Consider the following 144,179-nt stretch of genomic DNA (forward strand, 5'->3'; position numbering starts at 1 on the left):
TTGTAGGAAGCTAGTATAGTATACTATGCTACTAACACAAACACTTCACACATCAACAGCCTTTGTGCTGGTCAGTATATTAAAACATCTCCTGTGAGATTTATACGCTTCAAATTTAAATATCTATTATTTTTTATTGTTTCACAAGTGCAGGAACTGAGGTGAAGGTAAAATATACCTTGATGGTCACTGGTGAGATCACTATTCATTTCTAGAATCTACAAGTTGTTTCTAGTCAGCTTGTGGGAAAAGAATGCTGAAGATGCATACAATAAAGCCACCATGGGAAGGAAATACAAGAAGAGGTGGCTGGCTCCAGTTTCCCTGGCCGATTGGGAATTAAGCAGGAAGGTAGGGACTATAAAGCAGGCAGAGAGAGTGCAGTGGCATCTGGCAGGAAAAGATACACAGAGTTTGACGGCTAGGCAGTGGGATAGAAGGCACAGGTGGTGTTTGGTTTTGAGGATCTCTGTGTTGTCCTGGGTTCTCTTGGTGGTATCTCTGGTTCTACATCTTTCCACAGCCAACCGCTTCTCATGGCTGTGTTCCTAGTGGGCATCTGATTAATATGCTGCCCACTCCTGTTTTTACTGCCTGTTTGAGTGCTCACTGCAGAAGCACAACTCTCGCTCTCTCTCCTCATGCACATGTGTACACACACACAAGCACATTCACACAGGGACATACATGTGCACATACACACACACATACCTTTCACTTGGCAGCCATCATCTTGGCTTCTCTCCTAGCTTCCTTTGCTCATGCTGACAAGGATCCTTCTCTCAACTTCATGGTTTGCTTCCTTGCCATGTTCTTTCAATCACCTGTGCAGTGGCTTAGCCAGCAGTTACTATGCGATGAAGGGTGATAATGTTTGGGGACATGGAGTTAAGTAAAATGTCAGCCTTGCTCTTAAAGAGATCATGATGTGAAGGGAAAGAAAGAGACAAATGGAAGATTAATAGTTAATAGCCTGCTATGAGGTACTATAAAGGGAATAGGAGGGGAAGTGATTTAAACAAAGAAAATATGTTGTGAGGAGGAAGACCTCTCTATCAGTTAATTAGTGACTGTCCCTTCCCTTCAAATCTGGCGTCTTCCTCAACCACTTAACAGTCTTGCAGGAATCAGCTTGCCTCTTCCACCAGTTAAGTTCTGTGCATTGAACTCAAGCGGTCTGATTTGGCAGCAAGCACCTTTACCAGCTGAGCCACACAGCTGGCCCTGGATTATAACTAGTTATTTTCTTTTAATCATGTGGGTCATGGATCTCATTTCAACACTAGAAAAGACAAAAAGCATTGAATCACAAGTTTAAGAAGACTGTAATGCTAGATCTTGAAAAAGAACAGAAGGGTGTGCCTGAGTAAAAGAAAACAAAACAAAACCAAAAAACTTTGTGTCTGTTCTCTCTATAAGAAAACCCATGATTATTGCATAAAATAAAGCTAGAGTGGTAAAGTTTGTGATGATGAAAATACATACAAGCTACTTAGGAAAGAAATGCACTGGGGATCAGTGGGTAAGAGTGTTTGTTGTGTAAGGAGAGACTGACTCCAAAGTCTAGCACACATGTTAAAATTGAGCATGGAGATAGGAGCATTGCTGAGGCCTCTAGGATGCCAGCCCAACTCAAGGCTCAGAGAGACCCTGTCTCAAAGAAATGAGGCAAGGAATGATAGAGCTGAACACCAGTGTAACCTGTGGGCCCCATCTTTCTCCTCTCTGTTGCTGCTCTGGTTCATTTTCAGAGAGGATCATATATACCACAGGCTGTCCTTGAACTCCTTGATCTTCCTTTCTTGCTACCAAATGAACACCTGTGTCACCAACCTGACTCCTTTCTTCTTTTTATTCAGTCTGGGCGCTAGCTTGTGAGAGGATACCCCCCATACACACACATTCAGGGTCGGTTTCCCTGCTCCCTCAAACCTCTCTGTAAATGCCCTTAGAAACACTTGTGCATGTGTCTGCAGGGTGATTTGGGTGAGTTGAGGAGGAAGAGGAACCAGGACAGTATGCTAACACAGATGCCAGGGAATGGAACTAGCCTTGGGGAAACATCATCACCGGAACCCATCAGGCTAGCCACCTATGTTTACTTGTAGTTTTTGGGGAACTTAATTAAACTCAGCATCCTAATAGAAATCCATTCGCTGTTTTAAAGGGAATAGAAGAGAAGGGAAAAGAGGGAAAGTAACCATGTAAGCTCCACCAGTTGCAGCCACTGTCATTTTATTTTCTTCAGAGAAGAAGCCTGGGAAATTGGATTTTGAGTGTTGAGGACACAGTTCAAAAGTTCCCAAACCCGGCATGCCCACTTTGCTGGGCAAGAATAATGGGGTCGGATCGCCGCGACTGCTGGAGAAGTCGCACTCTATTGAATTGCATCAACTTTAGACAACTGGATTTCAACTGTGACTGCAGAGCAGAACGCAGCAAATCTCAGGCCGGCGAACTTTCCAGCCTCACAGATCCTGACATATTCTCTCAGAAGCCCTTTACACCGAAGGCCTCCATCTCCCTCTGCCTCCTTCCAATGAAATCGCATTTTAATACCAGTGCAGTCTCCTGGGCTTGTGTTTCCAGCCCACAGAACTCCAGCATGGCTGACACTCCAAAGGCAAAAGCAAAGGGAAGTGGGTGGCTAGGTGGGGTTGAACAGAAAATAACCATTATGCGGACAGGTGTGGTCTCTTGGAAACCAGTGTCATTTCCAGTGACTCAGGACTGGCAGGTTTTAAAGATTTTAAAGAGACCAGCTGAGGAATGGGGGCCTGGGCTTCTTTAAATGCAGAAACTGCTTCTGAATAAATGAAGCCAGCTTCCAGGCACATTGGGCTTTGGTTGTTACATCGTTTGTTTTTTCTGATTAACATTATTATATTCGGTGAGAGGGGGAGGAAGGAAGGAGGGAGGGAGAAGGAGAGAGATACAGAGAGACAGAGACACAAAGAGAACTTGTGGGAGTTAGTTCTCTCCTTCCACCATGTCAGTCCCAGGGATCAAACTCAGGTCATTAGGTTTGGCTGCAAACTTCTTTATCCACTTAGCCATCTCACTGGGCTGTTTGTTTTAATTTTTAATAATAGAGAATAAACAAAAAACTTCCTTGGATTTTGCCTGCTCATGAGCTTGCAGAAAGCACCTCCAAGAAGATTGATTCCTATGCTTTTTAGGTTGTAAGACAAACTGAGAATCTTAGGGTTTGATATTGGCTATGGCTCATTTCCAGTTTGTTTAGAAAGTAGCTGGCCATGAGATGGAAGAAAGGAAAAAAGAAGAAAAAATGGGGAAAGTACTATAGCGTTAGGAATTATTGTTAGCGTAGGAACTGTAATAATGAAGGATGTTTCTATACGATACTTATAGGAGAAAAATTGATCTCTTTTTCTTCAAGAGGTACTCTTGCACAGTAAAGTCAACACCTAAGATCTATTTTTTTAAAAAAATCAGTTTTCAAGTGGAAAACTGAGTATTTTTAACTACAACTCTGTGTGTATATTACATACCCAAATGCATTTTAACCCAGTGACCAATATTTTCCCATCCCCCAACCCCAGTTAAACATCATTTTACTTCTGCAAGCCCAATTACTTTAGGACCTACATGTACATATAAGATAGTCAAGCATTTCTCTTTATGTATTTGGCTTTTTTTTTTTTTAGTACAACGCTCTTCAGATACATTAGTGTCATTTCCAATGGGAACATTCTCTTGTTCTTAGAGCCCAACAATATCCGAGATACATACATACATGCATATGTGTGTGTACATGTATATGTGTGCATATGTATTATGTAGCACACAATATCCATTATACTTTCATCCATGGATGGATGCTTGTGTTGTTTCCATGTCTTGAATATTGTGAATAATGCTGAAGAGAATATCCCTTTAAAACACCAATTTCAGTTCTTTGAGTTCTATAGCCACTATGGCTTGAATGTGTTCCCCAAAGGTCATGTCCTGGAAATTGGATCCTCACTAGGACAGCACTAAGAAGTATAGTCTAATAAGGGGTGATTAGTCATGAGGGCTCAAGGTGTTCCACTTGCAGTTCAGGCTGCCTTCAGGAAGAAATTAATGTCATCTCTGGAGAAGGTTGGCTATCACAAGAGTAGATTTGTTAGTCTTGTTCAGCTTACAGCTGTTCTCTTACAGTTCCTTTTTCTATTGCAGGAAGAAGGCCCTCCCCACATACAGACCCTGACCTTGGAGAAGGCCCTCCCCAGATGTGGACCTGTCCACCTTGGAATCACCAGCAAACTATAAGAAATCAAATTCTGAGCTGGGGAAATAGATCAGTGGATAAATTGCTTGCTGTGCAAACATGAGGACCTGCATTCTGATTCCCAGCACCCAGTCAAAGCCAGAGCACATCCGTAATTACAACACTCTTGAGGAGAGATGGGAGGCAGATAGGTAGAAGTTTGTTAGTCAGTTAGCCTGGCATTCATAGCTATGGAGTGCTCCTATTTCAAGATGAAAGTGAGAGCCTGCACCTAAAGATGCCTTCCAGCCTCCTCTCTCTCTCTCTCTCTCACACACACATACACGTATGAACACACACATGCACATACACACACACACTCTTAAGACATGAATAAGATGTCCATTGTTTATAATCCACACAGCCTTGGGTTTTCTGTCATAATGACTCAAAACTGACCAAGGCCATATCTAAAAGTAGAATCTTGGGTCTGTGCTTAAATTGCTAGGGAACTTCTCTACCATCATGACTGCTAATTTACACCCCTACCAAAAATGCAGATGTATCAGTGTTCTAATTTTATCCATGGCTATGATGATACTTATTACTGCTTTGTCATTTGTCTGTTTCTTTAATTATTTTAGACACAGGCCCCTCTCTGTCACCTTGTTAACCTTGACCTTTTATCCTCCTGCCTCAGCCTGCATCCATCCCAGTGCTGGCATTACAGGCAAGTGTTGCTGTCCCTCCTTCTTTGCTTCTCTTTCTGATGGCAATCATCCCATTGGGTGTCACACAGGCCCTCTTTGTCCCTGGGGTGAAAGAGATGGACTGACATATGCTATATCTACTGTCCACTCTTGTTTGTTTTCTTTGAACACTTCTACCCAGGTCCTTTGCCCCAGTACTATTGTGTCTGCATTCACCTCTGTGATTCTTAGCTTGCATCTACCTTGACAGTTCCTTGAGGGCAGCCATTACCCTTGTCCTGGTCGCCAATATTTGCAACTGTTTTTCTAACACCTAATGTAGGCTTGACACATAGCAATGGTAGATCACATATAAATGTATTATCCATGGCCTTGGGTAAGATAAGCCACCACTCAGGCCAGCTTACAGTAGGTAGAAGGCTGTTTAGCCTGTGAGCACATGTTGCTATGGCAGCACACACCTAGTCTGCAGTATCTGAAGACTTCCCCATGCTTCTTATGTTGTGTGATACAGTTTAGCTAAATGACTAAGAAGACATCTGCTTAGTGTCTTGTAAACAGGGAGCAGCAAGGGGTGTTTTGAGTAGGTTTTCCCACCGGCCTGGTCCCACAGCCACACTAGCCCCAGATATCACACAGAGATGCTGTATTAGCTATAAAGCTATTGGCCTGTTACTAGTAATTGCGGTTAAATAAGGATCAGGATAAACAAATAGGCCGAATATATGTTTATTCAGGGAGAAATAACTTACAACCTAGACAGATCAACACCAGCAGGCTCCACCAGATGCTCTCCTCTCTGCATCCGGCCAGCCAGAGAGCATTCCCCGGCTCCTCCTCAGACTTAGTTCCGCCCCTGGCTCCACCCCAATGGGCGTGGTCAGTGCCACAGAAGGAGACAAAGTGAATATCCCTCTACAGTTGTCTAAAGAAAAGATTTAGGCTTGATACAAAACTAGGAAAGAGGAAGGAGGAAGGAGGAGTCAAGATGGAGGGTCTGGAGAGAATGAACCACCGTTCCTTCGCTCTCGGTAAGACCACGTGGAAATACATAGAAATGGGTTAATAATTAAGACAGAGCTAGCCGATAAGAAACTAGTACCTGGCCAACAGCATTATATCAAATACAGAGTCTCAGTGTGTTAATTGGGGCTGGCGTGACGGTGGGACAAGACCAGCGGTGGGAGGAAAAACCTATTCCTTACAACTAGTATTTCTTATTGGAGAGCTCTGTCTTAAATATTAACCTATTTCTATTAATCTAAATATTTCCACATGGTCTTGGCTTACCGGAGAGAAGGCCCGGCCTTCTGCTCTCTCTGTCCTCCATGTTGAATCTCCTCCCTACTACTTCCTGAATCCTCCTTGTCTCCTAGTCCCACCTATCTTGCTTTCCTATTGGCCAACAGTGCTTTATTCATTAACCAATAAAAGAAACATATTTACAGAATGACATCTCCCATTCAAAATTATCAGTATGTCTCCTGAATCAAAAATAACCAACAATATATATATATATATATATATATATATATATATATGGATTGCATTTACTTCTTTGTAGGTGTACACATGGGTGGAGGTTCTAGTATAGCAGAGACCACATTTACCCAATGAGGCATCTTATGACCTTTCCCTTAAAAAAAACTCTCTCTCTCTCTCTCTGTATGTGTGTATATGTGTGTGTGTGTTCACGCATAAACTTCAGGTGTCAGTCCTCACTTCCCACCTTGTTTGAGACAGCACCTCTGCTGTTTGCACACATACAAAACTACCTTGCCCTCCAGTTCCCAGGATGTTCAGGCCTCCATCTCCCACCATGCTGTAGGAACATTGTGATTCTAGATATATGCTACAGTATCCAGATTTCCAGGGGTACTGGGGATTCAAACTAAGATCCTTATCCTTACACAGAAAGTTCTTTTGCTCACTGATTGGTCCCCCAAGCCCCAACTGTCTTTAATTTTACCCCATTCACTTGCCAGGGCTGCACTAAGAAATTGATACAGGCCTTTAAACAAATTGCATTCTTCTCTTTCAGGCTCAGACATTATAGAAGGAATAAAAGCATGCCATTTCCATAATCTCTTGGAGAGCTGTTCAAATAATTCAACATTAAAGGCCTTGGCGTTCTCCAGTCATTACACTGGTGTCAATAGGAAAAGGTGAAAGTTGTTATTTTTTCTTTTTCTCACTTCAAAGTATTCTGTTTCTGAAGTAGCATTCATCCAGAGCCATAGAATGTAATTAGAGGTGACAGGTTACTCTCCTGAGAGGATTGCTGTCCCATCTGATGTCAGTGGCTCCTAGGCACTGCACCCTACTCCATCGTCCTGACCCCCACTCCCACCCCCACCTTACCTTTAGCAGAGTCTGGGCTCCTTGGATATAAAAAAAGTTAAGACTGCATTTGATCTCTTGCTCTTTTCTCAAATAAAAGTTTTCTATGTTCCTAGAACACAGAGAGGCAATAGTGTGTGTAAGAGAGAAACACACAATGGATTTTCAGCAATAGTGTGCAGGCCAAGGTCTCAGAGACCATTATGGGGAGAGTTTGAAGATTCAGTCCTTGCTATCCCCTGTAACCCTCTTTGAAAGACTCTGCTCTGAGACAGGACCTCCCTTGACACAGATTTCCATCATGGATAGAGCCTCTTTCTGAGTCATACGCAGGTGACATAGTCCCCGTAGGAAGGGAAGAACAACTCAAGTCAGGCAAGGCAAAGGAGAGGGAGAGGCAGGATTGGAATGAAGAGGCACAATCAGGCTCTCCAAATTTCTTCTTTCAATCTGTGGAGCCTTTGGCTTAGATTGTGACAGAGATGGTTAATGCATGGTACCAGGGAGGGAGAATGGGAATAGAAATGAAGATCTGGCTTCATTTTTTTCTTATCCTGTTTTTGAACTGGCTCCTCATTGCATAACTTATGGTAACCTTTAACTAGCAGTCCTTAAACCTCTGCTTCAGAGTGCTAGCATTGCAAGCAAAAAGCACCACAATGTTCAAATGTTCAAAGACAGCTTTAGAACTCTCCTCCTTCTCTTCCTCCTCCTTCTACAGGATGAGGAAGGGACAAGGAGTCATATTCCTGTCTGGTTAAAGTGGAAGATATCAAGGGAAAGATGTTGGTAGAGCTTAGGTTTGCCCACACTCTGACTGAAAGACCCGCAGAGGGCCTTGAACCCTCACGCCCCAACTCAGGAAAGGCGGCCCCACCAAATCACTCATGAGAAGCGGTCTTGATGCAAAAGCATGAGGTCTTTTATATTCCAGTGCACTGGGGTCCACAGCCATACTCCACGTGGGAAAGAGGACTGGGAACCCTGGATACAGGGTTCAAACAACTTTTATAGGGTTACAACAAAGCACGCACATCACAAACCAATCATCTCATAGCATCCAGTGCGGACCAATCAATTTGAACTATCTAAGCCCACGCTTAGCCCAGGAAGTCTGCTTTCGCTAGGGCAGAAGGGTAGTATGGCACGGCTCATTTCCTGTTCTCATTCACTCACAGGTGCTGTCCATAAACCGCCCTGTCTTAATGACCTTTTGCCTACTCACTGCTAGGGGGCAGAGTCTAGGGAGAATTAGGCTAAATTTTTCCATCCTTACATGACAAGATCAGAACTCTAGCTTTGGGACTGCCTCCACCATCCATCTCAAATACACCAATTCAAGGGACTGTAATGCTGAAAAGCAGAGACAGGGCATTCATTCAATGTGGTCACATATAGAAGGAGCATAAACAGGCAAAGTTACCCTAATCATTTTTGTAGTGCTGACAGAAGCTCTGGGTTTAAATACAGAGATGAGAATTGAAGCAAGGGGGAGGTGATGGACACAGTCAAGCAGCCTGGTTCAAAGTGTTTTAATTTTAAAATTACACTTATTTATTTACTTGTGTGGGGTGTGCATATCACATCCTCTGTTAGATCTGGGCCTTGGGGCTTAAACTTAGGTATTTAGGCTAGGCAGTAGCCTTGCCTGCCCAAGGTGTTCTTTTTTTTTTTTTTTTTTTTTTTTTTTAAAGTAATTACTGTGTCACTGCTGGTCTTACAATGTGACCTGAAGTATGAGTATTATTGCTGCGAGAACCAATTTAGTCCCCAGAAGATGATCATTTTCAATCCAGGATTCAGCATTATCCCCACAGACAGTTGCCATCATCTGGGAAGAGGTCTGTACTTCAAAGTTCTGCTGTTCTTGGAATGAAAGTGCAAGTTTGGGATGCCAAGTCATCTCTGTGCATTCCAGAGGTGAGATAGGCTATACAGACATTCCCTGAGTAATTAGCATCTATAAATGGAAGCAGGTGAGCCAGAGAGGAGGGGATGAACATAAAATAAAAGCGGAAATGCCAGGATTTTCTTCTTCTGTGGGCCCATGTAAAGAACAAGTGTGTTTAAGTAAAACTAGTTTCTAAGTGTCAATTTTAGCATACAATTGAGCATGATTAGAGTTAAGCCAATGTTGTAACCCTTCTTTGTGGAACTTCAGTTGAATACAGCCAACTTGCCTGGTTCATACCTGAGAAGGGGAACGTTGCCTGAGAAATAGCACATAAAATCTCTAAGAAAAAGACAGAGACACAGGATAGAATCGGGAGGACAATCAAGCGAATACTGGATACTCCAAGTTCATTCTTCAACATTCTTAACCAAAAAGGAAAACATGGCAAAAGTCTTCTTTGTAAAGATATAAGGAAGAAACAGACCTTCTTCCTTAATTCTCAAAACATTTAGTAACCACACCTTAGACTAAATTTCTCGTCATGTATCCTTGAGGGTCAAGAGTAACCACACCTCAGAGCAAGTCTCTTGTTATTTAGATAAGACATCCATTCCCAAGTCCAAACATCCTACAGTAGCCATGCCTTAGACCTTCAGGTCTCATGACTTTAACCTTGGAGGAATAAGGATAGTTTTGAACTCTCGTACCTTAAGCCAAGATGAGGCTTAGCCATCTCTCTGGGCCCCAATAATTTCCCTTTTTACATTAATTAATTAATACCTGTGATTCTGCCACAGGACAGATGACTGTGTCTGTCTTAGATTGTCTTTAGCCTTCTAGCCTTACCCATCATTGGAACATACATTCCACTGTAAGTGACCTTTCTTAGGTTGCCTGGAGGTAAAAAGATCTTACCCAATTTTGACTAACAGCCTTTGTAACCAAAAGGTTAGGATATAGTGCATAGTTTGATGCTGTGCACCTCTGAGCCAACTTTTCATCGAGAGTTCACAAGCAATCTTGATAATGCTAAGCAATGCATATGCTTTTATGGCTACAATATCTCTGTTACAGGGACAAAGGATGACCGAGATAAAATGGCCTCAAAAATGGTCTAGGATGTCTCCAGTAGTTTTAGCTGCATCAAAGCTAAATCTGCCTTCCTAATTATATTGTATCTAATGACTCATTAGCATCATGCCAAATTCCTGTCAGAATGAGCTCTTACTTTTTTCTATCCATTAACACTTACATAGCATAGCAAAGGTTGCAAACATTAATCATTCCAGTTGGTGGAGTACACCTTTAATCCCACTATTCCAGAGGCAGAGGCAGGCAGATCTCTGTGACTTCAAGGTCACCCTGGTTTACAGAGGGAATTCTAGGACAGACAAAATACACAAAGAAACTCTGTCTCAACAAAACAAAGAATAAAAGTAAAAGAATAAATTAATGAAAAAAGCAACATAAAGATGGAAAATATACAGTCTGGATACTATATATTAGTATGTTGTCTTTGATTGTTTGATGATTAAGGATCAACAGCTGATAAAAAGCATTTGATTATAAATTAATCCAACATATATATTTTGAATATTCCTTGATTTCAAAATTTAAGTCTAAGGACATGTTACTTTGGAAAAGAGGTTGTGCTTTTATTTTCACAGAAGATGAAAACCTGTGGATTCCTTCCAGACTAATATGGTTTGATCAAAGAAGATCCCCTGAAGCAGTGGCCCAGATGATTCAACGTCCAAGACATCTGGGATGATGCAGCCTACCAGGCTACTACAGCCAGGAGTTGGCCATGATTCTGGGTTTTCTCAGGATCCCCTTGGATTGACAGTGCCCCCCCCCCCACATACACACCAAATAGCAGGAAGCAGTTTGGAGAGTAAGGTGCCCAAATTCCCAAATATTGTTTTTTATTTTTTATTTTTCATTTAAATGGGATTGGTTATAAATGGTTAATGATCACAGTCAATGTCCTTTAAAAAAAAAGGGGGGGGGAATGTGATATAGAAATGAATACATTTCATTGGTATGGATTTTGGTTTATTGATACAAATTTAAGATCAATCTTGTTATATGTATATTTCTACACTTGTTTAGGTATTGTGTTTATAGAGCTCATTTAAAATGTAATGTATAATTAAGTACAGATTGTATACAGTCACCTATAATAGTCAAAACTTACATTAGTTAGTTTTTCTAGATATACATAGATATATTTGAGATGGATAGATAGCCTTCAGATCTTTCAAAGACATATAGAATATGGCATTTTAAATGTTGTTTTTTATGGTTTTTCACGACAATGAGGCACAACTGCTCCTGGCAACACCAATTAGGTCAGAAAGAAGGATGGGCATCAAAGAAACTTGATATCTGCCTTTAACCTGGCAGAATAGCCATTTGTGCAAGAAATTGTTCTTGCCTGGACTGTTTGACTGTACCCCGCCCAAACTGGACACACAGGACCCACAGGAAAATGACTGCTGAACTTACAAAACAAAATGGGGCAGTCCCTCAGAGTTCCTGCTTCATGGAAGAGTCTGCCAGACATTTTGCAAGACACAGAGAAAAATGACTGACAAACTGTCAATACAGGCAGACAGTTTAAAATTTGCTGCTTCAATGAGAAGTCTGCCAGACACACTGTGGCCTATGGGCTGAAGAAGGCTGCTCTGATGTTACAGAGGAATCTTGAGTGACTATCTAGGTAGTGAGATGTCTCTGTCAATTCTAGAGTTTATATATTATTCTTCTGAGGTCTTTGATGGAGTTGAAGACACATTGTTATAGTTATGGTTTTCCTTAGTTATGATAAAAGATAAGTTACATATAAAACTTTAGACTCATAAAGGTAGGATAGATAATAGAATATTTTCTTGAAATTTTGATAAATGTTATAGACTAAATATTGTTAACTATAGTTGTTATTTGATAACTGTTTTGTTACACATAATTTTACTACATTAAAGTTAAAAATGTTCTTTTTATTTAGACAGAAAGGAGAAGATGATTGGGGATGTCTTTCTGTATATATGTTTCTCTTATTTGTTGATGAATAAAACACTGATTAGTAGCCAGGCAGGAAGTATATTCAGGGCTATGAGACGAGGAGAATTCTGGGGAGAAGACACCGAGAGAGATCACAAGGAGATGCCATATAGCCAAGGAAGGAGTAACAGGTCTGGACCCTTCTCTGATAAGATAAGACCATTTGGAAATACTTAGATTAATAGAAATGGATTATTAATTAGGAGAGAGATAGCTAATAAGAAGCCTGAGCTATTGGTCAAACACTCTCTAATTAATATAAGTCTGAGTTTATTTGGGGATAAATGGCTATGGGACTAGGCGGGACGGAAACCCCAACTACAAATCAAGATACGCCCTGTTGCCAAGCCCATAACCAAATATCTTCACAGAAAAACATGCACCTTTTCTTTTTTTACTTTATCTTTCTTTTTTTTTTTTAATTTTGGTTCTTTGAGACAAGGTTTCTCTGATTTGCTTTGGAGCCTGTCCTGGAACTCGCTCTATAGACTAGGATGGCCTCGAAATCACAGAGATCCACCTGCCTCTGTCTCCTGAGTCCTGGGATTAAAGTTATGCCACCAATGCACCGCTTTCACTATCCTTTTTTTTGGGGGGGGGGGGAATGTGTAGCCCAGCCTGGCATCAAACTCGTGATTCTCCTGCCTCTGCCTCCTTCAGCAAATCCTACCGGCGTGCACCACCACAACCAGCCATGCACCTTTTCTAACTCCTGTCAAATACATGAAAATGCTTATGTTGTGTTGATTCCAAGCATCTTTTCATTGATCTGGTAGGCAAGGGTTGAAACTGTCCAGGGAGATTGTGGCCACTGTATTCTTGTAGTATATGAGTGCATACTTTCAGCCACCCTCGGCTGCTGTGTGTGCATCATTCTAGCTATTCAGGAGGCTGAGACAAGGTGATCATATATTCAAGCCCTGCCTGGGTTACAAAATATAAAAAAATAAGTGAAAGGAGGGCTGAGGTTGTAGCTTAGTGGTAAAGGATTTACTTACCATGTGCAAGGTCCTGGGTTCAACTTCCATTCTTAACCATGAAAAAAAAAAAAAAAAAAAGGTGATTTAATTGCGTTCAGGTAGGATATAAGTCCCCCTTGTTTCAAAGTGCCACCAAACTCAGCTCTTTGGATTCTTGGATTGATGTAAAGCTTTATTTAATTTATTTATTTTTGTAATGGTACCAGGGATTAAAAGTGGGGCCTTATGCATGCTAGGTGAGCGATCTACCATTGAGCTACATCCCAGCCCTCTTTTTGCTTCCTACCTTGAGACAGGGTATCATGAAGCTGTCTGGATGTCCTTGAACTCATTTTATAAACCTGACAGCCTCTAAAGTAGCTAGAATAATCAAGGAGGAGCAAATACATGGTCTAGCCAGAATTATTTTTGTTTGTATACGTGTGTGTGTGTGTGTGTGTGTGTGTGTGTGCATGTGGAAGCCAGAGATCAATTTCAGATATCTTTCCACTTTAATTTGTGGCTCTCTCTGGTCAGGAGCACACGAATTTCTTTAGCCCAACCAACCAGTGAGATCTAGGGATCTGTCTGTCTCTGTCCCCTCAGCCCTGGGATTATGGGATATGCCTCTATGCCTGGCTTTAACATAGGTGCTGGGGATTGGACTCATGCTTATATGCAAGGCAAGCACTTTACCCACTGAGCCATCTCCCCAAAATACCTCTTGCTAAGATGCTTCATGGAGGAATCAATTTGCTGGCCTGAAGTCCCTGCTCCAAGTCTTCTCAGAAAGGTTTTTAAAATGATAGAAAGCACAAGCTTTTTAGGCCATACAGACAGACTGGCAGACAGAGAAATTATGGGGACCTGAGAATGAAAAGGAAAGGAACGCAATAGCCAGTGGTGGGAACAAAGCCCCTTGCAGGCTTTGCAAGAATCAAGAAAGCCAGGATTAATAACAACATTCACTGTAAAGGCCCCTACTAAATGTTCTCACATTTTCGTGTCAATGACCCAGGCAAAAGAACTCAAGGTGTAGTACTTTGGGAGAATTTCATTCCTTTCCTTAGACACTGCCTGAGAACTTCAAACAGAACTTAACTTTGTCCACAGCAAAGACACCCACCTTCCTGAGTCTCTGTGAGCTACACTTAGCTCTCAGGAGCCACACAGGGACAACATAGTAACTTCAAACCCCACCCAAATCCCAGTGTGACTACTGTGAAATCTTGAGCTACAACTTACATTTGAGAAGTATAATCCTGTGTGGCTTCTCAGCTGTGCCCTGCTGTCTTCTGAGTGCCACTTCACCTACTTCTTGGGCTTAAGCCTTTAGCAAGTATCTTTAACTTAAGCTTCAACTCTCACTCTTAAACCAGCTGGCAATAAAAGTATTTTTAGCAACATGTCTTGACTCTGGTTTGGTCTGGATGTCTCTAAAAGTTGAGAGGTACATCTCAAGCTGCTGAGAGTGACATTGGATAACTATGCCTCCCTTACCTACACTTCAGATGCAAACATTTGAAAATTTTCCACATCACCTCTCCTCTCTACATCCAGCCACTACAAGCATAAGTGGTTGAGAACATTTCCAGACCTGGCAGGGTGAAATTGCATTCCAGTTCCATGCCTTTCTCTGGAAAGACTCATCTACCCAAAGTACAGATGCCAGATCTAAAGAACAAACAAGCATGTTGTTTGGTCCAGATGACCTGTATATTAGAGAAAGCAGGATATTGAAATCACCTACTGTTGATGGGTTGATGTTAATCTGTGTCATTATATTCACATAAATACAACTAATATTACACAGGCTGAGCAGCTTGTTTTATGTATTTAGTAATACAATAAATATACATATGTATCATATAATATAGATGCATGCATATATATGCATATAACAGCAATGAATAAAAAAGTAATCATGAATTTAAAAGAGAGCAAGAAAGGATATGTGGGAGGGTTTGGAGGGTGAAAGGGAGTGGAAATTATGTAATTATATTACAATCTCAAAAAAATAATTTTAAAAAATGAGCAAGTTTGAAAACAAACTCTAAAGCCTGGATTCTATATTTGATCTGTGCAGCAATGAACACCTCTGCTTCTCTACCTGTGAACTATTTACAGAAGTTTGTAACCAACTAAGTCTGAAGTGAGTTTTCTCTTTACTTATTTTTCCTTCTTTTCAGTTTTTGCTACCTTAATTCAATTAGTCAGCAGTAAAGATAAAGGAAAGCAATTACTCAATGGCAGTCAGGGGTCAGAGGTGGAGGGTGGGAAGAATAAAGAGCCATCAATCCTTTCCCTTATTAAGTTCATCCGTGTTAAGTTGGAATATTAATGTTCAAAGTGACTATTGATATTCCAAGTCAACACTGTAGATTATAGGTCTTGTCTCCCATATTGCAGCTGTCCTAAGGAATAACCTTCCATAAAGGACAGCTTTACTTTCATGCTGGCAGACAGCAGCCAGGAAGACATTCTCTGCAGTGGCTGATAGTAAGAACCACCTTCTCTGCAGATCACATAATCTGAATTTTTGATTAACACAAACAGAGACCCCCTAATATGGGAAAGCATTGTAGTTTGAATGTACTTGGTCTTCTTAGGAAGTGGCACTCTTAGGAGGTGTGGCTTTGTTGGAGTAGGTGTGGCCTTGTTGAAGGAAATGTGTTACTGTTAGGATGATGGCCTTTGAGGTTTTCTATGCTCAAGCTATGCTCAACTTAGAGACTCAGTTCACTTCCTGTTGGCTGTGAATCAAGATGTAGGACTCTCAGCTCCTTCTCCAGCACCATTCCTACCTGCATCTGTCATGCTTCTTGCCATGATGATTATGGACTAAATATCTCAAAATGGAAGCCAGCATCTATTAAATGTGTTCTTTATAAGAGGTGTTGTGGTCATGGTATCTCTTCACAGCAATAGAAAGCCTAACTTAGACAGAAAGTCTTTTCTGTAGCCTCAAGGAGACACTGACTGCATTAACTGCCCTTTTGAGTAAGTGATTTGTTAGAAGAGTCATAAATGTCATGAGCAGACAGTATGGTGGGGTCCGAGGAGACTGGATCCACTTCCTATAGACTTCAGAGGTAAACAAAAGGTTTCATGTCACATTGTTGATGACTAGTCCATAGATCACAATTGTAGTTAAGCTGTCTATGATTCCCTGGAGGGAAGGAGAGGAGAGGGTAGGTCTTTCATTGAGAGGAATGGAGGTAGCTTGGGCATCTAACCTCTTTCTTTTCTTTTCTTTTCTTTTCTTTTTCTTTTTCCTTTTTTCCTTTAAATTTGAAACAAGGTTGTTTTACATGTCAATCTCAGTTCCCTCATCCTCCCATCCTCCCCTATCACCCCCATCAAACCCCAGCCCATCCAATTTCTGCTCCCCAGGGAGGTTGAGGCCTTCCATGGGTTGTCTTCAAAATCTGTTTTATCATATGGGGGGAGGGCCTAAGCTGTGAAAGTATTCCTCTATGTGGGATGGGCTCCCAAAGTCCATTCCTATACTAGGGATAAATACTGATCTATTACTAAAGGCACCATAGACTACTCAGTCTTCCTAACTAACACCCACATTCAGGGAGTCTGGGTCAGTCCTATGCTGGTTTTCTAGCTATCAGACTGGGCTGTATGAGTTCTTCCTTGTTCAAGTCAGCTGATTCTGTGGGTTTCTCCAGCCTGGTCTTGACGCCATTGCTCATCACACCTCCCTGTCTGTAACTGGATTCCAGGAGTTCAGCTAGTGTTTAGCTATGGGTGTCTACTTCTGCTTCCATGAGACACTAGATGAAGGCTTTAGGATGGCATACAAGGTAGTCATCAGTTTCATTATCATGGAAGGACATTATAGGTACCTCTCCACTGTTGCTTAGATTGTTAATTGGGTTCATCCTTGTAGATTTCTGGGCATTTTCCTAGCACCAGATTTCTCCTTAAATCTATAGTGGCTCCCTCTATTATAGTATCTCTTTTCTTGTTCTCTTCTATTCTTTCCCTGCATCAAGCTTCCTGTACCCTTATGCTCACCTCTCCCCTCCTTTTCTCCCCTTCTCTTTCTCCTAACTCCTTCTCCCCTCCCTCCATACCCCCCAATTTGCTCAGGAGATCTTGTCCCTTTCCCCTTCTCCAGTGGACCATGTATGTCTCTCCTAGGGTTCTCCTAGCTCTTTTCTGGCAGTGTGAATTTTAGGCTGGTAATCTTTTGCTCTATGTCTAAAATCCATATATGAGTGAGTACATACTGTGTTTGTCTTTTTTGTGACTAGGTTACCTCACTCAGGTTGGTTTCTTCTAGTTCCACCCTGGGAATCTCAGGATTCCATTGTGTTTTTCCACTGTGTAGTACTCCATTGTCTAAAGGTATCACATTTTCTCCATCCATTCTTCAGTTGAGGGGTATCTAGGTTCTGGCTATTACAAAAAAAAAATGCTGATATTAACATAGTTGAACAGATATCCTTGTTGTATGAATGCATCTTTTGGGTATATGCCTAAGAGTGGAATTACTAGATTTTGAGAAAGACTAATTCCCATTTTCCTGAGGAACTGCCATACTGATTTCCAAAGTGGCTATACGAGTTCTCACTCCCACCAGCAGTGGAGGAGTGCTCCACTTTCTCCACATCCTCTCCAGCATAAACTGTCTTTTGGTGTTTTGATTTTAGCCATTCTGACAGGAAAAAGATGGTATCTCAGAGTTGTTTTGATTTGCATTTCCCTGATGGCTAAGACTGTTGAGCACTTTCTTAAGTATCTTTCAGCCATTTTAGATTCCTCCATTGAAAATTCTCTATTTAGTTCTGTACCCATTTTTTAATTGGATTATTTGGTGTTTTGGTGGCTAACTTCTTGAGTTCTTTGTATATTTTGGAAATTATCCCTCTGTCAGATATGGGGTTGGTAAATATCTTTTCCCTGTGCACTACCATTTTATCTTGTTGACTGTGTCCTTTGCATTACAGAATCTCTGGGCAGTGTTGGCACACACCTTTATTCCCAGCACTAGGGAGTCAGAGGAAGGCAGCTGTCTGTAAGTTCGATGCCAGCCTGGTCTACAAGAACTTCTTTCTTTGAAGTAAGAATTAGTGTGACTGACATTCTCCTGGAATCCCAGCACCTAGGACGTCTGTTGGATGACCAGATTCATAGGCAGCCTTTTAGTAGTTACTCTTCTCCTTTCCCACTCCTGGATTTTCAGACTTAATAATGAGAATAAAATTGGAGAAGACTGCTAATGGGCATTATCTGAGCAATGGAATCTAACATTTCTTCATAGAACAGTCATTGAATGTCCATAAACAAGTGCTCTTATTATTTTGTCCCCCCCTCATTAAAACTAAAGCAAATCCTTATGAAAATAGAGAATGGGAAAGTATAGTAATAGTTACAAGTAAGTAGACTTGCACTTTTCAAAAGTTTCCTTCTTTTAAAAAGATTTATTTTACGTGTGTGTGTGTGTGTGTGTGCTCACATATGTGCAGGTGTCTGTGCAAGTCAGAATAGGGCATCAAAGTCCCTGTGTCTGGAATTACAGGTGGCTGTGAGCCATATAACATAAATGCCAGGAACTGAACTTGGGTTCTCTGCAAGTGCAGTAAGTACTCTAACCACTGAACCAATTCTCCAGCCCTCAAATAGCTTGCAACAATGATTCACATCTGGTTTTCATAAGCAAGGATGCCAGGTGTAAGACATCTTGTGAACAATCACCTCTGGCCAATGGAGTGGAATATGGCACATTATCAAGAATAAATGAGACAAATATTCCAATTAGGGCCTCATCCCACACCTTTCTATCTTCTGCCAAGTGTTTGTCTCAATTGTTCAAGCGACAAATCACCCCACACTCATGAAGTGCTGCTGAATGGGCAGACACTGCATAGGAAGATTCTTGATTTTATTTCCATTTGAGGCTGGGGAAATGAGGAGGCTGGAATAGTTGTGTCTATCAAGATATACTCTGTTATTTGAAGAACTTCCAGAAGACTTAGTTAGTAGTGAAGAAAACCAGAGGATAGTAATATGTTCATAAAGCTACAAGAAGTATGATTTTATTTTATTTTATTGAAGATGATTTTTTTATACCTGTGCTGTCAATCCTGGAAACATGAGTTTAGACTTCTGAGACCCACAGAATGGAATAAGAGAACCAGCTCCTCCTATCGGTTGTCCTCTGACCTCCACATGTGTGGTGTGGTGTGATGTGTAGAATTTATGCAACCAAATATATAAATACATATGAATATGTATAAATAAACTGTGCATATGAGTAAATTCGACCAAGAAAGCAAAACAAAATCACATTGGGTGACATGTGAGAAAATGGTCACAATAAAATAACAGTATTATCCTTAGAAAGGGAGCCACCAATGACTGCATCCTGACATGGACCAGGACTGGGTTACATAAGGTGTCTGCATCCCACCACGAACCAGGCACAGGGTTACACAGTCACAGTAAGTCTGTATCCTGCCATGAATCAGACACTGGGTTACACAGTGCATCTGCATCCCACCATGGACCAGGGACTGGGCTACACAGTGTGCCTGTATTCCACCATGGACCAGGGACTGGGCTACACAGTGTGTCTGCAGCCCAGGATCTGGGATGTCAATCAGAGACCACTGCCCCATGTTCACTTTGAATGAATCTAAGCCAAATAAGGGAAAAGGTGAGAGTGGGGGCTCCCGGATAGAGGGTTTAAAAAGTGAAAGAAAATCAGAGCCATTCTTTATTTTGTGTGTAGTGATGCAGTATCCACATGAAAGGATGCTGTGATAGAATGTTTGATGTAGTTTTAAAAAGAGGAGAACATACAATTTTGTTGGTTTTGCAGTTTTCTTCTGAGTTTCCCAACTCTCTATAGTCTGTTCCTTCAGGGAACCTGCAATTCACACCCAGATGAAAATGGAATCAGAAAAAAACAAGCTTGGGTTTTTATTTTTGGTACTGGAGAGTAATTCTTTGACCTTAAGAGTTGGAGTTCAAAGTCATCCTTAACTATATAGTAAGCTCCAGACCAACCTGGGCCAATAGCAAAATAAATAAACAACAAAACCTCTAAACACTTAACTTACATCTGTTTGCATAGTGTAGAATAATCCCTTCAATTCCATGAGCCTTTGCCTTTGACCATTTTTTTAAAAAGCAGTTTTGATGAGGTAGAATTTACATACCATGAAATGAACCTGTTTAAAGTGTGGCTAAAATGATATATTTAGTGAGCGTTGTGGATATCATACAGTTTTAAAACAATGTAATTACCCTTTAAAGCTACCATACCCATTAGCACTCATTCCCTTAGCCCACAAATGTTAGTGCTTCAAACATCCTGAATCAACTTTCTTATATGCTAATTATTATATTATTATTATTTAGTATGCATAGATAAATGGGTGTAGGAAGGGGGTATGCCATGGCATATCTATGGAGGTCACAAGGTAACTTGCAGGAGTTGGTTTCTGGTGATGAAATTCAGGTCCTCAGGGTTGGGGCCAAGTACCTTTTTCTACTGAATCACCTTGATGGCCCTTCAATTTTATTTTATAAATGTTAGTCTCCCTGATATTTTCATATAAATGGAATAATATGCTACTTATTTTTAAGACTTTATTTTATTTACTTTAAAATGTGTATGTATAATGGTGATGGTGTTTGTGTGTGTGTGTGTGTGTGTGTGTGTGTGTATGTGTGTGCATGTATGTATGTGTAATGGTCCAGAAGAGGGAATTAGATTCCTTAGATCCCCCTGGGGCTGGAGTTAAAAATCAAAGGCATTTCTCCATCCCCATCTGCTGTCTTCCATGACTGATTTCTTCTTCCTGAGTCCCATGCCTTCGTAGTTCATCTACATATGTCCATGTTCCCCTCAGTCCTTCTCACAGATACGGTACCTTCCATTATTATCCATGTATTTGCTGCATGTTCTATATTGATACCCAATTCCCTCAAGTCTTTTTATCTGAAGTTGGTTAAATCCATGGATGGAGAAGAATGACTGGATGCCCATGAACAGTATGAATCAAGAAAGTAAGAGTGGGTGTTCCCTAACGGGTGACTGACTACTGTATGTCCCTGTGCCTCCTCAGTGAAACTAGATGAATAAGTAAGAACACAGATGAGCTGCCTATAGATGGTTGGCTAGCATGTGCAAAGTCGTGGGGTCCACACCAGGACTGCATACACTGGGCATGATACTGCATGACCACAATCTCACCACTCAGAAGATAGAGACAGGATGAGAAGTTTAAAGTCATCCTCAGCTGCATATGGAGCTTAAAGCTAACCTGGCTTATAAGGGACCCTTTATCAAAACACACTGTTATTGAGCAGTAACTCAATTTATTTCTTCGTGTACTTGTTACCATTTTAAATGTTTATGTTTATTTATTTATCTTGTGTGCATGTATGTATAGAGGTGTTATTGCAGTGTGCTTGTGAATGGGTAGGAATGGCTTCTGGGAATTGGTACTCTGTTCATACCATGTGGGTTCCAGGATACTGACCTCCAATTATAAAGTTTGCCTGTAAGCATATTTACCCACCGAACCACTAGGGTGGACAATTTTTATATGTTATGTCTTTTCATATGTATATAGTATTGGAACCCAAAGCTTTGCTTATTCTAGATAAGCCCCTATCACTAAGCTACAACCCTAGCCCCTTTACAAGGTCAATGGATTTAAGCAATGTGCCCACAGGGAGGAGTTTTAGTTCTGATCCTATGAGCTGACCGACAAAGTCCAGTCTACTACTTCAATATTTCTACTGTATCCATCTCCCTGCAGTTCAATTTCCTGGTCTCTCTCTCTCTCTCTCTCTCTCTCTCTCTCTCTCTCTCTCTCTCTCTCTCTCTCTCTCTCTCTCATTCTCTAACACACACAGTACAAATCACATACAAGCCCTGGTGGTTCTCTGCTCTGCACCTCCCCACCTGCCTTGGGAAGATAAAAACCTCATATTGCCCCAGCTTCCGGAATTTTCTTCCATCTGGAAAGTTAAGCTTTTTCAATAAAAGGCTACTTGTCTGCTTTATTTTTACACTTGAAAAACATGCATTATTTAGTAGCGGACTTTAAAAACATTGCATTGCCCCTTGTAAACATGGTTAAAACGTCTTCCTTTCCACGGGCTCTGCTCCTCTTTGTAGCAGTGGGGTTTCAGGAGCTTTCTTCCTTTTCCTTTGGTGCCAGATAAATCTTAATTTCATTTGGCATGTGGTAAATATTTAGCTTTACTCCTCTGGTGCTGAGAGACATTTACACAGCTTTGGGGTGACTTAGAAACTGTCTTGGTAATTGGCTACATTTTCATAGAGATCAAGAGCAATTCTCCTTCGATTAAATTTTCTATTTTGTTTTGTTTTTAGTGAATGCTTAAAATTTATCATAAAACAGGTGCTTCTTTTACTAGGCTGTTTCGCATGTCTGGAACAAAGTAAAAACTCAAGAGAGATTGTCTAGATGTAAACCATCTTAAAAAATTAATTAAAAAAAACAAATCCGTCACAGACTTGTGTGTACTTACTCTTCATCTAAGAATAATCAATGTGCAAATATTTGTGATGGAGCAGGTGCCATATGCAAAGAGAGGGGTTGAGTTATTTGTCCTTGTTCCCCAAAGACTCCTCTGGATATCCAATAGGAGACACATAAGAGAGAGATGTGCTGCTCTTTTGTTACTGTCAAAAAAGCTCCAAGTACGGAAAAGCACAAGTGAACAGGGAGCAAAGATGGAGGTATATAGGCAAAGAAAATGTCTCGAGAATTGGTAGACCTGGAGGAGCAGTAGGATTATTTCCAATGCAGAAAATATGTACATTAGTCAGGAAAAACCTGTGTGTAAAGCATGACAACCTTCAAGATAGTGAGGGGACATAGGGAAAGACACAGGTATTGAGCCCTGTGAGTTTGCATTCTGACTGTACCTGCTGCCTCTGTGCTTTCTGGCTTAACAGTTAGCCTTTCTGTGCCTCAGGCTCTTTCCTCCCAACTATGTCTCACCTGGACTCCTTCTTCCTTTTCTCTCTCCTCCTCTCTCTCCCTCCCTCTCTCTCTACTGCCTCGTTCACTCCCCCTCTCTTCCTCCCTCTATCCCCTTTTCTCTCCCTCTATCCCTCCCTCCTTTCCTCCCAATATCCTTCCTTCCTCCTTTCTTCCTTCCTCTTCTCCTTTTTTATCCTTCCTTCTCCCTGCCCCTCCTTTCTCTTTCCTACCCCAGCAAATGCCAAGCAGGGTTACAGGTGGTATGGCTACAGCAAACATTCATGAAAAGCAAGTCATCAACTGTCATGGAGGTTTAAGAATAGGGAGGCCCTGAAAAAGTTAGCCACAGAGTAAAGGAAATGGTTTAAAAGTGATGTCCAGAACACAGACTCAGACTAAAGGAAACAGAAAAACAGTCAGTGCTGTGAAGACGGGATGACTGTGAATGAAGGGCACAGGAAGCCTCTGAAGGATGGGCCAGCAGCATGTGCAAGGCAGATGGGGGCCAGCATCCATAGGGCAAAAGAACAAGGCCCTGTGTTGGGTGTCAGCTGACCACACTGGACTATAGTATTTAAATGAATAAACTTAAGTCTTTGTGTCATTATAAACATTTGAAACACAGCAGAGACCCCAGGATACAGCCAAGCAAACACATGCTGACATTCACAATTGGCAGATGCTTGAAAAAGCCCCACTGATTCCAGGGTAACTGGTGAGGAAAACAGGACCTGAGAGTCCAGACCCTCTAAATGGAAACTATTACCTCTCAAGTCCTGGATCACCTTAGACTTGAACTGAATGGTTCACCATCAGAAGGTAGTAGTCTCAGGCCTGCAAGATGGCTCAGTGAATTAAAGTGCTGCTTTCATCCCTGGGACCTTATGGTGGAAGGAGAGAACCAACTCCTGCAAGTTGTCCTCTGACCTCTATCTACATATGCACCATGGCATGAGCCTCCCCCAATAAATTATATTGTTGGCAGTTTCCCTGAGAGCTATTGGCCAAGCATTTATAATTACTATTAATCCTTAGCCAATAGCTCTGTCTTGTTACTAACTTTTACATTTAAATTAACTCATATTTCTTGTACATGCTTTGCCACATGGCTTGGTATCTTTTCGCAATATGGCATGCTCATCTTTCTTCCTCATAAATCCTCTGACTTCACCATTCTTCGTCCCATTATTCTCAGTTTTGCTGTCTGGCCTATACATACTTCTTGCTTGACTACTGGCCAGTCAGCCTTTTATTAAACCAATTTGAGTGACAAGTCTTTATAGCATTTTGATATATTTATACACACATATATATATGTATGATATAAACATGTATATATGTGTATATATACACACATGTACACACTCATGTGTTCACGCACACACACAGGCACACACACACAAGCAACTTGAAGAAGGAACAATTTATTCTGGCTCACAATTAGAAGAGACTAGGGTATAGTATCAGGCAGCTTCCTGGAAATGAGGTGCATAAGGCTGAGACATCCTCCTAATGTCTTTAAGGTATAGGAACGGAGAGAGAGGCAAAGAGGTGTCCACCTGTTCAGTGTTCATTTTTCCTCTGTCTAGAGCCCCAGATCATGATGATGCTTCCACATTCAAGGCAAATCTTTCACCTCCACCTATTCCTTTCTGAAAACACTCTCAGGCATGCCAAAGCTTTCTAAAGCTATGGGAGCTCCTTAATCTGGTCAGGTTGACAACCACAGTTAAGCAATACATTACCTGGTCATCTTGGGTGGAACATTGTAGGGAGTAAGGGGCAGGGAATTGACAAGGATTTCTCTAGGAAAACTGCAGAGCTTTTTACAAGTGAAGAAGTCAAAGTGTGCATAAGATATTGAAGGCTCTCATCTCACTACCCTGTGCCATCAGGAAGCAAATAGGATTGCCTGTGTAATACAGCAGAGCTAAGCAGGTGAATAGAGATGCTGGGAGAGGTCTACTGGAAGCTTCCCAGTGCAATCTCAGAGTGAGTAGTGAAGGCCAATGATTTCAGAACCCCCCCCCCACACACACACACACATTCCTTGGGGAAAAGTACATGCCTGGTGTTCAATCATAGAGACAATAAAAGTAATTCCTACAGGAGTCATTAGGGTCACAGCCTGGTCCCTCACAGTCCTAAAAATCCAGGCCCAGCCACCCATTCTTAATAAACCATTTAAAGAAGCAAATAATTGTATAAGGCAGAAAAAGGACATTTATTCAATGTGGTCACATTAGCAAGAGGGACAAATGTCATCCCTCTGTCACCAGCCCAGTCTATCTTCAGGTTTTGTGGCACAAGTTTATGTTTAAGTACATGGCCAGAGTTATTTGTAGCTAAGCTGTCCTGGGTCAGAGTGAGACCTTGTCCATCACTGTCTGGGTTCCAGTCTTTCCTGAAACTCCTGGCAAGTTATAATTCTATTTCTGGGGAACAAGTTTCTCCCTCATGCTGGGCCAGGAGTTAGCCTTTATTTTTCTTTCTGCAGGAGATTTATAGGGAAATTCTAATTTCTTAGGGTCCATTATTTCACAGCCTAAGGAAGGAACACAGTGGTTCTCAACCTGTGGGTTACAACCCTATTGTGGGTCAAAAGACCTTTTCATAGGAGTCACATAAGACCATAGGAAAACACAGATATGTACATTGTGCTTTATAACAATAGCAAAATTTCAGTTATGAAATAGTAACAAAAATAATTTTTTGGTTTCCGGTCACTGCAGCATGAGGAATTGAATTAAAGAGTCTTAGCCTTAGGAAGGTTGAGAAGCACTGTGTTAGAATGTTACAATATTCTCCTTTGTATCCTAAATACCACAGAAAAGAAAACATATCCCAATTGCCAGATGTGTATACTGATTTCTGGTCACCAACCACAGTCCAGTTAAATCTATGACCCAATGAAGACTCTGAAAGTGACACTAAAAATTTTATTTCTGATGGAGGTAGGCATCTCCAACTTCCCAGTCAGGTTCTGATTAGAACTAGTAAGGACTTTCTGGTTGTGTCTATTGGTTTGTGTCCTCATGGATGCCTTTGACTGCCCCAACATATCATTGTTTGGCAAAGAGATTGTATTACATTATACAATGACTGGCATGGCAATACAAAATGTGGTAGTCCTGTTGAAAGGATCACTTACTGGATTTCAAGAAATGCCATAGTTTCTCCCAAGCAGAATCACTTGATTATAGAATTCTTACTTTAATGTGGATCTTGCCTGTAGAATGGTAAGAAAACTGTCACTGGTGATCTGAGATGCTTTGAAGACTGTGTATTTCATGGAGACTCTTTGAAGCACATCTCTTCTGCCTCCTTTCCATTCAGTTTCCATGTGGATGGGGACTGGATATGCATCTCAGTTGGCAGGGTGCTTGTCCAGGATTCATGAAGCCTTGAGTTTGATCTTCAACATTAAGTATAATTGGGCATGGTGGTACCTATCTGTAACCTCAGCATGGTAGTAGTAGAAGTAGAAGAATCCAAGGTCACCCTCAGCAATAGCAAGTTTGAGCATGTGTTGTTGAAGCTATTCTAGAAACTATAGGCAAATGAGTACTCTGGTCTGAAGGCCATAAAGGTAAAAATAAACCAGACTATACATCCAGATACAGTACTGGAAAGCCAATATCAACAGAACATAATCTTAATACATAAGGGTCAATGTGTTGGGGTGGTTGGGGGTGTCTGTGTTTCTCTCTCTCTCTCTGTGTGTGTGTGTGTGTGTGTGTGTGTGTGTGTGTGTGTGTGTGTGTGTGCATGCATTTTGCGTCCCAGTGCATCTTTGAAAGTACTTAGCAACAACTTTACTTTTCTTCCTGTTTGTAACCAGAGCAGTCAAATGAACTACTTTTGAAGAGCCACACGGAGAAGAAAACAGAGGAAGAAGAGATGCATCAGCAGCAAAAGTATTCACACTGAAGAGCAGAGTTCAATCCCCAGATTCCATGTGAAGACCCAAATGAAGTGGCCTGCATCTGTAATCCCAAAATCTGTACAGTGAGTTCCTGGAGAATCAGGCAGAAGCAGACAGGCTAGAGAGCTTGGAGTACAGAGTGCAGCATGGCAGAAACATGAGAGAATCTGCTCAGACAATGAGGTAGAAGAAGAACTCTGGCCCCCAAAGCAGTCCTCTTGTACCACATAAACACTATGGTACATGCACACCTACATTCTCAAACACACATACTAATAATTCATAAAATAAAATTAAATAATAAAACTGTCAGCCACTTCCCACTCCTTCCTTTTCTGATAAATAACTAGCCATGCTGTTTAGACTTGGGGAAACAAACCCATTTTAAAGTATCATAAGACACAATTAAAAACATTGGGTGGTGCATTGTTCACACAGAGAAAACTGAGGAACAGTGTCAGTACCAGGAGGCAAAGGTTTTCAAGGGCAGCAATATCTCCAAGGAGAGTAAGAAGATTTTGTAAGAACCTTTGATTCTGTCTGGTTTTTTGAAAGCACAAAGAGGCATGTTTAATTTATAACATTATATAAGCTGCTGCAGTGTGTGTGTGTGTGTGTGTGTGTGTGTGTAAAATCCTGACATACTAGTTTGAATTTTGCATTACCAGGCAACAGCTTTTCTAGGATCTGAACACTCATACCAGAGGACCAGATTCAGGGAAGCAGAAATGTAGCAACAATCTGCAGTGCTGGCGGCATCTCCCTTGCCTATAAAACCAATTTTAACTGCACAGAGCCCCTCAACACATTGCATTTGGGAAATGCGAATGCTGCACATTAAGCTGTTATGAATAACCGCTGTTGGGAAGGAATGAAGAGAAAACACATCTGCATTTCACTTGCACTCTCTGCAAACCTGAAACCTCCTGACTGCAGTTATATCGCCTGCAAAGCAACAGTGCTGAAAGGGGAAAGCTTTGCTGGGAAGCATTTACCGTGCTTTGATATTTTAGCCCTGTGATCATTGGAAGCCTCAGCTGTTCTTCCCTGGCACTGGCTACTGAATAGTATAATCTAGATGGTTTGCTTCTATGGAGGAAAATATAATCCAAGTCAAGTCTAATTTGACTCATGCACACCTCTGACTCTCCTAATTCAGAGGCAATGGAGCTAGGGTGAGGGCTGTCAGGTTGGCCTCGGGAACTGTGGATATTCCCTTGTTTAAGAAGCTACGAGAGTTACACTGGCTGATTCCAGCACACAGCTTCCCTCTTCTCCACAATGTTAGAGGCAGGTGCCCCGATATCAGTGTTTACTGTATGGTATCAAGTGTTCTGGAGAAGAGGATTTGAAGCATCTGAAATTTGCCAATGACAGGAGAATGATTAAGAAAAACATACACAAAGGAGCTGGGGAGATGGCTCAGTTGGTGAAGTATTTGTGTGTAAGCATAAAAATGTGAGTTCAGATCCTACAATGCATCTAAAAACCCTGGGGTGGGGAAGGTAATGGACACGGGAGCAGCCCTCAGCTTGTTGGCCAGGTAGTCTAACTGTATCAGTGAGTTCCAACTTCAGTGATGAATCTGGTGTTAATATGTGCATTACATAGCTAAACACATGTAGAGAGCAACAGAGGAAGGGGCCTGAGGTTGTCCTTTGCTCTCCACATGCATTTCCACCTAAGCGTACACAGGCCTTCCCAGTCAACACACATAAAAACATACAAACACCACACACATACACATGCAAGGAAAATCTAATCACAGCCTTGACCGTGTATATAGATTTTAAAATGATGGTCAAAAGACTCCCTATTAAGAAGGAAAAATAGGCATTAGCTGGCTATTACCAATGTAACATCCATGTCATATTCTTCGTCATACTCATTTGTAGTTTTCTTCTATCCATTCTATGTTTTGTATGTGGAATACCATTGACAAGGACTTCTTTACTTTCTTCCTAGGTACATATAGACATGTTTCTCAGTGCCTTGCCTGCACCCACCTGGCAGCTCAAGATTGTCTGAAGTTCAAGAGAATCCTCTCTGGCTTCTGAGGAAATCAGACTTGCATATGGAACACACACACACACACACACACACACACACACACACTTGAAAACATTTATATACACAAAGTCAACATAAACAAATACATCTTATGAATATAAATGAGGTGAGATGAAAGTGGGGGTGATGGCTTAGGTGCTAAGAACAAGTACTGCTTTTGCAGAGGGACCCCCCTGAGCCATTCTTTATACCCACATCAGATGGCTCACAACTGCCTATAACACCAGCTACCACATATCGGACCCCTCAGGCTTCCCCTGAGTAGGTCTGGACCTGAGTACTAGCTTCCGTTGTACTGGTAAAACAAACTCAAACAATGGTTTCCCTAGGATACTAATCCATCCCCTCTCTCCTCTCTTTTCTGAGGATATGAATAAATGTATGCATATCTTAACTCTTTCTGTCTTTTTGTTTCTCTGTCTCATTCCATCTCTTCCTTGTTTATCTCATTTTCCCTTTCTTTTCTGTCTCTCTGCCTCTGTCTTTCATTTGTCTCTGTCTTTATGTGTCTGATTAAGCCAGTTGCCACTTTGTTAGCTTCCCATTGGGAAACCATACAAGAAGAAACTTGGGATAGCCTTTAATCAATAGCCTTCTGGGACCTGAATCTACCAGAGCCTGTTTGAATGAGCACTTGGGCTTGGAAGCAGATCTCTCTCTTCCCAGTTAATCCTTGGGATAAGCCCCTGGCTGTTCTGATTATAGCCTGTAAAATCTGCACACAAAAAGCCAAAACATGCCTCCTGACCCATAGAAACTAGGAGCTAATCTACAAGTGCTGCTTTGAGCTCTCTATTTTAGGACAACTTGTTACAGGGCAATAATTAACTAACTAGTTAATTAACTGGCTAGCCAACTAGCATACTCTTCTCTAATGATTATGAAATTATCTTGAAGGTTTAGAGAGAAGTATAAGGACACCAAGGAGAACTCCAAGTCCACACTATTTCAAAGATGCCCCTGAATTTCAGTGCTGGTCACTATAACTGCTCTGGACAGTGTCAAATTTCTGCAACTAAAGCATTACAGCTTGAGTAGGGTGAGCCACTTGTCACTCAACCAGTAGAGTTTGAATTAAGCGCTAGGAACATGAAATTTCAAAGCCCACTCCCTTTTCTATACTCTAACCAACCCTGAGGGCAGAAAACATGTCTTCATTTATTTTTGCCTTTTCAACAGCATATGGTTGTTTCCTGACACAGAGTGGGTGCAGACATTAATAAAATATTTAACAAAGGTTAGGAAAAAAAAGAGCAGAACTATAACACTGCTTTGCTATATCTAGGTCAATTTACTTCTCTGTGAACAGAGGGACATTTTCATCTCTAACTCCAACGGTTGAGTTTGTTTCCATCTAGTTATCCAGGCCACAATTCTTTCTGTTTACATAATAGTTGTATTTATTCTTTGAGAATTTCAATGATTTTTGGTCATATCCATGACCACACTCCCTCCCAGGCTTTCCCAGACCCCTTTCCAACACACAACACATCCTCCTTCTAACTTCATGTCCACCCCATTCTCTCTCTCTCTCTCTTTCTCTCTCTCCCTATCTATCCCATTGAATTAAATTAGTGCTGTCATATGCTCATGGTATGTCATCCACTAATCACCAGAGCATGACAACATATTAGTGGCCACACCCTCAAAGAAGAATAACTCCCTATCCCAGCTACTAATAGCTGGCAACAACGCAGATAGGGGTGAGTCTTTGTGAGCGCCGCTTCAGTCCATGCTAGAAGGTTGACCTTGTACAGGTAACTACAGCTGCTCTGAGTGAGAGCAATGTTCATAGCATGTCCAAAAGTCAGTAGTTCAAAGCACCTCTCCCCATACTGCCTCAGTGTTATGGTGAACTCACATCCATCTCTCTCTCTCTCTCTCTCTCTCTCTCTCTCTCTCTCTCTCTCTCTCTCTCTCCTGTGTGTGTGTGTGTGTGTGTGTGTGTGTGTGTGTATTAATTTCAATCAGTTTGGCCAGTTAGTTATAAGCCTCTGCCTTCACAGATGTACACTGCAAAAAAGAAGCTTTTGGGATCAAGATTGAAAGTAGTACAGATATAAATATTTAGAAGGTAGGGGTTTTTTTGTCTTTTGTTTTTGTTTTTTATTTTAAAAAGTTATTTTTCATTTTACATATTAACCCAGATCCTCCTCCCTCTCCTCTTGCTTCCCTAGCTCCTTTCTAATCCCACCCCCCCATCCACTTTTCAGAAGGGTAAGGCTTAGAAGGCAGGTTTACAACATGGCCATTCATAAAACAATAATAGTAGGCTCTCCCCTATGGCCTATGATCTTCATAGCCATGGGCTTTAGACAAGACTTACAGTTCCAAGCATGAGTCCCCCCCCCCCCAACTCCAATAAGGGGCAACAAGGGAATAAAGAAAAGACATGTGGGCATGTGTATGTGTACACATTCATGAACACAGACAGATACACAGATAGAGAAAAACTGGGACTAGAAATTGAGCTCTTTGATTGAGAAGTGTCAGCACCTGCAAGCTTGACATGTTTGTTATACACAACTGAACTAAAAGGCAAGGGCTGTTGCATACAACTGCAAAGGAAGCTGGGCAATTATATACAAATAATCAGGGGCAGTATTGTGATATACAGCTGAACAAAGAGGCGGGTTTAGCTAATCTCAGTAGGAGCAGGCTCTGTAGGGGAGCTGTCTTCTGGTTGTAAACATCTGGGAAGAGAAAGGTACAGCAAACTCTTGCACACAATCAACAGTTAGACCTGAAGAAGACTGCCATCCCTCTTACCCTCTTATCTGCACCTAAGAAAGGCACTGGCTCTCCCATGGAGCTGAAGTACTGGGGTTCTTTACATGACCATGACAGTGTCAGCAGCACAGTTCACTCAGGACTTCCCTCACTCCCTACACTGTTGAAACTACTAGCACCTAGCACTATGACAGCTGGCCAATAGGGAGGAAGATTCTGGATCACTTCCAGACTGCCTTCTCTATAGCCTGCAGCCAAAATATGTGAGGTATTTTCCAAAATTGAGTCTTAATGTCTAGCTAGGGTGTAAAACAAAGTGCAAGGGCAATTGCTTCGTGTTGTCTGGCAGCTTCTGGAGTCTCCCTGACCCTTGACTTCTGGGGTCCCTCTCTTTAAGAGAGATGTCACTGTCACATATCTGATGTAATTCAGCTGTGCATTAGTGGCTCATGCCTTTAATCCCAGCACCTGGGAGGCAGAGGCAGGCGAATCTCTGTGAGTTCAAGAGCTAGTTCCAGGAAATCCTCCAAAGCCACGGAGAAACCCTGTCTCTAAAAACCACCAACAACAACAACAACAAAAAAAAGTTATGAGCTCAAACCCGCATGTATGCACATGTTTAGGAAGTTAGTTCACAGGTCAGCCATGGCTGTCCTTCCTGATGAGTTATGAGTTATCCACCTTTTTTTTTTTTTTTTATGAGACAGAGCTTCTCACTGACCTAGAGCTCACCAAGCAGGCTAGGTGAGCTGGCTGGTGAGATCCAGGGATCTGTCTGTCTCTGATGCCCCAGCCCTGGAATTATAAATCTATGTCACCATGTTCTGCTTTGTTTACTTAATTTAATTTTATATTTATGGATGTTTTATCTCTGTGTGTGCCTGTGTACTATGTGGCTGGTCCCTATGGGGGCCAGAAAAACAAGTCCCCCCCCAAATTGGAGTGACAGGCAGTTGTGAGAAGCCACATGGGCGATTGGACTTGAACCTGGATCTTTTAGAAGAACAGATAATGCTCATAACCAACAGCCATCTCTCCAATACCCTAGTTTTGTTTCTGTTATGGTTTGTTTTCTAATATGGTTTCTGAGAAGTCCAACTCAGGTCTTTATGGTTTCAAGGTAACCACCTCATGGATTTGTCTCTTGCCATTCCTGAAAACAATAATCCATGAATTCTTTTCCAGTTATGTTTTACTGAACTCTGGATCTAGGAATTCTTTCATTTATTCATCAATCAATCCATCCACTTCCCTACCTATTATTCCATCCATCTATCCACTTATCAGTGCAAGCATGTATCCTTCCATCCACCTGTCAATTTGTTTGTTCATGTACCCACCTATCTGTACATCAATCCATGCACCCATTAGTTTATCCTCCAGGACACAGTATCTATATAAAGACATCTTGATATTTACATTTATCCAAGAAGTACAACATATTTTATTTGATCATGACAAGCTCAGTCATGCCATATACATTTTGGAGTTTTTATATTTCTTCTCCCTAAGTAAAATAATAATGACTATATGAAATATAGAATGGAAACTTTAGTAGAAAAATCTGCTATAATTCTCCATTTGAAGATTAATAATGACCAACTAACATTTGGCTGCATTTCCCCCCAGACTTTTCTATGCATATTTTGCAAATACGAACTGTTATACACACTAATATATTGTCTTTATTGACACAATATTCATTGTTTACATCTTTCTATTTCATTAAATATTCTGCAATGTTTTTCATTGTCTGAAAAATATTTCACTCAGTTGCTTTCTAGTGCTTTATTATTTGTGGTTGAGAGGTATTACTCTTAATGGCATTATTACTGTCACTGAAATAAAAAATAAAGTAAAATAACAAAAACTAATGTCAAAAAGGGTATGGAGAACTAAAAATGCCCCAAAGTTTCACCTACCTTAATTCTTTTGTATTACTTTCTCAAATTACTTGTGGGTAGCCTGACACATCTTTAATTTCAGCCCTAATTACTGTACATAATGCAGCTTACACCTGTGGCGATAATGCTTTTATTAGCATTAAAACTGAAGACATCAAAGAATCATATCAGGATAAAATGTCTATTTCTAATTTAATAGAATTGCAATTAAAGCAAATTTGATCTGAATGAAATTCCATCATAACTGGATATTTTTTTTATTCAGCACAGTGAATGAAAATTATTCTCCCCTAAATTGGAGATTAATAACATGCTTTTAATGTTAAATGTAGCAATTCAAGCATTAGGTTGTAATTCAAGTTCAACATCACTGAACATTTTATAAACTTCACATTTTAACATCTCTGAGAAACGCTCCGAGGTAAGCGCATTAGTGCTAAATGCATTAATGTTATTTTTCTTTATAAATGGGCTTATAACTGTGTTGTTACCTTCATTTGAATATTTTAATGAAGGGATAATATAGGGAGAGTGCTCCATTTTCACAAGGTAATTGTTTCTTCTATGAGTGGCTAAACTTGGGCAGAAAGTGGAATTTATCTCATTGAAATTCTATTATGGCTGCATGCCTGTTGTTGATTGTCAGGAGCTCTCATTACCTGCAAACTGGGCCTTCTGCTAATGCTCTTCCTGATGGCATCTCATCACTGGCTGCCCCACAGTGCGATTCTCTCCTTGGGCAAGTCACAGAGGCAAACCGTTGGTATCTTGCTCTGGTACTTGGGTTGAGCCCTGGGAATTTAGCCTGATGGAGCATTCTGATTGAGATCAGTTCAGATGAGGTAGGCAATCCAAATTTTCAGTAGAGCTTAAAATGAGGAAAAGGTATGCAATAGTTTTTAAGTTTCTCAAGCAGGGTTGCTTCCTGCATGGTCTTGTTGGAGAAAGGAGACCAGTTTCCACATGGTTTCTGGATCAAATTTCATATACCTTGTTACTTTTAAGTTTCTTTTAACAGAAAGTGGAACTTCTTTCTCCACTTTCAAACAGTTGTTTTTATTTTTAATTGTGTGTGGGGGGGGTGCATATGAGTGCAGTGACCATGGATATCAGAAGACAGAATGGATTCCCCGGAGCTGGAGTTTACCAGATGTCCTTAGCTGAATGACATGGGTGCTGCAAAGCAAACCCGAGTCCTCAAGCAGAGCAGCAAGTGCTCTTAACTTCCAAGCTGTCTCTTTAGTCCCTCTTTCTGTACTTTGGAATCTTGCCTAGAATTCTGATTATTTAAAGGATGTCACCAGAGGGATGTTCAGACTGAGGGCACTCTTGCTCCTGGAATTCTGATCCCACCATGAGATCAAATCCAAGGTAGCTTACTGGAGCATGGAACTTTGCAGAGAACTGACAGCCCCACCTCATAGGCTGCAGCCAGGTTGGCTAAATTTTACTGGTAATACCAGAGGAATTGATCATCAAAGGTTAGCAGAACATTTCACCCTGAACCAAGACTAAACTGACCCACTTGTATCGGTTTATTTTCTTTTGTTATGTGAGGAAGCTCCAACTTAGAGGAGAAAGGGTTATTTTTAGCTTATACTTCCAGAAGGGAAGACCATCATTATAGAGAAGGCATGGCAGAAGGATCCTGTAGCTGGCCTGGCAGTCCTGGAGGCAGAGTGATCATATTTGATCTGTATTCAGGAAGCAGAGAGAAAATGAGGAGATTATAAATCTTCAAAGTCCATCCCCAACACCAATGATATTTGTCCTCTAGCAAGGTTGTACGTCCTGCAGGTTCCACAACCTTTGCAAACAGCACCACTGCCTGGGGACTAAGTGCTCAAATACAGGAACATTCAAACAACAGCACAAGAGATGTAGCTAAATGAGAGGCCATCTGAAGCCTGTTATCATGAACTGATACAACATCATGTCTCTGCTATAGCCAGGTGATTAGGGATGGGTAACTATTCTCTTAGTATTGGTTTTCTCCTCAATGAAATGGATGGTATCATATTTCTTCATTGGATTGCCTTGAATTAGAGAATATAGCTATAAAGTAATCAGCCAATTCATGCCAGAGAAGATACCTTAGGGTAGATAGTAGTTGTGCTTTCTCTTAGTCTCCATGTGACCTCTCAGTTCAGTGACACATACTCATACATTCCAATTGGTTCTTTGCTTGAGAATGTGAGCTCTAAAGACAAATAATCACCATGCTCTTCCTGGCTCAATCACTGGCTGTCTGAATTTGAATGATTGTGTGTGTGTGTGTGTGTGTGTGTTCCCACACATCCAAAGGTGCACAAGCCACAAGTGCACATGTATATATGGAAGCTAGAGGTCAACTGTTTCTTAGGAGCTGTCTACCTTCTTGCAGGAGACAGGGTATCTCAGTGATACCTGAAGGTCACCAGGAAGTCTAGGCTGGTTGCCAGTGAGCCTTGGGGACATCTGTCTATCTCCACTGCCCTAGCACTGGGATGACAAATATGCACCACTATGCCTCCTTTTCTTTACATGGTGCTGAGGATGCCAGCACAGGTCCTCATGATAGCATAGAAAGCATTTATTATCTGACCTGTCTCTGCACCTTGAATTGAAGTATTTAACTCCTGGCTTCAGTGACCCTTCCTCTCATACTGGGATTATAAAAATATCTACCATAGGCTCATTGTAGTGATTTAGTCTGTTAAATACTCAGGATCTTGAATAACATGTGATAGTCATTAAACATGAACATTATTAACAACAAGGCTATGCATGCATATAAATCTTTCTCTACATTTGAGGGTCCAGTCCACTATGAAGAAGAAGCTGTGGTGGCAGGAAGCATGACACCACTGGTCACATTGTATCTGCAGTCAGAAAGCAGAGAGAGATTAATGTAGGTGCTCAACTCTCTTTCTACTTTTTATTCTATGACCTGAGCCCATGAAAGATGACCATCTTCCTACCTCAATTAAGCTCATCCAGGGACTCCCTCATAGACACCCCCCAAAATTTGTGATTTAACATCCTGTCGAGTTGACAATCAATACTAACTATCACAGTGCCCAAGGACAATAGTATAATGGATCTTATTACAGTCTCAGTAAGACCAATCATCCTCAACACATAGTTCAACGTGTTCTCCTCCACCTGCCCCTGCTTTTTCTAGTTTCTTACGAAGAAAAATTTACTATCATCAATATTTATTTTCATCCACCTCTTTGGTCTCTAATTTTAATAATTCCCATCTGTCATTTTCCACAGGCTGAATGTTTTTTGTTTACATTAATTTTGAATACTTCATTCTTTTGTTTCCAGTGTTGCTTATAAATTAATATTTAAAGATTGGTTGACATTGGTTGGGTTAAATGATGTGTATGGGGGGAAGTCCAAAATATTTTATATATGACTTTGTATACTTATAATGAAGGGATATCAAGTCTAATTCACTATCTTTTTGTGTGTTGACTGTTCATTTGTAGTTATTGATCACATTTTCTTAGATATTTAAAAAATAATAGTAGCTTTATTGCTTCTCACCAGACTACTTAGTTTGGAGACACAGGAAAACAACCCACACTCTTCATCATAATTCAGCGTGCTGGGTCCCTCTCTCTGTAATTATACGTACTATACTATACATACACGTCAGACTTTATGTCCACACCCCTCTCTATCTTAGTGTTTAGAGTTTGCAATATACAGAACTAAGCATGTGTGTGTGTGTGTCTGTGTCTGTGTATAGAGAGATAAACAAAGAGACTCACAGAGAGACAGATGGACAGAGACAGGGACAGACAGACAGAGGGAAAGTTCTTGTTCCTTTTCATGACTGCATACAACTCTGTTATGTGGGTTTACAGAGGTAACTCAACCTTTCTCCCTGGTGACATTCTTTGCTTCCAGTCTATTTATGCTATGAATAGTTCTTCAATTAACAGCTCTGGACACAGCTCTGTGCATGTGTTGTTCTGTGCACGCATGAGTGAGTGCATTCATGTGTGAGTGAGTGTGTGTGTGTGCACATATGGTGTATTTCTTGTTTGCTATGATCAGTTTGATAACTTGTCTTTTCAGAGCTTTGATGGATACTGAACATGTCTTCATGGAAAGTAGAACCATTATGTATGATAGGCATGGTTATTTTCTGCTCTTCTAAAATTCCTAAATTCTACTGCTGTGACCTGTAGTTATTTGTTCTTATGCTGAGTTTTATAGAATCTCGATCAAGGGAGGAAAAGGGAGAGTCATAGGACAGGTAAATAAATCCTAATGACTCAGCCTTTGTGAGTATCTGTTTCATTATTTTGGACATGGGAAACTGATGTACTTCTTCATTTAGTAGAGTCTAACACAAAAATCCAACTATGAAGAGGACTGTTATTTAACGTGAACAGAAGATAAGGAACTCAATCTCTTAAAACATGCAGGAGCACTTCACTTTTAAAAACGTGTGTGTATGTGTATGTGTGTGTGTATGTGTGTGTGTGTGTGTGTGTGTATGTGTGTGTGCATGTACAGTTTCTGTATATGTGTGAATGCAGGTTCATGTGCTATGACACATGTAGATGCCAGAAGACAACTCCAGGAGTTGGTTCTCACATTCTACCTTGTTTGAAACAGTCTTTTGTTCACCAATGCAAGCACAACTACCTGTGACTTTCCAGAGATCCTCCTGTTTCAGCCTCCATCTAATTACAGGAGCACTGGGGTTACAGTCATGGCTTGATTACTTCCAGTTGTATGTGGGTTCTGAGGATTTGAATCAAGTCTGTACTGAGAGATCCACCCAGCCGGACCTGTGGCACTGACCACACCAAAGTAGGCGTGGTCACAGGTGCATAGGTGAGCATATAGTATTTTGTCTGGGGTGTGGGACAGGCTTGGGCTCTTTTGGTTCCTGATCAGATCACAGAGAGCAGCCTGGGTGTGTATCCTTGGAGTGGAAACTTGCAGGTCATTGGTTTGTCCTGTAAGTGACTTCTCCCAGAAATATATATATATGTATATGTATATATATGTATATGTATATATATGTATGTATATATATATCCCATATTTTATCCTCATCCCTTGTATCTTAATCTGTACATCATTACAAATCCTTATGTTTGAAGATATCTTAATCTGTACATCCTTGTTTGAAGAATCATATCTGCTCCAAGCTTTGCAACTAAGGGAACAGACATGAATCATGGATGTGAGGAGGTCTTGAGGTATTCCATTTATACAAACCTTCTCTGTAAAATGTTCCAGTGGTTGGATACCATAGGATCTTGGGATCTGTGGAAACTTGGAGAATGGGAAGTTCTCAGCCCAGCTCCAGGGTATTCATTCTTAAGCTGATAGACCTGTATAAAAATGATCTTGAGTTCCACTGAAGAGGAAATTCCTATGCCCAAGACTAGTATTCAAGAGTGAGTCCCTATGTCAAAAGCAACCTAAACTTGAAGCTTCTCACCTCCTCTTGGTCTCCAAAAGTCCAATGAAAAGCTATAGTGCTTATTTTGGAAGAATCAATCTATGAGCCACCAATGTCCTCATGTATATCAGGCCTGGCTCTTCCATCCTTAGGCTGAAATCCTAGGATGCTCTTCTTGTTGGTCTTAAAGACTGTCTCCAGAGGAAGAGATGTAGAGTTTCACAGATATCTCACATGGTGAATGAGCTCAGTCAGTTTACATCTGTGAAATTATATTACAAAACATAATTAATGAATAGTACTAGATCCTTGACAGCAAGTTAACTCAATAAGCTTAAGGTGCTTTTCCACAAGGAGCTACCAATCATCAACCCCCTACTTTTGACAGACAGTTAAAAGAGTATCCATTCAAGCAGTTCTTTAAGACAACCACATTGGTCTCTACATTAAGTTGTACATATCAGAGAGATGAAATTCTTGTCTAAATTTAGACTCACTTTGTTCTCTTTGCTCCTGGGCCCCTTCTGCTTGCTCATTCCTCTCTTCCTTTCCCTCCTTCTCCCCCTTTTTTCATTCTCTTCCTTTTCTTCCTTCTCCTCTTACTCCTCTCTTTCATCTCTTATCCCACATCATATTAATTTATTTTCCTACTTCTACTCTTCCATCTTTCTTCTCCTCCTCTCCCTGCCGATCTCCTCTATCTCTTGTCCTCTTCCTCCTCCAACATTTCCTTCCCATTCTCTCTGTCCAAGGAGTCATACTATGTGCCCCAGTCTTACCTCAAACTCCCCATCCTCCTTTGCTTCCAGGTTCTGATATGATTGGAACATGCCATCATACACAGATCTCTAGTGCTTTTTAGTAACTTACACTATAATTTACACTGTATCCAGATACTCAGTGTCACAATGACCAAGGGCATTGTAGACTCACTCACTACATGATCCATCATCTACATCTGGATCTACCAGGAGGTTGTTGGGGCCAACTGAAATACCAGGTTGTGTGGCTAGCTGCGATGCTTGTGCAAAGGGACTACTCTTCCTTAAACACTTGCCCATGTTTCAATTTTTAGTTTTCTTTACTAACATCATAATGCACTATTTAAGAACAATGGTCAAATCAATGCATCTCAGCCCCTGTGAAATGCCTTGGCAACTAAACATTGTTATCAAGTTACTTGGCATTTTAAAAACATGGTCCAGGAAGGACCAAAGAGGTTCCCTTACCTATGGCCTTCCTGTCTTGATGGAAGATGCTCAACAGAATGCTAAGTGACATCTATTCATCTTTCTCTCTCTAAACTGGACCATGTTCTGTTGATCACTGTTGTGGCTCATTTTGCACAATGAAAAATCTGCAAAGAAAACTTGTCTCTGCTGGGCTGCATTCTGTGCCATTATCATTTGTTTTCCTGATTGTTTAGTCGATGGCATCATGGTCAGTGACAAAATGTAAAAAGACTTCCTTCTCTTTATTAAGCCTGCCTCCTGTTTTTCCTCCAGGAACTTAAACTTTCTTAAATTCTTTTCTCTCACACAATATTATTCTTTTACATGGAAGACATCTTATGTAAAACAGTCATTCTTGCTTTCTCTTTTTTCCCCCTACTGCTAAACACCTATGTGACAGATAGCCAGAAATCAAAGTCAGAAATAACTCCTTTCAGTGTAGTTCCTACTTGGAAAATTTTAAGTTCATTTTTAATATTAAGAACTTAGAGTCCTTTCTGTCTCTTCCCATCTCTGTCTCTCTATCTCTTTCTGTCTCTCTTTTCTGTGTGTGTGTGTATGTGTGAGCGTGTGTGTTCCTTTTCTTTATTTGAGACACAGTTTCACTTGTTATCCAAGCTTGAATTTGAACTCATGACTCTCATGTTTCCCTTCCACAAGACTAGAATTACAGGATGTAACAGCACACCATGCCCCTATGAACCTGGCTTTTCCCCAGCATCAGCCCCAATTCTGATATTACCAGAGTAAACAAAATGATTTTGCTTAACAAATCTCTTCTTGAGCCTCAACAAGAACCACTGATTGGAATCTGTATGTACATCAAGCAATTCCAATGGCCAAAAGCATTTAGGGAGCCTGTACTGAAGGACTCTGTTACTTTTCAATCTGAAGTCCTGGTGTGCTGTTTGATGAAGAAGGGGGAGATACCCAAGGTCTAAGCATGTTGTAAACCTAAGACACCCAGTGAAATGAGTCACTCAACCAATCTCAGAGTACCCTGTGGTTTGCAGTGGGTTCTTGCACTACCATCTTTAGCTACTGAACTATCATCTGTATACCAGGGACAGAATTATCAACCAACTGTCTAACTAAAAGATAATTCTCCAACAAGGGAACTGAATTCCTTTCTCCCTTCATCACTAGCACTTGTTATCATCTGTTTTTTTGATGATAAGGATTTTGTCTTGAGTGAGAAAGAATGTCAAAGTAATTTTAAATCAAATTGTCCCAATGCCACAGAGGAAAAATACTTTTGAAATTAGTTTTGGTATTTGTATTTCCTCTTTTTGATAACTGTTTATTCCATACATTACCCCATTTGTTTATTGCTTAGAAAGAAGTGTAAACTGATACAGTCATTATGCGAGTCAGTTTACAAGTTTTAAAAAGTACCAGAAATAGATCTACTTTATGATCCAGCTAATCACACTAGGCATATATCCAAAGGACTCAAACTCTCACCTTGATGTACTTGTGTATAAACATTTGTTTCTGCTGTATTCATAACAATAAAGAAGTGAATCAATATGGATGTCCATCAACAGATGAATAGAGAATGAACATGTGGTACATATGCAATGGAATTTTATTTTTCCACAAAAGGAATGGAATTATAAAATTTGCAGAAAAAAAAAGGATGGCTCTTGAAGTTATCATATTAAATGAAGCCATCCAGACTCAAGAAGAGTATCACCACATGTCATGTTCTCTTTCATTTGTGGATCCTAGCTTTTAATTTTATATATTTGTGTGTATGTAGTTATGATTGTGAGTTAGATCATAAAATTATAAATGAGTTCATGAAATGGGAAAATGGCTTTAAAGGGGGAAAAGGGAGGACATTAAAAAATACACATGACATGAAACTCCAGATGAGTTCACTGAGAAAAGGGGAGTACAAGTTAGGGGAAGGCAAGGGTGCTGGGAAAGAAGTAGAGAAGGAGGATCAACCAAAATCAGGTGTGTGCATGTACATGTTTGTGTGCATGCTGGAGATGAAACCCAGAACTGTGTCCATGCACCAACACTGAGTTACATCCCCATTGCACTATGCTATATTTTAAAAAGAGGTTTCATGTGAGGTATATGTCAAGCTTAGAGTTCTCTCACTCTAAATCCTGTACATGTTGACCAGACTGCAAAGCCATAGTGTGTCTAGCACACTCCTCAGCAAAGGAGGAAACTAAATGTCCACCTGTATTGGCAGTTTGGCAGTCACTTTTCTCTGTGTCCTACAGACTGTCTGGCAGACTCTTCCATGAAGCAGAAATCCTGTAGCAATGTCCATCTTGTATCAGCAGTCACTTTCCTGTGGGTCATGCATGTTCAGTTTATAGAGCATAAAGTCAAACAGTCCAGAGCAGTATCTTGTCCAAATGGCTAGTCTTGCCATATTGGAAGCAAACTCCATACATGTTTCTTCAATGTCCATCTTCCTTTCTGACACAGGTGGTGTTGCCAGGAGTAGTTGTACCTCATTGTCAAGAAAACCCTAAACCATTTTAAATGGCATATTCTATAGGTCTTCGATAGGTTTGAAGAATGCCTATCCATCTCAAATACATCTCTCTATATATAAAAAACCCTAACTAACACTATAAATTTTGACTGTTATAGGTAACTATCTATAATCTGTACTAAATTATATATTACATTTCTAAATGAGCTATAAAAGCAAAATACCTAAATGAGGAGAAATATACATATCACAAAATTGACCTTAAATTGTATCAATAAATGAAAATCCATTCCAAAACAAAGTAATCATATCTATGCCATAATCTCCTTTTTACCATTAAAAATATTGGTTGTGATCATTAACCATTTATAACCAATCCCATTTAAATGAAAACAAACAAACATTTATAAACAGTATTTGGGGATTTGGGCGTTGTTCTTTCCAAAGTGCTTCCTATTGGTAGGGGGTGCTGTCATGGGGATCCTAAGAAGACACAGAAATCCTGGCTGTAGTCTGCAAGGCTGCTATGTCCCAACTGTTTTGAATGTTGGATCACCTGCGACTCTGTTTCAGGGTGTCTGGCTTGATCAAACCACATTAGTCTGGAAGGAGTCCACAGCTTTTCATTTTCTGTGGAAACAAAAATAGAAATCCTTTTCCCCAGTAACTTGTCCTTAGACTTAAATTTGGAGTCAAAGCATTTTTAAAATATATAAATTGAATTAATCCAGCAGCATTTCTTTTATCAGTTGTTATTTCCTCAGCAGTCAAACAATTTAAAGACAACAGAATAGCATATAGTATCCACAGTTTTTCTGTGTTTTCCATCTTTACGTGGCTTTTTTATTACCCTGTTTGTTTTACTTTTTGTTTTTTCATTTTTTTGAGACAGGGTTTCTCTGTATAACTTTTATCTGTCCTGGAATTCACTCTGCATACCACGTTTACTTTGCAGTCACAGAGATCTGCTTGCCTCTGTCTCCCGAATGCTGGGATTAAAGGCGTGTGCCACCACACCCAGCTCCTTGCTGTCTTTTTAAAACCATTTTATTCCTTTTCTCTCCCAAGCCTACATATATTTTAGAACACACTGTAAACCTTTAGAGGTTTTCTTCATGTGAATCTGTCTTTACTGTAAATCTTTATCTTTTTGTAGCCACTAGTCTTTTATTAGGTAAACAACAACATAGCCACAGTCTGTCCAAGATGGTGGCAGGTACTTTTACCACCAGAACTGAGAGCTGTGCCACCCAGCAGCATGTTGCCCGCTGGGAGATGTAGTCACTGCCATTACCAGCTCTCGTACGCACCAATGAATTGTTAGCAGTGCTTCTTAAAAGCCATGCTTTTTTTTTTTTTTTTTTTTTTTTTTTTTGCCGCTTATGCTGAGTCAGGAAACCCCCTTTAAAGGAGCCGCACAAGTCTCTGCTTGTCTCTAGCAAAACAGAGTCCAACTGAGGAAAAATGCTGCTACCATGAAATCTTACTTGTCTCTGTTTTTTAAGCTTTTGTTAAATTTTAAGGGGAAGTTCTTATTAGCCACCTTGCGGCACCATATGTTACGAGTAAGGTGCCCCCCCCCCCCCCCCCCCGCCGCCGCTGGTGCCACAGCCATGCCGGCTCCAATTAACACACAGAGACTCTGTATTTGATATAATCCTGTTGGCCTGTTACTTGTTTCTTATTGGCTAGCTCTGTCTAAGTATTTCCACATGGTCTTATCTTACTGGAGAGAGGGGGCTGGTGGTTTTGCTCTCTCCAGTCTCTCCATGTTGACTCCTCTCTACTACTTCCTCCAACACTCCTTGTCTCCTAGTCACACCTATCTTGCTTTCCTATTGTCCAGCAGTGCTTTATTCATTAACCAGTATGAGAAACATATTTACAGAATGACATCTCCCATTACAATACCTTATTATTAGGAAGTATCTGTCCTGGTATTTTAATTCCTCAAACACTGGTTGAATATCTGTTGTGGGATGATATGAGATACACATATACTTGACCTCAAATCACTCACTTCCCAGGAGAGAATACCAAAAAGCCATCAGTCCATCAAACTAATGTGTGATCAAAGGTCACAGAAAACAGATGCTGGATACCTACTTTTCATCCATCTTTGTGTGGAGAGTCACAGATGGCTCTGAAGACTTTGCATCCTGTCACATATTACTGCGTAACTGACAATGAGATGTAGGTGAGATGTGGATGAAGAGATGTAGATGATAAGATGTAGATGCAAAATGCTAAAGGTAGACATGCTTCAACTTCATTTCATTTTAAAATTGTATTTCTTCTTCTCCTCCTCTTCCTACTCTTCTTTCTCTACTCCTTCTTACTCTTTCTCCTCTTTTTAGTGGTGAATAGGTCTCCTGTAGTTCAAGTCAGTCTCAAACACCTTATGTAGCTGAGGATGACCTTCAATTCCTGATCTCCTTGTCTCTACCTCTCAAGTGTTGGGATTATAGATGTGTACTACTGTGTTTAGTTTAGTGCTTAGTATCAAACACAGGGCCTTTGGCATATTATGCCAATACTCTACCAATTCAGTTATTTATGAAATGATATAGTAAATACGATAATTCCCATATTACTAAGTAAGGCTGTTGACCTGATGTCACCATGACAACTGGACTTTACATACTATTTCCTGGCTTAAAAAAACCCACAGTTTCAACAATGCAGCTGTTCACCAGCCATAAAGCAACCTTCAAGAGGTTCCAGAGTACCAGTGTCATAGCACATTGTTTTTCAGTATTCAGTGTAGTTAAACAAGAAATGAAAGACCAAAAAGTGAAGTTAAATGAAGGATGGTCTGACCTGGAAAGCTAACCAATATCTGTTCCTTGGAATTTGCTAGCTTCCTCTCACCAGGCCCTGAGATAAGAAGAATTCACACTGCCCCTCCTTTCCTGTGAGTCAACAGGTGGTAAATAGGTTCCTTAGGAAACAAAGAGATAGCTGTAACTCTGATTTTCCCAGACCAAGATTAATTAGCACACCCTGAGGCCCTAAGGTCTGCAGACCCTAATAGCAGACCATCTGGCCTCCAAGAGTCATGTACTCAAAGGACAGAGGGTCCCACCCCCTCCCTAAGCTTGTGGGTTTGCCTTTAAAAACTCATGGGCCCAGGGGAGGGGGATTCTCTCTAGCCTGCATGCTGGAGGAGCCTGTTTGTGCAAATGTTTCCTGTTCATTAAAGCCTCTTGCATTTTGCAGCAACTGGACTGGACATTGAGTTCTTGGGGTATCGACCGAACCTGGAAGACTCCTCATTCTGGGGGTCTTACAGAAACATATTGTCAAAATTAGATATTGTGAATATAGTAGATTAAATTTTAAAAATTACTTCTAAAGCATTGTATTTCAAAATAATTATAGCTAAAATACTAAATAACATTGAAAGAAATTCACAAACAGGAGGGAAAATATATCTTCAAATATATTAAATATTAATATATGATACATACATATACAAACACATACACACACACCTCATTTTTATTCCCCTAGACCCCCTCTTGCATGTCTTTGATTCTGTGACAAACCTCTTCCCACATCAGCTTTACCCAAAAATTTAAGGGTGAGAAAAGGTGAGCTTTTATTTTAGGGTCTCTGCTACATACTCTCCTCTCCACACCTCACACATCCCACCAAACCAATTATTACCACTAAGTCTGTATCCATGACATAATTTCCCATAGTCATTTCAAGTGGGAATTTCAGAAATGTACTCAGCACTTCCAGTATCTGTTTCTCTTTAGTGTGTGTGTGTGTGTGTGTGTGTGTGTGTGTGTGTGATGTCGGTATGTAGATGTGTGTATCACAATGCACATTTGGAGGCCAGAGGACAATTGGCCAACAGTCTTTGCCTTCTACAGTAGTGTCTCTTAGTCTTTGCCTGTATATTCACTGGGATTCTCAACATTAGAGGACTCCCCTGTCTTTCCCTCTTCATTTTCCCATACATCAGTGGATTATTCAAGCATGAACATCTCTAGGCAGGTTCTGGGGCTGGGGACTCAGGTACTCATACCCAGGGAGTACCTTACCTACTCAATCATCTCCCTAGCATGTGAAGTATCTTTGGAAGACACATATAGCTTCTTGTAGCAGCTAGCTTGGGAGTGACTGATCCTTTCCCATTTCCTGTCATTTTTGGTGTTCATGATACAAGATGTTTCCTCTGCTGACCTATTCTTGACCCATGCTGCCATACCCTTTCTGCTCTATTTTCTTCTTCATGGACATGGCATGTTTGCAGGAATTAAAAACAATTCTTCTGCTCGCAACATTCTGAAAACCTAATTTGGACCAAACCAGAAAAACTTCTGATAATCAGACACTTTTAGGAATTACCCCTTAATGTCTCTCAGGATTTGGTTGTAGTTACAGTCTCAAGGATTCACTTTTGAATACTCTATTCTATTTGGTTTGCATGTTTGTAGCAGATCTCCCTTTCTGCAGCCTCCCAAACAGCTGAGACTGTAGGCATGCACCACTATGTCCAGCTATATTGATATATTCTTGAAACAAATGTATACTCTTTCTGCCCTTTGCTTCTTTAGACTGTTACCTGGTCATAATTTCCAAACTTGTAGGTGGTGTTTTGTTTTAAGGTTCTGTCATCAGAAATGTCTTTTTAATATTAATCTTATCCATCATACATTTATTGACCATATATTGATTGCATGATAGCCACTACTGCAAAAATTAGGATTGGAGTTTTGAACTGAAAACAAAACAAAAAATAAATAAATAAATAAAGGTTATTGCTTTCAGAATTGTTATTCATGTATTCTAGATGAGAAGAATGTAGCTCAGAGATGTCAAGGACTAGCCCCAAGTGACCCCACCAGTGTTAGGCAAAGCTGAGACTAAACTCTGGAAACACTCTCTAAGCCCTGAGATTGCTCAGTGACATGCAAAGGTTTTCACATGACCATAAAAGTAAATTCTAAGGTCAAGTTCAACCAAACATCATTTGGAAAATGACAAACCACCATAACCTCTCTCTACATGATCCTTGAAATAAACTGGGTCTTCATTTTTTTTTTTAATTGATACACATTTAAAGGGTTATAAAACAGCCTTCCCAAGGACAATGGGGAATACATATCGGGTGTGATTTTAACCCCACAAAGCAGAGTATCTTATCTGTGGCCCTAGTAGAAAATGTTTGCAGGCCCAGACTATTGTTTCTTGATGCAATCCCCATCTCTAGAGTTGATTTTTTTCTTGGTGGTGATTCACTTTTGTTATTGCTGTTTTTCAAGATTTTATTTTTTAAACGTCTGTCTATATGTCTACATACACCACACTATGTGGGTGTAAGGTACCCTGGGAGTTCAGAAGAGGGTACCAGATCCTCTGGAGCTAGAGTGATGGGTAATTGTGAGTTGCCCCACATGGGTGCTGAGAACTAAGTCCAGGCCCTCTGCAATACTTGCAGGTGCTCTTAACCACTGAGCCACCATCTCTCCATCTCTCCAGGGCTTTGTTTGTCTTCTAGAAGATGGTTCCTATTCTTTGTAAATCACCACTATCAATCACTCCACTATGGACTTGATGAGTGAGTATACATCTCTCCTAGCCAACATGTGCATTGAGGGGCTTGAGTAACAACATTACTCCCAGTGAGAAGAGGGCTGATGAAGAGGGAAGAAGGCATACTGTCGAAGTGCCATCCTAGCTACCAGCATCTCTCTTCCTAGCACTATTGAAGTCTGTGTGGGGGCGAGGGGCAGTTTGATGTGATCAGCATTTTCAGAGCCATCGACAGTAACTAAATTGAAAAAATGCACAAAACCTTGGGCTTCAGCAGGCTATCGACTTAGTATAGATTGACTCTAAGAAAAAAATGCAGTTTGTATGCCCCATCATCTCATTAAAGACTCTGGTATGGATAATATGGTGGACCCATGTCTTCCCTAGTTTCCAGCTGGGTGAATCAGGCATGCCAGGGCTCATCAGAGACCATTTCATGGCACTTCCATAGCTCAGGTTACAAACCTGCTTTATCATTTACAAAACAAAGCCTGTTTCCTCATAGCAGGGTCACCCCAGTCTGTCCCTTCACTGAATGCACCAGGCAGAGATGAGAACACATAACTTCCCAGCCTCTCCCAGGCTGCCAGCAACCCGATTATTTAATTACAGTTTTCTGGCTCCAGCACTTCCCCCTTACCTGGTAGTGTAAGTGAAATGTGTCAGAAATAAAGAAATAAATTACAAGCTAAATCAATAGGAAAGTACCGTGCAAATTGGCATCACAGAGGAAATCTGTTGATCCAAAGGCTTTCAAAGTCATTTAGACCCTCCAAGAAAAAACAGGAGGGAGAGAGAGAGAGAAGCTAGGCAAGTTGGAAAGGGAGCAGTGAGGCAAGGGAGATATCTGTCTGCAGACAGGCCTAGCTGTGAGCTGTCTCAGCTCCACCCAGAGCCCCCAAGGCTCACCCTCCTGCTTTTCTGCAGTGAAGATGCCAAGACACAGCTTGCTAAGTGGAAAATTTAAAAGTAATTTTTCACCTTGAGACACAGGTTTCCTTGTGCTTGTTGCTTACTCGGGCAAAACAACAAATCTCAAAAACAAACACATTGGAGGTGCATCTGCCAAAACTCCACTCAGGCAGAAAAGGAGCTAGGCAAGGGCTTGTCCCGCTTGGCTTGGGCTTGAGGGAAGCTGGGGTGAGGTCTGAAGGCTGTGTATCTTTCTCTATGCTTACTTTAGCTATTAAGAGCAGCCTCACCTAATGTCTCTCTGGCATTTAGATTATAACATTTGTATAGACCAATTAGCTCTGAAACTCTGAAATCTCTGTACTTGCCTATGTGAATAAGCTTCTGTTATTTTGTGTGTGTTTGTGTGTATGTGTGTGTGGGGGGTGGGTGTTGGTGTGTGTGCGCATACACACAGAGGCCAGAAGAAACCTCTGCTGTTGTTCCTCTAGAGTAGTCTCTTATTTTTCAGACCTGATCCCTTACTGGCCTAAAGCTTATTAGTAGGCTAGACTGGCTGGGCAGAAAGCCACATCTGTCTTCTCCTCCCCAGTGATGGCATTAGAAGCACATATTACCATGTCTGACTTTTTTTTTTTTTTTTTTTTTTTAAACATGAGTCTTTGGGGCTTGAGCTCAGGACCTCACCCTTGCAAGGCAAGCACTTTACAGATGGAGCCATCTCCCCAGCCCTGCTTCCAGTATCTGTAAGTTCCACTGATGAGACTTGACATATTTGGGATGCAGAGCCTGCATTGCCCCCATAGGGATAATGTCATGGGCAGGGAATGCTTATCTATAACAGAAAAAGGAAAACAACTCAATCTTGCCAAAAAGCAGTAACAGCTTCCACTGGGGAGGTCACTCAGAATTCCAGCTGCATGACCGACCCCTGGAATCCAGGGGTGCAGTTTCAGCAGCTTATCCTCTTTGTCTCCTTCTTTTCCTTAAATAATTATTTTTATTATTTATAACTCTGTGTGAGAGAGACAGAGAGAGAGAATGTGCACATGATTGCAGGTGCCCCAGATTCTACTGGAGCTGGACTAAGAGGCAGATATGGGATCTGGAAATTGAAACTGGGTCCTCATAGTAAGAGAGACATCTCTCCAGCCCCATTTTTTTAAAGATAGCATCTTATGTAGCTCCTACTGTCCTTGAACTGATAAAATAGCCAAGAATAACCTTGAATCCTCCTGCCTCAAAGTTCTAAGTGCTTGAATTACAGACAGGTGCTACCATGCCCTATTGATATGGTCGTGGGGATTGAACCTAAAGCTTTCTGCATGCTAGATAGGCAGGCACTCTACTAACTGAGCTACATAGGCTGATTTTAGTACTTTCTTTGAGATAGTTTCAGTGTGTTCCAGGATGACAAAGAGCTTACCATGCTCCTGCCTCAGCCTCCTACAAGCTAAGATTATAGCTGTATACCTCCATGTCTGGCTCATCTATCCTGAGTTCCCACTTTTATGTTTAGAAAAGGTTTTTTCCTAAATGCTGTAGAGAGTTCTGGGATGGAATTTTAAGGTATTTGAGCCCCAAGGCAGACAGCAGTAAGTCCACCCAACAGAGGCTGGTGGGTTTTTTCCTTTGGAGGCTTTGCTGTGGTGCTAGAATGACACTGCAGGCCAGACAGCCCTGAGGCTGTTGTAAGGCTAAGTAAAGACAAGACACAGTTAGGGTGGAGCTCATGGCTCCTATTTTGCCTTAACTCACCAATGTCAAGCTCATTTGAGCTTTGCATTTTAAAGCTCACATGTATTTATCAATTGGTTTGGGAATAGCAGGGCATGAACACACTGCAACACACTTATGAAGGTGAGAGGAAAATTTTGGGGAGTAGATTCCCTTCTTCCACTATCAAGCCCTAGGATCAAACTCAGATTGTTGGACAGCAAGTACTCATGCTCTCACCTCTCACACAGGCTCTCCATCTCTTCAGTTAGCATCTCTTGGTGCTGACTAAAGCTTGCTTGTGACTAGAGGATTCCAGTGGGGAGGGTTCAGTCTGTGATGGAGAAGATAATGCCAGGCACACCATCCCTTTCTGCTAATTTGTTCCCTTGCATTTCTGCTCTTGTGAGAGATAGGTTGGTGCTATCAAGATGAATGTTCACCCTCTGCTCCTGGCATGAAAATAATGGTTAAATTTCCTTAGGAAGGTTGCGCTTCCTGATAGTCTATTTTATAAAACCATTAATCCCTAGGGAGACCTTTCCATGAATGTCTTCAAAAAACACCTGGGCCACAAGCACACACCTTTCCCCCGAAGCACACTATCAATAATGCTGTCATCTGTGTCGAGATTTGACATTACACAGATCAATACCAAATTAAAATCACACAGTAGACACAGTAGCTACATTCTTAAGAACATAATAAATATATGTTTTAAAATCAGGAGTAATATTCACCAAAGGAGTGAGTGGTTTTGTTTTGGTGAGAGGGAGGGGGAAGAGGGAGGGAAGCAGAGGAAGAGAGAGAGAGAGAGAGAGAGAGAGAGAGAGAGAGAGAGAGTGAGAGAGAGAGAGTATGCAAGTATGTGTACTTTTGGACATTCTGTATTTAAAGGTATGGTGATATCTTGCTTGTACAAATAAGATCATAGAGAAGAAGGAGCAAACTACAGCCACACCTTACCACCTTAGTGTCTCAGGAGACAAGCGAGCGAGTTCCTGTTTAAACTTCCATCTAGAAAAGGCCATAAGATTTTCATGGAACCCAAAGTCATAATTAAAGCTTAACTTCAGAGTGTAGTGAGTTTAATTAGTAATGAAATATTGCATTCTTTGAGAATGCCAAGCAAATAGATGATAAGAGTTCCTATAACAAAAGGGTACATGTATGGGTCTGGAGAGAAGCTCAGTAGTTGAATAGGGATTGACATGTAATCGTGAAGACTACAGTTTAGATCTCAAAACCTATTTAACAAACCTTGGGCAGCCTATAACCTCAGCAACAAGGCAGATGTGGTTAAGAATTGCTATACTTGCTAGCTTACAACCTAGACAAAGCAAAAGCAAAACCAAAACTGAAAACAACCTTAGGTTCAGGAAGAGAGAGAGATCCTGACTCAAAGGACTAAGGAGGGGGGGTGATATGGAGGGATACCCACACTCCTTCCTCTCTTCCACATGGGCACAGGCACCTGCACATTCACATATACTCATATACACTCTCACAAAGAAATAAAAACAGAAATGCTAATTAGCCAGGTTTAGCCACTTCACATTGTATGTATTTATGTTCCTCCTTATTCTTCTCTTTTATAGATCTATCATCCAAAAGATCACATTGTACAAAGCAAATACACACAATTTCACATGATGATTTTAAAGATCTCTTCTTCTCCCCCCTCTGTGTGTGTGTATGTGTGTTTGTGTACATGTGCACACATGTGTTCCAATTTCAGAGGCCATAGAGGGTGTCAGATCCCCTGGAGTTGAACTTACAGCCATTTTTAAGACACAAATTCCAATCCTCTGTAACAGCAGCAAGAGCTCTTAACTACGGATCCTTCTCTCTGGCCCTGTATGTGTTTTTTTTTTTTTTTTAGAACAGAATAAAAGTGTAACAAAGCTTCATAAATGCAAAAATGGTATTATATCCACTTTATGGGAAACTATGAAAAAGTACTTATAACTGTTAAGTTGTTTAGCTGTTAGTTGAAATGAAATATCCAAAACTATGTAAATATATTATAGACAGGAAATTTATAGTTCATGTTTCTACTCCACATCTCTGACAGGCATTTTAAAAATAAAACATTGGAAGGTCATATCCTTCCCTTTCCACATGAGGTGCAGCTGCACCACTCTGAGGTAGAGTATCCCTACTGTCAATACAAGGATGAAAGTCACAACCTGAGAAGCATATAAGACACATTCAGGTGTATATGAGTCCCTGGCGGTCAAAGTTTAAGCATCTTGTTACATGGTGAAAATAAACCCCATATCTCACCATTCTGAATGTGTTAGTGTAACAAGGACCAGGCTTATCCATTCTACACTGTAAAACAGAAACCTATAGTAAGAAACATTTCCCCACTCTGTTCTGGGCTCAAGGGGTCATTGGCAGAGAGAAATATGCCTTACCATTAGATTTCTCTCTATGGAGGACTATCCAAAACATGGGTTTAGGAAGGGACTGAGAACACCAAATGTTGGCAAGGATACATTGTAACTGTAACTACCAGGGAATTTGAAGTGCTTCACTTGAAAATAGTTTTGGTTTCTCATATATGTTAACATATAAGCCAATGCTTATGCTACTATAAATTCACTTTGAAATTTGAAGTAATTTGCACAGAGATTGTATTTGTGAATGTTCACAGCACCTTTATTCAAAATAATTCAGATCTTAAAAAGATGCAGTACAGATGGCTATACAACTATGGTACACCCATACAATGAAATGTAACACAGCTATAAAACAAATGAAAGACTGACAAACCAAAATAAGAATCAAATAAACATGATATAAAACACTCCAACTTAGTGATTCTGAAGGTTGGGTTGGTACAGTTCACTGAGTATGGTCACCGTAGAACTATTGATAAATATAGATGTATTTGGCAAAATTATTGAAATGGATATTTTAGGTGGGTAAATCTCATATATGTTAAGAGTGACATAAAGAAGGATGACTCATTAATTAAAGCAGAAGATGAAACTATAGAAAATTTTCTCATCACTTAGTGACTTATAGAAAACATGGCATGCAATATAAAATTTGATCTCAGCATTTATTGCAAGCATATCTACATACAACACACACACACATAACACACACACACTTAAAGTTAATGTTGTAGAAAAAAACAGAGAAGACAATATTTTTATTTTTTATGATTGGTACAATTTAGAAAACTATTTCTATTTGTCTTATTTTTATCTTTTCTACCTAAGCGATATTGATTTAAAGAATTGCTGTGTCAACAGTTACTTAATTTTCATCCTACATCAGTGCTTTTGCACTGCACAGTCAACTGTAAGTGTCTGGCCATCCTTGACTTAGAACATGGATAGCTTTGAGTATTGGCCAGATTTTCTGTTATCTCTGGGTTTCTGCTACCTGTGTATAATAGTTCTGCTATGTTTCAAATAGTTACAAAAGGCTTTGTTCAAGTCTTCTAGAAACCAAGTATTAACTAGTGAACAAGATGGTCAGGAAGACGGATCACTGGGTTAAGGTACTAGATGTAGAAGCCTAAGAATCTAAATTCAATCTCTGGAATGCACATAAAAAGGCAGATGAGAAACAAAGACAGTAGAATCTGCCAGAAGCTCAGGAATGAGCAAGCCTAGAGATGAGCAAACATAGAGCACACAGTTCTAGAGCAGAAGAAAGACAAGAGACCCTACCTCAATATGGTGGAAAGAGAAATTATCCCTAAAGTTATTCTCTGACCTCTGTATGTCTGCCATGGCATGCATGAATTTATACACACATACATGCACACAAACACACACACACACAATAGTAATAAAACATAAATAAATGCAAATGTTAAATAGTACCACTCATGAAATACTGCTATCCTTATCACTACTTACAAATAAACAAAAACAAAAAAGAAAAGAAAACTGAACAATATATGTGGAGACACACCATGCTTGAAGAAGTAGGTTTAATTCATAATCTATAGGAAGCACATAAGCAATTTAAAATAATTGAATAAACAATTGGCCCTTTTGGAGGCTCACTCTGTGCTCATTATCTTCTTGGTATTTATTATTCTCATTACATGGGAGTCACTTTGTCAATAGCACTTTAGGCTAAGCTTTAAATACTGGAATAGTAAATATTGCTCCATTATCCCCAGTGTCCCTCACATTTTTCCCCATCTCTAGTTCCCCTGTGGCCAGCACAGTACTTACCATTGGATTATATTCCAATAATGCATATGAAGTATTTGTTTTGCTTATGCATGTTTCTAAATGATTTGCATATTCTGACCCACTGTATCTCCATAACAGCTTTATAAGGCACTTAGAATTCTACTGTGCCCATTTTATGCTTTTCCTTCTTGACTTCAGTTACTTTTGAGAGCCAACATCTTACCTAATTGCTTGGTCTTGGATTTGTCCTGTGCTCATTTCATTTTTCGATCAAACCTCTGAAGAACAAGCAACACTATACGTGTTCTGCATCAGAGGGACTTTATACTACATGTGTGAAGACGTTGGGGAGACATTGAAATGGTAACAGCAAACTTTTAAAGTGATTTTGGGGGGGCTGCAAAAATATCCCACCTGCCTCCCCTCCAAAGGAGTGTGGTTCCCAGGCCCTATATCATTCAGTTTACAAGTAGCTGTAACTCCAGCTTCATGCTCCTCTGGTCTCCACCAGCTCCTCTGGTCTCTACCAGCACCTCTGCCATGCTCCTCTGGTGTCCACCAACACCCCACAAGCATATACAGGTAGACATGCATACATTCAAGCAAAAAATTAATCTTTTTCTAAAAGTGCAATGTTCTTTAAGTTCTTGAAACACCATGTGCCACTGGAGTTACCTCATTTGTGTCATATGGGAAGAGGAAGGCGACCTTATTAAAACTTTGAAGGTCATGAAGATTGCACTGCACCCCTACCTCACTGAAGGAGTTGGGAACATGTCAATCATAAAATCAGGGTGGTTGGAAACACTTGGCCCTTGGAGCCCTACATGGCTGTCTGACTTTTGGAATGTTAGACTTCTAAATTTAACAGCCTAAGTTGGAATCAGTCTTAGGTTTGTGCAACTTTCATGGCTAGCATGGATCAGCTGATACTAGAATCTTTTAGAAAAATACTTTTAAAAATTAGTTGACTCGTGTGCCTTTGTGTGTGTGAGAGAGAGTCTGCCATGTATCTCTCAGTACCTATGAAGGCTGGATGAGGGTTTCGGATCTCCTGGAGCTAGAGTGGCACATGGCTGTGAGCCACCTAGTGTGGGTGCTGAGAACTGATCTCAAATCCTCTGACGGAGCAGCTCTTAAACACTGACCCATCTCTCCAGCCTGATACATACATCGGGTTTTATTAAGTTATGATATTAGCTAGAAGTCCCTATCTAATCTTCAATTATAGAGATTGCTTCTAGTTCTACCAATTGGGAGAGAGAGGAAAAAAAGAGGATCAAGGAGATATGCATAATGAAGATACTCAAATGCAGTTTAGCAGAAAATCTCCCAGACAAAAATCTCTGAAAGGAGTCTTCAGGCAAGACCATGAATTAGAAGGAAGCAAGAGAGAGCACTGTCGATAGTCATGACCACCAGGGCAGCGGGGAGCAAGAATAGGCGAGGAGTCTGTCTTGGGATCTGAAATTGCTTGAGACAGCTTGGTAGTGAGTGAGGACAGCTTGCAGAAAGCCTCGTGTCTTATTTCCGAAGGTCCAGCCAATGGAGTGAAGGCAAGCCCGTCTCTCCCAAAACCCTCCCAGACTCTCTAGGGAAGTTTGCGAATGCAGCCAGATTGGGAGAGCTTTCCCTTCATGTTGCTTGATAAAGACAGGCTTGTAACATCACTCAGCTACATTAAAATGCTTCCTTAGCTTCGGGGAAGCTGAAAGCATTTTTATTATGTTCCAACATTATTTATCTCTTCTGTACACAAGACTGAAAAGCAGCAAAGCCATAGAGAAAAAAAAAATCCCTTTTAATGTCTAAAGCCCGGCCTGGGTCCATTTGTCTGCGGTTGCAGGTAGAGCGATGCCAAAAGTGGAGAGAGGGCTGGAGTCTGCCCCACTCCACTCATAAAGAGATGTATAGAAAGCATGCTCACAAGGCCTCCGGGAGACCTCTGCATCCCAAAATTAGACTCTTCTCCTCACCATATGTGTGTGCGTGGCCATGGTATGTGACACACGTGTCTGTGAAGGTTAGAGAGAGATGTCAGGTGTCTTCCTTAACCATGCTCCATTGTTTGTTCTCCAGAACAAGGTTTCTCTATGTAGCTCTGGCCTTCCTGGAACTGCCAGGCTGGTCTCAAACTCATAAATCTGCCTGCCTCTGCCTGCCTCCAGGGTGTTGGGATCAAAGGCATGGGCCACTCCCTCCCGCAGCTTCCACTTTATTTTTTTGAAAGGTGATCTCCAGATTCATGCTTTTTTTTTTTCCCTACAAATGACATAAATAAATCCTTCTTTATGGATCCCATTGTACATATAAATGGCATATTCTTAATTGGTTTCTTGGATTTGTTCCAGAATGGCGTTCCCCTAAACCATGGGTCTACAGGTTTTCCCTAGTCCCTTTGCAAAGACCATTTAACATTTGTGTGCCAATTATTGGAAAACTAATTTCAATTTCATCTTTCTTATTTGACTAAGTCCCTGCCTGTGGCCCTAAGTACAAATAACAGCAGTGTCAAGTTTGGAATAAGACAGATCTGGCTGCTCTACTTTCCTCTGCATCATACTAGCTGTGGAGTGAATGGGTCGTTTCTCTTGACTGAGCACATTTCTTCAATAATGAATTGTAGGTAATAATTCATAGTGCTGTCGTGAGGGTTAAATAAAACAACACGTATAAAACATTTAACACAGTACCTGACATACAGGAAGTGCTCGGTGTTAATACTTACTGTGATTTGCTTCATTATTCAGTAGTCTAAGTTTTTACCCATATCACTGCTGTGTTGGTCATTTATACAGTGACCAAGAAATGTGGTAGGGTTAGAATCTAGTGTATCGTGTGTCATTTTTCTGGTGTAAGTAGAAAAATGACTCCCTTCAGAGAAAAGACCTTCACCTACAGAGCGGCTGTAAAGTATTGTGCAGACTCTGCACAAAGTTATAACACAGAAAGCCTGAGATGTGGAACAAAACTTGGCAGGCCTATTTCTCTGAGGGCTCCAGAGGATTTGAGCAGGTGCATGGTCTTGACCTTACACAGCAATGGCTCCAGCACAAAGCATGACTACATACTTCCTATAAGACTTGGAGGCCATGGCCTAGGGAAATTGGGACCACCAAAAATAAACACTCAGAAGTTGAAAGTGCTTTGTCTGATTAATATGAGAGTAGAGAACAATGCTTGCCTGAAGAGTGACTTCAAGACTCATTAACACATGCATAAGCCTTTGGTCTAAATCAATTTTTCTTTTGAGAATGTGCATGAGAGAAGAGGGTGCATAGTCTTCACCATTGGGTTATGGTCATACTTAATTGCAATTTTCTTCTGTATTTTTTTTCTAAATAGAAAATAGAAAACCACAGGGAATCATAGAAAGGAAATAAATCCTTCAGGATCTTAGCTCATTGTGGAACCACCAAGAAACAGTTCTTAATATTGCTAACATCTTACCCTGTATATTTATGCTCTCTGTCACCCTCTTCCTTCCCCTCCCAACTTATCCTTTAATGAATTTATCAGTAGATACTTGGGGGAAGAAGCTGGAAGAATGAGGCAATGGTAAAGTACTGTTCTTCCAGACTATCTGAATTCTGTTTCCAGCTTCCACATCAAGTGCTTACAAACTCCTATAATTCCAGTTCCAGACCTGACTTTTTATTTTGACTTGTACAGGTAGCTTCACTCATATGAGCACATATACATATTTCAAATTCATAATTTAATTAGAATTTTTACAATATTGAATAAAAATTGGAATGTACTAGTCTTTGAACCCACACATCTACTTCCCTTCCAGAAAATAGGAAAAGAAAAAAAATATGCTCAAATAAGTAGGTAAAATATACACCAAAATAATTAGTAATAAAAAACTAAATGTCAATAAAAATATATCGAGTAGGTATTGACTTGAACCTAAAGACAGTTACATAGATCATATTACATCTATGTTTTAACAACCTTACATCTGCTAAACAATGGTGAGTGGATAAAGCAATCAGCAGATGATCCCTGAAATTATAGCAATAATTTTAATGTAAATATTAGGAAACACAATAAGACAATTATATATGTATACATATATAGTTGAGATACATATGTTTATTATATATTATTAGATTCTCTGTAATCTCTTCCTTTGGTGCTGGGAATTTGCAATGACAACCATTTTGGAAAATGGCCTGAAGATGAGTACCAAGACTGTCTCAATGGAAGAAGCAATGACATGCTCCAAAAGATATGCATTAGAATACTCTCCTTATTTCTATTCTTAAGCTGCCTTAACTGCATCTGATGATAACCCAAATGCCTATCAGCATTAGAACAGGGTGAAATTACTTTGATGCTTCAAACAGTGAGATGCTACATAGCAATGAAAAGAGTAAAACTAAAGGCAATAAAAATATTCACACAGAAAACAATGAATAACTTGGTTTAGACAAATCTTTATGCGTATTATTCCATGTATAAAGTTCAAAAACAGGCAAACATAGAAACTGGTAGCAGATGGTGCCTCCCTGGGGAACTACCAGCAGTCAGTTGCTGCTTGGAGAGGGGTAGTCATTATCTTCTGTGGTTTAGCCACTGGAAAGTTGCTCACACCCACACCCATGTGGGTGGCTCTGGTTAAACTGTGTGGGTCACAAAGCAAAAACAAAATAGTATAAGGGGGACTTGTTTGGAAAAGTGGGTGTTGGTGGGGGGAGAGGGTGGAGGATGAATGTTGTGGCTTAAGTCTTAAATCACTGCCACAGGCTCAAGTATTTGAACACTTGTCTCCCAGCTGATGGTAACATTTGTGAAGGTTACAGAAGCTATACAAGATGGAGCATTGTTGGAGGAAGTACATCACTGAGGGTGAGGCAGCTGGTCACAGTACAGCCACAGTCAGGAAGCAGAGAGAGATGAACCTGTGTTCAGCTGGCTTTCTTCTTTTGATTCAGTCTAGGATCCCAGCCTATGGGATGGTGCTACCCTAGTTTATGGTGGGATTTCCCATTTCAATTAACCTAATCTAAAGACCTTGTCATGTTAACAATCAAGATTAACTACCACTCCTTCCTTCCACAATAATTGTTTTTTCACCCTGTCTCGAAAACTGCATCAGATAAAAAATGTGTTTCATTTCTGCCTTCAAAGCATTGAGTGTGTATTTCTCACAAAACTCAAACAAACAAACAAACAACAACAACAACAAAAAACCTGTTCTTACTGGATTCTGGAATCCGCCAAGAGCCAAAGCCTGTCCAAGTGCAACTGAATGCCAAAGGACGTACACTTTCAAGTGCTTTGTGGGGTCATGACCGATGCTCAGTGGATTGAGTTCTGAATGTCTCCTCTCACTGGTAAAGACAGAAGAGCAGCTGCCTAGATTTCTCTCTCCCCAAGAGCGCTGGTGTTTGTAGGGCTTTGGCTAATGCCATACTGACAGTGCTCTTTGCACAGGGCCTGTTGGAAAATTAGATCAAGTGGCTTCCCCACTGTAACATATGACACTTTTCTAATTAGGGCAATGTTTAATTTACTGTCTCATGGCTTTTTGAATAAATATAAATTGTCATACTAAAGTGACAGGTGTAAAACCCAGGATGGCTGTGTTAGAGAGGTTAATCTGCTGTTAATCAAATCAGTTCTGCTTGACTTTCTCCCGGGGAGTGAGAGATAATGGCCCTGTTTAACTGGAGATTAGCCAGCTTTTGGCTGGAAATCCCTCAGGGTTCACCTGAGCCTCTTTGTGTCTTGTTCAGTATGAAGATATTCAAATGTGTCGATAATTAAACTTGGGCCTTTCTCCCTCCTTCAGCAACTCAGGATTGAAGGACATTTTCCACTGAGCCCTCTCCCTTCCTGGAAGGTTTTCTCTCTAGATCTAGTTAGTACCAGAACATTCTGGAATATGATTAAAAGTTCTCACTAAGTACAGAGTTGTCTGTTTCAGTTCCCTTTGCTACAAAACACAGCAGAGTTGGGTAGTCATTGCACAATGGGAGGAAGATTGGCCTTGTTCTTGATGGGAACCCATGGGCCCAGTAAGAGGAAGTCTTAGAGCAGGTGAGAGTATTTAGTATTAGGAGAGAGAACGGACTTGATCATAGCATTGTTTTGCAGCCTGGGAAAATGGACCTGCTTATAACACTGTTTTGTAGCCTGGGAGACTAGTAGGGTTTGAAGTAAGGAAAAAGCAGTATTCTCTTGAACTTTCTCCAAACTCACATGTCTCTGGTACCATGAAGTTAGAAATAACAGCCTCTCTAGGTGTCTTTAGAGATGAGCAGCTGCAGAACACTGAGAAAATGTCAGCTTCAGCCTGTAGAAATGTTAGCTCCATCTTGGACTCCAGTGCTGATTATGAGGCGCTTCAATGGCCTCTTCTAGCAATGACACTGTGCAGATACAGACAAGGTGAGATCTGCTCTTGGCCTCCTGGTAGTCTCTCTGGAAGATTTTAGAATGGGTTCATGAATTTTGGTGCTGATAGGGGAAGAGTAGACATAATTTGTGTTACTATGTTATGACTTTGAATCTCCCATAAAGGAAAGATATAGCAGCCTGATGAAGACAGAGGACTACCAAACTCAATTGCTGGGTTTTAACCCCTACTCAGTGTGTGTGACTGTGGACAAGCCCTTGCACTACAGTGAAACTCAGCTTCTGTCAAGCAAATTGACTGGGACTAAATGCATAATGCACTTAAAACTATTGGGTAAAAAGTTGCAAAATCGTCAGTGACTTTTCCCAGTACTGCCCCATATTATCATCACAGTCACCATCATTATCTTTATCACCATCTTTGTCATCTTCACTGTCATCAACATCATCACCATTATTACCACCATCACTATCATCATATCACTACTTTCACAATTGCTATCACCATCTTCATAATCATCATTACCGCCACGATGTCACCACTTTCACAATCATCACTGTATAACAGTCTCAACTGTCATGTTACCCCCATCACAATCATCATCATTATCTCCCCACAAATACCATCATTGTCACTATGGTAAGCATCAGCATTTATATCTACCTTAATATTCACATGATACTTGTATTTGTAGGTGATAAATAACAACATTTATCTGTCAGAATGAAATTTCTATGTGAGATTCCATAGAAGATCAAAACTACAGCTAGATTTGAAACCAGGTCTCTTCATGCCCTCTAGGCGCTATCTTCTTTCCTAAAAGAGAACTGATAGAGAAATGAGCCCATGAGACAGGTGACTGGACAACAGCAAACACAACAAGACTCTCCATCTTCATCAATTTAACATGTGACATCATTACATGGTTAGCTGGTTTCAGAAGCAAAAGTGTGTTCCTAATGAATGGAAGCTGGAGTTGTATTTTTTATTTCCTACCTATAGATTGATGATCTGGCAGGAACAGGCTAGTTCTCTTGCATCTTTCCAGCTAACATCACATTGTTCATCTCCCCTGTGACCCTGAACTGTCTCTAGATTTTGGAGAGCACAACAATACATCCACTTATTTTCCCGTAACTCACCCAGCATGTAAAACAAATAACTAGGCTGACATGTCTGAAGTGCTGTGTCGTGGGCAAAACAAGGAGGGAAGACAGTCTTGCTCTTCTATTTATGGACTATAAACCCTTTACAGTGGCATTGATGAAGGGTTTATAGTCAGTGCACAAGCTGGTTACACCATAAATTGTAATGCTATATGATAAACTGGGACTTTATACCAGTAGTAGATATCAAAGAAAAGAATGAGTCGCCGTCTGAAGAGATCCGTCATTGGAGATGCTGCAGCATGTTTAAATATTCAAGCTTGTTTTGTCTTCATTGCATTCAAGCATTGGGCAATTCATCTTCTCAGAGAAGAGATTTATAGATTTACCTAGGGATCAACAATGTAAACAAACAAACAAACAACTGGAAAAGTAGGATGCACCAGCAATGGTGAATGGCAGAGTCACAGCGTGGCTAGGAGAGAGGAGAGAATCAGCATTGAATTATTCAAGCATGTGGGCTTTCTATTTCCGTACCAGCAGATGACAGGTGAGGCTTCCTCCCAGTTCCCAGCTCCACTAAGGCGGCACTGGTGTAAGACATCTTGGTTGCTATATGAGAAACAGAAAAATATTTACAAGAGAAATGTGTTGAATATAACTTAATTGCCTCTCGTTTACATTAAAACTAAGAGCAGCAAAATGTCAACAAATGTTATCTCCCTGCCTCTCTAATGGTCCCATATTCTTTCAGCTCCTGATTCTTTCCGTATTCATTATGGAACCAAGACTGCTAATATTTACTTATTACTTATTTATATTTTCATTTGAAAGTAAAAATAAGCTCATTTGCCATAATCACAACTTAATATTAGCAGTGCTAAGAAACTGAATTTTAGATTTCTATTAATGGAGTCTCTGCAGAGGAGTTCAGAGAGTTCTTACATTTTGAAGATGGTCTACAAGAAAAGTACCATTGACTTAAGGTAGGATCATTGTGCACTTCTGTATGATTTCAGTGATATAGAGGAGAAGGTTCCCTGAATGCACCCAAGGAAGGATTAGCTTGTCAGTGGCAAATGTTCAAACCAACCTGACGAGAATTACAACTAAGAGGCTAAGGGCCTGCCATCCTTATTCATCAACCTGAGAAACTTGGAGTATAGAGCTAAAATTTTCCAGTACTGTGACTAGAGGCTGGTGCAATTGTCCCTGTGAGTTCTGAACCAAGTATATTTCCTCTTTCACCCAAGCTTCACCTGGCTGTCCTTCCCAAAAATAGCATAGAGGATACTTTGTCCACCATGAGCCCTTCTAGCCCAGATGAACTCTAGAAGAACAAAGCCTCCAAGTTGGTCTGGGACTGAGGGACTTCAAGGGACATGGGCCTTTACACTTTATTATACTAGTCAAGTCTCCACACAGGGACATGCTCCCACCCAGTGACACCGAGTAACTAGAAGTGACTGAGGTATAAGAATTCTTCTTGTAGCTGTTTAGGTCTGGATGAGGTCAGAGACTGAAGAAGATGATAATCCAGCTGTGGATGAGGAGAAAGTGGTCTAGATGAAGGAAAAAGAATCAGTGTTTTCTTGGATGATAGCTCTGATTGGCCAGAAATGAGAGCCTGGAGTTGTGGTGTGTTTAGAGTTGTGGTGAGGCTGTTTAGCAAAAAGTCTATCCTGATACAGCTCACAAGCTAAATCAAAGCAAAAGCAGCAAGTGCATGACATAGATCCCCTAGTATGGAGGCAACGCTAGGGGTGGGGTGGGGATCACAGACATGGGGGATTGAGGGGAAGAGAGAAAATGTCAATTGGCAAAGAATCAGATGCAGCCATTTAAAACTTACTTTAATTTTAAAGTTTTAACTTTAAAAAGTCTTCCTCGATACCGTCATGACAATGGAAGGGAAAAAATGAAAAAGCCCACAAGACTGATATAAATTATGCTGTGTCATTTTCTATGCATAAATGAATTCTAAACAAATATCAGTGTTTATGTTGTTGTGCTGAATTATTCTCTTTATTTGTCTTGTTGTATCCAAAAGACTGTATTTTGAGCAAAATCTTTCATGTCCAATTTGATTCTACAGCCTTGTTGCAGACAGCTATGGAGTATTATTACAGAGTATGTCCAGGCTTGCTTAACAATTCTTACATTATGAGACATCTGACTGCTAATATTTACCAAGGAATGTTGTAGTTTTATTCATTTTAAGTTAAAAAATCATTTAATCCCACTCCAACCTAATAAAATATGTTCTGTAGGAGCATTTGCAATGTACATCTATTTTTCTCTCCTTTGAAACAGGATTTCACTGTGCAATCAGGCTTGCCTTGAACTTGACATTTTCCTGACTCTGCTTCCTAAGTGCTAGGAAAACAGCTGTATAACACCAAGCCCAGCTGTGGCATACATCCTTGTAGCTAGGAGTTACACACTTCTATTGCTTTTTCCTAGCAGGAACTCCTGAAAAAAGCATTTGAAAATTCTAAGCTTTTCTTTTTCTTTACTAGGTATGTCTGGCTAGCCTGGAACTCACTGTGTAGACAAAGCTGGCCTCTGACTCATAGAGAACTCTCTGCATCTACCTCCCTTTTGTTGGAATTAAAAAGCATATACCACCATGTCCGTCAGGATATCAGATCTTAGCATGGTGAGCTGGTTAGTTTTAAAAACTAACTTATTATAGCCTATAATAATCCTTAATGGGAACTTCAGTTGAGAAACTGCCTAGATCAGATTGGTGTGTGGGCATGTCTGTGGGGGATTGTCTTAATAGTTAATTGATGTAGGAGGACCACCCCATTGTGGATGATACTCCAACCTAGGCCAGGGGTCTGGAGCTATATAAGAGAAAGCCAAAAGAGAGGAAAAAGCAAGCAGGCAGCATGGCTGCATTTATTTCTTCTGCTCTTGCCTGTGAATATGACATGGCATGGCTAATTCTCCTTGTGGCCCAGAACTGATTGGGTTAGGCTGGCTGGAGAAGATGAGTGGGGTAGGCACTCACCCGTCTCTGTCTCCCCAGTTCTGGAATAAAAAATGCATGCCAACATCAGCTTTTTGGCATGGGTTTCAGGGACTGAATTCAAGTCCTCATGTGTGTGAAGCAAGTACTTTTGCAAATGAACCACATCCTCAGCCAAACTCCATACTACACACAGTGTTGGGAATGAAATCAAGGCTACCATAATAGCCTTAGGTTCTGTCCTAACCTGGCATTGCTCATCCCTTCAAAGGGTAAAGTGTATTTAGAAACTGTCATAGCTCAGCTAGCACTCACTGGAAACTGTGGGATGAGCTTGCCCATTTCTCCATTCCCTTCATTGTCATTGTCTCTCTGTCCATCAGCAGGTGACAGTTTGGCTGTATTACATCTGATGAGTATGTTGAGACTGTGACATTGACAATATGTCATGTTGACCTAGAAAATATGCTATGAAACTGTGGAGACTCTGTGTTATGTGTCTTACTTAAGAAATAATGTCATAGTCAGCTGCTTGGAAATCCAGTTATTTTCATTCTTGACTTGTAAGTGGGAATATTCTTTGCCTGCCTTGTCTACTCCTTTGGCTTAACTTTAATGATGCTTGGTTGCCTTGCTTTACTGAGGCTTCTCCCTGTAAGCTGGTGAATCAAGATGCATATTAGCATCCCTGTATTAATAAGTCTCCTGATGCTACAGTAAAATGCTTGAGGAAAGCAACTAAAATAAGGATGTGTTTACCTTGGGTCAGTTCTGTCCATCATGGCAGGAAAGGCATGCCAGTAGGAACATGAGGCAGCTGCTTCTATTGGATCCTCACTTGGAAGCAGATAGAGGTAAATGATGGTGTTCAGTTAGCAGACTCCTTTTCCTTCCATCCAGGACTCTTGCCTCTCAAATCCACATTTAGGGTAGGTCTTACCATGTCAGTCAACCAAATCTAGATGTGGCCAGATGTTTGTCCCCTAGGTGATTCTACACCCTGTTAATTTGACAATCAATATTAATAATCACAGTCACTCAAAGTCCTTAAAATATACCAAATATAAGTGTGACCCCAAATTGAATTTGTCAGGGTGCCTAGAAATTGGTGTTTCACATATCCCCCATGGAGGGATAACTGCCTTATTCTAGAGATAGGAGAGAAGCCCTAGTCCCTACTTCACAGGACCTGTCAGATCTACATGACCCCAACTGGATGGCATTCCCCTACATATTGTATTGTGGTGGGGGGTTGGGAGGGGAGGGTGTTTAGAGTGCATGGGAGAGGGTAGAGAGGGCAAAAGGGAGGGAAGGAGGGAGGGAGGGCTTGGGGGGAGGGAGGGAGGGAGGGAGGGAGAGGGAACTGGGATCCACATGTAAAATAATAATAATAATAATAATAATAATAATAATAATAAAAAAAAAAAAAAAAAAAACGCTTTGACTCCAAAATTTAAGTTGAAGAACAAGTTACTGGGGAAAAGTATTTCTATTTTTGTTTCCACAGAAAATGAAAAGATGTGGATTCCTTCCAGACTAATGTGGTTTGATCACACCCAGACCGCCTGAAACAGAGTACAAGCTGATCCTACATTCCAAACAGCTGGACAAAACAGCCCTACAGACTACAGCTAGGATATCTGAATCTTCTTCGAATCCCCCAAGACAGCGCCCCTTACCAGCAGGAAGTAGTTTGGAAAGAACGACGCCCAAATTCCCAAATATTGTGTATAAATGTTTGTTTTCATTTAATTGGACTTTGTTATATAAAATTAAATAAAAAATACTCTATATGCATAAAAAAAAAGAAATTGGTGTTTCAGAATGTAAATATTAACAATGTCACTAAGGTACCCTTGGGACCTACTGCATAGCTAGCTTCTTTACCACAGTGAGCCTTGCTTCTCATAACATTCTGAAAAACTCTGGAATTTGAGGTTACCTAAATCTGTGTTCCAGAGTTGTGGTCAACCAACTCTGAAAAACAAGTCAAGAAGCAAATGAACATGTAGCCATCTTACCATTTTGGCTTGAAGAAAAACATGAAGTAATCATGAAGTAATTCCTCATCCAAAGGATATTGGTGTTATTATTATCACCAAATCCCAAACTGAATGAAATGAAAACATTAGAGACTTGACTTTCATTAAGCTTTAGTTTGGCACTTGGGTGTTTTTTTTTTTTTTTTTTTTTTTTAGTCATGTTGACAGCTGACAGAGTTCTGGGATGCCAGTAGCTTTCCCATTTGTAGAGTGGACCTTTGCAATCGACATTCTCAATGAGTTCCTGGCATTCACTTGGGAATGCATGAAATCATGCAAGAACTCACTGAATGAACTCATGTCTACTAGCTGTGAAACCTGAAAGAACCATGAGCACATGTGTAGTCACCTAGCTCCTCTGTAGAATGAGAAACTGTATAGGGATGTCTCAGAATTAACAGCTGCATGTCTAGTGGAATTTCTGACACTTTGAAAATGCTCAAAGAACATTTTATTTGTCTCTGTCATTGCTTCCTTATGTTGGCATCACAGGCATGTAGATTGGTTCTGATTTAAAAATATTGCTTAAAAATTAAGACAAGATATTAGGAACAGTCATGATTAGTATTAACCAACTTCACAGAATCAAAAATCAGTTGGGAGATGAGGCTCTATGATTGCCTCTCTCTCCCTCTCTCTCTCTCTCTCTCTCTCTCTCTCTGTGTGTGTGTGTGTGTGTGTGTGTGTGTGTGTGTGTGTGTGTGGTGGCTATCTTTGTTGTGTTATTTGAGGTTTAAAGACAAGCCTAGAGTAGCTAGCACCATTCCCTGGATAGTGACCTTTTCATAAAAATTGAGAGAAGGAGCTGAGCACTAGCCTTCTGTACTTCTTGACTGAAAATGTGAAAGTGCAGTGTGGGAAGCTTCTTTTCTCCCTGCCACTGTGACTTCTGCCAATGCAAAAACACAGCTCTCAATTTAAAGGGAATAAGAGACAGTTTATTCTGGAGCCATTTTGACCACAACTCTGGAACACAGATTTAGATAACCTCAAATTCCATCTTCCAATATGGAAGCAGTTTCATGAAGTTTTTATAGTTTCATAAAACAAAGAAACTCATAAATGAAGGCAAGTTTAAATACATTGGTGGGTACATCAGAGAGACAGGCACATCAAGACAGAAGAAGCTTTTCTATAGGCCCAAGATGCTGTCTGATGACAGTCTTAGCTTTTGCATTGGTGTAAGCTCTTGAACTGCTAAATTAGTAGATTCCAAAAAGTCTTTTGTTGTTGTTTTGTTTTGTTCTTTTTTAATCTATTAGTCACAGGTGTTAATTATAACAGAGGGAGCAAGGAATGGCACTTACAGAGGATTAGACCTAGCCTAAGATGAGGGAATTAGCCTCTGAACATGCAACATTCCAATCTCTCTACAGAACTGAAATTTTAATCAGCCAATGAGGCTGCAGACATAGCTGCTTTCCAGTTTTCTTTTCTCTTCTTTTCCTTCCTTCCTTCCTCCCATTCTTTCTAAACAATTTTATGTCAGGAACATCTGTACCCTTGAACTGTGAACTGGAATGAACTTCTTCCTGTAAGTTGCTTAGGTCAGAATATTTTGTATCACAGCAACAGGAAAAAAATAACTAAGACATTATTTGTGATTTCATTGTTTGCTCTTCTCTGCATCTCTTTCCCACTTTGCCTCTGGTTGGTTAAGTTACATTTTCTTTACATTCTCCACCCCATAGAAATGTCTTCACCCAGACATCATACCATTGCTGCATTCTTATTGATCAGCCTTCCCAGTTCCTGGCATCTGGAGCTAAGTGGAGCTCCAACAGGGACATCATCTTGGTGGTATGCCAAGATTTTAATCACCTGGAATGGAGGGATTTCACCGGGGCAGCACAGAGCATACCTCTAAAGCAGTTGAACAGGGCGGATTCAGCTTAGCTGCAAAAGGTGGGGTGGGGTGGGGACGGGGCAAAGAATGTAATTTGATTTCAGAGAATAGAGACAGGCAGCAGAGTCTCAGGTGGCAGGACCCCCCACACACACCTTGACATAGCTGCCTCATACATTAAACCCTGTCTTTAAGCATAGTCCTGAACATGTTTTCCAGTTTTGTGTCTGTAGCTCTAAAGACAAAAACAAAACAGACATTTCCAAAAGAGTGAATGATCCAGCAGCTTCCTCCTCCTGTCCTGGCTGCATCCGATGTTGGAGAATCAGCCAGACACTATATTTTCCTGTGCAGAATTACCCTATTATCTTCTAAATTATAAAAGGGGATACTTCCCCACCAATTGTTCCAGGCAGTCTGGATGAGCTCTGTTGCTAAACTGTAGGGGGAAAAAAAAGTAAACAAAAGAATTCCATGGAACAGGGGCGAGCTGTCCACATTCACCAATCCCAGTGGCTTCAATCAAGGCAGAATTGCTTCCCCAATAAATGAAGCCAGAACAACGAATAAACTCAGGCGCTAATTGCCAGCTGCAGATGTATTAACTGAAGCAAGTGTGATGTGGGCAACCATTAATTATCTAATGAGGCCAGCAGTCTTCTGCTGAGGTGGGGGCTGATTAAATATTAAAGAGTGGCATATGGAAGATGCCAGGAACAAAAGGTTTCACTATGTGAGGAAAGGAAAAGGAAGGCAGAAAGATGAAAGAATGCATGCACAGAGGAAGATGTAAAATCTCAATCTCTCTCCCTCATTCTCTCTCTCCATTCTTCCCTCTCTCTCCCTCTCTCCCTTTTACTACCCCCCCCCCCCTTTAAAGACAAGAGCCACCCTTGCATCTAAGAAAGGTAATTAAAGTCTCATTGGTAGCAGGAATCTCAGAGTGACTTCAGTGAGATGTCTTCTGAAGCTGCAGGGCAGATGAAAAAGGTTTACATTAAAAGAGGCTGACAAAAACATCCCAACGTGCAGGCAGTTACCTCTTTGTTTAACCCTCAGAGCTGGGGCGAATGCCTGCTGTTGAGCTCCTGCTCCTGCTTTTCATCTGGTAGAAGTGAACTTCCCTACTGAATCACACCAGGAGGCATGGCATAGAGAGGGTCCCCAAGGAAGCTGCTTCCAATCTGGGCTTTATACTTGATCCCAAGGCTTGGCTAGCAAATAAAAAAGCAGGAGACTCAACCTTACCATCACTGTTGTTGTATTTTTATTTTTCTATACAAGGTTACACACATTTCTTTTTACTCTTTATGGTGTGTGTGTGTGTGTGTGTGTGTGCGCGCGCCTGTGCGAGCGTGCATGGGTGCCTATGTGTGCGTGTGAGTGCATGTGTGTGGTGTGTGCGTGTGTGTGTGCGCATGTGTGGGTGCGTGGGTGCCTGTGTATGTGTGTGCGTGCGTGCATGCGTGAGTGTGTGTGGTATGTGTGCACACGTGTGCGTGCATGGGTGCATGGGTGTGCGCGTGTGTGCGTGTGTGTATGTGTGCACGCACGCATGCGTGCGTGTGAGTATGTGTGCACACGTAGATCTAAGGGAACTTATATTGCAGCACACTTGTACCAGAGCTCAGATGCAGTGGTCAGAGGTGTCAGTCCTCATCTTGCAGCTTATATGAAACAGGAATCTTTTGTTTGCTGTTGTGTAGGAAGGCTAGCTGGCACTCAAGCTACCCTGGGTTCTCTTGTCTCACCACAGGGGCCCTGGTATTACAAACACACTCCACTCACTGCATCTGGAATTAGGTGGGTGCCAGGAATCGGAACTCAGATCTTCACCATTGAGTGACAAGTACCTTACCCACAGAGCCAGCTCCCCAGCCCTTCCTGTGTGAGTGTACACTGTACTTTCAGCACAATTGCCTATGCTCCAGTATCTTTCCTCTTCTCCCCACCCCCCATTAGTTGCCCTTGTTCCCCAGAGTTTTGATTCTACTTTCAGGTCATCTGTACACATCTCATTTTTTTTGTCTCTGTAAAGCCTAGAACCCACACATGAGAGAAAACATGAAAAAATTATCTTTCCGAGACTGCCTTCATTTACTCAATATAAAAGAGAACTAAAAGAAACCTAAACAACCCAGTCAATAAAGAGCAAATGAAAGGAGCAAAAAGTTCCCTTTAAGGTGAAGTACAAATAGCCAATACACATGTAAAAAAAAACAGTGTTCAACATCCCTAGCCATCAGAGAAATGTAAGTCACAACTACATTGAAATTCCATCACTCCCCAGAGAGCTCTCTTTTACAGCATGCTACCCCATGCTGGCCACACAGCTGAGCACAGGGCACAGGTGATCTCATTCCATCCACAAAATGTCACACAAGATAGATGTTCATTCCCCTCTTTGGAGTGAAGTGTTCAAATTCATATAGCTAGTGCCCTAGGTAGGTTTCTATTACTGTGATAAATACCATGGCCAAAAGCAACTTGGGGAGGAAAGGGTTTATTTCACCTTACATTCCTTTGTAACATAACTGAGAGAACTCAAGGCAGGAAGTCAAGGTAGGAACTGAAGCAGGAAATGTGAAAAAGAGCTGCCCATTGGTCCCCCCACACGTTTGCTCAATGTGCTTTCTTATATAACCCAAGATCACCTACCCACGGCTGGCATCACCCACAGTGGGCTTGGTCTTCTCACATTAACCATTAATCAAGAAAATTTCTCACAGTCCAGTCTCATGAGGCATTTTTTTTTCCAATTGAATTTCCCTCTTCCAAAATGACTCTAGATTGTGTCAAGTAGCAAATATTGATCAGGACAGCTAATAAGAAGCAGGCAAGGGAGTTGTATCCAGGATCTCCTTTCTGCCTTTAAAAATTATTCATATAAGTTCCTTCATTGACAATTTCATACATGCATACAATAAATTCCTAAAACAGTATACCTTTGTACCATCTCTCCCTCAGAATAAGACAACTTCCTGTTGGGTGACACTTAAAGTATGTCTTCCATGGTACTAGCACCTGATGTGAGTAGAAAATAAAGAAATAAGAGGAAGTGATTTTCCTGGTTGTTCCTTAGAAGGACTGACCTTTGAAACCATTGGAAATTGCTTCAAATCAGACACATCATTTTCCATGTGTGAGGGACTCCCTAGAGGCACACAGGACTCAGAAGGCTAAAAGCAGGGCCATTCTAGCTCTACTGTGATGGAGCAGAATTCAGCATGTGTATATAAGTGTTTCTCAAGTTATTCTAAAACAGAGTTATAGTCAGAGGACAGTTTTAACCTATCTAAATGAAGCTAGACTTTAAAAGTGGCAGAATTATGACACAAGGAGGATATAGTTGAAACATAATTTGAAGTGACTTCAATTACAATCCTAGGTCAGCCAGAATCATTTGGTTGCCTATTCCTCCCTCAATTCTCAAATTAATACTCAGTTCCCTATCCCTCCCATTTTCCCATGCCCCCCAACCCCTCTCCCATCTCATTCCCCACCTACTCCACAGGGAGGGTGAGGCATTCCAGGAGGGATCATCAAAATCTGTCAAGTCATTTGGCGTAGGGACTAGGCCCTCCCTCCTGCCTCTAGGCTAAAGAAGTATCCCTCCATGGGGAATGTGCTCCCAAAGTCCTTTCGTACACCAGGGATACATCCTGGTTCCACTGTCAGAATTCCTATAGACTGCCCAGGCCTTCTAACTGAGACCTAATTTCAGGGGATCCGAATCAGTCCAAAGCTGGTTTCCCAGCTATCAGTCTGGGGTTCATGAGCCCCCCTCCCCTTGTTCAGGTCAGCTGTCTCTGTGGGTATCTGCAGCCTGGTCTTGACCCCTTTGCTCATCATCACTCCTCCCTTTCTACAAATGGATTCCAGGAATTTGGCTCAGTGTTTACTTGTGGGTATCTGCTTCTGTTTCCATCAGCTACTAGATGAGGCCTCTAGGATAGCATATAAATTCGTTATCAATCTCATTATCAGGAAAGGGTATTTAAGGTAGCCTCTCCACTATTGTTCAGATTGTTAGTTGGGGTCAGTCTTGTAGGTCTCTGGGCATTTCTCTAAAGTCGGTTTTCACTTCAAATCTATATTAGCTCCCTCCTTATGGTATCTCTTTTCTTGCTCTCATCTATTTGTTTCCCAACTCAATCTTCCTGATCCTTCATGTTCTCTTCTCCCCTTCTCTTTCTCCTAATTCCCTCTCCACTCATTCCCTTAACCCACCCACTCCCAATATGCGCAGGAGAAGATCTCCTTTTCCCCATCTGTGAGGTACCTTATATGAATCTCTTAGACTCCTCCTTGTATCCTAGTTTCTCTGACAGTGTGAATTGTAGGCTGTATCTAATTTGCTCTGTATCGAAAATCCATATATGAGTGAGTACATACCATCTTCCTCTTTTTGTGACTGAATTACTTCACTCAGGATGGTTTCTTCAAGTTCCATCCATTTGCCTGCTAATTTCAAGATTCCATTGTTTACTCCCACTGAGTAAATGTACCACATCTTCTTTATCCATTCTTCAGTTGTGGGGCATCTGGGTTGTTTTAAGGTTATAGTTATTACAAATAATGCTGCTATGAACCTAATGGAACAGATGCCTTTGTTGCATGGATGTGGATCATTTGGGTATATTCCTAAGAGTGGAATTGCAGGTTCTGTTGTAGACTGATAACCATTTTCCTGAGGAACTGCTATACTGATCTCCAAAATGGCTGTACAATTTTGCACTCCCACCAGCAGTGAAGGAGTGTTCACCTCTGTCTACATCCTATCCAGCATAAACTGTTTAGACATTTTGACAAGTGTAAGATGGTATCTCAGAGTTGCCTTGGTTTCCCTGATGGCTAAGGATGCTGAGAACTTTTTAAAATGTCTTTCAGCCATTTGGGATTCAGTTCTGTACCCCACTTTTTAATTTGATTATTTAGTGTTTTGGTGTCTAGCTTCTCGAATTCTTCGTATATTTTGGAGATCAGCCCTCCGTCAGATGTGGGGTTGATGAAGACCTTTCTTCACTATGTGGGCTGCCGTTTTGTCTTGTTGACTGTGTTCTTTGCCTTACAGAATCTTCTCAGTTTGAGGATGTCCCATTTATTAATTGATGATCTCAGTGTCTGTGCTACTGGTGTTATGTACAGGAAGCAGTCTCCTGTACCAATTCATTCAAGGGTACCTCCCACTTTCTCTTCTAAGAGGTTTTGAGTGGTTGAATTTACGTTAAGGTCTTTGATCCATTTGGGCTTAAGTTTTGTGCACGGCGATAGACATAGATTTATCTGCAGTCTTCTACATACTATCATCCAGTTATGCCAGCACCATTTGTTGAAAATGATTTCCTTTTTCCATTGTATAATTTTAGCTCTTTTTCAAAAATCAGGTGTTTGTAGGTGTATGAGTTAATATTAGAATTTTTGATTCTATTCCATTTGTCTACCAGCTGTTTTCACGACTGTAGCTCTAGAGTAGAGCTTGAAGTCAGAGATGGTGATGCCTCCTGAAGTTCCTTTATTGTACAGGGTTGTTTTGGCTATCCTGGGTCTTTTGCTTTTCCATATAAAGTTGATTATTATCCTTTCAAGATCAGTGAAGAATTGTCCTGGGATTTGTTGGGGATTACATTGAATCTGTAGATTGCTTTTGACAAGATTTCCCTACCTATTCAAGAGCATGGGAGATCTTTCCATTTTCTGGTATCTTCTTTAAATTCTAGCTCTAGCTATATAGGTCTTTCACTTGTTTGATTAGCATTACCCCAAGATACTTTATGTTGTTTGTGGCTATTGTAAAGGATGATGTTTCTTTGATTTCTTCCTCAGCCCCTTTGTCATTCGTATATAGTAGGGCTACTTATTTTTTTGAGTTAATCTTGTATTCTGCCACTTTCTGAAGGTGTTCATCAGGAGTTCCATGGTAGAGTTTTTTGGGTCGCTTATGTAAACTATCATATCATCTGCAAACAGTGAAGGCTTGACTTCTTCCTTTCCAATTTGTATCCCCTTGATCTCTTTTTGTTGCCTTATTGCTTTAGCTAGAACTTCAAGTACAATATTGAAGAGATATGGAGAGAGAGTGGACAGCCTTGTCTTGTTCCTGATTTTAGAGGAATCACATTGAGTTTCTCTCCATTTAGCTTGATGTTGGTTTACTGTATATTGCTTTATTATGTTAGGTATGTTCCTGTTATCCTTGATCTCTCCAAAACCTTTATCATGAAAGGGTGTTGGATTTGTCAAAGGCTTTTTTAGCATCTAATGAGATGATCATATGATTTCTCTTTTTCAGTTTGTTCATATGGTGGATTACATTAATAATTTTTCATATGTTGACCCATCCCTGATCCCTGTGATGAAGCCTAGTTGGTGATGGTGGATGATTTCTCTGATGTTTTCTTAAATTAGATTTGCCAGTGTTTTACTGAGTATTTTTGCATCAATGTTCATGAGGGATATTGATCTGTAATTCTCTTTCTTAGTTATATGTTTGTGTGGCTTGGGTACCAAGGTAATTGTAGCCTTGTAAAAAAGAGTTTGGCAATGAACCTTCTGCTTCTATTGTGTGGAACAATCTGAGGAGTATTGGTATTAGCTCTTTTTTTGAATTTCTGGCAGAATTCTGAATTGAAGTCATTTGGCACAGGGCTTTTTTTGTTTGGGAGGCTGTTGATGATTGTTTCTATTTCATTAGGGGTTATATGTCTATTTAAATTGTTTATCTGTTCTTGATTTAATTTTCATAAGTGATACCTATCCTGAAATTTATCCATTTCCTTTAAATTTTCAAATTATGTGGCTAATAAGGTAATATTTACATAGTCTTACAACTTTAAATTCCCAGGAGCCCTCAGTTGGCAGCAAGAATATTCATACTGTTGTCAGTGTTTGCAGTTGTCAGCAAGAACACAGAACTTTACAGTTTTCAGAGTTCTTTGTTTTTGATAATCCAGTTCAATTTTTCAATCAACCCTGTGCTATAAGCAAGCTGCTGTGTATGTCACTGAAACAATTACACACTAACTTGAATTTGTTGTAGAAATAATTACTCAAGTATGTTACTTTACAAATAATTGAGGGTTCTTGGAGGTGGCTCCCTTGGAATTGTGTTTGCTGCAAAAGCACAAGAACCTGAGTATGGTAACCCAGGACTTGCATAAAAGAGGGAATCTGTTTTGCACATCTATGACCTCAGCACTGGGAGATCAAGGCAAGCATGCCTCTGGAGCTCACTGGCCAGACAGATTAGGGAAAAAAAAAAAAAAACTTTCCAAGTTCAGTGAGAGACCTGTCTTAAAAAATAATGTAGAGATAGAGATTGAGGAAGACACTTGACACTGACCTCTGGTCCCTAGAAGTACCTACATATGGGAACATAGCTGGGCACATGCAAAATCAAGCAACCAAACAAAAAAATCTAGGCAATAAATTAAAAAGAAGTATGCTCATTCTTTCATTCTACTTGCACTTGACACTGACCTCTGGTCCCTAGAAGTACCTACATATGGGAACATAGCTGGGCACATGCAAAATCAAGCAACCAAACAAAAAAATCTAGGCAATAAGTTAAAAAGAAGTATGCTCATTCTTTCATTCTACTTGGGAAACAATCCATATCTGTTCAGGAAAGACATTTTAACAATCCAAATTGATGCTCAATATAAAATACTTGTATTAAAAAAGCTCATGAAAAAATTAAAATAAAATAAATCCAAGTCAAGAGGTGATAGTTACTTCCTCATATTAAAGACAAAAGTCATTGTTTCCTTAAGTTCTCATCACTTTCCCAAATCAAGATCCCAACATCCCTAAAGTGCATTCCATAGTATTTTCCCTCGGTGACACACTCAATAAAAGAAAATGTACATATACATAAAAGCACATGCATAAATCCCACAGCATTCTACAAAGTGAAAGCAGATTCCATTTAAATAAAGTTTTAGAATGAACAAAACTAGTCCACTCTTAGTGGGGAGAGAAACAGCAAATGATGATCTTTCTCTGAGGTAGTAAGAAAGTCCTAGACAGCATTTTTTTTCCCTCTGGGAGAGTGGGTAGGAGTGGTGTTAACTGTGACAGGGCTTCAGAAGCATTCTGCACTGATGAATTTGGACCATACAAATATATATAAGAAGCAAGTCTTAAATTTTGTACTTTTTGCATTGTGCAATTTTACTTGTAGATGATCACAATGCCTCATATACATGTATACAAATTGTCAAAAATAAAGAGAAATGATTATCTCCTATATTAAAATATTGGTTTATATTTATGAATATATATACAAATCCTAAATTATGTTTAAATCTAGCTAACATATAGACTGATAAATATGTAAATTGGTAGATGGGTGGATAGATGTATGGAAGAATGGATTGGCAGATGATAGATAGATAGATAGATAGATAGATAGCAGGTAGGTTTAGAGAAGGGATGGAATGGGTATGAATAGTTAGCTGGATGGATGGATGGATGGTCAGGTGGATAAATGGGAACTGGTGAGTGGCTGGGTGGATCCCTGGGTGAATGAGTGGGTAGATTATAAGCAAATAAACTGAAGCATCCACTGTAAGTTTGTGATATACTGGGAATGTGAGCATTTACTCCATAATTCAAACCTTCAATTTGTTTGAAATTTTCATAGTAAGAAGTTGGAGAAAATAAACAGAGTATAATTTTTTAAAGGCTTCTCTATTTAGAAAATGCTACTCTTTATTTATCCTTCTCATCTTCACCTCAGGGATGTCCAGAGTGCAGAAGCCTATTAAAGCTTTGAAGTCATATAGATAAAGCAAAATAAGGGAATCTTATTGAGATTGACATTTACTAAAAATATTTGGGAAACTCCTGGTTTCACTTAAGAGTTTTGGTTTGTGCTGAGTACTGTGGTTAACTCATGACCCACTGTGGGCAGCAGACCATCATCAGAACACAGTGATTGAGAATCAAGTATTCCAGGAATTCTCAGGCTGTTCAGGATGCATCCTATTCAGAAATAGTAATTAATAGAATCTGTTTTTGATCTTTCACATTTTGAGTGGGAGTCTGCTGGCCTGTGAGATGGATACAACTTTCCTTTCTTTGCAAGGAAGTTGCAGGGAACAAATAAAGCAATTATGCAACTCTCTGACTGTTAAAAAAAAAAAAAAAAAAAAAAAAAAGTTTATACCAGCCTTTGTTGTTCATATGAAAACATCAAGTAGTGCATGTAATAAGAAGGGAAATCTATTACAAAGCACTGCAGAAGAAAAATCAAGACATCTGTGATGGCACATGGCACACCCCTGTAATCCTAGCACTTGAGAGATGGAAGCAAGAGAATCTAGAGTTCAGAGGATCCTCAGCTGCGATGCCTGAGTTCCTGTCTAAAGAAATAAAAGAAAGAAAATGACAAAAGAAATAAACAAACAAATAAATAAACAAAGTCAGTGATAGCAAACTCCGGCAGAAATTCAGAGGATGGTCTTAAATCCCCAGGGCAAAGACAGTAATGCAGAGGACAATACTGACCATCCAAATGAAGCCCAGAAAGAAATGAAGTACTGTCTCCAAACTTTTAGAAGAAACCAAGAAACCACCAGAATGTGTGTAACCAGTAGGATCAGAAAATGCATTGTTACACAGTCATAAAAACTGTCAATAATAACATTAGACAATGTAGATAAATTCTACAAAACTGATGCTGAATGAAAAAAAAAAAAACCACACACTAAAATAATGCACAACCCATCATTTTATATATGTGTAAGTGGAAATATTGGCTGATAATGGGAGTCAGAAGAAAGCAGCTGAAAATGAAGGGAAAAAAGCAGAAAGAAACACTTGAACTGCAGTACCAAAAAGACTTGTTTCCCTCTGGAGAAAATGTACATTTCACTGGTAAATTCTTTTAAAAGTAACCAAGCCTAAAATTAATTTTACTCATTTCTTGGATGAAAAAAACAGACCACCACTACAGAGAATTAAATGATTTTTCTATATCTCACTTATCATACTTAATATTTTGAAGTGTTTTATTTATTTTTCTATGCATATGTGGGTGCATGTGTGTACACATATGTTCAGGTGCCTGTGAAAGCCAGAAAATGGCACTGAGTACATGGAGCTGGAGTTATAGTCAGATCTGAGGAGCCTGATATCAGTGCTAGGAAATGAACCTGTATTCTCTACAAGAGAACTAGATGCTCCTAACAGTTGAACCATCTCTCCAACCTCCAGGTTGACAGGCTTGAGGAAGCACATTACCCTGAAGAACAGTGACTAGAACAAATAGATAGGGAGTGACACAACCACCATGGTGAGAGGTGGAGTCATTATCTTGAAAATGTGCCTCATGGGTTAGCTAGTGGTAGCCTGTCCTTGAGAATTACAATGCTTCATTTCTTAAGAAGTTTCATTTGTGAAGCTAGAGCTTGGTTTTGATAATCTGGAAAATTTTAATGATGTTATAGAGTTGAGTCTCTCAATGTTCTGTGTACCTGTGAGAGTTAGGAGCTTCAGGGACAAGGGACAAAGGAGAAAGGGATAATCGTAGTACAAGAGGGATCCCTGGCAGCCAACTGGAAAGACATTGTAAGCTCTAAGCACTTGCTGTAGCTTTCAAACAAAGCTTCCGTGTTACTATTCAGAATACAAATGCCAGTGCTTCAGAGCAACAATCACAACTTATTAACGGAGAAGGTATTTTGAGCCAAGGATGCTGCTTAAATTCTAAGTGAGTTAAATTTGGAAGAAATGCTAGTGTGTGGGAGTATACTGCAGTGTGGAAGGTATAGTGCAATGTATGGGAGGTGTACTTTGATGTGTGGTAGATGTACTGCAGTGTGGGGAGGTAGACTGCAGTGTAGGGGAGTGTACTGCAGTGTGGTAGATGTACTGCAGTGTGGGGGAGTGCACTGCAGTGTGGTAGATGTACTGCAGTGTGGGGGAGTGTACTGCAGTGTGGGGAGGTGGACTGCAGTGTGGTAGATGTACTGCAGTGTGGGGAGTGTACTGCAGTGTGGGGGAGTGTACTGCAGTGTGGGGGAGTGTACTGCAGTGTGGGGGAGTATACTGCAGTGTGGGGGAGTGTACTGCAGTGTGGGGGAGTATACTGCAGTGTGGGGGAGTGTACTGCAGTGTGGGGGAGTGGACTGCAGTGTGGGGAGGTGGACTGCAGTGTGGTAGATGTACTGCAGTGTGGGGGAGTGGACTGCAGTGTGGGGGAGTATACTGCAGTGTGGGGGAGTGTACTGCAGTGTGGGGAGGTGGACTGCAGTGTGGGGGAGTGTACTGCAGTGTGGGGGAGTGGACTGCAGTGTGGGGGAGTGTACTGCAGTGTGGGGGAGTGTACTGCAGTGTGGGGGAGTGGACTGCAGTGTGGGGGAGTGTACTGCAGTGTGGGGAGGTGGACTGCAGTGTGGGAAAGTGTACTGCAGTGTGGGGGAGTGTACTGCAGTGTGGGGAGGTGGACTGCAGTGTGGGGGAGTGGACTGCAGTGTGGGGAGGTGGACTGCAGTGTGGGGGAGTGTACTGCAGTGTGGTAGATGTACTGCAGTGTGGGGGAGTATAGTGCAGCATGTGTGAGTGTATTGCTGTCTGTGGGAATGTATTGCTGTCTGCGAGTGTGTATTGCAGCATGTGGGAGGTATAATGAAGTGTGTGGGAAGTGTACTGCAGTGTGGCTGCAGTCTCTTGATGCTTGATGCTAGCTGAACTGGAGGCTCTCAGCCTGTGAGAAAATTTATCTCATAAAAAGGGGATGGGTTGGAGAGATAGCCCAGGACTAAAGAGTACACACTGACCTTGCAAAGGTGCTGAGATAAGTTCCCAGCATCCATTTTGGACATCACAGAACACAATAGGCAGACAGGCAGGTGGACAGATGGACAGAGAGAGAGAGAGACAGAGTGAGAGAGAGAGGGAGGGGGTAAGATGTTTTATTTCTATTGTACCTATTTTCATCTGGTACCAAAACCCAAAAAGACTATAGCCATATCCCACACACTACACTGCACTCCCACACACTGTAGTGCCCTCCCAAACACTGCACTGCACTCCCACACACTGCACTGCACTCCCACACACTGCAGTGCCCTCCCACACACTGCACTGCACTCCCACACACTGCACTGCACTCCCACATACTGCAGTGCCCTCCCACACACTGCACTGCACTCCCACACACTGCACTACACTCCCACACACTGCACTGCACTCCCACACACTGCACTACACTCCCACACACTGCAGTGCCCTCCCACACACTGCAGTGCCCTCCCACACACTGCACTATACTCCCACACACTGCACTGCACTCCCACACACTGCACTACACTCCCACACACTGCACTACACTCCCACACACTGCACTGCACTCCCACACACTGCACTACACTCCCACACACTGCAGTGCACTCCCACACACTGCACTGCACTCCCACACACTGCACTATACTCCCACACACTGCAGTGCACTCCCACACACTGCACTACACTCCCACACACTGCACTGCACTCCCACACACTGCACTGCACTCCCACACACTGCAGTGCCCTCCCACACACTGCAGTGCCCTCCCACACACTGCACTGCACTCCCACACACTGCACTACACTCCCACACACTGCACTGTACTCCCACACACTGCACTACACTCCCACACACTGCAGTGCCCTCCCACACACTGCACTGCACTCCCATACACTGCACTACACTCCCACACACTGCAGTGCCCTCCCACACACTGCACTGCACTCCCACACACTGCACTACACTCCCACACACTGCACTACACTCCCACACACTGCACTACACTCCCACACACTGCACTGTACTCCCACACACTGCACTACACTCCCACACACTGCAGTGCCCTCCCACACACTGCACTGCACTCCCATACACTGCACTACACTCCCACACACTGCAGTGCCCTCCCACACACTGCACTGCACTCCCACACACTGCAGTGCCCTCCCACACACTGCACTGCACTCCCACACACTGCACTACACTCCCACACACTGCACTGTACTCCCACACACTGCACTACACTCCCACACACTGCAGTGCCCTCCCACACACTGCACTGCACTCCCATACACTGCACTACACTCCCACACACTGCAGTGCCCTCCCACACACTGCACTGCACTCCCACACACTGCACTACACTCCCACACACTGCACTACACTCCCACACACTGCACTGCACTCCCATACACTGCACTACACTCCCACACACTGCACTGCACTCCCACATACTGCAGTGCCCTCCCACACACTGCAGTGCCCTCCCACACCTGCACTGCACTGCCACACACTGCACTACACTCCCACACACTGCACTGCACTCCCACACACTGCACTACACTCCCACACACTGCAGTGCCCTCCCACACACTGCACTGCACTCCCACACACTGCAGTGCCCTCCCACACACTGTACTACACTCCCACACTGCACTACACTCCCACACACTGCACTGCCCTCCCACACACTGCACTACACTCCCACACACTGCACTACACTCCCACACACTCCTATTCACCTTACACAAACTAGCATTTCTGCAAACAGCTATCTCATAGGTCCACATGTGGAACTTTAAATGAAGGCTCTGGTGACCCAACAGTTGTTGGGAGCCCTGTGGCCTAGTTTAGGATCAGCATATGAACATTTGTCCAATGGGTCTCCATGAGACAAAGTTTGTGGATACTGTCTCTTACTTGGCAAGAACCAGTGGACCTCAGGATAGTGCAGAACACTGCTAGGTCAGTGTGGCCTTCAGACTCTTTTCTCTCTCATACTATTGGTGATTCTCTTGATGGTTTATAGTTTCACTTTGTCAGTCATGGATGGGGCAGATGTGATCATTTCAGGAATCCCCCCTTTTTTTCTCAAATATTTTCCCCTAAAATTCTTTGAGAACTGATGCTTCTTGAGTTTCTTATCTGCAAATACCAGCTGTCACCCCAGACCCTGGGAATATTTCTGATTCAGGGCTGACAGCATTGGCGGCAATAAAAGTTAATGGGCACAAATAAGAAAGCAATACTAGGAACATTAACAACATTTCCTAATTCTTGGGGAAAAAATTAAGATAGAAAAAGAGTGCCTTATCAAAGTTCACCTTTAATAGAGATGCTTAGGTGTGTAGGATCCTTTTGTAGGACAAGGGAACAGCTGGAGAAATACAAGCTAACTGTATGCAAGCATTTTATAGAAAATCACCCCATATTTCTGTAAATATTCTTTGTTAAGTTATAACAATAATGCTGTTCCTGAAGATGTGTGCCTATGTTTACTACCTTTTAGCTTTGTAAGGACAGGATGTACCTGGCTTGATATTTAGCTGTTCTAACAAAATGCTGAGCATTGTTTTGGATTTAAAGGTTGTTTTGATGTATAAGTTGGGAAAAAATATTTTTTTTCTGGAGGTTAATCCTGTATGGTGGGAAAAAAAACATGATTATTTTTGTAGTATAAATAAAGATGTCTCGAGCAATTCAAGGCTGGACACTGTGTAAAACTCATCTAGTGGCTAGACAATTAATCCTTCACGCTGACATCTTTCCCTGTCTCAGGACATGAACATGAACTGAGGTGGACCACAAGTAAACAGCAAGTGCTTTACCAATTGAGCCATTTCCCAAGCAAGAGAGCTTCCTCTAAGCAGAAAATTCAGTGAGAGGCTCTCAGAAGACACATTGCATTTTCAGAAAGGGATGCTGCACACACACATGCCATGGGCAGTGGGAGGGAAGATGCTATGGACTTAACTACTCAGCAGCACAGTACCGCAAATCTCCGTGGTGTGACCAAGATGCTGAGGGGCTTTCCTACTTAAGAAGGGTCGCATCACACTTTGGAAAGCACTTTACCCCCCAAACTGATTTGCCTCAAGTGTGAGAACCATCCTTTCCCCAACTCCCATTTTCTTTTTTTCTGATAATCTTCTCTTTATTATAAGCTTCTTAATATCCATCTGGTACCCTTTAGGCAAAGGCTTCTTAAATTCAAATATCAGACTATTTTTATCACAGAAGAATATGTAAACCAATAGAAAACAGTTTAATGGATTTTGGAGCCTGTGGTCCTCTTTAGCAAAATTTCCATAATGGAATCCAGTTACAGGCAACCGTGTAGCCACATTTGATGGTTCACAAAATGAGGACTGAATGTTTTGCCTTGTGTAAGGAATTCAGCAAATGACAGTATGGGATACCCCTGACAACCACTTGGTCTTGTTCATCCTGCTCTATACTAGAAACTCATGTGCTCAACTTGTGACTTGGCAACAGGCTTGGATTTTGGGAGGTATGCTCCAAGTTTATGTTGAATGTGGATTCATGAATTCTAGAACAAGTTTGCACAGGGAATGGCCATGCCTGAGAATCTGGAAGCCAGATATTTCCTGGGATACTGTTGGGCTGAAGGCACATGTGGTGGTCCAGTTCTGGCATTCCAGCTACTCCAGAGGCTGAGGCATGATAAAAAGTTTAACATCAGTTTAGGCTGCAGAGTTAATTCAGAGCTACGTAAAAAGCCCCTGCCTCCAAATGAAAAGCGATAAAAAGGCTAAGAACATAGCTCACTGGAAGAAGGCTTTGGTAGCAAATGTATTAGAGTTTTAATCCCCAGGACCACAGAAAATCAAATGCTATCCTCAAATCTTGATGTACTTGTACAAAAGTAGCAAGTCAAGCTCATAGTACAGGGCTCAGACTCTACAAACAAATGTCGGTATGCAGCAAAGTGAATGGGGGAAACTTCCTGGATGCTGTGGGATTCTGTAGCCCTTCAAGTTGCAATGGTATGTTGCTCATGAGAGAAATGAAATAAAGCTAGGTGTGAGAGTTAGTGAGGGTTCCATAGGACAAAGCCGATCCAGGGAACACACTGTTATGAGAATGGATTTACGAAACTTTGTCTCAGTAGTCCTGCAGTGGCCATCTACACTCTGGGGAAGCTAAAAAAAAGTTGGTAACTGCTCTGTCCATGAGGTTGAGGGTCTCAGTGTTCTCTGTGTAGTTCTGAAGGAGGGTTCCTGGAGAGCAACCAGTCTTCACTCCAAGTTGAAAGGCTGAAGGGCTAGCCCTGTGTCAGTGATGGACACTGTTAACAATGGGGCCAACACGCACCAGCCAAAGGGAAGGTGGGCAGGCCTCTTAAGGCCTCTGCAGGGAGGTCCTCCATATCTGGGATATGATCTTTTCCCTTCCTGGAAATACTCTGACAGAGCAGCCAAGACATGCACTTCTTTGATGATTCCAAATCTAGTTGACAGTCAAGATTAACTGTGCCATGCTAAATTTGAATGACTGGTATCTGATGATTGTTTTGTGATGCCTTCTGAAGGGCTTTTAAGTCATATGTGGCCTGGATCTTGCCTTCCTGACATTCATAAGGTCCATAATAACAACATATTGTCTCCATAGAGAAGGAACCCTCTGATCCTCATTCAATACAGCCTGACCAAGGACACAGATATTTTCTGGATGCTGTCATTAGTCTAGACTGCTCAGTTTCCTCCAAACAAGGAAATGTACAAAAAAGAGTGTGAAAGCAGAAACTAAAATGAGTTGAGTTCTGTGTGTTATGCTAAGGGTCTGTGTGTTCATGTGTATGAGTGGGTTCACATGTAGGGGTGTTTGTGTGTGTGTGAACACACATGAAAGTTAATAGGACAACCTCTGCTATTGGTTGTTTTTTGTTTGTTTGTTTTTTGGTTTTTTTTTTTTTTTACATGCCATTCTCAATGATTTCTTTTTAGTGCATACACATGTGTTTGTGTACACTAATCTGTGTGTATATGTAGGACAGAGGTCAACACTGAGTGTCACTTTCCACATTAACTTTTGAGATAAAGTATAACACTGAATTTGAAGCTATCAGATTCATCAAGGACAGCTGGCTAGTGAGCCTGTGGAATACTCCCATCTCTGCTTCCCTCAACAGTTATGGGAATATAGGAATATTCCATGACTTCTATCTTTTAGGTGGATCTGGAAATTCCAACTCAGTTACTCATGCTTGCACAGCAAGCACCTCATTTACTGAGCCATTTTCCCAGCACCACCTTGGTTTTTGAGATAGGCTCTCCTACAAGGACCTGGGCTTGCAGGTTAAGCTAGCTAGTCTGTTGGCCAGTGAACCCCAGAGATTCACTTGTTTCCCTCTGCCAAATACTGGGATTACAGGTACATGCCACCACACTTGTCTTTTCACGTGGCTTCTTAGGATCCAATTCTGATCCTTCTGCTTGCAAGACAAGCAACTTACCAACTAGGCTACCTCCCCCTACTTACCTAACAACTTCCAGAGGCTATGTCTTTGGATTTTAAAACAAGCCCATAGCAGTCTCTATTGCTCTCCCCATCACTAGAATGTGATTTTCAAGCAGAAAATGTGGCTGACAGCAGCAGTAAAAGAGGAAGCCCAGTGGAGTTTGTACCCACCTTTCAGATATGCCTAAGTCACCTTTACTGTCTGTCTGATAAACAGACTGTATGTGACTATAGAATGATTGACTATCTACAGGACTGGAGAGATGGCTCAGCAAGTAAAGATGCTTGCTTCCAAGACTGATGACCTGAGTTTGATCCCCAAGAGTCACACTGTGAAAGGAGGGAACTGACTTCTGCCAGTTGTCTTCTGACCTCCACAGGTACACTGTGGCACACACACACCCCCCACACACCCACACCCACACACACCATACACATAATAATAATAAATAAATAATGTTTTAATATTATTTTAAAAGATGTTATCTGTATTGTGTGATTTTATAGGGAGCAGATATGGCCTTGAACTCAAGATATTATTATTTTGTGTTACTCAAAGTTTCTATAAAACTTCTTGACTATTTCTCATTTCAGTTAACACATATACCCAGTCACACATTCATTTTATGGTAATGGATAAATTATTTTTATTATGATAAAGCATATATAACATGAAGGTCATCACTTTAATCCTTTTAAGTGTGTGATTCAGTGATAACAATCATATTTGCATTTACAGCTACTATCACCCTCAACATTCAACACACTTCTTACAAAACTGTAGCTCTGGAACACTAAACTCCTCATTGTCCCCTTTCCCAGCCCCTATAGCAACCATTCTATTTCCAGCCCTTAATAATTTGACTCTCTGGGGTACTTTACCTGATGGAATGGTTCAGGATTGGCATTTTATGACTAACTTCTTTTGCTTAACTTTGTGTCCTTAAGACTCAACTTCAGTGTAACTTTTCTTCCTCTTCAAGCTACAGTTGTGACCACAATTTAAATATCTGTTTGTCAAACCTTTTTGGATGCATGTCTACATAGTCACAGAGGATCACTAGACTGCATAGAAATTCTAATTCTACTTTAAAAACCACTTGTTTATTATTCTTAAATTATGTGTATGTGTGTTCATCTGTATGGATATGTACCCATAAGTGCAGGCCTTCATCCTGGAGTTGGAGTTACAGACATCTGTGAATTGCCTGATATAGATGCTATGAATCAACCAAGTTCAGGTTGTCCACAAGAAAAGTGTGAGCTCTTAACCTCTGAGCTGTCTTTCTAGCTGCCAGTTTTAGTTGTTTACATGTACTGTTTTTTAACCATAATTAGGCACCACTAGGATACAGAGATGAAAGAACATAAAGCCTCTAAGATAACAGGTTAGTTAGGTAAAGCAATCATATAAATATGCAACCATAATAAATGGAATGTGGAGATGAATAGAGCATTGGTCAGGAAAGCCTGAGGGAGGGTCCTGGGAGGAGTATGTTTTGTACTTCCTAATGAGAGCCAGTATGCTTTCAAAAGGTGCTAGTACTTTAAGTGACTCTTGAACACATGTTCATGAAAAGTGGGAGCTTTTTATCCTGTAGAAGAGAAGCCTGGGGACTCTTGACTGTTGCTTCCAAGCCTCTGAAGAGCTGTTACGTGGAAGAGTGAGCAGATGTCTTCCTGTAACCATTCTATGCGAAGAAGGCAGGCTTCGGATCAATAGAAGAATGAGATTGCCCAGACTCAGATCTGTCCAGCGGCAGAACAGGTTGTCAGAAGATAGACAGTTACACATCACATTTCCAATGACAACCCATCAGAGGATGACAGGGGAGATTCGCTTAGCAGTTACGCTACAATTGATATTGTCTGAGGCCTCTGCCAATCCAGAACTTCAATTATTCTAACACTGGTTCCATTAAAGATTCTCTTAAGGTGTGAATTTATTATAGTTTCCCCTCTGAGGGGATACAGATACAGAAAAATAAGCTAATATGTAGGTGCACTGCAAATACAGGCACACACCAGAACAATTATTTTATGGAATTCATGATAGTAAGAATTAATTTATATTAAATGATGTACTTAGTTCTAAGTACCCTCTATAAATTTTTATCTTTTTATTTATTCCACATGTTAATCTTAGACATTACATACATCAGCCATCATCAAACTTATCTCACCGATTTGATGCCTGAGGCAAAATTTGGAAGTAACTTCTCCAAGTTGCCAGTCTGGTAGCACTAATATGCTAGACTCTGTGTTGTCTCTAGTCTCTCTGAATGCAGCTAATTAAAAAAAAATTGGCTGATGTGTGTGTTGTCTCATTCATTATCTCTGAGGTATCTATTGCAGAACTTTACTGAACCACTAAACAGATGGGAAGAGTAGGAAGTTCTACTGGCCTCACTGCAAATCAGAAAAGACCAGATTGTCTTCTAAAACCACTAGGTGATGATATCCATATACTCTACCACCCAGCAGATAATGCAGCATCAATGAGATCAGAGAGAGCCTCTTATTTCCCATGCCTTAAGATCATATCATCAAATATAACATGGCATCTATTAACTTTTGACAGATGTTCAGTTGTCACTCACTGCTCACCAGTCCCACCATGCTCAGAGAAATATGATCTTAGGAACGTCTGTGTGTGCTGATGAATTGCAACTTAGCCACTACCCCATTAGCCCACTCCCATACCACCACAGCATCACTGCAACATCCCACCACCACCACCATCTCACCACTTCCCCATCACCACCCCTCCACACCATCACCACACCCACCTTCCACCCCTGCCATCCGCCATCTTTTGTTCTCCCTAATGTGTCATACACAAAGACTCAAAAAGGCTTGGTCATAAAATGGAATTGGTTTATTTTTAATGTTTATTGCTAGAGAAGACCAAGTTGAAAATCAAACACATGGGTCTCACAGCTTTAATCAGGAGGAAACATGCTAATAGATTTTTTTGCAACTTTAAATTTAACAACTTAACAACTTGGCAATTTAATTAACTTTTTAAACACAACATAAAGCAGCCTGTGGGACTTTCTGCTGCTGTACTTAATACAGAAAGTAGTCTAGGAAGTGACAAGGAAAACAGACGAGACACCTTTATGGTGGAAGAGCCACCATCTGTAGTCACCAACTAGAATATTTTGTCACAATCCATATCCAGGAAGTGTAACTCAGGTCTTCACAATGACTCTCTGTGGGCTCTTCCTTGAAAACTTAACAATGTCACCACCGTCAATCATTGATACTACAACTTCAATTCCATGCTTGGAGAATGAATACAGTCTGGCCAGTTAATTCTGGAGAGGACATTCATATTCTCCTAATTAATTAATTGATTCAACATCTATCAGAGAGTTCCTGCTAGAGTGAATTTAAGGAGGAAGCAGACAAGGCTGGTGCTCTAAAGTATTGATAGTGAAATAGGAAGCATTATATGATCACAGTAAACAGATACACACTGTCATTCCTGTTAGGGTACAACTTCTACATGGACACCATCAAGGTGTCTTCTTTATTGAGCTAAAACTCTTGAAAGAATGTAGGCAGGCCCAGACACATTCCCATCCACCATCTATCTCTGTAACATGAACTGAGCATGCCCAGAAACCTTCCTGTCAGCCATCTTTATAAATGAGTTGCACACGCTTAGTGGTGTTGTCTGTCATTTTTATGACACAAAATGAACATTCCCCTATATTCCTGTCTGCCATTCCTGCCCTTCAAATAAACTTAATCTAAGCATTCTCAAAAATATGTCTACCATCTTTCCTTCTTAAGCAAGGATTTTTATGTGAGCTCACTGGAGAAATGTACTTTTTAACTGAGATGTTGAGGAGTATGCTGGCTCCTACATACTTTTCTACATGAATATAAGTAAGTCCCACAAATGAGCCCTTTATTTGAGCACCATCTTGCTTCAGAAAGAACAACTCTCTTCACCATTATTACAAAATTGGGGTATCCCTGAAAGGTTACCAGATGATCCCAGGAAACCTGAGGTCTTCTTTTGGGGTTCTTAGTATCATTAATGTAATAATTTAAGAAAAGACAAGCTGAAGCTCCAGGACAATTTTATTAGAGTTTAAAAGAAAAAAAACTTGGGGTAAGCAAATGAAAATCTCAGCAGCTGCCTAGAGGAGGAGACTAGAGAAAAGGAGAGAGAGAAAAAAAACCACAAGCCCTTTGAGTTAAGTCTTGGAAGTCTGTGGTATGGAGGGAGAGAAGGCTTAGAGAAAGAGTAAAGCACAAAGTTTTAGGGAAGTGTGCTTAGAATAGAGGCAGAAAGAAAAACAGGAAAAATAATTCAGAAAAGCCGGCATATCTACCTAGCAGCCTGACTGTGCTTTGTAAAATACTGTAATGGGGATAGGGATCTTGGCATCTTATTAAATTGGCACCAGCTCAGCCTATCTCTTTAGCATCACTTGAGGTGAACTGCCTTCCTAAGGATAAACCCTTGCCCAGGAGAATGACCAGCCCTGTGGCATGTTAGTCCTCCACCCAAGCCAGAAGGAGCCCCTGTTGAATGATGTGGTGATTTGTGTTTGGGTTTGTGCTCACCATTGCATGTGGTTACATTCTCACTTACCAATCACCATCATTACGAGGTTCACTGCCAGGAGATTTTCACATTATTATCTCACTGTACACAGTAGATTTAATTATTTACCTTTCATCCGAAGGGAACAGAGATAAGCAGGAGCTATGCAGAATGCCTGAGGTCTCAGAGTTCAGTTACCTGGCGGAGAGTCAGATACAGGTTCACGCATTCAAAGCAAATTAGCAATAAATAAATAAATGAAAGTAAAATATCTAATTGGAATGATTTGCATGTCACTGGTACTTGCTTTCTTTTGTGTTGCATAGAAGATTAAAACCAACAGCTATCATATGCTACACAAGTCTCTCTACCCCTGATCTACATACCTAGCCCCCTATAATTATCTCCTATGCCTTATTTCTGTGTTACCATAAGTAATAGTCATTTGATTTTTTTTTTTTAAAAATGCAACTCAGTACTGTTTTCAACTGCAAATATTTCAGGTTAATGTGTTCACTTAGACTGCTAATCACAGCTGGCTTAACACTTAAACTGGCTGTTTCCATAATGCTAAGGCATTTTCTCCATTTGTCTACCAAAAGAAACTCAGAAAGTTTAGGGAAAGAGCTATGAGCATAAAAGCCTTCCAAAATTTCCAGTGATCTTTATGATTTTTTATATACTATTCTCCCTTTTATTGTTTATTCTACCAATATTTCGTGAAAGAAATAACAACATGAGGCTTATCTCAGGAGACTATGGTGAAAGACTGAACCACAAAGTTGGGTATATAATCAAAAGAGAAATTATATTTAATTTTTACAATTGTCTAGATAAGACCTAGTGCTGTCCATCTCTAGACCCTTAATCTTGGCCTCTACAGTTACTTCATATGGCGGTGTCATCACCTGTATATTGCCAGTCACTGCAACTCAAGTCTTTCTCATGAGAATGGACAGATACGCAATACTGATTATTGTTGATCTTCTCCAACTACCATTTTCTTGTGCAACTGCGCCTGATTTCAGTCAAAAGAAATGCAGGTCGCGTTGGCCCTAGAGTTTCCACAGAAATGGTTTACCAGGGACCCTTCCCTCCCTGTAAGAAACAAACCTTGTGAACTACAATTCCATTGCATATCCTGCCAAAGTGAAACATTATGGCTGTGTGGGGTTTCTGAATCTTGTTCCCTTGCTTACAATGAGGTACATTTACTGTTTTAATTTTCCTAGGCTGGAGATATAGTTCAATAGTTCAAAATACTTCTACACAAGCAAGAGGACCCAAGTCCCATCTCCAGAATCCAGTGAGAAGCTGGGCATGGCAGTTTGAGTTTATAATCCCTGCTTGGAGGTGGAGAAAGCTGTGTATCCAGGGCTCATGGGGCAGCTAGCCAGGTCAACTTAGTGAGTTCCAGGCCAGACAGAGATCTTATGGGGTCGCAAAAATATGTGGAAAGTGCTAGAGGAAGGGCACCTAAGATTATCTTCTAGGCTGCACAGGCTGGCACACACAAACACATAAACAAACACAAGTCCAATCACATGTACACTCACATGCATAATATTCTTTTGTATTTTTTCAGAAGTCAATATTAGTGCCAATATTGTGAGGGATCTTTGCTTTAAAAAAAAAAAAAAGCAGTAGAGCAGGATTAGATCAAGGATGTGCTTCATATCCCACTAAAATCCCTCAACTTTCCTCAGTCTAACTTGTAAATTAATTGTATTGTTACTGTTAAATCAGCATTCCATGGCTGCAATAATAAACTATGATGAGCACCCACTGTCAAAGACAAAATTGCAACAATTTCATCTGTAGATCTTAATTGGTTTAACTTTGATTCAGGAACCAGAAGCATAAAATAGAATAATAACCATTTGGGTGAGACAAGCAAAGGAAGATGGTTTTATAGGTAGGAAAGAGCTGAGAAAAGAAGAGATAAAAGAGCAAGTGGGACAGGTCATTTTATTTTAAAGTCATTTCTTTTATGAAGAGAAGATAGGGGGATGGACAATGGAAAACTTTGGGACTGGTTACTATCAGGTAATTCAGGCTCTGACTTATGTTTAAAGATGAAAGTATTGAAACTGAACTGTTTTTCTCATCCTGGCATCTCACAGGTCAGGTAAACAACTACTAAGTCTATTTATAGAGGCCAAACAGTAACTTGGCTACTTGGCTTTACTCCTCAGGTCTCATCCATCTCTCTTTTGTTTTGGGGGGGGGCAGGAGAGGTATCTCAGTGGCCTTGAACCCAGGATGGCTGATCAGGGAATGCCAATGATTGTCCTGTCTCTGTTCCACCACCCTAGCCCTAAGATTCTGGCTTTTTCAAATATTAATCTTGGATTTGAGGGCTTGGACTGAGAGTCCTATTCCTGAAAAGCAAGAGCTTTACTGAAGCAGCTATCCCTGACCCCAGGTCTCTTATAATATTAACATATCCTAATGCAATTCTTTAATTTTCATGGATGGAAACTAATAATAAAGAAAAAAATGATTTTCCTGTGTTTGCTCAATATGTTGCTGGGCAAAGTTAGACCCTAAACTAAAGTATTCTGCAACTTGGTTCACATTCCTCCATCAGATCACAGAATCATTGGGTGGCATCTTCTTCAGAAATCACCAGGACCTTTCCTCTACATGGCCAATTTTCTTTAACAGTCAGTCGATTTCATGGGAGAAATGTGAAGTTGTTCTCAATGGTCTCTGAGGTCCCACGTGCCTCTAACACTCAGTGATTCTCTCTCTGAACTTTTATTTTATTCCCCTATGGTATGGGGGTATAATATAATGTACTACAATGTGAGCCAACTTTCAAAGTCTTAGTGGATCCTAAATAGACTCATTTAATCTACATGGGAATTTGAATCCGCACATCAGACACTTCCCTTAATTAAGCCACATTCCTACATGAAAAAGTCATGTACATACAAACTCAGAGATCAGATCCACACGTGCTGAGCACCTACAGTCTCAATTAGTCTCCCCCTGATTCCTGCTGGGAAAAGGTCATTGGAGTGTTCAGTCTTAGTTACTTAAAAATTCAAGTCAGAAGTGCAGCCATGATCAAGTGTTGAAAAGACTACTGTAGAAGAGGAAGTTGGACTTCTTCATCCATCTCAAAACATATATTGAGTAGGCCATGCCACTTCCTGTGTCAATCACTAGGAAGCTCACTGATGATACAACACATCTGCTTCCTGCCCCTTTAACTGATGCAACTACTTTTTATAATACTTATTTATAATACTTATCAGGAGTGTGTGTCTCTGGGTATGTACATGTGTGTGCAGTGTCCCTGGAGGCCAGAAGAAGGTGTTGGAACCCATGGAATGAAAATTACAGGCAGTTGTGAGGTGCCCAACATGGGTTCTAGGAACCAAATTCAGGCTGTCTTTAAGTGCACTGTGTACTCTTAACTACTGAGGCACCTACTCAGCCCCAATGGTTGTAGATTAATGAAACATAAAAACTGTATGTAGACAGATGGGACAAACTTGATCATCAGAATGCATCAGAAGAAAGGACTTTGAGTAAGGGAGGATGGCCTCTGCTCCCTCTCTTATCATTACTTTATTCATTCGTTCATTTATTTTCTGATGCTGATGTTCCATGTCCTCTTCCAAAATAGTCTCCCCTTTTTATATATATCTTATTATAGTGAAGTCTAGATTCCACACATGAGAGGGGGACAATGTTTTGTTTTTGTTTTTGACTTCAGCTTATTTCATTTAACATGATGGGTCATTCTTCCTGACCTCAGCCTTTTCTTCCTTCCTTCCTCTCTCCCTTCCTCCCTCCTTCCCTCCCTCCTTCCCTCCTTCCTTCCCTCCCTTCCTTCCTTCCTTCCTTGCTTCCTTTCTTCTGTCCTTCCTCTCTCCCTCCCTTCCTTCCTCCCTCCCTTCCTTCCTCCCTCCCTTCCTTCTGTCCTTCCTCTTTCCCTCCCTCCCTCCCTTCCCTCTTCCTTTCTCCCTCCCTCCCTCCCCTCTCTACTTCCCCTCCTCTCTCTCCCTTCCTTTCTTCTTTCCTTTTTTTTTTTATTTTTGAGTCAGTGTCTAAGCTGATTTTGTATTTCTTGGCTTCAACAATCTTCCTGCCTCAGTTTCAGAATCATAAGTATATGCCATGACACTTAGATGTTCTCCTATAAATGCATAAAGATAGCAAACAGCTAAAGAGTGATATATAACTCACCTCCGACATTCATTAATAGTAGATGAATTTCAAGCTAGTTAATTGTTTTTTTGTTTTCAGGAAATTTATTCCTTTTCATTCTTTAGTAATGCTTTGAGAATTTCATATGATGTATTTGATGATATTCAGGGTTTTCTCCCCAACTCTCCCCATATACACACCTTTCCTACTCATTCAACTTTGTGTTTTAAACAACAAAATCCATGATGTCCAATCTGTACTACCCACATATGCTTGGGTAAATGGTCTTCCACTGAGGTATCTTCAACTTACCAAGAGCTACAAGGGTTAAATGTCCTGGGAGATGGATGAGTGGGAGGGATAACTAATAGTAAGGATTTTTAAGAAGAAGTTATATAATAGCTATAGTTTTTAACAAATTCAGATTTAAGAATTAATATATATGAATGGACTTTGTGAGCCCATTCCACATACAGAGATGCTCTCTCTACCTGGACACATGAAGGAGGGCCTAGGCCCTGCTCCAAATGATGTGGCAGACTTTGAGGATCCCCCATGGAAGGTTTCACCCTCCCTGGGGAATAGAAAGGGGATGGGAGTTGGGAGGGGGACAGGGAAAGAGGAGGGGGTGAAGGAACTGGAATTGACATGTAAAACATGCCTGTTTCAAATTTAAATAAAAAAATCATAAAATGAATCAATATATTAGCACTAAGTGACTCAAATGTCATAATACTTATGTTGAAATCAGAAGATCTGAAGTGAATTTGACTGGCCTAGCTGAGACACCAGTACTGGTGTCATCACTGAAGAAGATGCATTGATGTGAAAATTCTCTAACACAAGAGAACACTGAGGAACACTAACCATCATGATACCCTAACTGTCTTCCTTTCTGCAGTACCTGGTTTGACTATATTATGAAGGGTGATGCTTTCAGCATAATAGGCTCATGAACTCATTTTTCACACTTTCCAGGTTTTTCCACTTTTGTCAGGTTTGTTTGCTTGTTTGTTTGTTTTACAGCACTGTGTGACACAGTTTGCGCTGTTCTGTAGCCATGACTTCTGTAACTCCTAGGCATCAGTACTCTGCAGAGCTACACACTGTGTTGAACATGCACCTGTTACTGGTGTGCATTTCTTAACTCACAGATTCTCTGCTTTATCTTACTAGGGCTGTGGATGTATGCAAATGGACGGCTCTGCAGCCTTGCACATGGTTACTCAGTAACCACACAGAGGCTGAGTTTCTGCCTTCTCTCCATGAGATACTTGTGAAGCATGGTTTCAGTAGGAAGAGATAATTTTCTCTTTTTTTTCTTTTTTCTTTTTATTTTTTATTTTACATGTTGATCCCAGTTCCCTCTCCCTCCCTCCCTCTTACCCTCTGTGCCCCCTCACATGCACCCTGACCACCCTCCCCTCCCATCACCCCACCCAAATTCCACATGAAGAGCAATGCCATCCACGTGAGGTCATGTAGATCTGTCAAGTCATTTGAAGTAGGGACTAGGACTTCTCTCATGTCTCTAGGTTAAGGCAGTATCCCTCCATGGGGGATGTGTCCGCAAGGACCTTTTGTGTACTAGGAGTACATCCTGGTTCCACTGTCTGAGGTCCCTTAGACTGCTCAGTCCTTCTGGCTGAGACCCATATTCAGGGGGCCTGGTCAGTCCCATGCTGGATTACCAACTACCAGTCTGGGGGCCCGTTAGCTCTTCCTTGTTCATGTCAGCTGTCTCTGTGTGTCTCTGCAACCTGGTCTTGTTCTCTCCCTCTGCATCTGGATTCTAGTTCGACTCAGTGTTTAGGTATGGGTGTTTGCTTCTGTTTCCAACAGGTACTAGATGAAGGCTCCAGGATTGTGGATAAGTTAGTTGTTGATCTCACTATCTGGGAAGGGCATTAATGGTAGCCTTTCCATGGTTGCTCAAATTGTTAGTTGGTGGCAGTCGTGTAGGTTTCTAGACCTTTCTTTAGGTTCAGTTTTCTCTTCAAACCAATATTGGCTCCCTCTTTTATGTTCTCTCTCTCTCTCTCTCTCTCTCTCTCTCTCTCTCTCTCTCTCCTGTCTTCTATTCCTACCTTGATTCAGTCTTCTTAGTCGCACTTGCTTTCCTCTCCTCCCCTTCTCTTTCTCCTACTTCTCTCTCCATTCACTGCCCACCCACTTTCCATGTGCTCTGGGGGACTTGTCCCTTCCCTGTTCTGTGAGGGCTTTATATGAATCTCTTAGAATACACCTTGTATCCTAGTTCCTCTGGTGGTCTGAATTATAGGCTAGTGATCCTTTATCTAGGTCTAAAATCCATATATGAGTGAGTACTTACCATGTTCCTCTTTTTGTGACTGGGTTACCACATTCAGGATGGTTTCTTCAAGTTCCATCCACTTGCCTGTGCATTTCAAGATTCCACTTTTTTTTTTCAACAGAGTAGTGTTCCATCGTGTAAATGTACCACATCTTCTTTACCCATTCTTCAGTTGAGGGGCATCTGTGTTGCTTCTAGATTCTTTCTATTACAAATAGTGCTGCTAAGAACAGGGTTAAGCACATGTCTTTGTTGCATGAATGTGGATCATTTGGGTATATGCCTAAGAGGGGAATTACAGGATCCTGTGGTAGACTGATTCCCATTTTCCTGAGGAACCTCCATACTGATCTCCAAAATGGCTGTAATTGTTTGCACTCCCACCAGCAGTGGAGGAGTGTTCCCCTTTCTCCACATCCTCACCAGCATAAGTTGTCATAGGTGTTTCTAATTTTAGGCATTCTGGCAGAGGTAAGATGGTATCTCAAAGTTGTTTTGATTTGCATTTCCCTGATAGCTCTACTGAGAGTTTTCTATTCAGTTATGTACCCCATTTTATAATAGGGTTATTTGGTGTTTTGTTGACCAGTTTATTGAGTTCTTTGTGTATTTTGGAGATGAGCCCTCTGTCAGATGTAGGATAGGTGAAGATCTTTTCCCAGTCTGTGGGCTGCTGTTTGGTCTTGTCAACTGTGTCCTTTGCCTTACAGAAGCTTCTAAGTTTCAGGAGGTCTCATTTATTAATTGTCAATTTCAGTGTCTGTGCTACTGGAGTTATGTTCCGGAAGCAGTCTCCTCTACCAATTTGTCTTCTAAGAGGTTCAGTGTGGCTGGATTCATGTTGAGATCTTTGATCCATTTGGACTTGAGTTTTGAACGTGGTAATAGATATGGGTCTATCTGCAGTCTTCTACATACTATCATCCAGTTGTGCTAGCACCATTTGTTGAAGATGCTTTCCTCCTCCCATTGTATACTTTCAGCTGTTTTGTCAAAAATCAGGTGTCTGTAGGTGTGTGGCTTAATATCAGGATTTTACATTTGATTCCATTGGTCTACTTGTCTATTTTTGTACAAATACCATGCTGTTTTCAGAACTATAGATCTGTAGTACAGCTTAAAGTCAGGGATGGTGATGCCTCCTGAAGTTCTGGCCTTCAGGTTTTCCATGGAGAAATCAGGTGTAATTTTGATAAGTCTGACTTTATATGTTACCTGTCCTTTTTCCTTTGCTGCTCTTAACATTCTTTCTTTATTCTGTATGTTAGGTGTTTTGATTATTATATGTCGAGTGGCCTTTTTTGTTTGGTTCAGACTATTTGGTGTTTGGTATGCTTCTTGACTTTTATGGGCATGTCCTTCTTCAGATTAGGAAAGTTTTCTTCAATGATTTTGTTGAATATGTTTTTTGCACCTTTTGAACAGGTCCTCTCCACCTTCCTCTATGCCTATTTTTCTTAAGTTTGGCCTTTTCATGGTATCCCACATTTCTTGGATGTTTTGTTCCTGTCGAGGTGGAAGATGCGTACAGAAAGCTAAATACATTGGACCGGGAATTAAAGTCCCCTTGCCACATAATAATCAAAACACTAAACATATAGAATATCAAAGAAAGAATATTAAAAGCTTCAAGGGGAAAAGGCCAAGTAACATATAAAGTCAGACATATTAGAATTATAAATGGCTTCTCTATGGAGACTCTAAAAGCCAGAAAGTCTGCATAAGTGTCCTGCAGACTCTAACAAATGACAGATGCCAGCCAGACTACCAAATCCAGGACAACGTTCAATCACCATATTGGAAAAAATCAAGATATTCCATGATAAAGTCAAATTTAAATACTGTATATCTATACATCCAGCCCTACAGAAGATACTAGAAGGAAAACTCCAACACAGGCAATAAATAATGTCACACCAGCAAAATCAAAAGAAAGGAAACACACACACACACACACAAACAAACCAAAAACAAAGAGGAAATAATAATCATTGGTCATTAATATTTCTCATTATAAATGAACTCAATTCCTCAATAAACAGACACAGGCTATCAGAATTGATATGAAAATGAGATCCATCTTTCTGCTCGATACAAGAAACACACTACACAGAAAGATTGACATCACCTCAGAGGAAAGGGTTGGAAAAACATTTTCCAAGCAAATAGACCCAAGAATAAAGCTGGTGTAGCTTTTCTAATATCTAACAAAATAAAATGCAAACCAAATTAATCTAAAGAGATGAAGAAGGACATTCCATACTCACCAAAGAAAAATTCCACCAAGATGACATTTCAGTTCTTAACATATATGCTCCAAAAGCAAGGGCACCCACATTTTTAAAAGAAGAAAGTGCTCAACATTTTTAGCCATCAGGAAAATGCAAATCAAAACAACTCTGAAATACCATCTTACTTCTGTCAGAATGGCTAAAATCAAAAACACCAAAGACAGTTTATGTTGGAGAGGGTGTGTAGAAAGGGGTACACTCCTTCACTGCTGGTGGAGTGCAAACTTGTACAGCCACTTTGAAAATCAGTATGGAGGTTCCTCAGGAAAATAGGAATTACTCTATCTCAAGATCCAGTAATTCCACTTTTAGGCACATACCCAAAAGATGCACATTCATACAATAAGGACATCAGTTCAGTTATGATAATAGCAGCATTATTTGTAACTGCCAGAACCTGGAAACAATCTAGATGACCCTCAACTGATGAATGGATGGAGAAAATGTTGGTTCTTTGAGAAAATCAGCAAGAGAGACAAATCATTATCCATCCTAAAATAGAGAGACTATCCAAATTAACAGAATCAGAAGCACAAAGGGGAACATAACTATAGACACCAAGGAAATTCAAAGAATCATTAGGTCATACTTCAAAGCCCATACTCTACAAAACAAGAAAATGTAAAAGAAATGGAAAATTTTCTTGATAGATACCACTTACAAAATTAAAATCAAATAAACCTCTAACCAACCCCTAAGGAAACAGAAGCAGTCATTAAAGGTCTCTCAACCAAAAACAGTGCAGAATTTTACAAGACTTTCAAAAAGGAGATAATACCAATACACTTGAAATTATTCCACAACATAGAAATAGACAGAACATTGCCAAATTCATTTAATGAGGCAACAGTCAGTTTGATATTCAAACCACTCAAAAACTCAACCATGAAAGAAAATTTCAGACCAACTTCCTTCATGGATAATAAAAGAAGCAGCATGGTATTGGCATAAAAACAGATACCTTGATCGAGGGAATCAAATAAAAACCCAGATGTAAATCTATACACCTATGAACACTTGATTTTTTATTTAAAAACAAAAAGCAGAGATATACGATGGAAAAAAGAAAGCATCTTCAGCAAATGGTGCTGGTCTAGCTGGATGTCTGCATGTAAAAGAATGCAAATAGATTCCTATCATCTGGCATGAAACTTAAGTCCAAGTGGATCAAAGACATCAAGATAAACCCAGATACACTGAACCTAATAAAAGAGAAAGTGGGAATAGCCTTGTATGAATTGACACAGGAGACAACTTTCTGAACAGACCACCAATAGTGTAGGCACTGAGATTAACAATTAATAAATGGGACCTTAGGAAACTGAAAAACTTCTGTAAGGCAAAGAACCCTGTCAATCACACAAAACTGCAGCCTACAGAAGGAGAAATGATCTTCACCAACCACACATCTGACAAAGGGCTAAATTCCAAAATATATAAAGAATTCAATCCACAGCCCAAAAGAGGCTAGGTAATAAAAACATCATAATGGTAGATGCAAGGATCTCCCTGGGAAACAAAAGAGATATTGCTGGTGGATTGGGGGCAGGGGGCGATGGGTTAGTAACAGGAGGGTTCAAGCTGGGGGAGAGGGAGGGATAAAATACTGGGAGAAATCACTGTGTTTGGGGTGCATTTTGGTGGTGAGGTAGAAACGTAGCACAATGGTAATTCCATGGAATCTAGGACAGTAACCCTAACAAAAACTCCTAGCAATCAGTGATAAGGAGCCTGAACTGGCCATCTTCTGTAACCAGGCAAAGCCTCAAGTGGAGGGACTGGGATATCAACCCAGCCACAAAACATTATGGCTACAATTTGTCCTGCCTGCAGAATGTTCTGGGTCCAGAACATAGTAAAACTGTCATCAGAGAAACCAGGGAGACTCCATCCAGCAACTTATAAGAGTTGATATATAGTCCCACAGTCAAACATTAGGCGGATATTGGGGAATCCTGTGGAGGAGGGGTGAGAAGGATTGAGGAACCACAGGGATCCAGGACACTACCAGAACATGACAGGAGTCAGGAACACCACAAGAGCATGGTCTACAGAATCAACTGCCTGGGACTCATGGGGGTTTGCAGAGGTTGTGCAGCCTGCATGGGTCCTGTACATACATTATAGGTGAGTAGCTTGGTGTTCTTGTGGGACTCCTAAAAGTGGGAATGGGGTATATCTCTGACTCTTAGCACCCTTCCTTCCTACTATGTGGCTTTGTCCAGTCTTGATGTGATGGTATATACCTGGTCAACTTTGTTTGTTTACTTGTTTTTTTAAAACAGGAGACATGGTTTCTCTGTGTGACAGCCTAGATATCCTGGAACTAGCTCTGTAGACCAGGCTAGCCTCAAATTCACAGAGATCTGCCAGTCTCTGCCTCCTGAGTGTTGGGATTAAAGGTGTGTGCCTGGTCTTATCATAGTTTGTTATACTATGTTTCCTTGATGTCTCTGGGAGGCCTGCTTTTTTCTGAAGTGAAGTGGGGAATGGAGCTGGAAGAGAGTAGGGATAGCATAAACTGTAGTCTGGTTATAATATGTGGGAGAAAAAAAATAAAAATAGAAAAACAATAAAAATGGTAGTAATCTATAGAAAATAAAACCAATAAAATGTGTATGTATAGAGAAAAAGGTTATTTTAAATTATTTATTGATACAAATAAATATGCTTTTTGTATATTTTTTAATTTGTTTGAAAAACATCATGCTCCTTATTTGTATAACAGTTTTTTGTTTTGTTTCTACATTTCAAACCTTTTTCTTGTGTATTGACTTTTAGAAGAACGAGAAGACATTTAACTTCTTGTTCGATTTGCAGAATAGTTTCCTACAAGGACACACATTTTCATTTTATCTTGTCATTGATGCTTATCTATCATAACTATTATCCTCACTCAGACTGCTTAAATATTTTTTTAAATTTTTTATTAATGTCATCAAGTTATAAAAAGTTTTCCCGGTACACCAGACAGTTATAAATCAGCACTGTCATTTTACCCCCTTGCATTGCTTTAATTTGTCTCTTGCATGTGTTGCTCATCATTTATAGGTTTAGTATTTTCATGTTATCTTGCCTTTGCATAATTTTATTACTTTTAAAATTCATTCTAGCATGGCGAGAACAGGCTTGTCACTCCTTGTTTGTTGGAGTAGGCATCCCTCTATGCTGGCCTCATTTTCCCCCTTCCATTTGCACTTATTTATGCAAATTTTTAGTTTGTATCCTCCCAGCTTTACTTTGCAGTTTTAGGTTTTTGTCTTCATTCCTCTCTTGCTTAGACAAATCTGTAAGGTGTCTGCTTCTATCTATCTTTCTTTCTTCCTACCTTCCTTTCTCCCTGCATCTCCCTCTCTTCTTTTCTTCCCCCCACCCCCTTTGTTCTTCTGATATTGAGATAGGATCTTGCTGTGTACCCCAAGCTGACTTGGAACTCATGATTCTCTGTAGTAGTTTGAATGTGAAATCTTCCCAATAGGTTTGTGAACACTTTGTACCCAGCCAGTGCTGCTGTTTGGGAACCTTGTGGAACTTTTAGGAGGCGGAACCTTGCTGGAGGGAGCATGTCCATTGGTGGGGGGGACTCATAGCTGTATAGCACAGAAACCCTTTCTATTTTGTCTCTCTTGGACTTCTAAGGCCATGTGCCAGCTGCTTTGTTTTCCTGCCACCATTCCTTCCCTGCTATCATGGAACTCCACCCCTTAGTAACTGTAGGCTAAAACAAACTTTTTCTACCTTAAGTTGCTTTGTCACAGTAACAGGAAAACAAACAAACAAAAACAAAAAAACTAAACATCTTCCTGACTCAGTCTCCCTAGTGCTGGGATTAAAGGAGTGTCTTATCCCATCAAGAGTATCTGTGTCTTGACTCATTCAAAGCACACAGAAGACTGCATAGTGGAACATTGATTACTAAACATTACATGCATATTTTCCTGCAGACTAAAACTGTGGCCTGGGGGAAGAGCTCACCTAAGACGGTACTATCATTCTCAGGACCCATGTTCTGCAGAGACTCCCAGGTTTTGTGAAAGGTCATGACTCACTCCCTTGTGGTTCTTGATGCATTTTGCTTCTCTGAGGAGGGCATTCACATCTGTAATCATCTTCCAATGACTTTCTTCAAAGATGGATATGTTGATCTTTTACTGATTTCATTTCACTTGTTTTTTTCCCATAAAAATATGTTTTTCATTGCAACACTATACACCATAACTAAGACACAGAAACATTGTCCAATGACAGCTGAATCATATGAAAATACTGTAGATGTATAACTTGAAGTGCTATTCAGTTATTCGAAAGAAACCTCTACAATGTGCAGCAAAGTGGATGAACCTAGAGGATACTAAGCTAAGTAAAATAAGTCATTAATAGATGGGTATTGTGGGATATTAATTTAACTAGACAAAGATGTGTTACATTTGTTTCTGCTGCGTTTGTTAATGATATAAAGATGTGTTACTGTTTCACCTTGCCTGCCTAAAGCACCGCATTGGTCTAATTAAAAACTGAATGGCCAATAAATAAGTAGACAGGAGAGGGATAGGAGGGGCTCATGGGCTGAGAGAATAAGTAGGAGGAGAAATTTAGGCTAAAAGGGAGAAAGAAGAAGGAGAAAGGAAGATGGAGAAAGAGTAGGAATGCCTGGGGCCAGTAAGCCAGGTAGTCACCAACTAGCTAGATGGAGTATGATATACAGAAGGAAAGAAAAATAAGAAGCCCTGAGGCAAAATATAGATGAAGATAAACAGGTTAATTTAAGTTAAAGGAAGAAAACAGGTTAGCCAGAAAAGAGCATAAGCTAAGGCTGAGCATTCATAACTAAGTCTCTGTGTCATGATTTAGGAGCTGGTTGGTGGCCCAAAGAAAAAGTTTTGTGCAAATGGGAAAGATACTGTAAGATCCCAATTACTGAATATATCAAAAATAACCAGACTCAATGAATCATAGGCTATTGTTTCCAGGGGAAGGGGCAGAGTAGTGGACAGCTGTTTAATGGGTATAACATTTCAATATTCCACCATACACATAAACAATTTAAGAATACTGGTCTCCTTTTGTGTATCTTTCATTATATTTTGTCATCATTATTATTAGCACAAGTGGGTTTGTACATGACACGATACAAGTGTAGAGTCCAGAGGACAACCCTGGAGAGCCAATTCTCTCCTCCTTCCTGTGTGTGTGTGTTATAGGAATGGAACTTGGGCTTGTGCAGAAAGTAGTATTTCTTCAGCCCTCGTGGGATGCATTCTTAGCACAAGCAAGGAGCATGCTGGGAAAACTCAGGAGATTGTGGGTGTCTATCTCCCCAATTTTAGAGATAGATCTCCACAGTCAGTATGAATAGTTGAAGCTGTCAATATTTTGTATGCGAAGTTAATGCAGATGTTTGTGAATCTGTTATACCTCTATGACACCATTAATAGTGATTTTAGGAAAGGGATTGTTGTTTAGTGACTGTAAAACTGAAAGACCACATGGCTGAGGCTCAGCCACAAGACAGTATGTTCTCATAATCTGTGATCTTCCACTTTCCCATGCCTCACCTTCTCAGGGAAGGTCAAAAACAGCCAAGGGAATCACTTAATTCACATATGAAAGACACAAAAATGATGCAAAGGCTATATACTGACCACAGGTACTTCCCATGTGTCTGTTCTAAAATGTTTTAGTTTTATTATTTGCAATTATGCGAATATGTATGTCTAACTAGGAACATTTCAATATCCATGAAGGCCAGAGGAACACATTGGATGCCATGAAATTGGGGTTACAGGCAGTTGTGAGCTACCATGTGTGGGTGCTAGGAACTGATTTCCTGTTCTCTTTAAGAACAGCAATTGTTCTTAACTGCTGAGCTGCCTTTCTAGCCTACATGTGATTTTATACATAAGATTTCATATGAGGATTAAGCTTTCAGTAAGTCCAGGACATCAGCAGCTCAGTTAAGATGGCTTTTGTAACCTTCACAGGGACAAATAGCAATGACTAAACTATAGTTGTCTTTTTTAGATGACACATGCATTCTGCAAATCACCATAGGCCTTTCCTCCCAGATGCAATTCTCCAGGGTCATGCACCTCACTTAGTGAAGCTGGCACAGCCTTGGCCTGCACACATTGTTTGGGTGTGAAACATCACAGTTGGGAAATCACAGGCTCAGGAAGCTCCATGCTGACGTTCACATAGTCACAAGAGACCCTCAGGATATCAAAGGCTGTCTCTGTGGAGCCCTCCTACCCCATTCTGGAGTCTGGGATGTCACCTTTATTCATGTAAGACTCATGGTGGCCTTTCTGTGGCTGACTCACAAATCCTTGAGGACCAGCTTGAGTGGAAGCTCTGTTCCCCTAGGATAGCCCCATGAGCAGCAGCCTGAAATGTGGCAGGTTTGCTTTCTCCCCAGGGACAAAGAACTAAGGAGAGCCAATTAGGTTTGTCCTCTGAATCCATCAGGGGCTTGTCACAGAGAAGATGCCAGACTGCTTGTTGACATGCTTAATGGAAACTGAGGGATTTACTCTGGGAAAGCAATGGGCTAGACTTACCAGATCCTCCATGCAGGGAGCCTGTATCCCTTGAAACTCTCACTCACCTGTGGAGGATCTACTTACCCAGGAGAAACCCTGCCGTCCCCCATCCTTTACTTAAAGGTGCTTACACTTTGCTGTCTACAGCTATGTCCCCACCCCCACTCCCTGCCCTTGAATTCAACCAAGTAAGTCTGTGGCAGAACCTGGGGATTTAACAAACAACTCAAATGTTTAAGATGGATGGACTGGAATTCAAAAGAAAGAAAAATGAATAAATGTATAAATTTCTAGAAAATGTAAAACTATAAAGACAGAAGCAGATCAGTGGTTGCTTGGGGATAAGGTGGTTTAAGGGTTTAACTGCACATTGACATGATGGAATGTTTGGGGAGTTATGAAACTGTCAAGCCACAGATTTTGGTCATGGTTGCAGGCTTCATATGCCAAAACTCATCAGTCTATGCCTAGACTTAGTGAGGTTTGTGGCACATAAGTTAAACTACAATAAAACTATTAAATTCATACATAGAAAGACAGCCTCAGCTAGGTAGATGGCTGCCTCAGTCCATAAAGTGTTTGCTTTGCAAGCATGGGTACTTGAGTTCAGGGCCCAGAACCCACTTATAAAATGTGAGCACAGTGTTGTGCACTTACAGTCTCAGCCCTGTAGAGGTAGAGACAGGTAAATCTCTGGGGCTTACTGGCTATCTTACATCACTACCTGAAGTGATGAGTCCAGGCCACTGAAGTCACCCTGCTCAACAAACAAAGATGAATGACAACTGATGAACTGATGAGTGACAGCTGAGGTTGACCTCTAGCCCCCACATGCATGCACATGTACATATGTACATGAGAATCTATGTGCACACACAGACACAGACACAGACACAGACACACACACACACACACACACACGGAAAGCACAGATGTATACAAAGTTTGTATGCATAAAACTTTGAAGTGCTATCACAATGCTATGAGACCAATATAGGAAAATGTTGTCATGAATGGTACTGATCATGTTGGCAAATCAAAGGATGTCAGCAGACAGCATCTAAGCCAAGTGCTTAGTGCTAAGTCAGTGCTAAGTCAGGTTGGTATGTTCTTTTCTATAACTATAACTCTCTCTCTCTCTTTCTCTCTCTCTCTCTCTCTCTCTCTCTCTCTCTCTCTCTCTCTGTGTGTGTGTGTGTGTGTGTATGTGTGTGTGTGTTGTGTGTCTGCCCCAGGAGCTTACCCTGGCCTAACTATAGAGGTACAACAACAACCTCATCTGTGAGTGTTCATTTTCCACCTTGTTTGTGATAGGGTCTCTTGTTTTGCTGTGTGCCAGGTTAGTTGGCTTGGGAGCTTCCTGTGACTCTTTATCTCCCATAGGTACACTGGGTTACAGATGTGTTCTGTCATGCATGGCTTTCACATGGATTCTGGGATTCTCATGCTTGTTCAGCAAGCACTTTAGTCACTGAGCCATTTTCTCAAACCTGAGATGAGTTGTTATACCCATTTCTTATACTTTCTTACTCCTACTTCATATCATGTCTGTCACCCTTATTTTGCACATAGGAAAACTGAGGCCTGAGAGGTTGAATGATTTCATCCTGTGAGCAGCCACTTTTCTTGTCACTGTGAGAAAATACCTCAAAATGCAATCTAGGAAAGGAAGCCTTATTTTGGTTCATTTTTTCAGATGATCATGGTGGGGAAAGCAGCTTGGGTTATAGTATCACCAACATGTGTCTGTGGAATTGCAATTCAGGCTGGTTACATCATGGTAGACCAATAAGCAGAAAGAGAATGTGGTAGAAATCAGGGGCCAGTATAACTATCAAGTCCTGTTCTCACTTCCTATAGCCAGGCTCCACCTCTTAAATGATGCCCCTGCCCGCCCCCCAGCCTTTAAAGAAGCATCAGTAACTGGGAAACACATGCTCAAAGCATGAGCCTGGGGGTATCACTTCACATTCAATCTGTAAAAAAAAATAAAGTGGGCCTGGGCTGTGCACACAAGATCGATGCTTGGGATGCAGTCTCCTACTTATGCATGAACCAATGGAATGATTGTTTCTGTTGCATAATGCTTGGAGTCCAGAACAAGCTTAACTTCACAATGCCCAGCTGCTTAAACTCCAGCAACAATATTTGATTTTCCAAGACCATTTCCACAGTGATGAACTAAAGATGAGATCCCCTATCTCATAAAGTTCGAGAAGAAGGAAATTAAATGACACAAGAAAAGTGAGCCTGGTTCCATAGGCAGTGAGTGCTCTTTTACTAAATGGAGACACAAGCAAACTGGAATAGACACATCCGTTAGCCTAGGGGTGGATGCATTAAACAAGCTTTGAAAGTATTGTCTAGTATAACAGCTGTGAGCACTGGAATAATTTGTTATTTTCTAATGATCACTGTGAGTTTGCCTAGAGTGTGCGTTAGGAGGCTGCCTGAGATATCACACCAATCGAATGTCCTGTTCTCAACAGCAGCCATGCAGACTAAGGATCTAATAGAGTGTTTGAGGCAACACAGTATAGCTGTGTCTTAACTATCCTTTCTGTGTTGTCACAAAGAGAGAGACCACTGTCACAAAGAAAGTAAGGACAAGCGAGCATGAAAGAGCAGATGTCCAACCCCTACCTCACCACCTCACAGCAGTCTCATCCTCACTGACATCTATTGCTTTTGTATTTCCTGCATCCACTCAAATTAGGAGGAATCCACCGAGAGGTGTTTTTTCCAGATTTTCAGAGTGGCAGAAATCTTATTTGTTTATAGTTCTTGGTGCCCCTTGCTTCAGTCTCAGCCTGTACACCCTCACAATCCCCAGGGCTCCATGAGAAACTCCAGTGTGAAACTCTCGGGGGTATCTATGCTACCACTCCCCCCCCCCTTTGAACTCTCAGAAGCTGCCATGCAAAATATGGCTTCTTAGGGACTCTGGGATCCAGCAACTCAGCATGTGACATCCTCTGCATATCCCCTGTCGTGATGAAGCAGCCATTTGTGAAAAGCTTTTCTACCTGGAGTGTCATTGGGCTGCTGGTGTGAGGAACTGTTAGGTATTTCCAAAATGACTTTAATTTAGGCAGGCAGAGGGGCTCATTCTGCCCCCTCTTTATTTCTCTTTTAAACTCCCAGAAGCATGTGGCTCCTGGCTAAAAGAGAATAGCACATTTTCTTTCCCCTGATTTTTTTTTTTTTTTTTTTTTTTTTTTTGTAGTTCAGGGGGAGAGAGTCAGTGAAAGGTGATGTGTGCTATAAGCTTCATTAGGGGCTGGCAGGAGATGGAGCCAGGAAGCTACTCTGGAGCTCCTTTCTTTTCAATTTTAAATTGCCAAAGTTAAGGGCAGCAACTTAGAAAATGGTTCTTCTAATTCTTAATAATGACTCTCAGCCTTCCTCAGTGGGATTGAAAATAGATCAGGGAAGAAAGACACATTGAAGGGCAGGACCTGGAATATTGTAATTCTCTCTAAAGCATGGACTTGGAAGGGGTGGGGGAGCAAGAAGTTAAGAGTTCATGGTCATTGGCAGAAGCACCAGTCGGATACAGGCAGGCTTCTTTCTAACATCTCATTATGTGGGAAGGGGGCTCTGCATTTTACACAGGCATGTGGTAATTTATAAATTACCTGATTCCTCGTTCAGCTGGTATTCTTCCAATTGCTTTAATAGACCATAAAAATGGTAATGCCACGGTGAACCGTTAAATGCTCAGCTATTTAGCTCAGCAGCCCTCCTCATTTAATAGTTTTGCTCATTTAGTGTGTGCAGTTTGTAACCAAGTAAATCTAATTTTGAAGGGTACTGGGGAGCATTACCACCTCCAGGAGGCCTGGACACACTTTTGTAGAAGGAACATTAGTGACATCTACCAAGACACTCTGCACATCTGCTCATAAAGTCAGGTTCTCAGAATGGCAAATGTACTTGACTTCTTGTCCCTCCCCAGTTTTAGAATGAACCTACCTAGGGCCTTTGTATGTGGCAGACAGATGCTCCAGCACTGAGCTGTGCCCCTAGCCCTCTTTCTACTTTTTTATTTCAAAACAGGATTTCATTAAAGTGCCTCTCTGCATCCCAGGTTAACCACAAACTTAGAATCCTCCTGCCTCAGGCTCCAGGTAAACTAGAATGATAGGCCTGTACTACCAGGTCAGGAAAGGGTTGCCTTTTTTCTTCTTCTTCTTCTTCTTCTTCTTCTTCTTCTTCTTCTTCTTCTTCTTCTTCTTCTTCTTCTTCTTCTTCTTCTAATGTGACAAAATGCAAACATTTTTATTTTCTGACCCCTATTGTCAGTATGCAGATTAATATTGACTGTCCATTAAAAGGACCCGAATCACCGAGAAGATAGAGCTCTTGCCATAAGAGGTGGTACCTAGGTTGGGTTGGTTGAGATGGAAAGACACACCCTAATTGATGGCAGCACAGTTCTACTGTCCAGGGTCTTGGACTGAATAAGAAAGGAGAAAGCAAACAGAGTTCCAGTATCCGTTTCTCTGCTTCATTTCTATAGCAATACCATGAGCACATCCCTTGTGTTCCTGCTGCCATGCCTGCCCTATGTACTTTCAGGCTGTGAACTAAAAAACACTCTTGCTTCTCAAGCTGCTTTTTCAGCTCTTTTGCCACAGCAAGGAGAAAGGAAGCTACTGCACGTTTGCTTCTTTGTCTTCCACAGGAACCAGCTACACCAGCATGCTTGGCAATTTAATATATATATATATATATCAAAGTCCATTTAAATGAAAACAAACATTTATACACAATATTTGGGAACTTGGGCGTTGTTCTTTCCAAACTACTTCCTGCTGGTAAGGGGCGCTGTCTTGGGGGATTCAAAGAAGATTCAGAAATCCTGGCTGTAGTCTGTAAGGCTGCTTTGTCCAGCTGTTTTGAATGTAGGATCACCTCGTACTCTGTTTCAGGCAGTCTGGCTTGATCAAACCACATTAGTCTGGAAGGAATCCACATCTTTTCATTTTCTGTGGAAACAAAAATAGAAATCCTTTTCCCCAGTAACTTGTCCTTCAACTTAAATTTTGGAGTCAAAGCATTTTTTTTTAATTTAATTTATTATTTTACATGTCGATCCCAGTTCCCTCTCCCTCCTTCCCTCCCATCCTCCCTCCAGCCCTCCCTCCCTCCCTTTACCCTCTCTGCCCTCTCACATGTACTCTAAACACCCTCCCCTCCCATCCCCCCACCCCAAGTCCATATGTAGGGGAATGCCATCCAGTTGGGGTCATGTAGATCTGACAGGTCCTGTGAACTAGGTAGGGACTAGGGCTTCTCTCCTATTTCTAGAATAAGGCAGTTATCCCTCCATGGGGGATATGTTCGCAAAGTCCTTTTGTGCATCAGGGATACATCCTAGCTCCACTGTCTGAGGTCCCTTAGACTGCTCAATCCTTCTGGCTGAGACCCATATTCAGGGGGTCCTGAGTCAGTCCCATGCTGGCTTCCCAGCTATCAGTCTAGTGGCCGTTAGCTCCTCCTTGTTCAGGTAAGCTGTCTGTATGTGTTTCTGCGGCCTGGTCTTGTCCTCTCCATCTATTTATATAAACAGGTAACTTGGCCCCACCACTTGCCTGTGGCTAGAGCAGCTGCTGGCACACCCCACTGGATCTCAGCTGCATTTTAACTTTAAAGTAACACTAGTCACTACTCTGTCCAGGTTTTCTTCCCCTGTGTACTTACTCCTGTTAAAGGTTTCATGGCCACTTTATTTTAATCAACAATACCTACACAGACTGTAAACATTGTAACTGAGAAGTAAGTGAAATACATTCTGCAGAGATGCTGGGTTAAGATAGTGACTCCCTTTAAATACAACCGACTGCTGCATGGCTCACCGAGGGTGTCTGAGAAGGGAAACTTCAAGTTGGTAACAGTGTACTCATTCGTATAGAGAGGGAAACTTGGAACACTAATTAGGAATCAGGTTTATAGATATGAAGGCACTGTAAAGAGTTTGAGATGCGGTAGTCATGTTTGAATGAAGGAGATATAAGCAATATTGCCTGCTTATCAATGGAGGCCAGAAGACTATCTCTACTGTCATCCCTTAGCTATCAGCCTGTCAAACATTGTTTGTTTACTTTTTACCTAATTATTGAATCATAATCTCTAAGTGCCCTTGAACTCATCAAGAAGGTTAAGATGGGTGGACAGTGAGTCCTAGGCCTCCTCCTTTCTCTGTCTCTCCAGTACTTCAATTACAAGCACAGAGTACTGCACTTATTTTTTTATTTTAATGGGAGGGGGTCCCAGGAATAAAATTCAGGGTCTCTTGCTTACAAGGCAAGCCTTAAAAACTTTATTTATCTTACCAATTGAGCTATCTCCCAATATCCACAAACAGTAGTAAGTTGTAGTGGCTAGGTTTCCAAGATGACACCAAATCTCCACCTCCCATTGATCCATATGTTCCTATCACTTCATGACTCTGAGTGAGAGAGACCTGCAAATACAATAGAATAGCAATGAATCTGAACTATGATTGTATCAGTTGAACCTGAGGTAATCAGGCAAGCTTCACAATAAAATGTACCATCCAAGTGTCACAAAAGAAAGATGATGTCCAGGTGTCCTTTGTAGCACCCCACAGAGATAGCCCTAGGAGTTCAGGGCCCTAGTCCTAAACCCTTTAGATCCTGTTTGCATTCTAATGAAAGAGAGAAAGAAAGTATGTGGATTTGAAAGGGTAGAGAGTGGGGAAGACCCAGGAGAGGAAACCATGTTCAAAATATATTGTATGAAAAAAAAAAAATCTACTTTTAGTTAAAAAAGAAAACAACTGGATTCCTTGAGCATCCTTGAGATTGGAAAAGGAACACAGCTTTTCATATGATTTCAGACTGAGTAACACTTTGACTCACTCCAGCATTGAGCAGAGGATTGTGCGTGGATTTCCAATGACTTCACTTGGGAAATTACAAAGGAATATTGTTCTAGTGAGAACAGAAAGATAATATAACTTCAAATCATTTAGAAGGTGATTAACTTAGATTAAATTAATAATATTAATGAAAATATTATTAAATTAATTAAATGATAAGTATAAATGAAGATATGCAGGTTTTTGAGTCATCTGCATCACTCCCTTCATGGCCCAAGGAGAATCATGGGAGAAGGGGAGGGAAGACTGTAAGGGCCAGGAGATGTGAAGGAGCTTTGTAAACACTGTCTCCTGGGTGAGGCATGGCAGTCACAAGTGGAGATACACAGGACTGTGGCTATGTGTGCAAGACTGATAATACACACAAACATACTACAGAGAGAGAGAGAGAATCAAATTATTGACAGTGTTCTAAGCACAGGGATCTTTTAATTTACTTATTGATTATATATAGTATGTTTTTAACACCGTGGTGGTAGTTGTGTTAGTTAGAATTTCTACTGCTTTGATAAAACACCATGACCCAAAGCCTTGGACACCTATGGAACACAGCTTCTGTGGACTAACTTTGAAGAAATACTTCTCCAGGCCCCAACCCAATGTATCTAGTCTCTTTAATTACCACTAATTTCTCAGATCCAACTGACCAGAATTGATTACCCTGAAAATAAAGTCTTTAGTGGTTCTGGTCTCTTTTTAATCATTGATATTTTAAAGGATTCTTTAAAGCAATGGTTCTCAATCTGTGGGTCATGACCCTTGTGGAATTGAATATCAGATATGTACATAATGATTCATAACAGTAGCCAAATTGTAGTAATGAAGCAACAACAAAATAATTTTATGCTTTTGGGTCATTAAAACATGAGGTATGTATTAAAGGGTTGCAACATTAGGAAAGTTGAGAACCACTGCTTTAAAGGATTCTCAAGCTTCCCTCTGAGACTTCACAGGTCAGGCCTCCACTGTCTCCATCATCTTTAACTTAAAAGCTTCTACAGAACCATCCGCTGAGTTCTCAATACGCAGTGGCTCTTCCAGCCTAGAGTTCCAATGCACACCAACCCTCACAAAAACACAGGACTAGGTATGTCACAGCAATATTTATGACAGGGTACCACTTTCTGTCTTAGGGATTGTATTACTGTAATAAAACACAATGACTAAAAGAAACACGAGGAAGAAAAGGATTTATTTTGTATACACTTCCAGATATAGGAAGTCAAGGCAGGACTCTGGAGACAAGAGCTGATAAAGAGGCCATAGAGAGTGCTGCTTACTGGAATCCTCATGGCTGCTCAGCCAGCTTTCTTAAAGCTCCCAGAAGCACAAGCCCAGGGATGGCCCCATGCACAGTGAGATGGTTCCTCCCACATCAGTCATCAGGCAAGAAAAAGTACCATAGGCCTGTCCACAGACCAATGTATTAGGGCCCTTCATTCAAAATGACTCTAGTTTGTGTTAAGTTGACATAAATATGCCCCCCACATTGGCTGTTTATTTGCCTTTCTTTCCTTTCACCATATGAACCCTTTTGCTCTCTTTTAAATTCATTGTACCAGCTGTAGCAGTGACTGGCCCTGTTTGGGCCAGGCTGTTCAGGATTCCATATTCCTGAACTTTGGTAAGCCTCCACCAATGTCTCAGATACAACTATGCCTTGAATAGGAGGTGCTTAGCCCAGAACACTGACTCATCGCTTCTCTTCATTTACTGTGGAGAAATGAGTAGAGGCCACAGAGCAGAAAGTGACTCAGAGGCACAGATGATCTCTACTGTGAACATCGTGGTCACAAAGTGGACTGCCCAGGGTCAGATCTGGATTTCCTCTGAAATTTGATCCAGATCTCCCAATTTCACCATCCATTTCTAAAAAGATGTAGGCATTTAGGGAAGAGATGCTTTACTGGGGTCAATCTCTGTAAACCACTTAGAATAATGGCAAACATTGAAAAGTGCTCATTTTGTAAGTCAGTTGAAAGAGAAGGAAAGGGATTGACAGCATGGTACACACCCAGTGGGGAGTTCTCAAGACGGGTATATAAATGAATAAAGAGGTCAGGAAATAAATCACATTAGATGCCAAGTAGTGAATGAGCATAAGGACTAGCTGTCAGATGTGAGAAGGATGCTTGGATGTCTATTATACAGTACAGTGGTTATAGTGATGATGTAGCACCTATTTTGCTTTTTTTTCTCTCTCTCTTTTCCCTTGTCCCTCTCTTGTTTCTCTTTCCCCTTCCTCCTTTTCCCTTCCTCTCTTTTCCCTCTCCTTCCTCCTTCTCCTCTTCCCTCTCTTTTTCTACCTCCTCACCCAGAGTATTTTGAGACAAAGTCTCACTAAATTTTCCAGGCTGGCCTAAACTCATTTTGTAGCTCAAGATGCCCTTGAACTTACTGTATTCCCAGTGGTTTCTTAGAGTACTGGGCTTACAGGTGTAAATCACTATGCCTGGCTAGCAGATATTCTAAAATGGTTGGGAAAAAAAATTGCATGTTCTGTCCATAAAACAATGAGAGTGAAGAAATAGCAATGTTGAACTCCATGCCAACACTTAGAGCTTAAGCAATGAAAACAATGGAGGAAAGCAATTTCAAAGGTTGCTTGCTTTGCATGTGGCTCTCACCAGGGCACTGAGAGGAAGCATTTGGGTTTGTTTTAGAAAACGAATTTGTCATCTTAAGAATGGTGATCTCCAGGCACTGGATCATCATATTTAAATGAGGGAAACCAAAGCCACTTTGGTAGATGGTTTGATAGCATCTGGTTTCCCCAATACAAGGCCTGAGTACACTCTCACAGTTGAGTCTGAGAGGTCTTCTTCTTTTACCATTAGCAGCTTTTGAAGGTCATAGATTGGGCTAATGAATGGATTCAAGCACAACTTTGTAGCCTCAGCACTTCACTAGTCTGGTATTTCCCCAACCCAAAGCTCTCTGGCATTCAACACTGTGCTTTAAACCCCAGAGGGAGACTTTTCCAGTCCTGTAAAGTGAGTAAGGGATGGCAACATTGCTATTTCATCCTATCCATAGAATAAATCACACAAACTGAATAGACATAGCAAGAATAAAACTAAAGCCAAAATGTGTTTTGCCCAGAGTCATTCTAGACCAAAGACAATTCACAGAGAGTGAAATGAATATTTTTTTTCTTGAGTTTTATGACCTGAAAGATTTACAGGCCATGGCTTAAAAAGTCCATTTAAGATATGTAGAAGAATGCCTTGAGATTTAGCAATGAAGGATCATGATATCTTCAACTTAACTTTACTGGTAGTGGGGAAAGTCAGAGAGAGAGAGAGAGAGAGAGAGAGATCAAAGAAGAGAAAGAGGGGAAGAAAGGAGAGGGGAGGGGACAGGGGAGCCTTGTATACATGTAGAACAAGAACAAGATAGATTTGCCTAAAGCAAATTTTATTAATTGTCAGCTCGAGGAGGTACAGATATGAGTGTTTATTGTATTTGTCTTTCAAGGCTTTTCTGTTTTAAAATTTTCTTACTAAAACTCTACCAGTAATGTCACTTGTGTTTTAGTTCTATGAGCGTGACCATGAATGTGCTTCCTCTCTTCTACGTAGCATGAGCGTTAACCACCCGGTGCTCACCACTCCCACTCTGTATTTGGTCCTCTGTTCTGTGATGACTGTTTTCCCCTACCTCTCTTTCTCTCAGAACAGAAATTTCTGCTCTCGGTTTTTAATGCAATTTCACATTTCATCTATGTAGGTTTATTCTGCCTGTCTCTTTTTGCTGATGTCTTATTTAATAAATCATAAACAGTCCCCAACCTCTGAGATGAAGCTCAGCCAATTGCCATTCAATTTCTCATTAGGGCAGGAACGTCTGTAACTTCCCCCTCCTAGCCTGTCAGGAAATGACTTTGTGTTTAGTGATGGTGGCCTGAAGTTACAGTGAATTTGATCCAACTCTATTTGACTCACTTTGATCCAAGCTTCTTAACATAATTTCCAAGTGTTTGACCCAATCAAGATCACAAAGTGGATAAACTTAAGAAAATCTGATTCACTGGGAGGTTTTTATTCTCCCTTCTTCTATAGAACTATTGGAAAGTGTTTTAAAAGGTGACATTATACAGGGGAGTTGCCATGTATAAGACAATACAGGCAACCAGAAAGGCAGCTTGGTATTACAGTACCCAGAGAACACACAGGGCCAGATAGAACACAGACCCTTCATAAAGAAGCAAGGAGAATTGCCCTCAGGGCCATCAACTCTTCTCTTCCAGGAGCCTTTTGCCTGGGCATCTCTGGAAGCCTTTGCAAGTCAATGAAGCTGACACATAAGTGCCTAATGTTGGAGAGGTCTGGGCATTGAAGAAATTCCCTTGCTGTACTCACTCACTCCTGCAAGCCTGCAGCAGTCCAGGTTTGGGGGGTGGGGGGTGGAGGGGAAATAGAGATTCCCAAGTTATAGATCCTCAGGTTTGTGCTACAGGCACATCATCACAACAGTGTTAAATAGCTGTTAAGAAAGAGACAGGAGAAGGAAAAGGCAGAACAACAAATTTTCATTGGAAAGTAAACCAGAAAGTAGTGTCTGTATATGAGAGAGAGAGAGGGGATGGGAGGGAGAGGCAGAGGGAGCGAGTTCATGTTTACCACCCAGCACACAGCAGACAGAGATGGCCCCATCCTGAGCAAGTGATTTCACTGTAAATGTGCCTTTTCCCACCATAGAATGCTCCAACTTGTGGATTTCTATGCAGTTCATGGATACTGACTCTTGTATAATTTTGTCAAAAGGGTGGAACTGTTTGAAGATTAAATATCTACGTTGAGTATATCGCTGAGCACATATTGAACCTGGTTAGCATCATTAGTTATAAGAAGCATGGGTAACTATAATCTGTAATTCTCAGAAACATAATTGCTCAGTGACTGAAACTCCCCAAATATAATTTAAACAATCTTAAAACCAATGTGTAGCATAAGGACAATGACTGCAACTTTGTAACTATATACTTATATGTAAATCTCTAAAACAGAGGTAGAGCTCAAATGTCTTGATCACAGAGGTAGAACTGTATTGTGCAACATCATAAAAAATATCCTAAATTGATCAATATACAAATATCTTAAGCATATGTAGAAGCATATATACATAGAATGTGATAAAGATAGTTATATTTGTGCACAAACATCATAAACAGGAAGAAGAGCCTATACAATATGACAAATATACAAATTATTCAAGACAGGAATACAAAGTTAATTTTACATAAGTTTCAACATACAAGAATCTATGACAATGTAGGTTGTCTATATCTAATAGTTGCTAAAATAGTTCACAAGAAGATCTGTTAATCTACCTATATTTCATCTCATGCATACCCTTTAAATTTTCTAAAAGAGATTCCCGAGTCTGACCATCATCTTCCATTCCCAACCCTACATAACTGAAAACCAACCCAAAGTAGATAATTATCCATTTTCTAGGGGGAATAAAAACCCAAAATACCATCTAAGCCAACCATAGGAAAAGGGGGCATTGTTTTTACTTCCTGCTGTCATGGGGTGATGGTGACTTTACAGGATCCTGTAGGAAAAAAACACACTAAAGCAATGGCTAAGTCTCAAGAGGACTAGCTTAACATTTGTAGCTATTCTCTGAGTAGCAGGTGGTACTTGTTGGACTTTCTTATCTAAAGCTCTGGCCAGAGTGTTATAAGAAGGTGCATCATCTGATCTGGCTTATTTGGAATTGTCTAGAGCTGTTTTAGTTCCAAACTGATCCTTGAATGGTGTATACTAATTCAAAGACATCAAGTTGAATCAAGTGGAATTGTTGTGCGGCCCCATTGGAACTCTTTCCCAGCCTTTGCATATACAACTCACCATCTTCTAGTTCCAAGCCCTCCATTCTTCTGTTCCTTAATGGCCGCCTCCCATTTTCAGAAAACCAAGCATTTTTTTTTTTCAAGTCGTCTCACTAGTTTTAAATTATATACTCACCATACTCACACAAAAGCTTAAGTTACTTTTTTTTTTCAAATTTAAACAGAAATTGGATGAAAGGACAAGATGGATCAGCAGTAACAGTGCTTGTTACCAAGGATGACAACCTGAGTTTGATAACCCAGTCCCCTAAGGTGGATCGATATTCTTTAATCTCTGTACATGCACTATGACATTTGAAATGGTCTCCACAAATAAATAAATGAATATAATGACAAGTTCCAAGAATTTTTACAAACACAATAAAACAATCACAACAAACTGAATTCTGGGACAGACTCTTCAACCCCTTCATTCCCTCATCCCCCCCATCCCCCAGTCCTTTCCTTCCCCTCATCCCCCATCTTCTCCTCTCATCTCCTTATTACCTCACTTCCCTATCCAATTCTCTCCAATTTCTAGTTTATACTAATCTGTTATGCCCATATAATTAGCTTTTTACAAAAATACAATGTAAACATAATTGTGAGTATATAACGTAACATTAATGTAAAACCTTTGATTGCTTTAATTATGTAATTAAATAATGCATTTAAGTTGTTTTTAATATCAACAATTTAATGTTTGTTACCTAATAGTATTCTTTTGTGCTAATGTACCACATTTACTATCTCCCTCTCTTTCCCATGAAAAACATTTATATTATTGCCAGATATGGATGATTATAATATATAAAATGACTGTAAAAATTCATGTATAACTTTTGGTGAGACTATGTTCCTTCATTTTACTTGATAATAAACTTAAAAATAAAAATTTTGCAGTCAATTTACCATATCCTCCTCTTTTTACCAGTACTAAGGATTGAACCCAGAGCCTTGTGCTGCCTCACAAGCCCTCCTTTTACTTCTTATATGGAATCAGGGTCTCAGTTACTCCCTCACTGTGGCCTTGATCTTGTAGTCTTCTGGCTTCAGTTTCCCAGGCAACGGGGATTAGAGAACTGCAATACACCAACTCAGATTAACATTTTATTACTTGAAAATAGGAGAAATATGTAAGGAGAAGATAATAAAATTAGATTTAGCCAACATGAATGGATGGACCATAGGTGACAGTCATAAAATGTTATGCTCCCTTATGATGTTTAATGTGTTTAATTTAAACATAAAAATTGCATGTTGTCTACTATAAGTCATACTAACAATAGAGATGAAATACTGATCTTGGGAAAGTATGGCCATGAACTTGTTGCTGATAAAATCCATCTCCCTTTGGTAATGATTCCATCTGCACCATTGGAACTCTTTAATGCTTGTATAATTATTATTGGATGGATGTCACCTCCTCTTAACTGACAGGTTTGCCTGATAAAATGAGGCAAACCCAATTTGCACTCCACTCTGAGGCTCACCCCAAGTCAGTCCTGTTCACTGAGGTGTGGTGCCTGGTTATCTTTCCTGATCTTAGTTTCTCTACAAAGAGCTTCTGGCCCACTGGGAAGCATGTTTCCAAGAGCTCTACTTTAACCTTGTTCTGTGTTTAAACTCTCTGATCAAAAGCAGCTTGAGGAAGGAAGAGTTTATTTGTCTCATACTTCCAAGTCATATCATTGAGGAAAGTCCAGATAGGAACTCAAATAGAAACTTGAAGCAGAAATCATGGTGGACTCCTCTCTGGCTTCTCACAGGCTCACACAGTCACCTGCCCAGTGCTGACACCACCCACAGTGGACTAGCCCCTTCTACATCAATCAAGGATCAAAACAATTCCTATGGACAAATCCACAAGCCAATCTCTCAGGTGACTATGTCTAAAACATAAGGCCACATCATGTCCTGTGACTGAAGGTTACGATATAACCTTATGACTCTCAACCTGGCCATTCTGAGGAAAATGTGTTCAAGAGAAGCAAGCTCTGGGGGCTGGGTCCAGCACTGTCATGGATCATTATGGGTGGAGAGGCATCAGGAAGGGGGGCAATCTCCACCAGCACCCTAACAAACGCACTTCCTGGGACATTTTCTGGGAGAAAAGGCATTTCTAAGAGTTTTTGAGCTTAAGTTTCAGAATGACATTAGCTATGGTGGTGATAAATGATCATTTAAACTTACAGAACATTTATCAGCTGAGCACTCAGGCCCTTCAGGTAATGCAAAGAAAGAGCGTTGACTAGAAACATGAAATATGGGCCAGCTCACCATCTACTAACTAAAATGTTTCATCTGGTAATCACTGGGAAGCGAGATTTATTTTGGGTTTCACAAACATCTTTTTAATTTAAATTAGATTTAAGGGATCCTCTCTCTATCATCTGACTTCCTAGAGTTTAGCATTTGCTAGACTCTTTTTCCATTAACCCCCTCACCATCTTCTTTTGATTCATTGTTTTCCCAAAGTGAATTCTATGTTTCACAAAGCAGTTATTGACAGCACTGGATGTTTCAGCTAGTGATGTGCTTCATAGGGACTCCACTAAGAGTGTCTTTTAAGGACAGATGGATAAATGTGATTAAGCCTCACCCTTTCTCTGTTGCCAAGGATGACCTTGAACTTCTCGTAGCCCTGCCTCTATCTCCAAAGTACTTGGAGTTTATTTTGTATCACCGTGCATGTTTTATGAAACAATGGGGATGAAAGCCATATTCTCATGGTACTAGGCAAGTGCTCTACCAACTCAACTCAGTTGATTTGGCTACATGAGACACTATCTCAAAAATAAAATAAAATAACAACAAAATAAAACAAAATCCCACATTCTACTTTCTCAGAATTGTCCTACATAACCTTGATTTGCATGGCAAAGTTCATCTTGCTTACATGATTTTATTGTGGATTCATTTTTTTCGTTTTGTCTGCTTCTGCCCACCCTATCCAGACATGGTCATGTGCTCCTTCCTATCTAAGCCCAAGGCAACACTTTACTGCTTCTTTGGACTGGGACACAGGGAAGAGGGGTGGAAAAAAGCATGCTGGGAGTTTTCTAGAGACCAGGATCTAAAAACTTGACCCTGTGTTCAACTATGGGGATTGTAAAACTCAGAAACTCCAAGTTCCCACTGAGCGCCATGAAGTGTGGGTCTGGGGCAGAGCCAGCCAGAGTAGTAGGAACACTTTTCTCCATACCATAATGAAACGGAGGACATTTTTAATCAAGTTGCTCATCTGCTACATGTAGGGCAATCCATTTAGCAGAGCTGTAAACCAGCTTTGTAGATGGTTGTAGATAGAACAAACATCACCTGGAACCTCATGTAAACATCTCATCTGTTTCAGGTACATGAAACTGGATGAAGAAAAAAAAAATAAAACCAGAAATTGGAAAAGTATATCTTGTGAATATAACCCCCAGACTTAGATGTTTGAGCATGTAGTCCCCAGTTTGTGTATCTGAAAACTATCCAACCTTTGAGACACTGGGCTTAGTTAGGTCACCCTGGGTTCCAATCTAGCATGTCTGCTTCCTGACCTATCAAGATGTGCATAAGTCACACTGCAAGTTTTTGTCCCTAGACAGAGCCACAGTAGCTACCATGCCTTCCCTGTCACCATAGGTTAACCCACTCTAGACCACACATTTAAAAACTGGGAACAAATTAAATTTCTGCTCTGGAAAGCTCCCCTGGTGGGTATTCTGTCTCTGCATTGAGTAATTAACACAGTGTACAAATTTAATACCTGCTCTACTGTCACTTGCTTGTGATTATGCAAAGAATTGGGCTCTGTGAGCCCTTGTTCTCATCCATACAAGAATAAGAACAAACCACTGAGTTTAACTTTCTTCCTTTCTCCTTTTCTTTCTTTCCTCCTCTCTCTCTCTCTCTCTTTCTCTCTCTCTCTCTCTCTCTTCCTTTCCCTCTTTCTTATTTCCTTGTTTTTGTTTGTTTTCAAGACAGGGTTTCTCTGCGTAGCCCTGGTTGTCCTGGAATTCATTCCTTAGACCAGGCTGGCCTTAAACTTAGAGATCCTCCTGCCTCTTCCTCCTGAGTTCTGAGACCAAAAATATGTGTCATCATACCCAGCTGAGGGTACATAATTCTTGATAGAGTATGTAGTATGTGGCAAAATGTTCACTTAGTCAAATTGTTTGTCTAGTGTATGTCCGACTCTTAGTACATTTTTCAAGTGAGAGAATTCACCTAGAAATATGAATATGGAAGTTTTTTAGTCACCATGAAGAGCCGTGCACATACACTTCTGAGGACCTCAGCCAGTAACATAGAAGTAGTCCCACACCATACATGACTCTCTCGAAGGTCAGGTCTCTAGAAGCAGATGCTGAGATCAAGTATGAGCACCAAGTTCTTGATCAGAGATCAATACTTATGTAAAGGAGCTGATGAAGCCATATTTAGAAAAAGAAATAGGTAATGTTGTAGCATAGCCACAACAAGCAAGGGCTCTAAGGAGATAGCTCCTGTGGATTTTGCATGATAGCTGACATGGCCAGACTTTTATGGGGTTAGAGTTGTCCCAGAAGGATAAGGTCTCACCAGTGGAAACCACTAAGCTGAAGCAGACCCTGGGACTGGGAAGAGTGAGTGTGGTTCCTATTGAATACACTTCCCACTGTTGGAATGCAAGGTCTATTGTGAAAAAAGGATGTTGGAAATACATCTGTGTCTACCTCCCATTGGGAAGCAGAGATCAGGGTCGGGGAGTGAAGGGGACAGAAAGTTCAAGTCTACTCCTCCAGGAGGGCGAGACAAGAGGTGACATTGTTGGAGACATAGGAGGAAAATAAATGACAAAATGTAAATGCCTTTTGCATATACCATTTCCATTCTTAATAATAAGGGCATTTGTGTGGAATGGAAACATTTCAAGCAGATAAAAGGTCTGGTTATTCCTGATGATTAATACTGATTGCCAAACTGACAGCATCTAGTATCACTGAGAGATAAGCCTCTGGGTATCCCTGAGAGGGATTACATCAGTTGAGGTATGAAGACACACTCAAATGTTGGACTGAGATCCTGGACTGAATAAAAAGGAGAATGTGTGCTGAGCCCTGCATTCATTTGCCTCTGCTTCCTGACTGTGGGTTCAATGAGGCCAGCACCCAGAGAGCCTGTTGTCATGCTTTCCCCAGTATGGTTGTTTTTATCATTAAATCATGAACCAAAGAAATATTTCTTCCTTAAGTTATATCCGCTAGGTACTCTGTCACATAAAGAAACACAAGTAACTAACACAGTGTTCCAAAGAGAGTTAAAGGAAGGGTTTAAACTGAAAAGAGAAAGCTGAATAATTCAAGAGACTAAAAGAATGGGTAAGGATATTGCAGTAGCCTGGGGTCAAGTCCTGATTCTGTAGTCACACATCACAGGTATTCCAGCTAACTTCCTAATAATTTATTTATTGATTTATATACTTATTTTTAGCATAAATAATAAAAACCTAAAGACAGATATTGGGGTTCAAGCTGAAGATCAGAGAAACAAAGTGGCAAGCCACCAGAGAGCTCTCATTTCTAAAAATGCTCAGACTGAAGGGGCAGCGATCCATCAAACCTCAGATTGCATCTTCTGAAGATACTGCTCCTCACCAAATCTCAGTCTGCTGCCAGAGACTGCACTGAGCTCCTTATATTCTCTCTAGTGATGGGATTAAAGGCATGGGCTCTGTTTCTCTTTTAGAGTGATTCACTCTGTAGCCCAGGGTGGTTTTGAACTCACAGAGATCCATCTGCCTATGTCTCCTGAGTCCTGGGATTAAAGGAGTATGCCACCACTGCCCAGTTGCTATGGCTGTAGCTACCTTTGCATTCTGATCTCTAGGTAAGCTCTATTAGATGATAAACAATATATCACCACAGATACATTTTATATATAAGGATGTTTTGTCTGCATGTATGTAATTTTGATGCCTGGAAGCTGGAGAGATGACTCTGTGGTTAAGAGTGTTTAGTACTCTTGAAAGAATCAGAGTTCAATTCCCATGTCAGACAGCTCATAATTACCTATAACTCTAGCCCCAGGGAGATCCATTATTTCTGACCTCCACAGGCTCCTGAACTTCCCACCTACCCCCTTCTGTGCATACAAATTAATGTTTATAAGCATACCAAATGAAACTCGTTTCAAGGGCCAGTGACATGGGTCAGTCAGCAGGTAGAGTTATTTATGGTTCATCCTGACAACCTCATCTATGAGATCCACTAAGTGAAAGGAAGGAGAGAACTGAATTTCACTAGTCACTGCCTTACTCCCACATGTGCACTGTTAAATAAATACATTTATTTAAAATAATTTAAAAACTAAAAGACATATATTTCAAATTGCATATAGAAAAGCAAACATTACCAGATGTGGTAATATCTTGTTTTATTCTAACAAACAAAGCTTGCCTGAAGATAAGAGCATTGAGTTTGTCACTACCTAACCATAGAGGCCTAATGGTCTATACAGAGAGACAGGAAGGGAGATGGCTGGATGAAGAGAAGAATATAGGTGGGATGAGACAGCAACTTTTTTTTCTAGTCTGAGGATTTTGTAGAGGTAAGAGCTCTAGCAGCTGACTTCTGTGCATTTCTGATTTTTCAACTTTCACCCTCTAATATCTAACTCCAGAACTCATGCTACATTTGGTGCCCAACTTTATGACATGAATTCACAAAGAAGCCACAAAGCCACCTGACTGTGGCTTTGCATTCACTGGCATAGACCGAAGCTGCACCTGGGGCTGCTGCCAGAGTCTGCCCTAAGGCTTTAAGTGAGTTTGAGATTTTACTTTTTTTGTTGCAGCCTCTCTGCAACAAATTTCACAGGACTCCAAATCCAGAGGCACCTGGGCTCCAAACATCACAGGACTTACCTGCCCTAGACCAACTAGTTCTGCCTTCACGCAGCTCCTGTCATAAGTACTTCTTTCACACCATTCCGTGTGCATTTTTCAGATAGCTGGTTCTCTCTCTCTCTCTCTCTCTCTCTCTCTCTCTCTCTCTCTCTCTCCCTCTCTCTCTCACCTGTGGGTTGAGGGCTTCCCTTAGACCTCCTCTCCCTGGGGTGCCACTCTCAACTCACAGTTACATGCTAACTGCTGCAGCTGTCCTTAGCCAGGCTGTTCACCACCTGTGTTCTCCAATCAGATATGCTATACAGTGTTAAGATCTACCATCTTCTTCAGCAGATTTGGTAAGATAATTGGGAATTCTTAAAGGAGGTAACTAGTTTAAAAAGAGAGAGTTTTTTCCCACATTAAAAAATGGGAGACATTATTACACTGGAGGAACTGGAGGAATTTAGGTCTCTGTATGATAATATACTGGCTGGTGTGAAAATGGAATAATCAAAAAAAAAAAAAAAAGGAAAAAAGAAAAGAAAAAGAATATGGAACAATTAAATGGAAGAATAACTATTATAGATGGGACTTACGTAATGTCAATTATAAACATCAGTTTTATCATTTTTGTTTTGTCACTAAAAAGTTGCTTAATATTAGTGTTAATATGTAAGTTTTAGAAAACTTAGTAAAACCGATCCCAGAGATATTCAGACTCAGACAGAGGAATTTAATAGAGAACTAATTTGAGCATTGCATTGTAAGGTTAGAGAGAAACAGCCTAAGGTTTTTCAAATAAACAGTTTTAATTTATCCAGTCACCTTACAGGAATAATTGCCAAAAGACAGATATCCCCAAGCCTATGCAAGAGTTAAATGTACTCCTGTGGAAATGTAAGATTTAAGGAGATTCAAGGAAGTAATAGTCTCAAAAGGCATTTGCCTTTGTGAAGCAAATGTTAAACTCGTGTTTAATTTATAATGGAATTATCCTTAGAGACTGGAGAGATTTAGTTAAACCTGTTTTAGCACCTGGATTACAATCACAATGGAAGACCTGGTGGAATAATTAGGCTAAGACCCTTGAACAATGGAGTAGTACTAAGGTATGGAAATCTCCCAAGACCAACTTCTCGGAAAGGGAAATTATACTGATATAAAAAAGGTAATCTCTATATAATGAAGATGCCCTGGATTTATGCTGCACATCAGCTTTGAATGCTTTGGACAGAATTGAAGAAGTAGAAAAGAAAATTGAGTCATTTACTAAAGTTATACAGGGCCCAAGGGAAGCCTTCACAGATTTCTTACAAAGATTGACATCAACAATAAATTGATTGATGCCAAATTCAGAGACTGGACAAATAATAATTGAATCTCTGGCTTTTGAAATTGTCAATGCATGGAGGCCTCAGCTAGTCACAGCTAGATCTTCCTATCAGTGCAGAAACATCCTGAGTATCATCAGCCCAGCCTTTGTTCCCCATGGCCAGGCCTTAGCAAGAGGTGAGTCTAAGACCAATTCAGGTGGACTCTCCCCTACACCCTTCCCTGGGAATTCCCTGGGTTAGCCCTGGATACCCCTGCCCCTGTGTCCTGTCCCCATGGAGAGCACTCTTGGAGCTCTGATACACCCCCACCCACCCCCACTGACAGCCTGCCCTCTCCCTACCCTGTGCCCTACCCTGCCCACTGTCCCACTGCTCTGGTTGAGCACTGGGACAGAGGGTGGAGCCAACAATCCAGACACTGTTGGTGAACTTCCTGCAGCAGCTCTGAACACATGAGACCTGCCTATCCATGCAGGAACACCCGTAATTTCTACCTGCCTGCTCTCTGCCCCTCACTGCTGATACTCTACTGGAGTCCCGGGAACCTCCCAGAGATCTGCCTATCTCTGAAGGACCACTCTGAGTTCCTGCTAGCAGGGCCTCTGATAAAGAGGCCTCAGCTAGAGAGTGCCAGGCCCAGACTAGATCTGCCTATAGGCACAAGGAATATCCTGAGTCCAAGCCTTCGGGATCTTTGATCCCCATCCCCAGTCTTCTACTGGAGCCTGAATGCTGACCACCATTGCCAGGCCCCTGCCTGTGGAGAGACCTCCTAGAGAGCTTGAATTACCAGGAGCTACAGACATCGAACCTCTGATGCACCTAAGCCCACCTGGGAAGTACCATAGAGAAAGGGAGAGACTCCAACAACACCTACTGGCAGAAGCTATGGGAAGACAGCAATACAAGAAAACACCTAACAACAGAAAGACAACCATGACACCACCAGAATCTGGGGAATCTCCAAAAACTAGACAGGAACACAACAAAGCAGATGAAGCAGAAAGGAATGACTTAAAAATTATCTTCATAAAAATGATAGAGGCCCTCAAAGAAGATGTGAGAAAATCCCTTAAAGAAATGGAAGAAAAACCAACAAAAATTTGGTAGAAATGAAGAAATTTCTTCATAAAAGTAAAGAAAGTACAGAAAGCCAAGAAAAAACAATTAAGTAGGTGAAAGAAATGGTTCAAGACCTGAAAACTGAAATAGAGAAAATAAAGACAACACAAACCAATGGAATGCTGGAAATAGAAAAACTGGGCAAACAATCGGGAACTATAGATGCAAGCATAACCAACAGAATTCAAGAGATGGAAGAGAGAATCTCAGGCATGGAAGATAAACTAGAGGAAATAGATTCAACAACCAAAGAAAATCATAAATACAACAAATCCTTAACACAAAACATTCAGGAAATGTGGGACACTGTGAAAAGACCAAATCTAAGACTAATAAGCATAGAGGAAGGTGAGGAAGACCAGCTGAAAGGTGCCAAAAAATATTCAATAAAATCATTGAAGAAAACTTTCCCAATCTGAAGAAGGACATGCCCATGAAAGTACAAGAAGCATACTGAACCCCAAATAGGCTGGACCAAAGAAAAAAGACCCCTCGACATATAATAATCAAAACACCTAACATACAGAATAAAGAAAGAATATTAAGAGCAGCAAAGGAAAAAGGACAGGTAACATATAAAGTCAGACTTATCAAAATTACACTTCTCCATGGAAACTCTCAAGGCCAGAAGGTCCTGGATAGATGTTCTAAAACTACTAAGAGTTCACAGATGCCAGGCTATTATACCCAGCAAAACTCTCAATCATTATAGATGGAGAAAAGAAAATGTTTAATGACAAAGCCAGATTTCCACAATACTTATCTACAAAACCAGCCCTATAGAAAGTCTTGGAAGAAAAACTCCAACCCAAGGAAGGTAACTACACCCACAAAAATTTAGGCAACAGATTATCTCACTATACCAGAACCCAAGGGTAAAGCAGGACAAATATCTTCATAATACCACTGCCAACAAATCTAAAACAAACAATCATCAACAATCAATGGTCCTTACTCACCCTCAACATTAATGGTCTGAACTCACCTATAAAAAGACACAGGCTAACAGAATGTATATGAGACAGAATTATTCCTTCTTCTGCAAACAAGAAACACATCTAAGCTTCAAAGATAGACATTACATCAGGGTAAAGGGTTGGGAAAAGTTCTTCCAATCAAATGGGCCCAAGAAGCAAGCAGGTGTGGCTATCCTAATATCTAACAAGTTAGACTTCAAACCAAAATTAATCAAAAGAGATGAAGACAGTCATTTTGTATTCATCACAGGAGAAATCCATCAAAACAAAGTCTCAATTCTGAACATCTATGTCCCTAATACAAAGGCACCCACATTCATAAAAGAAACACTACTAAAACTCAAAGCTCACATAAAACTTCACACACTTATAGTGGAAGACTTCAACACACCACTCTCACCACTAGACAGGACCACCGATAAGAAACTCAACAAAAAAACAAGAGAATTAACAGAAGTTATGTCTCAATTGGGTTTAACAGATGTCTATAGAACATTCCTTCCAAACACAAAAGAATATACCTTCTTCTCTGCTCCACATGGAACCTTCTCTAAAATCAACCAAATACTAGGTGGCATAACAAACTTCAACAGAAACAAGAGAATTGGAATAGTTCCCTGTATCTTATCAGACCACCATGCTTTAAAATTGAAATTCAACATCAACACAAATCACAGAAAACCTACAAACTCATGGAAACTGAACAATGTGCAATTGTACCACACCTGGATCAAAGAAGAAATAAGGAAAGAAATTAAGGACTTTCTAAAATTCAACGAGAATGAGGAAACAACATACCTGAACTTATGGGACACCTTGAAAGCAGTGTTACAAGGAAACTTCATTGCACTGAGTACTCATATGAAGAAAACAGAGGATAGTCACATAAGAGAATTAACAGTACAACTGAAAGCCTTAGAACAAAAACAAGCAAACTCACTCTGAAGGAGTAGATTCCAGGAAATAATCAATTTTAGGGCTAGCTGAAATCAACAAAAAAGAAATCAGAAAAACAATAAAAAAATCAATGCAACAAAGAGTTGGATTTTTGAGAAAATCAACAAGCTACACAAACTTTTATCCAAACTTTCAAAAAAGCAGAGAGAGAACATGCAAATTAAGAAAATCAGAAATGAAACGGGAACATAACAATGGACATAGAAGAAATCCAGACAATTTTCAGATCATACTTTGAAAACCTGTATTCCACAAAAAATTGAAAATTCAAAGGAAATGAACAAATTTCTGGATAACTATCACTTACCAAAATTAAATTAAGAACAGACAAATAATAAATAATAAACCTATAACCCACAATGAAATAGAAGAAGTCATGGAAAGCCTTCCAACCAAAAAAAAGCCCAGGGTCAGAAGCATTCAGTGCACAATTCTACCAGAAATTCAAGGAAGAACTAATACCAATACTCCTCAAATTGTTCCACAAGATAGAAACAGAAGGTTCATTGCCAAACTCTTTCTACGACGCCACAATAACCTTGGTACCCAAGCCTCAAAATGGCACAACTAAGAAAGAAAACTACAGACCAATATCCCTGATGAACATCGATGCAAAAATACTCAATAAAATACTGGCAAACCGAATTCAAGAATACATCAGAGAAATCATCCACCATGACCTAGCAGGCTTCATCCCTGGATTGCAGGGATGGTTTAACATACAAAAATCTGTCAACGGGATCCACCATATGAACAAACTGAAAATGAAAAATCATATGATCAACTCCCTAGATGCTGAAAAAGCCTTTGACAAAATTCAACACCCTTTCATGATAAAGGTCTTGAAGAGATCAGGAATAACAGGAATATACCTAAACATAATAAGAACAATATATAGCAAACCAACATCAAACTGAAGGGAGAAAAGCTTATGGTGATTCCTCTAAAATCAGGAAAAAGAAAAGGCTGCCCTTGCTCTCCATATCTCTTCAATATCGTACTAGAAGTACTAGCTAATGCTATAAGACAACAAAAGGAGATCAAGGGGATCGAAATTGGAAAGCAAGAATTCAAACTGTCTCTATTTGCAGATGATATGATAGTTTATATAAGCGACCCAATAAACTTTACCAGCGAACTCCTACAGCTAATAAACACCTTCAGCAAACTAGCAGGATACAAGATAAACTAAAAAAAAAAAAAAAAAAAATCAGTGGCCCTACTATATTCAGACAACAAAGAGCCTGAGAAAGTAATCATGGAAGAAACATCACCATTTAGAATAGCCACACACAACATAAAGTATCTTGGGGTAACACTTACCGAACAAGGAAAAGACCTATATAATAAGAAATTTGTGGCTCTAAAGAAAGAAATTAAAGAAGATACCTGAAAATGGAAAGATCTCCCATGTTCTTGGATAGGTAGGATAAATATAGTAAAAATGAAAATCTTGCCAAAAGCAATCTACAGATTCAATGCAATCCCCATTAAAATCCAAGCACAATTCTTCACCAACCTTGAAAGGATAATAATCAACTTTACATGGAAAAAGAAAAGACCCAGGATAGCCAAAACAACCCTATACAATAAAAGAAGGCATCACCATCCCTGACTTTAAAATCTACTACAGAATTATAGTTCTGAAAATAGCCTGGTATTGGCACAAAAATAGACAGGTAGACAAATGGAATCAAATCGAAAATCCTGAAATAAACCCACACACCTATGAATACATGATTTTCAACAAAACAGCTAAAAGAATACAATAGGGGGAGGAACATATCTTCAACAAATGGTGCTGGCACAATTGGATGATGGTGTGTAGAAGACAGCAGGTAGAGCCATGTCTGTCACCATGCACAAAACTCCAGTCCAAATGGATCAAAGACCTCAACATCAATCCAGCCACACTGACCCTCTTAGAAGAGAATGTAGGAGGTACCCTTGAACAAATTGGTACAGGAGATTGCTTCCTGAACATAACTCTAGTAGCACAGACACTGGGATCAACAATTAATAAATGGGACCTCCTCAAACTTAGAAGCTTCTGTAAGGCAAAGGACACAGTGGACAAGACTAAATGGCAGCCCACAGACTGGGAAAAGATTTTCATTAATCCTACATCTGACAGAGGGTTGATCACCAACATATACAAAGAATTCAAGAAACTAGTCAACAAAACACCAAATAACCCTATTTAAAAATGGGGTACAAAACTGAAGAAATAATTCTCAATAGAGGAAATCACAAAGGTTGAAAGACACTTAAGAAAGTGCTCCACATCCATAGGTATCAGGGAAATGCAAATCAAAACAACTTTGAGATACCATGTTATTCCTGCCTGAATGGCTAATATTAGAAACATCAATGAAAATTTATGCTGGAGAGGATGTTGAGAAAGGGGAACACTCCTCTATGGCTGGTGGGAGTGCAAACTCGTACAGCCATTTTGGAGATCAGTATGGCGGTTCCTCAGGAAAATGGGAATTAGTTTACCACAGGACCCGGCAATCCCCCTCTTAGTCATATATCCAAATGATCCATATCCACGCAACAAAGACATGTGCTCAACTATGTTCATAGCAGCATTATTTGTAGATGCAAGAACCTGGAAGCATCCTAGATGCCCCTCAATTGAAGAATGGATAAAGAAGATGTGGCACATCTACACAATGGAATGCTACTCTGCAGAAAAAAATAATGGAATCTTGAAATTCGCAGGCAAGTGGATGGAACTTGAAGAAATCATCCTGAATTAGGTATCCCAGTCACAAATAGAGAATCGTGTATGTCCTCGCTCATATATGGATTTTAGACCTAGAGCAAAGGATCACCATCCTATAATTCACACCACCAGAGGAACTAGAATACAAGGTGTTTTCTAAGAGATTCATATAAAGTCCCTCACATAAGGGGGAAGCGACAAGTTCCCCATAGCACATAGGAAGTGGGGTTCAGTTAATGGAAAGAGAAGTAGGAGAAAGAGAAGGGTAGTAGAGGAAAGCACGTGTGACTAGGAAGATTGAGTCAGTGTAGGAATAGAGGACAGAACAGAGAGAGAGAGAGAAAGAGAGAGAGAGAATGAATATAAAAGAGAGAGCCATTATTTGTTTGAAGAGAAAACTGAATCTAAAGAAAGGTCTAGAGACCTACAAGACTGCTGCCATCTAACAATTTGAGCAACCATGGAAAGGCTACCATTAATGCCCTTCCCAGATAGTGAGATCAACAACTAACTTATCCACCATCCTGGAGCCCTCATCTAGTAACTGTTGGAAACAGAAGCAAACACCCATAACTAAACACTGAATCGAACTAGAATCCAGATGCAGAGGGAGAGGACAAGACCAGGCTGCAGAAACACATAGAGACAGCTCACCTGAACAAGGAGGAGCTAACGGGCCCCCAGACTGATAGCTAGGAATCCAGCATGGGACTGACCATATGGGTCTCAGCCAGAAGGACTGAGCAGTCTAAGGGACCTCAGACAGTGGAAACAGGGTGTATCCCTGGTGCACAAAAGGTCCTTGCGGACACATCCTCCATGGAGGGACACTTTCTTAACCTTACAGGATAGAAGTCCTAGTCCCTACTTCAAATGACTTGACAGATCTACATGACCCCACCTGGATGGCATTGCCCTACATGTGGAATTGGGGTGGCACGATGGGATGGGAGGGTGGTCAGGGTGCATGTAGGGGGCAAAGAGGATAAGCAGGAGGGAGGGAGGTTGACCTGGGATTGACATGTAAAATAAAAAATAAATAATTAAAAAAATACTTGATACAGGACAGCAGAATGAAAAGATTAGAAGTTTTACTCTAAACAATAAAAAAAAACATGCTTATAAAGGAAAAAAAAAGTAGAGTTACTTATTGGCTATGGTGGCACAGGCCTTTAATTCCAGTACTTGGAAGACAGAGGCAAGCAGATCTCTGTGATTGCAAAGTAAACCTGATATACAGAGTTAATTCCGGGATAGATAAAAGTTACACAGAGAAACTCTGTCCCAAAAAATTAAAAAATAGAAGTAGAAGAAATAGAATAATAAAAAAGCTACGTAAAGATGGAAAGCACACAGGAACTTTGGATATATATGCTGTTCTATTATCTTTAAATTATTTGACTGCTGAGGAAATAACAACTGTTAAAAGAAATACTTCTGGATTAATTCAATGTATATATTTTAAAAATCCAGTTCAGACCGGTTCTATCTGGGTCAAACCAGGTCAGACATGTTTAGACAGGTTCAGACCGGTCCAATCCAGTTCAGACCTATTTAATTCGGCTAGATCCGGTTCATACTTGTTCAGACCGGATCAAACTGGGTCTAACCGGCTCAGACTGGTTTGGACCAGTTAATCAAGTTCAGACCAGTTCGATCTGGTTCATACGGGGTTGAGCTAGTTTGGACCCGTTCAGACCAATTTGATCTGGTTCGGACCAGTTTAGACTGGCTTAGACAGGCTGAGACTGTTCCGATCCGGTTCAGACCGGTTCTATCTGGTTCATACCGGTTTGGACTGGATCAAACTGGTTCTATCCGGTTCAGACCAGAAGAGACAAGTTCGATCCGGTTCAAACCTGGTTGATCCTGTTTTGACTGGTTCAGATTGGTTTGATTCGGTTAGGACCGATTCAGATAGGCTCAGAGCAGTCAGATCCGGTTCAGACTGGTTCTATGCGGTTCAGACTGGTTTGGACCGGATCATACTGGTCTATCCAGTTCAGACTGGAAGAGACAGGTTCAATCCGGTTCAAACCGGATCATGTGTTAATCATGTTTTGACCGGTTCAGACTGGTTCGATCCGTTTCTATCCAGTTCAGACCGGTTCAATCTGGTTAAAACTGGTTTAGACCAGCTCTATCCGGTTCAAACCGGTTTAGACAGGTTCAGACCGATAGAGACCTGTTTTATCAGGCTCTATCCAGTTTAGACCGGTTCTATCCAGTTCGGACCGGTTTAGACAGGTTCAATCCTGTCCAGATCAGATGGGTACAGACCTGTTTGATCCATTTCAGACCTGTTGAATCTGGTTCATATTGGTTCAGACCAGTTTAAACTGGTTCAATCCGGTTCAGACCGGTTTGATGAGTTTGAGACTGATTCAGGCCGGTTTAGTCCGGTTCTATCCGGTTCAGCCCAGTTTTATCCTGTTCAAGACAGTTCAATCAGGTTCAGACCTGTTTAATCACTATAGATTTGCTTTCTGTTGAATTTAAGTTTTACTACATCATGCTCAGACAGATGCACTGACATCTGTCAAATTTTATGACACAATAGTTCATTTTACAAATCACAAATTAAGCCAGCTAAATAAATGATATACTGAGGCTCACATACAAATCAATAAAGCACTGAAATGCCAAATGTATTTCCCAGATGCCTGCATTTCCTTAAGCACACTGTTTTTCTTTACTAATTAAATATATTATTCCACATGCCAGCATCCACAGGTTAAAATACCAAAATCTCTTTAAAATAATAAGCTCCCTTTTCACACTAATCTATTAACATACAATAGTCTTACCTCCTTTTTAGGGGTAAGGTAGAATAGACATAGATAAATCAATAGAGATAGAGGATATTTCAATATTAGTCTAAAGGTCTTTAGTCTAGAAGTCAGTGTCTCATATAGAGCAGCCTGGGAAGAATAGTTTCACCCACAGCAAGTGGACACCAATGTCACAATGACTCGTGTCATGCCTAGTACTGTTGGGGACCAGCACCATCCTCACAACTTCAGGTGTCTCAGGCAGAGAATTACTGCCTCTTAAAGAAATAAACAGAATGTTCAGCTGAACATTCCAAGGTACAGGCTTGTGGTCTCACAGCAGCTAAAGAATACCTCAGGGCTCTCTCTTCTGCTGCAATTTACAGCCAATTACAGGTTAGCTAAACAATTCAAGGCATTCCTTCTACTGACCTTCTCTCTCTGCCTATGTGCCAGTGCCCATGCCCTGGCTGTGCTCAAACCATGCTCACAATCCGCCCACAGTCCTATATAATCCTCCCCTGAGAAAATAAAATTTATCATATTGAAAAAAAAATGCTTTGACTTCAAAATTTAAGTCTAAGGACAAGTTACTGAGGAAAAGGATTTCTTATTTTGTTTCCACAAAAAATAAAAAGCTGAGGATTCCTTCTAGACTAGTGTGGTTTGATCAAGCAAGAACCCCTGAAACAGAGTCCCAGGTGATCCAACATTCAAAACAGTTCAGACAAGGCAACCTTACAGATTACAGCCAGGATTTCTGCATCTCCTTTAGATCCCCATGACAGCGCCCCCCACCAGCAGGAAGCAGTTTGGAAAGAACGAGCCCAAATTCCCAAATATTGTTTATAAATGTTTGTTGCCATTTAAATGGGCTTGGTTATAAATGGTTATTGATCACAAATAATTCTTTTAAAGGTAAAAAGGGGGGGAATATGGTATAGATATGATTACTTTGTTTTGGAATGGATTTTCATTTATTGATACAATTTAAGGTCAATCTTGTGATATGTATATTTCTCCCCTTGTTTAGTTATTGTGTTTTTATAGCTCATTTAGAAATGTAATGTATAATTTAATACAGATTATAGATAGGTACCTATGATAGTCAAAACTTAGAGTTAAGTTACTTAGGTTTTCAATATACACAGAGATGTATTTGAGATGGATAGGCATTCTTCAAACCTTCAAAGACCTACATAATATGACATTTAAAATGTTTTAGGGTTTTTCTTAACAGTGAGGCACAACTGCTTCTGGCAACACCACCTGCATCAGAAAGGAAGATGGACATTGAAGAAACTCGTTATGGAGTTTACTTCCAATATGGCAAGACTAGCCATTTGGACAAGATATTGCTCTTGTCTGGACTGTTTGACTTTATGCCGTATAAAATGGACATGCAGGACCCACAGGAAAGTGACTGCTGATACAAGATGGACATTGCTACAGGGTTCCTGCTTCATAGAAGAGTCTGCCAGACAGTCTGCAGGACATAGAGAAAAGTGACTGACAAACTGCCAATACAGATGGACAGTTTATAGTTTCCTGCTTTACTGAGGAGTCTGCCAGACACACTATGGCCTATGGGCTGAAGATGGAACATTACAGAAGAACTGCAGGTGACTAACCAGGCAGTGAGTTGTCTCTGTCATTTCTTGAGTTTATATATTATCCTTCTGTGGTCTTTTAAAGAGTTGAAGACAGATAGTTATGGTTATAGATTTCTTTAGTTAGGATTAAAGATAAATTACATATAGGACTTCAGACCCACAAAGATAGAATAGATGATGAAATATTTTCTTTAAATCTTGCTAAATATTAATGGATTAAATATTAACTGTGGTTATTATTTGATAACTGTTTTGTTATACATTTTGCTATGGTAAGGCCCAAACACTTCTTTTTCTTTTAGACAGAAAAGAGGAAATGATGGGGGATGTCATTCTTTAAATATATTTCTCTAATTGGTTAATGAATAAAGCACTGTTGGTCAATAGCTGAGCAATATAGGTGGGACTAGGAGACTAGGAGGAGGGCAGAAGTAGGAGGGAGGAAATCCAAGATGGAGGATAGAGAGGAGAATGCCAGCCCCTCTCTCCGGTAAGATAAGACCATGTGGAAATAACTAGATTAATAGAAATGAGTTAATAATTAAGACAGAGCTAGCCAATAAGAAACAAGAAACTGGCTTTAAAAAAAAGAAAAGATTGAGGAAAGCAATTTTCTATAAAATGAATCCTGGTTTTTTTCCCCCCTCACTGAGTTGTACTATAAAATAAAAATGCATGACAATGACAAGGGAAAGTTAGTGCCCAGATGGAGTAAGCTTCACAGAAGATGGTGACTCAGGTAAAATGATGTATTTCAGCTGAATTTTTTTTTAGATCAAAAATAGTTCTGATATTGAATGCAGAAATTTTAGTAGTAAACTTTGCTACTTTTGACTAAAAGTAATCACAAAATAAAATACTGACAATCAAAAAAAAAAAAAAAAGAGAGAGAAAGAAAGAAAGAAAGAAAGAAATTGTCAAAGCACATCTAAAAAGGTAATTAGGCCATTAAGGGCAAGAATAGCACCCTTGGAGGAATGGATTCAAGATACAATCAATATTGAATCTCATGACTATGATAATGTTTGGATAGGAGAAGTGATTTCTAGAGGTTTGAAGAAAAATCAAAATGTCAAGTGTTTCAATTGTGGCAAACAAGGTGACTTAAAAAGGGATTGTAGATAGGAATTTCATAGAAACAATGTTTTTTTCCTAAGCATAATTCAAACAGAACACCTCTCCCTCCCTTCTGTATTATGCAGGATGTTTGGTGAAGGCAGGCATTGATCAAACAAATGTAGGTCAAAAAAGTCAAGGTAACCCTTTGCCATTGAGAAATGGCTAGAAGGACTTCTCAAAGACCCCCATGGCATGGAGGAAGCTCCATCTCAGAGCAATTAAAGAACCTAATGTCTATAATAAGAAACCTTAATGCTCTGGATGATAGAAAAGCTGTAGAAGAGAGAACGAAAAAATTCAGGAGAAACCGTAAAGCAAATATTTTGACAAACTTTTATAAATGAACGAAGACCAAAATTGAATGAATTATATGGATCATATCATTGATATGAATCAATGATATTCTCATGGAAGGTTTTGTAGACATATGGATGTTACAGTAATTGCAGCAAAATCTGAGAATCATACTTGGTCTCTTCAGGAGGTAACTGTTCAGCTTTTAGAGATTGGAACTTTATCTCAGGTAAAACAGAGTGCAAGATGGGTTGAATGTATAGAACCAGAAGGACAGAGAGGAAAATTAAAACCATATGTGACTACGATACCAACGAACTCATGGGGATGTGATTAGTTACAGCAATGGAATACTCAGATTATTATTTCTCTAATATCAGAAACAAACCATAATTTAATGTATGTTTTGGGGAAAAACATTAGAAGGAATTATAAAGTACAGTCACTAACAATTCAGGTTGTACAAGAACAGGGCACAACATCTGCTCACCTTTCAAAGTCATCGACAGCCCTACCTTTAAAAAATGGTTAATAGATAAACCTGTATGGGTAAAGCAATGACCTTTAACAACAGAGAAACTGCAGGTCTTAAAACAGCTGGTACAAGAGCAGATAAATGCTCAGCACAATGAAGAATCAACCAGCCATTTGGATTCTCCTGTATTCACTAGTAAAAAGAAATCTGGAAAATGAAAAATGGTAACATATCTATGAGCTGTTAATAAGGTGATTCAGCCTATGGGCTCTCTACAGTCTAGAATTCCTTTGTCTTCTCTATTGCCTAAAGGATCACCTCTCATTGATTTAAAAAATTGTTTTGTCCTTGTACCTTTCAAGAAAAGGAGAGAAAAATGTGCCTTCATGGTGCCTGATTATAATAATTCTCAGCCTGTTAAGAGATATCAATAGAAGTTAAATTCCCCACCTTGTGCCAATATTTTATGTCAGCCATTGGAAAAAATACATAAGCAATTTCCTCAATCTATAGTTTACCATTATAAGGATGATATTTTACTAGCTGACTCAAATGTAAATACGTTAGAAAAAAATGTTTGAAGAAGTAAAGAAAATTCTGCATTGTAGGGGATTACAAATTGCTCCTGAAAAAATACAAAGAGGAGAGTCTATCTATTATTTAGGATATAAAATAGGTCTACAGAAAATTAGACCCCAAAAGTAGCAAACTAGGAGAGATTGCTGATTCTTATTGACATTCAAAGATTGCTAGATTGCTAGGAGACATTTCCTATCTAAGGCATGCCATTGCAATAGAAAAAAGATGAAATGAGTAATTTGTTCAAAACCTTAGATGGTGACAAGGACTTAAATAGTCCAAGAGAATTATCAGCTGAAACTGAGAGAGAATTAGCATTGGTGGAAAAGAAATTACAAGATGCACATGTGTATTGTTTTGTTACAAAACTTGATTGCAGTTTGATATTTTTATCCTCTAAGTAATCTCCTATAGGAATATTAGTGCAGATGGAAGATATTATCTTAGAATGGATCTTTTTACTACATAAACAGAGTGAAAAGATAAAACTTTATCTGGAAAAGTTCTCTGAATTGATTCTAAAAGTAAAATTGAGACCTTTTCAATTAGCAGGAGTAGACCCAGCAGAAATTGTAGCACCATTTTTTTTTTTATTATTTTGAGAAATTATGGGCAAAACGTGATCCTTGGCAAAGGTCTTGCAGTAATGTTTTAGGAAAGATTAACAACAAATATCCTAAATTTGAGAGAAGTCAATTTATAAAGAGAAGTAACTGGATTCTTTCTCACATTGTATAGGCTACACCAATATCTGGACACCCTATATTACATACTGATGCAAATAAATCAGGACAGGCATGTTACAAATCAGAAAATTTAAGTGAAGTGTCTCAAAACCCTTATATTTCTGTCCAAAGTCAGAACTATATGCTATTCTCTTAGTATTAATGGATTTTTAAGGAACATCTCAAAATACTTACTCATTCACAATATGCAGAGAGAGTTGTTTTGCATATGGAAACTGCTAAATTTATATCAGATGATACAGAATTAACGTTATTATTTATTCAGTTTCAGTAAATAATTAGGAAGAGGAATCAGCCCATATGTATAATACAAATCTAATCCCATATGGGTCTGCCAGGCCCTTTAGCACAAGGGAATGATGAAGTTGACTAGCTATTTATAGAAAACATGCTGGAGGCCTATGAATTTCATAAAAACAACATGCCAATAGTAAAGGTTTTTCTGTCACTTGGAAACAAGCCAAATGTCCTACTTGTTCTTTATACAACCATACTCCATTGCCAGCACAAAGTAACCCATAGGGCACCCAAAGGATGAAATCTGACAGATGGATGTGTTTCACTTGCAGAATTTGGAAAATTAATATATGTACCCCATTCCATTGATACTTATTCAGGATTTCAATGGGTAACTGCTTTGAGTTCTGAAAAGGCTGATTTGTAATCACATATTTACTAGAACTTGTTGCTGGAGTTATTTGTTCCACCAGTTTCCACAACAGCTTTTCAGCCCCACATAAACACACAGAGACACTATATTAATTATAACACTGTTGGTCGATGGCTAGGGCTTCCATTGTCTTAATTATTAACCATTTTCTATTAATCTAAGTATTTCCACATGGTTTTATCTTAGTGGAGAAGGGTCCAGACCTGGTACTCCTTCCTATTCTACATGGCATCTCTCTACAGCACCTCTCTGCCTACCTTTCCTAGAATTCTCATCTCCTAGTCCTGCCTGCCTTTCTGCCTCTATTGGCCAAACTGTGTTTTATTCATCAACCAATAAGAGAAACATATATACAGAAGGACATCCCCCATCAGGAAGCCATGACCATCATGGGTATCCCTGTATAAAGTAAGACTGACCATGCTCCAGCATATTTCTCTAAAGAAATGAATATGTTTTTGCTTAATACAATATAAAGCATATTACAGATATACCACACAATCCTACAGGGCAAGGAGTTATAGAAAGATAAAATTGAACTCTAAAGTATATGTCGAGTAAACAGAAAGGGGCAATAAGTAACCCCAGAAGTAGATTTCACAATGCTTTACTAACATTGAATGTTCTGAATGCTAAAAAGAAAGGAATGACAGTGGTGAAAAGACATTACATAATAGAAAAAATAAAGAATTAAATTAGTCTGTATGTTTTACAGATGTGCTAACCTTACAATAAAATCCAGGATCCAAGATATTTGGTAAATTGGGGAAGAGGTTTTGCTTTTGTTTCCACAGGAAAAGTTATGGATACCATCAAAATTAATAAGATTAGATTTGAACAAAAAACATCCCTTGATTAAAAGAGGTGATAGTTAATCAAACAGCATGGCCATTAAATCTAAACTAACTTTAAAACTAGCAAATGCTTTTTATTTGACCTGATATAACTTGCCATAAAGGAACCTCCTCAAAAATTAGGGTTGGAGAAGAGGTTTGTTTTTGTCTTTTCAGGAGAATGGAGGCTTCCGGCTAAGGAATCTTAAGATTGCTGGAAAAATGAGACATCTGAAGGAAAAGGATAATCATCTAGACAAAAATAGTCCCAAGAAAAAAAGGGAATTGGCCTATTAGTATAGCATTCCTCCAACATGATAAAATGTCATAATTTTCCCAAATGTTTGTTTCTGCTTTTCTCTACAGACATATAATGAAAATGATTTTTGTGTAGTTCCAGTTTAATTAAAAATCAAAGCTGGCTTTGGAGTTGGAATGTGTCTCTCTCCTTCTCTAACCCCAAGCATGCTTGTTAAAGTAAATATGCCAGAAGAGCCATCTCATATGGGACAAAAGAAAACAAAATCTAAGGCACTATTGTATTGCCACTAGTCTCATAATCCTCTGGTTTATTTTGATACATTGAAGGTATAAATATTTTCTTTTTTATTATTTTTATTTATTTTTTATTTCCCAGTAAATTGTCCTTGAACTTAAATTTTGGAGTCTAAGCATTTTTTTTAAATTTAATTTATTATTTTACATGTCGATCCCAGTTCCCTCTCCCTCCCTCCCTTCCTCCATCCCTCCTTTTACCATCTCTGCCCACTCACATGCACTCTAACCACCCTTCCCTCCCATTCCCCCCCAATTCCATATGTAGGGGAATGCCATCCAGTTGGGGTCATGTAGATCTGACAGGTCATGTGAAGTAGGAACTAGGGCTTCTCTCCTGTCTCTAGATTAAGGCAGTTTTCCCTCCATGGGAGATGTGTTAGCAAGGTCCTTTTGTGCACCAGGGATACATCTGGCTCTACTTACTGAGGTCCCTTAGACTGTCCAGTCCTTCTGGCTGAGACCCATATTCAGGGGGGCCTCAGTCAGTCTCATGCTGGCTTCCCAGCTATCAGTCTGGTGGCCAGTTAACTCCTCCTTGTTCAGGTAAGCTGTCTCTACCTGTCTCTGCAGCCTGGTCTTGTCCTCTCCATCTGCATCTGGGTTCTACTTCGACTCAGTGTTTATGTATGGGAGTTTGCTCCTGTTTCCAACAGGCATTAGTAGAGGGCTCCATGGATAAGTTAGTTGTTGATCTCACTCTCCGGGAAGGGCATTTATGGTCGCCTTTCCACAGAAGCTCAAATTGTTAGTTGGCAGCAGTCTTGTAGTTCTCTAGACCTTTCTTTGTGTTCAATTTTATCTTCAAACCAATATTGGCTTCCTGTTTTATGTTCTCTCTCCCTCTGTGTCTCTGTCTCTCTTTTCTGTCTTCTATTCCTAACCAGGCTCAATCTTCCTGGTCGCACATGTTTTCCTTTCCTCCCCCTCATTTTCTCCTACTTCTATCTCTATTCGTTGCCCTCCTCCCACTTCCCCTGAGCTCTTGGGGACTTGTCCCTTCCCAGTTCTGTGAGGGACTTTATATGAATCTTTTAGAATATACCTTGTATCCTAGTTCCTCTGGTGGTTTGAATTATAG

This window comes from Phodopus roborovskii, unplaced genomic scaffold, assembly GCF_943737965.1.
Source record: "Phodopus roborovskii unplaced genomic scaffold, PHOROB, whole genome shotgun sequence".
Taxonomy (NCBI): Eukaryota; Metazoa; Chordata; class Mammalia; order Rodentia; family Cricetidae; genus Phodopus; species Phodopus roborovskii.